The 130,834-nt window shown below is 40.3% G+C and overlaps 2 protein-coding genes across 5 annotated transcripts in view; both read left to right on the top strand.

Moving 5' to 3' along the window:
- The first annotated feature begins 19,974 nt into the window (after positions 1 to 19,974).
- Positions 19,975 to 120,449, top strand: PIP5K1B (phosphatidylinositol-4-phosphate 5-kinase type 1 beta). Of its 4 annotated transcripts, none has more exons than XM_072151344.1 (15): positions 19,975 to 20,332; positions 58,100 to 58,174; positions 58,715 to 58,783; positions 76,357 to 76,487; positions 79,103 to 79,220; positions 83,136 to 83,288; positions 83,593 to 83,892; positions 96,634 to 96,839; positions 97,742 to 97,825; positions 97,954 to 98,002; positions 99,461 to 99,545; positions 101,006 to 101,161; positions 102,200 to 102,344; positions 110,218 to 110,326; positions 119,767 to 120,449. In XM_072151344.1, exons 3-15 carry the CDS (start codon positions 58,715 to 58,717, stop codon positions 119,767 to 119,769), a joined length of 1,608 nt encoding a protein of 535 aa, XP_072007445.1. In that variant the 5' UTR covers positions 19,975 to 20,332; positions 58,100 to 58,174; the 3' UTR covers positions 119,770 to 120,449. The 4 variants fall into 4 exon arrangements, with proteins under 4 accessions (XP_072007445.1, XP_072007455.1, XP_072007430.1 ...); XM_072151354.1 differs by having other exon boundaries at positions 19,976 to 20,332; positions 101,006 to 101,131; positions 110,215 to 110,326; XM_072151329.1 differs by having other exon boundaries at positions 19,980 to 20,332; positions 110,215 to 110,326.
- Positions 120,450 to 126,560: 6,111 nt separating this feature from the next.
- FXN (frataxin) overlaps positions 126,561 to 130,834 on the top strand; it is a 9,056-nt gene continuing 4,782 nt past the window's right edge. The window contains exons 1-3 of the mRNA XM_072151316.1: positions 126,561 to 126,754; positions 128,403 to 128,476; positions 129,731 to 129,851. Of these exons, the coding sequence (XP_072007417.1) occupies positions 126,650 to 126,754; positions 128,403 to 128,476; positions 129,731 to 129,851 (300 nt within the window). The 5' untranslated portion in view covers positions 126,561 to 126,649. The remainder of the gene's footprint in view (positions 126,755 to 128,402; positions 128,477 to 129,730; positions 129,852 to 130,834) is intronic.

Raw genomic sequence — 130,834 nt, 5'->3', positions numbered from 1 at the left:
CCTGCATGCAGTTATTAGGGAAAACTATGTGGCCAAAATATGAATTATGCCACCTATTGCTTTGATGTGTATAGTAAGAGGGGGTTTTCTACCTGTACCCTCAGAGATAGAGACCATCACGTGTTAATACATTTTGTTAATTGTTGAAAAGGGAATCTCATTCTTATGCCATTTTATGATAGGATAGATTCTGGAACAGACTGTTCACACAATGGGGCACATTTACTTACCCGGTCGCGATCCAGCGGCACGTTCTCCGACAAGGATTCGGGTCTTCCGGTGATTCACTAAGCTCGTGCGCCCGATGTCCACTAGGTGTCGCTACTGCGCCGAGGTCCACCGAGGTTCACCGGACTTCACCTGCTTTGTTCCGGTGTATGTGAGTGATATTCTTGCGACACAATTTTTTTTTAAATTCCGCAGTTTTTCCGAATCCATCGAGTTTTCCGACGGCCATGCCCCTGCATACACAACTATCTATATATTTTTTAACCGATTTTACACGTTTTATATATTAATTACATCCACGTTTGTGGGATTCATCCTGTAAAGTAAATTACTTAGAAACTTCCCTGCTCCGGACACATATGGTTCTTTGTTTTCTTCTTGGGGGAGATTAATCTGACAATCATTGTACCCAAGAAACCTGTAATCAACTGCCCTACTCATCTCCCAGTGGGTCAACACAAGATCTGCTAATTAACTGAAACATGCTGCATCTTATAACTTGTATGAACGGTACTATGAACTGTAGTTTGATTCTCTGCCCACTGTAGATATAATTTCTTTTGTGTATAATGTCTGTATAGTGTACCCTTAAGACAATTAAATGTATAGATTTATCCTGGGCTGCTTTTTTATCTCGATCCACAAATTCTATGTCCTTGGTCTAGATGTACGTGATGGAAGCGCTGAATGGAAAGTCATTTTATTATTTTTAGTACAGGCGGTCCCCTACTTAAGGACACCCGACTTACAGACAACCCATAGTTACAGACGGACCCCTCTGCCCACTGTGACCTCTGGTGAAGCTCTCTGGATGCTTTACTATAGTCCCAGGCTGCAATGATCAGCTGTAACGTGTCTGTACTGAAGCTCTATTGATAATTCTTGGTCCAATTACACCAAAAATTTTGAAACTCCAATTGTCACTGGGGCAAAAGAAAAAAAATTGTCTAGAACTTCCATTATAAAATATACAGTTTCGACTTACATACAAATTCAACTTAAGAACAAACCTCCAGACCCTATCTTGTATGTAACCCGGGGACTGCCTGTATATTATTTTGCACTGTCTGTCTAAAGTCTTTGGGTGTGGCATGTGGCCATTGCAACCCTGTTGTAGTACTTGTGAGAGTTTTGCAGAGGAACCCCAATGATAACAGACAAGTGCTAAATGTTCTTTTTGTAGGTTTGAAAAGCATATACTTGTAACTTATAACAAAAAAGTGTATGCTATGCGTGAGAAAGAGTTGAACATCAATATTCAATATTAAATTTGATCTTTGGTCTGTTTTTGACAGGTTTGATTCAATAAATATTGTCTATACAATTACTAAATAGGCTTAGCATATGCACATATCCAATGCATTTCATCATAGTGATCTGTGAAGTTGTTCGATCAATCCAACTGCTTTTCTACTGTTCAATACTGAAATGATGCTGTAAGAAAAGAACAGTAGACACACAAGTGGGTTGGAGACACACAAGTTTGCATTAAGTTCAAACTCAACTAAATGTGTAAAACCATTGAAGTAACTGCCTATAAAAAGTCACTTGAAACTTTAACAGCTTCTCTTTATCACAGGAAGAAACTAATTTAAAAAATAGGATAAGGAATAAGAAGATGATCTGTGAGAGTCCAACTGCTTGCCCCCCACTGGTCACAAGAACAGACCCCCTGTGAAACAGAGAACAGGGGGGCACAGTGAGCAAATATATTCGACTACTCCCATAGACAGGGAATGGAGTGGAAGTGCCACTTTGCCCATTAGTGAGAAAGGGACCTCCGTTCTCTCAATTACAAAGAATACAGGATATCTTAGAGGATAACTCTAAAACTTGGGAAAACCCCTTAAAACTGATATATGGCTGGGATGTATAAAAAAAAATTAAACATCTGATATTCACCTATGTCCGGTATCCCCTAATGCTGCGGTATCTCCTTTTTGCAGCCTGAATTTTCTGCTCTAGCGGTGCACATGCTGTCGATGTGATGCCGAAAGTAGTGGCGGTGGTGCAGCAGAATGGTATCGCAGCTAGAGGTGAATAAAATATGTTTCATTTTTTTAGTACACCCACAACCAAAAATCTACTGTTTTTCAAATTCCAGAAAACCCATTTAAAGATGTGTTAAACTTATCTCCAATAGTTCCTCTTAAAAATCTTTTCATCCTAAAAATGTCAAACCTGCACATTATTCTAAATTTAAATAACCTTTGAACCTCTTTTTATTGAATGTCAGAGCAGCAGGAAATACAATCCATTAGGTGCTAAATTATCAGAGTATCTATGACATCAGCTGACAATTTTTATTTGGTCATTTTAGCATAGTGTATAGTCCAAGATTTTACAGCATACAGTAAAATATAATAATACATCCCTAATGGACTCAGATGAACCTAATAAGTCTTATAAACCTAATAAAATCTAATTTCACATTACTTTCATACCGTAATAGATATTCCTGACATCCCTGACCTATGCAGGTTCTCTGAGCCTGTTTTCCTTAATATTGACTTTTCTTTGCAACTATTATACATTCATAAAAATGTTTAAGTTCATAAACCTCTGTTTAATACCTGTTTCTTTTTATGAGAATAATAAAGGAATGGGCAATATCCCTCAAGGTTGTAGGAATGAATTGCAGTTTAAGTAGTAAAAAGAACAAAGAGCATTTATGGCATGGCCAGGGCCAGCTCTGCAGAGAGAATACAATCTCTATGGTTACATATGTTTTCCTGTGGTGAAGAAGACAGAAGAATAGTAAATAAAAGCCCAAATTACAAGGTAGAGGCTCCATATGTGTCAAGCGTTGTTAATAATGACTAATCAAGGAATAACAAAATATCAAAACAGAAGTCAGAATGTGTTTTTTTTATAATTGACATACATAGCATTAACCTTCTCAAACCTGCAAAGTAGTGTATAGTCCTAAAAATATGGCTCTGGATTTGACATATGTGTCACACTTAATTGTTTTTAATTTGTATGTAGTATGTAAAATTCAGAAAAGTAGTTAGCACACACAAAAAATTATTTCGAGGACCAAATCACCAATAGTACCAATCTAAACAAGAAACTGACCCTGTAATTTTCATTTTTTCATGAAATGAATACAGTAAATCTATAGCCCCAGCCACACTTCACTGATGCCGGTGAACAGCTGTCTGGATAGTGGCAGATGAGCCTAAGAGCTTCCTGCCTTCGGACCAACTGCCACTACATTAACCCAATGGGAGATGTAGGAGATCCCTGTCCATGCTTACTCGTCCTTGTGTCACTTGTGAGGTATAGCTCAGGACTAAAGGCATTGCGCAATGCGCATATTACTGTGTCCTTAACTATTAGTGGAGGGCGGGGATGGCCTGCTGGAAAAAGTAATGGTGGCTGGAAACTTCTTACAGTGGGGCAGCTGCCATCGGATCTTTAATGCTGTCCATCTCCACCAGCCTGAATGAGAGCCTTTTAAAGGCCAGCAATTCTGAAATTGGCCTATTCAATGCCAGAGCTCAAACTTTAACTGCCTTGGTTCCATGCTGGCAACTTCTATTATTGAGCCATCATTGCTGTTCTCCTTCTCAATCTAAAAATCACAAAAAGCCATGGTTCACTGTCCACACCCTCATCCTCCAACACACGTTTTTGGGAATTTTGCAACTTAAAGCTTAATTTTCTGTGGCCTAATGACGTTCACAAGTACACTCAACACACCTTGATGTCTGCATGGACAGATGGAACATGTCCGCTCCCAGCATCACTAGCTCCATCAGCACCAGCACCAAGACCACATCCTATCCCTACAGCAGGGCCGCATCTGCCATGAGGCAGGATGAAAATCCAGCCTCAGGGGGCAGATTGCTGAGCCCTTTAAGAGGCAGCACATAGTCAATCACCGCTCACCTCATGGTCATGACCACCATGCTAGGATCACAGCCGCTTGGTCCCGGACAGTGTCGCCAGCAACTGCAGCAAGCTGAGAGCAGAGAAGAGGAGTCTCCACACACAAGGCCCATGCGTCGTTATGTTCCTGCCCCTCTGCATAATGATTTTCCGACCCAGCATCAAACCCCTCCACAACCGCCGCCTACGCATCTGCCCCGAACCCCGCCCTGGCCCCGGAATCCACCGTCAGAGAGGAGGAGGTGTATTCAACACCTGGCGCACGGGCACTCCCACAACCGTTACTCCCCCCTTGCAGAAAGGAGGAGGGGCATAGTTTGTCTCTGCCCAGGCCCAGTGATGTTCCCTCTCATCTGCTCCCACCCAGACCCCTGCCAACCCAGTTTGCCCGCCGTCTGGTCACATGACCCACCTGCCGGGCAACATCTACAAGGACGAGTGGAGAGTGGTGCAGACGAAGAGTACCAAGACTGGGAAGTATATATATTGTACGAGTGTGTGTTAATGCTGTGTATATGCTGTGTATATACTGAATGTGTGTGTATACTATATATATATAATTGTGTATGATGTCTATGTACTGTATATATGTGAGTATGTTCTGTATGTGCATGTACTGTATATAATGTAATGTAATCGAATTGTATGTATACGTAGTATGTGTTTATATGGTGTGTTTATACTGTGTAGGGGTTCAGCTCAAATGTGGGGGTCGGCAATGACAAAGCTCTCTTGGACAGCAGGATTAAAGTTGAAACTGTGCATTTATTCCAGAAAACAGCAGTAACAAACAAAACATCAAATAAAATCCTTGCCTGTCCGGCTCTAACTAAACACTTGAAAGCCCTCACTAGCCACTGGAGGGCTTCTCCCTGCCAGCATGAAACATACGTTCAGTAACCCAGTGTCACTCACGTGTGGCTCTCACACAGTCTAGCCTCTGTGTCTCCAGGTAGAGAGCGACTTCTGAATGCTTCACACCCTTCTTTAAGGGATTGCACACCTGGTGCATTATTAGACTCATTAGAATCTGGAAGCTTTGGTCTGGAGCAGTGATCACACTTCTGTCTCCACTCCAGAAATTAGAGCCCTGTACCAGGTCTTCCCAAAGACCAACACATGGAAAACAGCTTCCAGTTTGCCCCAATTCACACTGTGGTCGCTGTAATACACATAAACCTTCCCTTTTTCTCCAATTCAATAATGACCTTGTCACAACTGTATGTATATTTGTATATAGGATGTGTATATCCTATATATCTTTGTATATAATGTGCTAACGATAGGCTAGCATTTGTGATTATTTCAGGGCTTCTATGCCCTGTGTTCTGGTGCAGAAGCCCTAATAAATAAGCCCCCATGAGTTTGTATAAAATGTATTTATTAGTATATAAATGTGTGCGTATGTATATATTTTGTTGAGGTAATAGTGGGCCCCATGCTGAAATCTGCTATGGGGCCCAGCCTTACCTAGTTACTTCAACCTAGGCTTCAACCTTTGACATGTTATATACGGCGATGAGTAGTGGAGTTGACGGGAAGACACCACAGGCTCTGGTCCTTACATTCCGCGGTCCGCATACATAAACCATAAACTACATTTACCAGGAAGCTTTGCGCGGTCATGAGCATGCCATGAAAGGGCATGTGAACCCCAAGTCGCTTCCTGCCCATAAATACAGGTGCAGATGTCGGGCCAGCGTTTGATTCGCATGGGGCCGACTCAAAAGTGTACTATTGGACCCACTCATTCCTAGTTATGTCGCTGGCTGGGACATGTGACGCTGCTTGTCATAAAGCAGGGTCACATGTCTTGCCTGGCTCACCATAACTGGCTGTTGTTGTCAGGGGACTAAAAACTGGCTGCTCAGCTGTCAATCAAGCAGAATTCCATGCGCTTTTACCATTGAAAAACTAACTAGGACCTGAAATTTAGAATAAACTTTGCTTCTCCACAAATTTGGTATGGACCTGAATTTGGGGGTTCGGACCTGCTCATCTTTAGTGCTTTTGTAAAAGACGAATTAGGTGGCCTGGATATAATTTAATCTATTAGAGGGTGCTGAGGGTGCTTACTTACAACAATTCTACAAGCAGCTTGTTGCCTACCCAGAAAGTCCTTACTCCCCACCACCAGTCTATAGATAATGTAACCATGACCGTCCATCTACGCTTCACAGGTCAGTGACACCATTTATTCATCACATGGTTATTGTGCAGCTCAGTCGCTTTTAAGTGGTAGTGTGTAGTTTGTTTACTGAACTATGTGTTTTCCCAACAGTGACTGTCAGGGCGTGAAGAGGACCTGTCAGGTTGATTACGGACACTACACCAACTACATGGACCTGTTGTTTAGGGTCCTAAATTGACATGTTTGAAGTCGGCATGTGGAAAAATAAAAACATAAACCTATCTACAGGGTGGGCTATTTATATGGATACACCTAAATAATATGGGTCTGTTTGGTAATATCCACTTCCTGTTTGTGGCACATTAGTATATGGGAGGGGGAAAACTTTTCACGATGGGTGTTGACCATGTTGACCATTTTGAAGTTGAACATTTTGGATCCAACTTTATTTTTTTTTCAATGGGAAGAGGGTCTTATAACACATCAAACTTATTGAGAATTTCAAAAGAACAACAATGGTATGCTTGGTTTTAATGTAACGTTATTCTTTCCAGAGTAATTTACAAGTTTCTCTTTGTCTACAGGCATTGACATAGTGCAGTGGGTTACATGTGAGGAGCGGATAGAAATTGAATTGATGTCTGGTTAACACAGTATTTGGGTCATTGCAGCAGATTTCAATGCAAGGCACCCTATGAGACCACCAATCCCCCATGCTAATTTTAAAAGCCTTCTTGTGTAAAAATAAGAGGAGAAGAGCAGATCCTGCCATAGGGGGCACACACCAGTATATCATATCAGTGTGCTTGGTTTACAATCCTGGTGGTAGATGTCCTTTAACATATATATATATATATATATATATATATATATATATATATATAATTAAAGACAATGGGGATATGTTATTAAAGGCAACTTCATAAAGTATCCACTTAGAGTGCAGGATTACGTTGCACCATCTGATGGGCAATTTCGCATAATTTATATGTAGGAATGAAACATGATACTATTTGGTACCATTTGTATCATGACAATGATAGTATGTTGTACTTCCTATCTTTGGAAAGCTATACTTTGTTAATGGTTTCACAGTGCTAGAGGGCTTGTTTTTTGTTTCGACTAATACTACTCTACTTTGTGACCACATAATATTCTGTATAAGGTACTAGAAAAAATGGGGTGGAATTATGCATTTTCCATTTTTGCCATCTACTATATGCAAATCATGACAAAAGCCTTAGTTTTATGGGTTTATATAGTTTTTATTGTTATTTTATGTTTTAATATCTTTAAAAAAAAAATAAATACAAAAATATCTGCATTGACTAATTCTGAAATTCATGACTTCAGTTTATTCAAGGTATGGAGCTGTGTAATGCTGTGTTCACATGACCATGTATAGGGAGTGAGCTAGCTGCACAAATAGCAGATAGCTTATGGCCCCCATAGAGGTCTATTGTGCATAGTCATGGAGCTGTGAGCCACTCAACTCCTATGGAGGTGGGAGGGGTCAGGAGTGTTCATTCCTTGTCAGGATTCAGAGGTAGTGGACCCACTCTACCACCGCGGAAGATGATATAAGCTGACACCTGGGAGCGGAGTCTCAGTGGCACCCGGTTTTCACCAGAGCCCGCCACAAAGCGGGTTGGACTTGCTGCAGCATGGTACCGCCAGGTCCCTCCACAGGCATGACTTTGTCCACGGTGGTGGCCAAGGCGAGGTAGAGAGTCGTGAGGTAGAGACGGATCCATGGACAAGCAGGAGGTCAGGAAAGGCAGCACGGATCAGAGTCGGGGATGAAGGTGTGGGCTGGCAGCAAAGAAACAAAGTCAGAAATGGAGCCGAGGTCACAACGGGAAATCACCATAAACGCAAGGGACATCAGGAAAAAGCTTTCTCTAAGGCATAAAGATCTGTCTTGGAACACAGAAAGGGGCCGGGAATTTAACTGTGAAGTCGGTCAGCCACCACCAATCATTGATAATAATAATAATAATTCCTTTATTTATATAGTGCACACAGATTACGCAGCCCTGCACAAAGCATGTCAAATTGATGCACTGGCCCTTTAAATCTTAACCATCCAGTGCAAGATAAGTGAAGCTGTCAAGCTCTGGGAGCACAGGGAGGCACACGGGTGGGCCTGCATCCCGAAACATGGGTCACACAGGTACTTTTAGTGGGCCATGCATTGGTGAAACCATTTGGGGTATGTATGGCACCATAAACTCCTTTAAATTAAAGTTACTTGAATGCAAACAAGCAAAGAAACTGTATTTTTTGATTGTTTGTTCTTAATACTTTTTATTCTGTGTCAGCAATATTCAAACAGAGCAAAGGCTTAAAGACATTAGACAACAATCAACACAACAAAGTCATAGATTATCGTTTTCTTTACAAAGATCTATCAGTACTCTATGTTTAGACTATATGATACACCATGGAGGGGTGCAGGTAATAAAAGGTACTGCTCATTACATATCCACATTTTAAAACTTGAATAAATTAAAATAAAAATGCAGATATAACTCCACAGATTGAAAACCAAAAATTATCATCTTTAAAATTATAGTTTACCACAAGGTGGCAGTGTTCACCAACATCAAAATCAGCATGGTGCCGAAGGGATATACTGTGCTATATATTTGATTCTAAATGGTTCATCCAGTACCAAAAGGTATATTTTTTTCTTAACTGGATCCCGCTTTATGGAATAAAACAATCTTTTATATCATCACAGTGAAGAAAGTAAATTTATTTACTGCTGTATCCTAGCCCAAAAAAGGCAAAACCTCTATTAGGTAAATGGGGGCTTATTGATACATTAAACATATGAGTTGGGAGTGTTTTGGGATGCACAGTATGCAAGCACAGCAAGAATATGGTAAGATTTACGTAAACTACAGGTCAGTTTTGGAAATGCTTCATCTGTCACAAAGTAAGTTCTTGAACTGTCACCCCTTAATGATGCAGCCAGATTGGGCTTTAATGTCCAGTTCCATTAATATAACATTGCATGTGTCATGTGTAATACCTGTAGTTTCTAGGTAATTACTCAACAGTAAGAATCCAAAAAGAGCATACACCCTTCATGCAGAATTGACTAAAATATATAGACATATCATAAATTATGATATAAACAATGGCCCCCTGAATTGTAAACAATGCTTCCCACTGAATAATAGCAGCGCTATTCCATAGAATTTATATACAAAGATCTTCCCCAAATGAATTTTCATATATACATTGATCTCCCTTTTAATTAAAATATGCATAAAGGTCTCCTTATAAATGGTATAACATAATTCATAATAAAGTGCATTCTTCAAAAGTTCCTGGCTGCTGGTATTTTTGCACCTTTTTTCATAGTTGAGCCTTTTTTGCACATTTTTTCATACAGCCATTTAAACTCATTGGAGCTTATTTACTAAGGGTCGCGCTGCTCACTTTCGTCTGACTTTCCACCGTTTTTGGGGATTGCATGGCTTGGACAAGTATTTAAAAGGTGTCGGTGCTGGGATTGTGTTGCAGGTGATCAGATTTTGGCGCAGCAGCGTTGGCTTCCGTGCGACACAAATTAGGGGGCCTGCAGTCGGACAATCCGACTGATTCGGACTAAGCGCGGGATTTAACTTTCAAATTGTGTCACAAGTCCAAGCACTTACATGCACCAGGAAGAAGAAGGTGAACTCCATCGGACCTGAGCGGGGAAGTGACACATGCAGGATATCGGGCGCACGATCTTAGTGAATCGCGGCACAGTACATTATACATGGACAATGAACTTTCGGTGAACTCCAGCCACGGGTAAGTAAATGTGTCCCATTGTGCACACCTTTTTGTGTTGGAAGTTGGAATTATTTGTATTTGCCAGATGTGGTGAAGCCTAAGTCAAATTTGATAGATAATTGTGCAAAAAAAATAAATTTATGGTGCAAAAAACTCCAGCCACATGCTGGTGAAAGAAGCATTTCAGAAAACCAAAACTGATCCAGCCAGATCATTGATCAGATCATATATTTCTACTTGTGAAAATAAAATACCACACAACCATTTAATCTGAAATCAACAACATAGCTTTTATTTTCTTTATTTTTATTTTTTATTATTCCATTTTTTAACAGTTTTTTTTATTTTTTTGTGACGGAAAAAAATATGCAATTTAACTAAAAACTGGATGTGTATGCAACCCACACAAAATAATCATATGAGCCTACAGTTTGCAAACAAATGGAATATAAAAATATGTAAAAACAAGAGATCTATCCTTCTTCACTAGATAATGCTTTTCATCTGTAAAACTCTTTTTGCGTCACCAAACATTATCATCCAGACTTCTGAATCCAAACTGGAGTGGTTGTTGCAACTTTTAGGTGGAGCAATATTGTGGCTTGTCATGTTGTATTCTAAGTGTTGGGTGGTCAGCATTTGTTCATTTGTTCATAGTTACCACATGGCGTAAATAAGCCTACACAAAAGCCTGCAAAAGATCCCAATAATTGTGTGCATATAACACAAGACAAAAATGATTAACTTAAATTAGGCACAAAAATGTGCCAAAGAAAAGCACTATAAAAATACAATACATCTTTATACAATACTATAAAGATACATCTGCACCATTATGCTTCCCTGCTTAATGTACTGTATTTTTCAGACTATAAAATGTGCTTTACTATAAGACACACCCCAGATTTACTCACCCAAAAAAAGGAGAAATGTATGTGACAAAATTTAAAATTTCCTGTTGGTCATACACAAGCATATCACACACAGCTCTGCTACAACCATCCATTCATTCACACACAGCTCTGCTACATCCATCCATTCACTCGCAAACTACTAAATCCCTTTTCTCACACACAGCTCTGCTACAACCATTCACACACCTTTTGTTACATTGATTCACTCATTCACTCAGGTCTGTTACATACATTAAATCATATTAACACATTGAGCACTGCTTCTTCCACACACAAACACACAGCTCCACCCCAAAGGGCACTAAAGGGATTGAGGACCTCAAATGCTATTGGTATAACACTAGGTCCTTCTCTCTGGGAGATTGTTTGAAGCGCTTTGTCAGCGCTTTCACTGATCTCTAGGACAGCATTTGGGAGGGTCTGGCAGTGCTGGGTCCTCCTGACCTTTAGGCTATAAGATGCAGACAGTTTTTAGCAAGATGTTTTCAAGCTAAAATGTGCCTCTAATACAGTAGGTCTTAAAATATAGTATGTCTCTGAAGTCAGATGACTTAATTATTAACAGTGTAATAAATTAATTTAATCCTATCCTCCTCCAAGTCATCTAGAAATAAAGTGTATGCTAACAATTAATTCTAATATAGCCTTCCTGATAAAATACACAGTATAATATTAATTCCTAAAAATGTAGTTGCCCTTCCCCCTTCAAAATTGATAACTACAAGATAATAAAAATAAAGGTTCCCTTGAATTCATTCATAAAAAATGAGCAGAATAATTTATTGACGTAAATACAGCCCCAAATTACTCATTATTAATAAACATTGAGCATAATAATTTCATGAATTAACATAAAGTAATATACACTCACCGGCCACTTTATTAGCTACACCTGTCCAACTGCTCGTTAACACTTAATTTCTAATCAGCCAATCACATGGCGGAAACTCAGTGCATTTAGGCATGTAGACATGGTCAAGACCTGCAAGACCTGCAGTTCAAACCGAGCATCAGAATGGGGAAGAAAGGTGATTTCAGTGCCTTTGAACGTGGTATGGTTGTTGTTGCCAGAAGGGCTGGTCTGAGTATTTCAGAAACTGCTGATCTACTGGGATTTTCACGCACAACCATCTCTAGGGTTTACAGAGAATGATCCGAAAAAGAAAAAACATCCAGTGAGTGGCGGTTGTGTGGGCGGAAATGCCTTGTTGATGCCAGAGGTCAGAGGAGAATGGGCAGACTGGTTCGAGCTGATAGAAAGGCAACAGTGACTCAAATCGCCACCCGTTACAACCAAGGTAGGCAGAAGAGCATCTCTGAATGCACAGTACGTTGAGGCAGATGGGCTACAGCAGCAGAAGACCACACCGGGTGCCACTCCTTTCAGCTAAGAACAGGAAACTGAGGCTACAATTTGCACAAGCTCATCAAAATTGGACAGTAGAAGATTGGAAAAACGTTGCCTGGTCTGATGAGTCTCGATTTCTGCTGCGACATTCGGATGGTAGGGTCAGAATTTGGCGTCAACAACATGAAAGCATGGATCCATCCTGCCTTGTATCAACAGTTCAGGCTGGTGGTGGTGGTGTCATCGTGTGGGGAATATTTTCTTGGCACTCTTTGGGCCCCTTGGTACCAATTGAGCATCGTTGTAACGCCAAAGCCTACCTGAGTATTGTTGCTGACCATGTCCATCCCTTTATGACCACAATGTACCCAACATCTGATGGCTACTTTCAGCAGGATAATGCGCCATGTCATAAAGCTGGAATCATCTCAGACTGGTTTCTTGAACATGACAATGAGTTCACTGTACTCAAATGGCCTCCACAGTCACCAGATCTCAATCCAATAGAGCATCTTTGGGATGTGGTGGAATGGGGATTCGCATCATGGATGTGCAGCCGACAAATCTGCGGCAACTGTGTGATGCCATCATGTCAATATGGACCAAAATCTCTGAGGAATGCTTCCAGCACCTTGTTGAATCTATGCCACCAAGAATTGAGGCAGTTCTGAAGGCAAAAGGGGGTCCAACCCGTTACTAGCATGGTATACCTAATAAAGTGGCCGGTGAGTGTATATATATATTATAATATAGCTCCTTTCTTTTTTAAATGCTCTGCATTTCTCCCACAATGTAGAATAAAATATAATGCAGTTTCAAATAATAAAAACAACAAATTTACTTCTTTCAGACCTGTCCCTACTTTGGCTGACGAGTATATGAGATTTGTGCTGTGCGCCTGTGAAGCCAGCTGAGTATGCACCATGTCAGCACTGAGATCACTTTGACATTGATATTACTTAACTTTATATCAATTCATCTAAACTTTTTTTCATAAACATGTATATTCTTTTGTTTTCTCTATTACATGCTGCCTGCCAAAGAGACTGCATTTACTATGTGACAAAGTTCCTTTAAGCATTCGGAGTAATTCTGTGTAAAGACTCAGGTTTTACCTAACTGCTGCTTTACATAGCATGCTTGTTCATCCTGGCATCATTTATGTTCCTATGACAGTGCCTGTCCAAGTCAAGGTTGGGCAAATACATGTCCCATAGGGGGAATTTCCATAGCAAAGCAGGAACCAGCCACAAATGCAGGTTCCTGACGCAAAGCATTGGGGAAGAGTACTAGTAGCTGACTGTACAGGAGTAATTCCAATCTTATGTCAGAAAGGATTTCCCCATCTATCTATAAAACTATGTTTTAATCAATCATTTATTTTACATTATAAGTGATAGGATTCCACCTCCAGGCTTAACTGTCTATGGATATTTTAAGTCCCATAAAATAAATTAGAATTCTGATATAGCAGAATACCCCACAAAATAGAGTAAAAATAACTGGCAGAAATACAAGTGGTGCAATTGTTTTTCTTGTGTTTTTTGTTTAAAATGACAAATATATTAATGACGTTTTTTTAAAACAAATCACATGCACATAAAATGGAGGCAAGGGGACTCTCTTTCCCAAGGGCCAGCATATACCTGAAGCTTATTCATTGTTAAAACATACAAGTATGATTAACGCCAGAATTGCATATTCCATGCTTCGCAGCAGTATTAGAGTCCCTGCAATGATGTTTAGTTTCTATTATCCTAAACAAATAGTTTCCTTTACAATTGTTATATTGCTGGATTACCTACTGAGCAAATAAAGAAGATTCCTGTTAGTTCAAGGAAAACTTTCTTATCTTCTGCTAATCATTGCAAATGGACTTTACACCGGGAATTACATATTATAACTACTCTTTTTCTCGTGCAATTTATCGCTCATACACTGGCACTCCCAAATCCCACATGTTGTCAGGACAGGAGGGAGAAGTTGTAGTGATCTATACTAACCCCCAAATGTCTCTGCCTACTTGAGAATCCCAGGCAGAAGGGGACATCATTTACGATATATATATACAATTGCAATTTCCTCCTAGTGGACAGGACCCGTGATGATGTGATGGAAGATAATACAGTGTCTTTACTTATTGCATCTATGCAAAACTGTGTCCCCAGTAGGTCTGTATAATAGCAGACTTGTGCCCTGAGCTTTCCTCATACAAGCTTAATGAAACCATGACTTATCAGCATGTCATATGTTGTTAAGAGGTTATTATAGATATTAAAAGGAAGATGGCTCAGTAATGGCCTGTGTGGCTTCCAACAGGTAACTGCTACACAATCTGGTATGACACAGCTGACACCTGCCTCTAACTGCCACAGATGGTGCTGGCACTAATTGTAGCAGTTAACCTGTTAAGTGCTGTGATCGAACCCGACCGTGGCACCTAACAATGCTGCTGGTGGGTGCCTCCATCTTGGATGACTGACCGGCACCCCCCACAACGTCATCTTGGACGCCAATAGGCTGCCATGGCCATTGGCAGGCTATTAGAGATCAGCAGTAAAATTACTAAATACTGCAATACAGTAGTTGTTTTCATATATTGTATAAACAATCAGAGTTAAAGTACTCTAGGGGCTATGAAATAATAGTGTTTAATATATAGTGGGCATCGTCACATTACAAATTACACAATCAAAATCAAAAGTTAACAAAGATTATTCCTGGCCATGAACACCATGACAGAAAACAGAACCCAAACAGGGGCGTAACTATAGGGGGTGCAAAGGTTGCAATCGCACCTGGGCCCAAGAGGTTTAGGGGGCCCTTATGGTGTCACTTTCCCATATGAGAAGACTAGTACTATAAACCATACATTATAGTGGGGGGGCTGGCAAAGACTTTGCACTGGGGCCCATCAGCTTCTAGTTACGCCACTGAACCGAAATATCTAAATCACTACTTTTTGCCATATTTTCCATCCATAAATATTTATGGATAGGTCCATACACCAAAGTATGAAAAACTTCTGAATTTGGCAAAATGATATTTTTTTTGTAAAAACATTTACATTTTTAAAAATCCACTACAACATAATAAAACCTATAAAAATTTGGTTTCTCTGTGATCATAGCAACCCAAAGAATAAAGCGGTAGTGTCATTTGAAAGCATAATGAAGACTGTAAAAACAGAGTCAACAAGAAACCACAGCAAATATGTTTTTTTTGTCATTTTCGTTGCACTTGGATTTTTTTACAGCTTTCCATCACATTGCATTGAATATTCAATTGTGCCACTAAAAAGAAAAATTTGCCCCGCAAGATAATAAGCCCTCACACATCCATCTAAACAGAAAAATTAAAAAGTTCTAGCTTTTCACCCAGTAGCTTCTGAACTCCTCACAGGCAAAAGATACGGTTTTGGAGAGGATCTTTTATAGGTGAATGGCTATTATGTGGGATTTCACATAATAGAGGGAATTTTAGAAGGACATTTTATACCCTTACTGAAGGGGCTAGTAGTTTAATTGGGCAAAATCTGGTGACTGTCTCCACTGCAAAATTTCACCTTTGATATGGAAAGATTGAGCTCCATCCCCTTGCCTTAGCAGAATCATATCCTAGAGCACAGAAACCTACACCCTTACTCTTTTTATTTGTATCATGTTATCTAAAAGACCATAAAGTTCCACATTCAGGGCCCAATTATAGCAATTGTTCAGCCATGTTGCTACAGGTTCTACCATCCCTACTGTAGAACCTGTAGCACAAGAGCAAATTAGACCCAAACTCCTCTGTTCTGCACCAGCTATTGAGCCACTAGTTAACCTTCTAACAACCCCTCTTCCCCTTGGCACAAGGAATATTTCACTAAATGCTACCTTTGAGGTCCTTGCCCCGGGCATATGGCCTAAGAAACCTGAATCGTAATTTTAAGGACTTCCACCTACCCCCAACTTTATCATTGTGGCCAGGGTCGGACTGTTGGACCAAGGGCCCACCAGTGAAATTGAATTGGGGGGCCCACCTACTGCTACATGAAAATATTTAAATGTACCATATATAATCGAGTATAAGCCGAGTTTTCAGCACAAAAGATGTGCTAAAAAAACCTAACTCGGTTTATACTCAAGTCTATTAAAAAACCCTCACATTTTATTTTATTTTTTTATAGGTTGAGCATTAATAGGGGAGGGGCTACAGGCTGTATACTGGGGGGGCAATGGCTGCAGGCTATATTCTGGGGGCAGGGGCTGCAGGCTATATACTGGGGCAGGGGCTGCAAGCTATATTCTGGGGGCAGGAGCTGCAGGCTAGATACTGGGGCAGGGGCTGCAGGCTATATACTGGGGCAGGGGCTGCAGGCTATATACTGGGGGCAGGGGCTGCAGGCTATATACTGGGGGCAGGGGCTGCAGGCTATATACTGTGGGGTAAGGGGCTGCAGGCTATATACTGGGGTGGCCGGGGGCTGCAGACTATATACTGGGGGCAGGGGCAGCAGGCTATATACTGGGGGCAGGGGCTGCAGGCTATATACTGGGGGGGGGGTCAGGTGCTGCAGGCTATATATTGGGGCAGGGGCTGCAGGCTATATATAGGGGGCAGGGGCTGCAGGCTATATACTGGGTGCGCAGAGGCTGCAGGATATATACTGGGGGGCAGGGGCTGCAGGCTATATACTGGGTGGGGAAGGGGCTGAAGGCTATATACTAGGGGGGTCAGGGGCTGCAGGCTATATAGTGGGGGGGCAGGGGTTGAAGGCTATATACTGGGGGGCAGGGGCTGCAGGCTATATACTGGGCGGGGCAGGGGCTGCAGGCTATATACTGGGGGGGGGCAGGGGCTGAAGGCTATATACTAGGGGCAGGGGCTGCAGGTTATATACTGGGGGCAGGGGATGCAGGCTATATACTGGGGGGCAGGTGCTGCAGGGTATATACTGGGGGGGCAGGGGCTGCAGGCTATATACTGGGGGGGCAGGGGCTGCAGGATACATACTGGGCTTATAGGTTTTTCCAGTAGTTTGTGTTAAAATTAGTTTATACTCAGGATGGCTTATACTTGAGTATATACAGTACATTTTTAGACCACACTGAAAAATTGTGGGTCCCCTCTCATCCCCTCTCTTATTGTGGTCCTTCTCTTCTCCCCCCTCTTTTTCTGACTTGCTCTCATTGTGGGGCCCCCTCATCTTCTTTGCCGCCTCTCATCTACCTTCTCTTAATTTTCCCCCTCGTATTCCCCCTCACCTCCTCCCTCTTATTCTAACCCACCCTCATCTCCCCCTATCTTGTTGCCCCCCTCATCTTCTGTTCCCCCTCTCATTTATGGTTTTCTCATCTCCCTCTCATTTCATAGCCCTTTTGTATCTGTTACTCTTATTATGGGCCCCAATGTATCTCCAGCTCTTATTGTGGGACCCCCTGGTATTCTGTACCCCCTTCAACCCCTCTCATTCATCGCTCCCCTCTCCAATCTTGTTGCCCTTCCTCCCCCCAGTTTCTGGGCTCCGTCATCTCTCCCACTCTCCTCCCTCTCCTCTTTAGAACATAGTTTTAAAAAAAACACCACATACCTCACCTTTCCACGGTCCTCAGCAGCTCCACTTCTTCTGTGCTGCTGTGTACAACAGGCTGGCAGGAGATGACGTCATCATATCGCGCCTGCCAACCTGCTGTATACAGCAGCAGAGAGGCACAATGATGATGTGGAGAGCTTACAGCTCTCTGCATCATCATTGCTTGCTACTCCGACAGGCACAGAGATGAAGTGCTGAGGGGAAAAGGGGGCGGAGTTGATGTGGTGAGGGGGCGGAGTCAGCAGGAGTCGGGGCCCACTGGTGCTTTCCCTGGCAATCCCGCGGTTCAGTCCGACCCTGATTGTGGCCACTTGGTCCTCCTTTTGTAACATTAAAACAAATCAATAATTTCCCAGGACACAACAAGTCTGTGATTAGGGTCCTATATTGTGTGCTACCTCTGTTATTCCAATCAGGGCCGGATCATAGGGGGTCTTAAAGGGGCCCCCACCAAATGTGGGAGATTCGGATATGTATATAGTGGTTACTGGGCGAGCTGTATATAGAGATTACTTTGGGCTGTATATAGGGATTGCTGGGGAGGGTATATAGTGATTACTGGGGAGGGTATATAGTGATTGCTGGGGGGTTGTATATAGTGATTGCTGGGGGGCTGTATATAGTGATTGCTGGGGAGGGTATATAGTGATTACTGGGGGGGGGTATATAGTGATTACTGGAAGCTGTATTTAGTGATTGCTGGGGGAGCTGTATATAGTGGTTGCTGGGGGACTGTATACAGTGATTGCTATGGGAGCTGTATATAGTGATTACTGGGAGCTGTATACAGTGATTGCTGTGGAGCTGTATATAGTGATTGCTGGGGGAGCTGTATATAGTGATTGCTGGGGAGGGTATATAGTGATTACTGGGGGGGGGTATATAGTGATTACTGGAAGCTGTAATTAGTGATTGCTGGGGGAGCTGTATATAGTGGTTGCTGGGGGACTGTATACAGTGATTGCTATGGGAGCTGTATATAGTGATTACTGGGAGCTGTATACAGTGATTGCTGTGGAGCTGTATATAGTGATTGCTGGGCACTGTATATAGTGATTACTGGGAGCTGTATACAGTGGTTGCTGGGGTAGCTGTATATAGTGGTTGCTGGGGGAGCTGTATATAGTGGTTGCTGGGGGAGCTGTATATAGTGGTTACTGGGGCAACTGTATATAGTGATTACTTTGGACAGTATATAGCGATTGCTGTTCCCTGTCTGGACTACATGCAGTGGGCCCCCACCAGATGTTGCACCCAGGGCCCCCACCAACCTTAATCTGGCCTTGATTCCAATAATTGGATAAATTAATGGACAACTGGGTGTTACATTTTAGTGACACTGTACTTGTGTAAAGGGTAGAGAGTATATCGGAGAGTAGATAGACGGAGGAAAATCTGTACCAGGCCCCAACTTTATTCTGTGCATGAAGTTAGTCACTGTAATGGCCTTTGAGTCTCTTGGATCCCTGAAGTGACTCCTGTGTACAGTTTTTTTTTAAGGAATTCAGCTCTGTAACATCTGCAATAACCCACTGGTTGTGTGGTCAAAAAGATTCACTAGAGGGAGCTAGACTGAAGCAAAAAAAATAAAAAGAATAAAAAAGATCCAAAGAGGCAGTGTGCATTAACAAGGGGACAATAAAGCTTAGTTAAACAGCTCACATAACAGCTAGGGGCTGCTCACATTCTTGGCACAGTACCATGCCCAGAACTCAGAGGCAGAGCGGGCACTGCATACATACAAACATATATATATACGTGTGAATGTGAGGCCCCTAAAGTTCTGGTATTATATTTATTATATAGTGCTGGTATTGAATTATTTATGTCTAGATTGATGCTTATCTTTATTGAATGCAGGCTAAGGGTGGAAGATCAGGAAATTCAAGGGGTAAAATGGAAACAGCATTTATTTTCATGTATCAGTTAGCAGCCAGGCAGTCCTGAGGATAAATAAATCCATGCTGTATGTTTTGTAGGAGATGACGCAGATCCCTAAATGTACAGTGCCCCCCCTCATACACGCTGTGAGTCACACAATGTATAATATAGGCAGTGTATGTCTGCAGTACACTGGCTTTCTGTATGAGAATGTGATGCCTTGTGTAAGGAAGCGAGTGAGGCAGGGAGGGGGAGCGGGCCATTGAGGAGGAGCCTGCTGTAGGACCAGTGCAATGCTGTATGTGACTGGAAGTGAGTGTGTGCTGAGCGACGACGCCAGTTTAGCATTGAGTGAAAGCCATCAGACAGGCGGGGGCGGCTCGCTGTCACGGTGGATGTAGGCATATTATGTAGTGAACAACACATTGCACGCAGGAACTGGATGTCTCGGCTCTTCTGTACAGACACAAAAGTGGCGCATTTTCATTTACTTGACTGAAAGAAGGACACATGGAATTGACATGGTGACAGAACCTCAGCATTTAGTGGACCACGGCATCAATGAGGTGAGCGCTAAGTTTTGGTACCTGGGGATATGCTAACCGTGACTGCTTCTTCTCCCCATTTTTAGAAGGACTCTTCCCTCAGTTATTGTTGTTCATTTTCATCAGAATTAATGGTTCATCTCTATGAACGTCCATAGTATGCCATTCCCTAGTACTGGACAAATAAGCATCCTTATATAAGTTTACCTTTATATTGCGGTGCATTGCTCATACAATCCATGAATACACTGCAGTTACCTTTGTTAGTGGCGTCAGATTGGGAATGTGAGAAGGAAACATGGAATAATGTCATGTTTTACACTGCAGGAGTTGGGTCTGAATCTCCTGTTTACCATCTCATTCCACATCCATTTCTAAAAAACAGAGTGGTCTCCTCTTCTGCCATCACCCCCTCCCTGCTGCTCAGATCCACCTTCTTCCCCTGCCTACCTTGGTACACTGTGTACTGTGTACTGTGTACAAGATGTTTGCTCTAAGGATATCTGTGTTTTACACTTGGACTTTGTCATTTTCTGCTGTGTGGAAGGTGTTATTTAGTAGATTGTGGAGACATATCGACTTTTACCATATGGGTGTGTGGACTTATTTTTCCCTCTGTACTACAGTATGTGAGCAGCATCTAAATCTGCAGAAAATGTCTGAATATTAGACATTTGTTTATTTCACTTGTAGTAGACGCCAGCTATTAACATATATCTTATCATGAAGGCTAATACTGAGTGTTACATAGTAAGCTTAGTTGGACATGTGGACATTTCATAATACCTGGAATTGTAATCTTATATTTCCTTTAAATATGTAAAACCTAATATTGCATCCCACAGTAAATGATGTAGTATACTGGTTTGTGTGGGCCTGGAGTCCAGTAAACACACTTGTTGAACTCCTGGGTGCCACTCATGCACACATATGCTCTAGTTCTCCTATGTACCTGCATAGGGAGTGTATGTACTTGCATATACTTGGAATCATATGATAAACTACTATAAGTTAATATTGCATTGCAAATCCTCAAATTATTGCAACTCTTACATGTACAATCAACACCTATGAGAATGTACAGGCCTTGTCTTTTCTTTTTCAGTGTTTGCAAGTTTCTTTAAAATTATTCTTTTTTGCACATATGGAAGCATCGTTTAAAGAAGTACATTTGTGGCCTTACAACAATACATAATGTACTATTATTGTACTAACAGACCGGATTATATTTAACTTTCTGGGATATCTTGTATCATAAAATCCAGTTCCCTTTTTCTGTAGAACATATGTTGACTGATTTGCAGCCACAATCCTGGCTGCCCTTCTTCTGGAATAAAGGTTGTTTGTAAGCCATAAATGCTATGCGACTCATCTGAAGGTGAGCAGAGCAACTCATAAAAGTTATGTAGAGAAGGTAAATAAATGACACATACGTTTATTAGAAGCCTCCAAAACATCAAATTGATGGACTATCTTAAAGCCCTTTGAGTATAACATGTTGTTGGTTCTTAGACCACCTTTGATAGTGACTATTGTATACGAGCACATCCCACAAAAACCCAGTTGTCTAGCCATCATAATTTGTTTCATACTTGACTATTGTTCTGCCTTCAAAAACAGTTCAAACTATGGAACTGACTGTGCATCTACTACCTAATGTGCCCCACGTATTGACAGGTGATTGTACTTCACCTTCCTGTTGACCCGGTTTTTATGTCTGGCTGGAGTATAATAATAAAAAAAAATAATGTTTTTTTTTTTAACAATTTTACAACTTTCCTGCTTCAAACAGTAAAGAGTTAAATGGTTTCTCATACAAATTTTTGTTTCTATGCATATGTATATATATATATATATATTTCAAGGTGTCCAACACCGAAACGTCGCTACCCCTTTCAATAAAAATCACTGACGTTTGATTTGAACCTTGGAGTGCTGCCCGCCTTTTCCATTCGTACATATATATATATATATATATATATATATATATATATATATATATATTCCAAAAAGTAGCCACAGAATATATGCAGTATAAACATTGGATTGGAGAAGTAGGGAAGGATGATTCAGGATGAGGCCGCAGTCACACAATGCTCTTGGATCGTATTTTAAAACGCATTTCAAGCAATTCAAATGCAATTCAAAATGAGATTCAAGCTCATCATGTGAATGTGATGACAGCAGAAACAAAAAGAAAGACCCCCAATGGCTTCACACTCATCCATAATGAATGATTTCAACCGGTTATTACTGCTATTAACCTTGTTAATGTGACACGAGAAACTGTGTTACTTAATGGCCACAGACAGAGATCACTGAAAACATAGGTCTTTATTGTTGAACTTTTTCGGTTGTTATCAGATGCAGCTATTGGAAATACCATAATGTTGCTTATATATCCAACAGATGAACAACCGATCAATAGGAGCACTGAATACAGATCAATGCAAAAAAAGCCTGATTGTTAATAGTCTTTTTTTAGATTATGTTGTAATCATCTAGAATGAAAACCTTCACAAATCATGAAACAAATCATTGTGTGATCATAACATTGCCTGTAATTTCATATATTCGAGTAGGAGGAATATTTAAGCAAACGTGTCACCAGTCGCATGGCTGGTTAACCCACAAACATACTTTATAGGGGCTTTTTAGTGTTGTCCAGGCATGTCCTTATAATTCTTCAAAGCTGGCTTTATATTGAAAAATAAACTTATATTCACGAACAGTTATCAGTCAGGGGTTTGGGTTCGCTCTAGAGGAGTCAAGGGCTCACCCACCCTCCAGGCCTCTGCGTCATGAACACCTCCTCTTTCCCTCTATCGAGCTACCGGCTCTGCCTCCTATATCTCCTGCACCTCCCTTTCCTTCAGCACTCTTGTATAAAATCTCGCACATGTAGTGCGCTTCTTATCTCACCTCCAACCCTACGTGCATCCGGAGGGAGAAACGTGCACTGCATATGCACAAGATTTCAAACAAGAGAGGATAGGGAAGTGCAGAAGGAGGCTCGAGTGATGGAAGGAGGCATGGTTTCCATGACGCAGTGGCCTTGAGGATGGTTGAGCGCTTGACTCGTCTAACCCCGAACCGCAACCCCCTTGACTGGTACCTGTCAGCGAATATATATTTCAGCGTAAAGCCAGATTTGAAGCATTATAAGGACATGCCTGGACAACACTTAATAGTCCCTATAATGAATGTGTATGGGCTTACCAGCCGTTTGGCTGATGACAGGTTCGCTTTAAAAAAAACTATGCTCTATACTCTACAATACAGGGCATTGTTGGAGCTGATCCCACTCTGGAAAACCAGGCCCAGCATATAATCCTGTGAGTCTTGTTCCTTTTTTGGATAATTGGAGTGATTTTCACTTCTTTCATGGTACTGCCAGGGATACTGTAGCAGAGTAAAACAATTTGCATGTATTAATCTGGAAAGAAACAGTGGTGGATAGTGTCTACAGTGGGATAGCCCCTGTATGTGAAAAGGGCTCACCAATAACTTCTTAGCAAAGTGACTGTACCCAGAGAAGGTTATAGAAAGGGTTGAATTCCTGATACAGTTTGATTCTGCTTATTTATTACAATTATGAAGGCTTCATTGTGCTTGTATTTGCACCTAAAAAGTCACATATCTGTAATTTCACTATTTTTTGTGCCACAAATTGTTCTTAGGTGCAGAAACAAGTAAAACCCTTGTTTTTAGTTGAATCACAATGTTTAGCTGCAACCCCCACTAATACTGCCACCTTATCATCACTCTCGCAGTTACCCCACTCACCATAAGTCCACATCATCCATCTTTATTAATCATATTCCATCTCTTGATAACACATACATAATATTTAATTGGCTTTGTAAATAGTCTGAATGTAATTTAAATCTTACATTTACGCTAAATATAATACACTATTAAAATATAACAGTAACAATTGGGGTCGCCTTGCTTACACCCCCGTCCAGCTGCTAACGCCAATATGGCTCCATCTTGCTGTGTTTTTCAGATTTTACATCAATAGTAAGGTAATGAGTTAATTTGTTACAAGGGTTGTGTTAATGTATCTCTTTTATTGCTAACTGACAGAATAGATGATATTTTATGTTGTAGAAAGAGCTGTGCAACAAAACCAGTATAGCAGGATCTAATATCACCTCTTGATAGACAAAAAGTATATATCTGAAAGCAAACTGAAGTGACCTCCTGTCTGCAGAACAGGAATAAGTAGAGCTACACAGTTCACTTGGAGCCATCTGCTCTATGGTATTCAATCTAATATGGCTGATGGTTTGAGAAACATAACTTATCATGATCTTACCAGAAGTGCATTTTCAAGTTGACTTAAAGAGGGCCTGTCACCCATAAAAAACTGCTTGCTTTATCGGAACCTTCCAATAAAACTAGCTGACACTGCTGCACATTACAATAGGAACGCCGGACTGCGCTCAAAGCAGGGGGCGGAGTAGGAGGCAAAGCCCGCCTATGTAGTGGGAAGGGGGGTCCGGGGGAGAAGCAGTGCCTCGGACCGCCCCCTCATGAATATGCCGGACTGCTGTGCGTTGCGTTCCTATTGTACTGCTCAGAAGTGTCTGCTAGCTTTATCGGAGAGTTCTGATAAAGCTAGCAGTTTATCACTGCTAAAAATGGCCTAGTGCTAGGAGCTGCTTACCTTAGTAAGCAGCTCCTAGTGCCTTTTTTATGGGTGACAGGTCCTCTTAAAGTCAGCAAACAAAAGTACTGTTAACAGCTTATAGGAGCCTGAAGAAAGTATGACCCACCCCTCCATATGGTATTCTTATAAGGAACTAATAGATGGAATGCTCATTTATGTTGTTTTTATTATTGATATATTATGTGTCGTTCCAATATTAACACATACCTCCCAACCTTTGTGGAGGCGAAAAGGGGACAAAAGATGTGGTGCGTCTCAAGTGGATTTTTTTGCCCTGTATTTTGTCCTGCCCCTTACTCCACCCCCACACAGTATAAATCCCCCCTTAGTGCCCCCCATCTCCTGCTCACATTGTGCCGCTTATAGCTCCCTGTTACATTGTGGCCCAAGTGATAATGCAGACAGCTGACGGTTCTCTGCATTATCACTGTATTCAATTCTATAAAGCACCCACTATCTGGGTCTGCGAGAGAAAGATGGAAATCCAGGACTGTCCTACCGGACCTGGGGCGTTTGGGAGGTATGTTAACGCGAAAAATATTGTACATTGCTAGAAAATAAAACCTCTTTCTAGCTTTTAGTGGTTATGGAGATCCAGTAGATCATCAGCAAGAGAAATTGTAGGTGAAATCTAAATCCAATCTTAGCACACTCTATTAAATACAGAAGACTTTCTTGTCCTACATGCACAATGAGACATGTGTTCAGTAATTAGATCTAAGTAGTTTAGCAGTTAGTAAATTGTCTGTGAAATATAAACTGTCATGGACCGACCACGGTGCCAGGACGGCATTCCGTTCATCATAGTAATAAATATGAAGGGGCTTCTCCTTTACCATAAAACAGCAGCTCCAAACTTTGTTACAGACTGTATTTGAGATGCAGAGTCCCAGCAGCCATGGCTGTATCTTTATTGGAGCTCCTGCTCCAGGCTCCACATTGGCTGTAACACATAAATCGGAGATGATGTTGTGAGGTAGGACTCTACCCTGTTTTTTTGTAGGAATTCGCCACACATTATATCAGGCAACTTATACTGGTCCATTGGTCATGCACTAGAGTACCAAAAACACAAGAATTATGCATTAAAACGTAACTGGAAAGTTACATTGATTTTACCTAATTATTATATGTGATTCCCCCATTGGAAACAAACAGAACGATGCCTACTTTGTGCTGTTCACCCTTTTTTTCCAAAGTTATGGCATTTTCTGTTCTGAAAGTGTTTGACAAAAATATTTCTTGCTAGAGGTGAAGTGGGCGTAGACTATTGTCTGTCTATGTCCTTAAGCTGAGGCTAGTTAGCTTTCCCACAGATCCCATGATGCCTTGCGTTCTCTCTCAAAGTAATTTAGCATTAAATCCATTTAGTTTCCACACGAGTAAACCCACTGATCACTGCACAGTTTACATGCAGGATGTATATAGTGACTAGCCTGGCAGCTTCCATCACATGGAGGAGCAGGGAACATGTAATATGTGGAAGAAATCATAGGAAAACAGTTACATTAAGTCTATAGTCTGTACTGTGCACCGTGGTTGGTGCACTGTGGTTGGTCCATGAAATCTGTCTAGTATGCGGTTTAATTTACAAAGATCCGAGGGGGAAGCAGCATGAGGATAGAGGCAGAAAATGTACTGTTAAATCAAAGACTGGGTTGGAGGAACAGGGGAGATCTTGTACCTCACTATTCTGTGCAGGAGACATCTGTATCCACTGTTTTGAAATCATCATGCTCTGCTACATACACAGAAAGCTCTGACACATGACCTTGTTTGAGGATAAAGGCTGGGAGGTAACTACAGCAATAGCAGTCATAGCAGCTGCTATAGGACCCACAGTGTCAGGGGGCCCCAGCATCTGACCTGATACACTACAGAATGGAGGACTTGCACCACATATTATGCACATATAATGCATTATGTACTGAATAATATAACAGTGTTCTTCTTTCATAGTACACAGTATGAATCAGCAGCTCAGATAAGAAATGTTGGGGGAGAGGGAGGGGCAAGCAGAATGGCAAAACTAGTAATCTCTCATCTATAATTTCTTTTGTATATCTTACCTCTGTGGTCAGCAACTACTGGGACAGATCTGGGTCTATAAATGTACATATCAATGCATAATTACGCCCCTGGATAAAGGTAGAGTTATTAATCTTTGTTTGAGCAAGAATAGTGTATGGTGTGAATTATTTAAGATACAATGATCATTTGGAAGAAAGAGCAGAAACCAAGAACGACATAATAATTGGTCCCTTCAATGGTAGTCTACCAGCATGTGTTAAAGGGAACCTGTCATCAGGAGCCCATTTTCTGGTTCCCCCATGTCCCCATAGAGAATAGTGTACACATTGCCAAAGAGTTTTTATAGTAAAACTGGCTTTTTCCAAAAAAAAAAAGGCGAGTTAGTATGCAGAACTGCATCCTTAGTCTCATGTACGACGTCCTGAGGTGGGAAGTGAAGAAGGGAGAGAAGATATGGGGGACATTGTATTTTTGGCCATGTGTACACTATTCTCTATGGGGACATGGGGGAGCCAGAAAAAGGGCTCCCGATGACAGGTGCCCTTTAAGCTAAGAGCAGAGTCACTGTGCTCCATTACACGGACAGTATTAAATGGTCAAGGACTTTCACTCTTTCAATAGTCATGTTGAATAAGTAGATTTCCGAGACTGGCAAGGTTCTGGTTTATATGTGTCCTTGTTTTTGTACTTGTTTTGTTGTATGAGAAAATTGAAAATGGTTTTGGAGGTCAATAAAAAGATCTGATTAAAAAATGCTTGAGTCCAACCACTTCAACAGAACAGTAAGTTATTAGCTCTCTGGGTGGCTCTGCAAATATGTTCACCGCTGCTTCAACCTCCATTTGACAAATATTAAAAGGAGTCTTACTGGAAGTTTTGACCACAGGACGCTGCAGACTGTGTTAGGCAGCAGCTTGAGAGCTGCCCTGTTTAATCAGAGTTCTTAGATCTCTGCATTCAAACTGTTCCACATCCCCTACCCTCTTCTGTAATATCCAACCAAAATCCTGCTACAGTTGTTACTCAGAGCAAAGGGTAGGGACGGACTGTGGAGAATTTCATTTAAGAGATCTTACACACTAGTGCACCTGATTGCTCCAAATCCAGCTACAATCCTGGAACATAAATGCATTTTACAGTCCTGCTGCTCCTGACAACGCACCAAATATCACTATTGCTGCTACCCAACACTGCCTGCAACTTTTTATGTTCAAAACCACTGGCAGACTGTTTTTATTATTTTATCTATAGTGGCTTAATTGTCCATTAAAGTAAAGATGGAAGTGTTTATAAAGTCTTTATTAGTAGGTTGCACTGTTAACAGAATTCTCAACTTGTATTGAGAACGTGAAAGTTTTGTATATCTGTAGCTTCCTGCTAATGGGACCTAAAAGCACACATGGGTAATTTTGTTGATTTGACCTCTCTAAGCTTCTCTCACCCCTGCTGAGATACATGGACATTAATAACAAAGTGTCAGGAATGCATCCACCTCTCTCATTAAGTCTTGACACATTTCAATGTATCCTGCATAACTTGCTGTACCCTGCAAAGAGATGTCAACAAAGTTTAGCTGCTTGGGTTACGTGTGGAGTAGATAGCAGAGTTGCTCAAAGGTGCTACATTACTGAGGGCACATATAGGTCTCCCTATCACCTATAACAGTGGTGGCGAACCTATGGCACGGGTGCCAGAGGTGGCACTCAGAGCCCTTTCTGTGGGCACTCAGGCCATCGCTCCAGGACAGAGTTCACCAAACAGGACTAAATCCCCCGTCATCCTGTTGGACCAACCATTCTTCCTGTACACAGAGACCCTGGAGAGAAGCTACAATGATGGTCTCAATTTGCCCTCCTTCTTTCAACTGTATTGCTGGCCTCAGGAGGCCGATACAATAAAAAGATGTGGAAGAGAAGGTTACAATGAGTTACTGCTTAAAAAGACATGTTGGCACTTTGGTTGTTGTTTTGGGCACTCTGTCTCTAAAAGGTTTGCCATCACTGCCCTATAAAGAGAGGAAATCAAACGGAATCAAAACTTCGGACAGTTAAAGGAGGGAAGTCCAATGAAATTTGCCTTTGAATATATTCATATTACTGCTAACCATAGGTCTCAAAATGGTGTTATTTTAACCCTTCCTGATTTCCCAATTTAGAAGATTTCCCACTGAGGAACCAATGATCTCTGTGTTGTACTATGTTTCTGACCCTGAATGAGAGTTGGAGAAATCCATCTCACAGAAGCAACCCTTTTCAAATGCACACATTTCTGTAGAAGAAATGTCTGGCTGGTGTCATTCTTGCATCATGTGGCACTAATCTGTAATGGAAGTAAGTTACACACCTATAGCTTTGTATAACGCATGACCACAGTCTCATATGTCTGTGTTGCCAGTCATTGCCTAGCATCTTAATTGCCCGTGTAATGTAATCTGTCCTTGTATGACAGAGAGTAAAACATGTATTACAAATATCATTTCTCAGCTTCCCTCCAGAAACTGCTGCATGTCACAGGTCAAGGCACAGGCTTCTTTACAGCCACTTTACTGCCACTCATTGTGGAAAACAGCAATATTCTGATTGATTGGCTGAATAGTAGTCCGCTGTGCGTGCACAGAAGTCAGTTTTCAGCTAGGGTTTCCTAGGTACTTACCATTGCAGCCAAACATTATTCCATTTATTTATTTGGGACCTTTATGCTTTTTATGCTTTAGGTAAAATGAATGGTTTTTCCAGGGGACAATCTGTTCCAGCTCACATAATATAGATGTAGAAATTCCACAGTGAAGGCGGCCATAAAAGCGCTGTCAAGTCCTATTTTGCTCAAGGCATTGAAACTCTTGATAAACTGCTCTGTCAGTGTGCACATGACTTTAAACATCAGCATATATATAACAGAGCATTTGCTTAGTTTGACTGCCTCTGCTAAAAGCTAAGCACAAGAAACTTACTCTGAATCAATATTGCATTTCACAGGGTTTTTTATTTTCTTGCAAACTCTGTAAGCAATTGCCTTGTGTAGACAATCTTTACTTTAGTTTGTTGGTGTGTGCAAAATCCACATTCACTGGCTGCTGTACAGTGGTGATATATGAGCCCAAACATACACACATTTGTGGAAATTACTATGGCAGCTCCGACCCGGCGTAGATTTGTTTAAAACGGTTTTTAAAAAGTACACTGGCACGTAGCAGGAACGGCCCGATCCCACTTACTCCGTCTGTGGTCGCATCCCTTTGTGTGTTTCCTTCATGCCCACATGGCGTGGAGGTGGCATAGTCACAATAATAATAGCAGTGCGCAAGAATTTGCATTTATTTCAGTGCTTCTACACCAGAAACTGAGGCACCAGAAGAACTGGTTATTTTCTTGAATTACTATCACAATTTTAATTATTTTACAATTTTCCTAAAGCTTTCTCATTAGCGGCAAGATTACACTTAGGCTACATTCACACACATGTATGGGGGGCGTATATACGGCTGACGTATGTACGGCCTATATAAGTCCCCCATACACTTCTATGGGCTCACGGCCCTGTACGGGAGCGGTATGGTGCCGCACCGTACCGCTCCGTAGCCCTGGAAAAGATAGGACATGTCTAAATGCCTTGGGTTAGCCTGCATATTTCAAGCAACTATAAAATCTTTATGGAGATACCTTGATTATCCCCAAGATATTGAAGATGTTTAAGCTTAAAAGGATCAGACATGTTCAATGCCCCATCCCTTGATACCCTAGGACAGTGGTGGCAAACCTATGGCACGCGTGCCAGAGAGCCCTCTCTGTGGGCACGCGCACCATCTCCACTGCTGTCTCTATAGAACTGGCCAGGCAGGAAAAGCTGCCGATCCCCAAGAGCTCCAGTGATCTCTCTTACTGTGGGCTGCATCAGACCTGCTCTGTGCTCAACAGTGCTGCCTAGAGACACAGCAGCAGGTCAGTGCCCGCCCCTCCACTCCCCCCCCCTCCCCCTGCAGCCCGGGAACACATGCAGAGTGAGAGAGAGAACTGCTCAAGCACACAGCAGCTGGTGCCCAGTGAGTACAGAGAAGAGCAGGAGGGAGCAGGCAGGTGCTGCTCTGTGTGTATTACACAGGCAGCAGGCAGGCAGCTTTGGGACACTAAACAACTATAGGTCCTTATTGTTTAGTGTCCCAAACTGCCCTGTATGACAGATGTCTGTGACCATATATATACATATATGTATGTATGTGGCAACAGACATGTGTCATATGTGGTGATTTGATGGTAAATTCACCTGCCTGATTCCATGTAGATTTGCTGTTCAGTGCACCCACCCTCCACCCTACAACATACACATTACCCTACACAGCCCCTGCCGAATTCAACAATCCTTCATATTGCCCCTGTATGGGAGTAGTGTCCCTCGCTGGATGGGGGTAGTGTTCCTCGCTGGATGGGGTAGTGTCCCTCGCTGGATGGGGGTAGTGTCCCCCGCTGTATTTGCTTCTGCTTTGTGATATAATTGCTGATGTTGGACTTTCTTTAGTGGTCTGTTTATTATCATTATGGTGGTATTTATCTTGTTGTACTGGTAATGGTCATCATGTGGTATCATGTATGTCCCTTATAGAGTGGTATGGTGTGATTTTAGGCTAAATAGACGTGTTGGCACTTTGCGATGATTACATGGACTTTGGTTTGGAGTTTGGGCACTTGGTCTCTAAAAGGTTAGCCATCACTGCCCTAGGAGATGAGCTGCTACCATAAGTGTCTGGCAATGGCTTATTCTGATCTTCCTTGTTCAATACCAAACCTAGCGTGTATTTGTAAGGTGTATCGCTGACTAAAAACATGCACTGGAGTGACTGCTGGCCAAACCTTTGGCCTACAATGGTGGCATCCAGGCATTCCAAGTGTTCAGGGCCTGATATTGATTCTCAGTGTTACCATGCTTACTACTTCTGTCTATTGTGACTCCTGACCATTTTGTTGCTTACTTATTTAGTACCTCACTCTTATCTTGCATCTGACTCGGTTTGTTGACATTGCCTTAAATTTGTCTGTCTTGTGTGCATTTACCAGTGTAGGGACTACCGCTCAGTTGCCACCTTTAGCACGCTGCCATCAAGTAGACAGTGGTTGTAGGAAGCATAGGACTCATACCTTTTCACCCCTGTCACTGCAATGCTGTTGTTAATTTACTACACACGTTGATGTGGTCAAGTAACCTCCATATTCTGTTTAGCCCAGTGATGCCCTATGTCTATATCTGCTAAATTCAATTTATTTCATTTATATACAAAGTAAACCCCTTTAAAGGAAACCTACCACTTTATAATGGCAGTTATAACCCTCAAATACCTTGCACCAGCTCAGGGTGAGCTGATGCCGGAGCATATCTTAATTATTTGCAAAAACTGCCGTATTCCTTATTAAACTGTTTTATTCTTTATATTTCAACCACTCTTTGCCACACCATGATACGTGCTCGGCCCACCATGTGCGCGACCATGCGCGTGCCTGATTAGGAGGTGCCAGAGAGCCGGTGACGTCACGAGCTCTCGGGCACACTCGCGCCTGCGCTACTTCGCGCGTGAAACCGGCAAGGATAAAAATTTTAATTTGCGCAGGCGCCGAAGCGTGGTTTAAATATAAAGAATAAAACAGTTTAATAAGGAATACGGCAGTTTCTGCAAATAATGAAGATATGCTCTGGCATCAGCTCAATCTGAGCTGGTGCAAGGTATTTGAGGGTTATAACTGCCATTATAAAGTGGTAGGTAGGTTTCCTTTAAAGAGTGATATTCATATCCATGTTGTCTATGGCTGTGAAATAATGAAGCTGCTTCATCATAAAGGAGATATTAGAAAATAATTCTTACATAAGGATGTTGAAAAATCAAACAGGAAAGTTTCTCAAGATTGTGGTACATACCTTATTTAGAGTCAATTCTCTCAGCCATAATTTTCTGCTGTGTATTGCTGCATTCTAATAATTCATTGTTAAAGGGGTATTCCCATTTTGGCAAATTTATGTTATTGTTTGTATTATAAAAAACTACACAATATTCTGATATACTTTCTGTATCAATTCCTCACAGTTTTCTTGATCTCTGCTTTCTATCATCATATAGGAAGTTTCTAGGTTTACTTTCGGTGGACAGAAATCTGACCATGGTCACACAGGTGTACAGCTCATTAGTATCATAGAGAGTAATCAGAGCTGTGTGATATAACGAGCCATGCACCTGTGTGAACATGGTCAGATTTCTGTCCACTGGAAAAAACAATGAAGTTTCCTATAGAATGACAGAAAGCAGAAATCTAGATAACAGTGAGGAATTGATACAAAAGTAAATTGAAATATTGTATAACTTTTAATCACACAAACAATAACATTTATTTACTAAAATGGAAATAGCCCTTTAATGCTGGAATTATTATGTTACATAAATGTGAGCACATTTATTCTTGAAGTATACTAGTAAATTAATATATGTAATATATATATATATATACATATATATATATATATATATTATATGTTATACTATATTTTATAAATAATATATATATATATATATATATATACATATATATACAGTATATGTAAATTTAATTGACTGCATTAATAATGTTGTATTGATCCTTACAATCAGAGATCGCGATAACGCCTCTACAAGCGTCTATGACGCATGCAGAGGCTGATTTACTCTCCAAAAAAGGCGCTGGCTCTGGGCAGTAGCGATGTGCAGCTGCCGCCTGCTAGTGTGTAAGGAGCTGAGCGGACAGCAGAGCGCACAGAGCAGTCACGTGCACCCCGACCCACTACACTGCAGCCGGTCACTGTCTCCTCTAAGCTGCCGTGTCCTGTGTCATTTAACATATAGGGAGCAGCAGGGGAATCACATTACACTAAAAGGGGGCGGGGCAAGGCACAGGCAGGAGGACAGGACATGTGACCTTTACTGGGGTCTCTGCTCCTCCTCCCCTCCTGACCCGTCTCTCTAGTTCTAATATATACAGCTGCACATGCGCACTAGCAGACTTGGCAAAGTCTGAGAGAAATGAGGAGAGTGGAGGAGCCTTTGATTCCAAAGGTGTTTGTTGTCATCTGTGGTGGGGGTCCTGTGCCTGCTGTGGTGGTGGTCCTGTGCCTGCTGTGGTGGTCCTGTGCCTACTGTGGTGGTCTCACAGGTTTGTGTTATTGACCTATTCCCAGGGAGTTCAATTGATGAATAGTGATTACCTGAGCCTGACATAACATGTATTCAATAAGGTACAAAATAGTTATGATTGACGTTCTATGCATGGGTGGACTGCATGGGACACAGGAGGTGACAGTGATCTTGCAATGGTCACAAGAGCTTACAATCTATGAGGAGGGGGGGCACAGGAGGTGACAATGCTTGTTCAATGGTCACAAGAGCTTACAATCTGAGAAGGAGGAGGGGACACAGGAGGTGACAGTCCTTATACAATGGTCACAAGAGCTTACAATCTATGAGAAGGAGGAGGGGACACAGGAGATGACAGTGCTTGCGCAATGGTCACAAGAGCTTACAATCTATGAGAAGGAGGAGGGGACACAGGAGGTGACAGTGCTTGTGCAATGGTCACAAGAGCTTACAATCTATGAGAAGGAGGAGGGGACACAGGAGGTGACAGTGCTTGTCCAATGGTCACAAGAGCTTACAATCTATGAGAAGGATGAGGGGACACAGGAGGTGACAGCGCTTGTACAATGGTCACAAGAGCTTACAATCTATGAGGAGAATGAGACACAGGAGGTGACAGTGCTTGTTCAATGGTCACAAGAGCTTACAATCTATGAGGAGGATGAGACACAGGAGGTGACATTGCTTGTTCAATGGTCACAAGAGCTTACAATCTATGAGAAGGAGGAGGGGACACAGGAGGTGACAGTGCTTGTGCAATGGTCACAAGAGCTTACAATCTATGAGAAGGAGGAGGGGACACAGGAGGTGACAGTGCTTGTCCAATGGTCACAAGAGCTTACAATCTATGAGAAGGAGGAGGGGACACAGGAGGTGACAGTGCTTGTTCAATGGTCACAGGAGCTTACAATCTATGAGGAGGATGAGGGGACACAGGAGGTGACAGCGCTTGTACAATGGTCACAAGAGCTTACAATCTATGAGGAGAATGAGACACAGGAGGTGACAGTGCTTGTTCAATGGTCACAAGAGCTTACAATCTATGAGGAGGATGAGACACAGGAGGTGACATTGCTTGTTCAATGGTCACAAGAGCTTACAATCTATGAGAAGGAGGAGGGGACACAGGAGATGACAGTGCTTGTGCAATGGTCACAAGAGCTTACAATCTATGAGAAGGAGGAGGGGACACAGGAGGTGACAGTGCTTGTGCAATGGTCACAAGAGCTTACAATCTATGAGAAGGAGGATGGGACACAGGAGGTGACAGTGCTTGTCCAATGGTCACAAGAGCTTACAATCTATGAGAAGGAGGAGGGGACACAGGAGGTGACAGTGCTTGTTCAATGGTCACAGGAGCTTACAATCTATGAGGAGGATGAGGGGACACAGGAGGTGACAGCGCTTGTACAATGGTCACAAGAGCTTACAATCTATGAGGAGGATGAGACACAGGAGGTGACAGTGCTTGTTCAATGGTCACAAGAGCTTACAATCTATGAGGAGGATGAGACACAGGAGGTGACATTGCTTGTTCAATGGTCACAAGAGCTTACAATCTATGAGAAGGAGGAGGGGGCACAGGAGGTGACAGTGCTTGTGCAATGGTCACAAGAGCTTACAATCTATGAGAAGGAGGAGGGGACACAGGAGGTGACAGTGCTTGTGCAATGGTCACAAGAGCTTACAATCTATGAGAAGGAGGAGGGGACACAGGAGGTGACAGTGCTTGTCCAATGGTCACAAGAGCTTACAATCTATGAGGAGGAGGGGACACAGGAGGTGACAGTGCTTGTACAATGATCCAGGCATTTCAAGTAAGGGATCAAATAAATAAATACCCCAAAGACCCTAAGGCTGTGTTCACATTGTATTGAAACTCATTCTATTGTAAAAAATCCTCCCTGAACCAAAACACTTGTGCTTAGTAAGTAGCAACTTTATCGCGGCCAAATACATCTTGCTAGTTATTGAACGCAAGTGCATTGGTCAGAAGGCTTATGTTTTTGGGAAGGACTATCTAGTAAAAAATAAACAGTGTAAAAAAAAAAAAGTGTTATGCCCTCAACCCCCCAAAAATAAATTAAATAAATTTAGAGGCGCAGCCTCAGCCTCCTCAGTGTGGGGAGGTAGGGGGTTTGGGGCTGGCTATTAACTTGGAGTTATATATTTGTATTACTGAAAATTCCCTTCTCTTCCTCGGCTAAAAATACTCCTCAAAAATGGTGAGAGGAGTATTATTACCCTTCTGGAAAAATGTTAGTGCGACCTCTGCTTACAATACAACATATTTTTAGTGTTTACTGAAAGAAATACCAGGAAAACACTCTCTGCAATGTATTGAAGACAGAACCACTTTATGATAAAGGTAATCACAATTTAAGGGTGATGATACACTTGGCGTTTTGAATCCGTTTTTGGTCCGTTTTTAAGCAGTCTGTCCAAAAACACATCTGTTTTTGACCAGTTTTAATTAAGATAATTGGTAAAACCTGTCAAAAACGAATGCGTTTTTTTAACGGACTGCTTAAAAACGGGTTCAAAACGCCATGTGTGGCATCACCCTAAGGATCCCCAACAAACTCATACAGTACATTGCTTTAAATGTGCTGCTGTGTATAATCTTTTTAAAGTTTACCAACTTCCAAATCATTGAAAAGTAAAAGCATCATTGTGTAGGGCATGTTGTAGGGCATGTTGTAGGGCTTTCCCTATTGATCTGTCATTTTACAAAAAGAATGATGTTTTTATATTTATGCAAATCAACTCCTTTGTTAACCAAGACCAATGCCAAGTTTGCTGCTACACCTGTTTTTTTTCTTTTAACACCTATTCATTAAGCAAAAGTTGCTCATTCTTCATTTGCTGCTGGTTGGTGCCCGATAGTAGCAAAAGAAGAAATTGGTACACCAGCAGTCATGGCCCTGCCCCTGGTTCACTACTGGTTCATGAATTTCATGACAATATAGCCACCATTTTCTCTTGAAACAGGAAAGTTATGTTTGGAAAAACGCCCTACACAATGCTGGTTTTACTGGTCGGTGAGTCAGAAGGTGGTAGAGGTCCTTCAATAAATGACATCAATATAATGTCATTTTTTAAAATATATTTAGATTCACAATGCCAGAGAGTACATAGTCTTCAGATGTTACTGAAATTACTTGGTTGGGTTATTAGATGAACAAAAAGTGTAGGTAAACTATTACATTGTGGCTTGGGCTGTGCAGTTTAACATTTACTTTATGGCTATACCCCTACAAGAATCAGTGGAGAAGCTTCGATACTTATATAGCTGACGTGTGACATAAAGCATTCTGCGTGGTCACATTGTTCTCCTATTAGTCATCACAATAACGTAGCCATGTGGTATAATAAAGGGTGGATAGCATGAGGTAAAATTGTAGACGTTATGGTGCTTTCCTTTTTACATAATCATGTACTTCCACATGTTGCATGTGCAGTTACACCTATTATCACAGAATTTAGACAACGATTTGCATATATTGAAGCTTTGCTGTCTATAGTAAGCACAGACATTTAAGTAGAAGCCCTGAGCTCTATTCGTTCTGTCAGCATAACCATACTAAGATCAGTCATTGTTCTCCTGAATATAGGGAGCTGCTGTGAATCCTTAAAGGTAACACACCCCTCCTGGACGAGTCAGGCTCCTGTCTCTCCCCTGTCCATCCCCTCCCTCATCCTCCCCCTACTCTTACTACTTCCCTCTAATTCTTACATCCTGTTTTAAGACCCCAACATCCCTCTAGTTTACCCTCTATCTTTCTTACATCCTGTTGCTGCTCTCCCGGAGACTATCTGGGACAGCTCGTTATAATTTTCTAAACAAAATGACAGACAAGCGGATTGGTTATGTTTATAAAAAATTTATTGTTAAGCTTGCGCGACTTTCATGTACTATTCTTTTTTTTTATTGACATGTACAATGCTGCCATCTTATGTACTGATCTGTTTGTTGTCTGTCCTCAATAAACGGAATTATAAAAAAAAAGATCAGTCATTGTAGCTGAGATCACTTTATAGCCTAGAACTTGCCTGCCAGAGTGTTGTATACTTAAGACCACATTATTCATTAAGTGTTGTCATGCTAATTTATAGCAGAGATATAGTTCTAATCTAATCTATAGATCTAATACATATCCCCGTAGGCAACTCTCTAACAAATGCTTCATTCACGTCATAGCACCAGGTTCTAGATATGAATCTTAGTTTCAGGTCGGATCCTATTTTTTTTTCCCGAAACCCCTTTGACATTATCCCACATAAACTTATGAGCACTACAATTAGAACTAGATGGCACTAGTTATTTAAGCACAATGTAACTGGTTAATTTATGAACAGATGATGCTATTTCAACCTGAAAGTTTCAATATGTATATGAATATGTGTGTTACTTTTATAAAATATTTGGCTTAGGCATCGTGATCCCAGTTTTCACAGGGTCTGTTATGTCTGTCAGGTCGCATGATTGCTACACTAAATTCTCTTGAATACTCATGGAACTAAGCAAAAAAGGGCATGTGCCCACACATTCACACTGTTAAGTTGCAATTAAACTTGTTGGGAAAAAATACAATTTCTAGACTGATGCCTTTGTGTCCATCATATATTGGAAACCCTATCCATCTATCTTTCCATTTCAAAACTTTTTTTGCCTAAACTATCAGTTTTTGTCCCTTAACAAATTATGTCCTGGGATCAGTGGTAAAGAGTCCAGAGGGTGGTGTGAGGAGGACATTTCGGGCGGGATCAAGTGGTAGGTTTCCATTAAGAACACCTAACTTACAGACAACCCCTAGTTACAAACAGACCTCTGGTAATAGGTAATTTACTGTACTTTAGTCCCAGGCTACTATAAACAGCTATAACAGTTATCACAAGTGTCTGTAATGAAGCTTTATTGTTAATCCTGGTTCTTATGACAATCCAACAGTTTTAAAATACAATTGTCACAGAGACCAAAAAAAATTTGTCTGGAGTTACAATTATAAAATATACAGTTCCGACTTACATACACATTCAACCTAAGAAGAAACTTACAGAACCTATCTTGTATATAACATGGGGACTGTCTGTATCTATGTTTGCGATAATCAAAAATCAAAGATCGTGCCCTTGAAATTGAGAAAATGAGTTTGTGTCAGCCTTGTGTGCTGGCCAAAAAGAATAGAGCTGAATGCATTTCACAGAAATGATAACGTTTATAATTTTAAGGTAATCTGCAAGTTCTCTAACACTGCTGAGCCGTTGTGATCAGTGGTTGAGAGGTATTGTGTAAGTCCTTAATTCCTGTGCAACTCCATTGTTTTATTTTAGGGTGTTCTCTATATGACTCCATAATATGGCACCAAACACTAGAACACAAAAGGCCCTAATTATATGGGACCGTAAGTAACAGTCTACATGCATGTGACTATGAAAGATAAGAGCTAAGTGTGGAACCACTTTTTGTTTGCTAACAGTGGAGAATGGCTATGAAGGTGCAGCAAGAAATTTCTTTTCTCAGAATCCACCCATTGTACTAATACACAATGTTCTAGTTATTCTCGGGGCTATGTCAGGATGATGCATCTTCTAGTTGTATTCTTATAGAACCTTATCATTTGTTTTTGTCAATGACTTTTAATGGGATGTAGGAAACATGTCAGCAATGTTCTAGGCCAGAACTAAATGTCATACAGAAGTTCTTACAAGCTTAATATTGGAGTTCAAGCAACACATTTCAAATCATTAGCTACTACTAACCTTTACATTAAGGGTTAATGTGGATGCTGGTTATCTTTAGTTACAGAAATATAAAAGTCTTCTCATGGGAACCATTGTAGCTGTATTTCATAGATTGCTTTTAAAACAAGCACTATAAACTCTCTTGCTGGTTGAGTATATTTTTCCTATGGAGTCAGCAATTGTTTTATAATGTATAGTCTTCAAATATTACATCAATATGAAGTACAACTGTAAAATATATAAACTGTTGCCTAACTCTGCACTAAGCAAAAATAAGCAATTCTGTAATTCACTCTAATTAGCTATCTGCACTTGTTTAGCGGCAAGCAGAGGTTTTACCTTGTCCAAGCTACTTTCCTTTTGTCATACTTTTTGGAAACCATGGGAAACCATACAGGAGAAGATAGGAGGCTTAGTGGGAGAGGCAGTAATAGAGGAGTGCAAGAAAATAGGACCTTGAGCGATGTCACAAGCATGTGACTTATCACATGCTTCAGGCCTTCCAATTACAAACATGCTTTCCTGATTAATATGAATGCCCTCACTTGCCTCACTGCCCTTAGCACAACCAGGAAGTACCGCCCACTTCAGGAATAGCGGAATATGATTTTATAAAAAGGGATGATAGATATATGAGGCTATATCTCAGGATAGGAAGAAGTTAGAAGCATGATATAGGTATTTTTGGAATTGTTATCAAAGTCTCTCTCCAGCTGTGCTAAAATTATTTTTTATCAGTAACTTTACAGTTACTCTTTCAATATAAAAAAAAACATTGTATACTGTTTTATTTTCTATTTGATTAGTAGTTTCTCTGTAGTGATCATTTTTAAGCATGCTTCCATAATGAAAAAATAAAAGCAATGAACCTCACTGGAGTACTTATGTAAATTTACATTGGAACTAAGCTGTATACATTCCCTCACCAAATAAAATAAACATATCTGAGATCAGTCAAAGAATTCAAAAATGCTCATATGAAGCCTGACTGAAAATTACAAGACCTCAACATCATTATCAACATTATTTTCCAGGTCCCAAACGGAACAGTGATGTATTAAAGTAGTTGTCTGGGGTGAAAGGTGATTGTGATTCAAGAATGGAATTTTTTTAACCTTTATTCTTTACAATCCACACCCATTCATGACATTCTTATATTGAGCAAGCAGTAAATAGTTGTTAATCATTTTCTAATGAAACAGTTCATCAATTTTCATGTATTGTTTACAGATTACATTACACTCAAGATTTCATCTTTTATAAATCCAAAAATATTAGGTTACGTCCAAGATTATGTTTTGTATACAACAAGGATTAAACTGCTTTTTATAGACCCACATTGTTGTCATTACTATAGAGTTGAAATTACTGCAATTGTGAAGAAGCATTTTAACCTTTGAAGTTGAAGGGGGTCCTTGAGACAGAGCCATCAATATATGGCTTGAGACCTACAGTGTAGTAACTGGCATAGGTACCAGTGTATGTACTCTCTTGTACATCAATGAAGGAGTCAGGCCCAATGATCAATTATTGGAATGTTAACTGTTTCTTTGTTTTAACTCCAAAATTTACTGTTTTTGTGACAAAACTTATTAAAGTGAAAATTAGTCTGAAGTACTTTGAGGGGGGGGGGGTTGCCAGAGCACCCTTTGTCTCCTGCTCCACAACAATAACAAAGCCCTCTGCTACACTTCTAAATATCAGCACCTTCTCGCATCCTTCCCCCTTCAGCTATGTCACAACTTGGTCCAGCAAGATGTGGAGCAGGTGCCCTGCTAACACCCCTCCCCATCCCCTCAACCCTCCAAGCACTTCAGAGCCTAATTTCTATATTTCTTAAGTGAAATTTAGGCATGGAAGGAGCAGCTGGAAAATAATCACAAAGGGTGTGATGTGTGTGCCTTTGTAACATTATTATAATTTATTTATAGAGAACCATTCTAATAATAAGGGGTTCACAGGAATTATATTAAGACAAATTCAAGCACAAATACAAAACTACAGTGATCACGAAACAAGTAGAAGGAGGACCCTGCCTGTGAGGGATCACAATCTATGTGGGAGGGTTGTAGTAGGACCTAGATGTAAGGCTTAAAGTAACAGATTGTTTGGGTAGGTAAATTGTGGTGATAGATTCCCTTTAAGAACGTAGTCTCTCAGATATCTGCAGTGTAGACTTGTCCATTTTTCTCAGTGACCTAAGCTAGAAATAAAAGCTCATGGGTGCTAATGTAAGCCATTTATTTTAACAAAGAGAGTAAAGAGTTTTCTAGGACCCTGAGCAATGGATCTATTCTATTGCCATCTATTCAATGGCAAAAACCATTGTGTGGCTGCTCTCGATGCTGTAAAACACAGAAATAGGATCAAGCATTCATAGGAATTCTTTATCACTGATTACTGTTCTATTCAAATATCCTTAAAACATAAAAGATGCCAGGCTTTCAGCAACACATCGACCTGTGTAGACATGAGTTGTCAACATAAGCCTGTGTCAAAAGGACGACACAAACAAGTCCAAATTGACACATTATGTAGTGGATCCTCAGTCACTTTATGTAAAGCTTAGTTTTAACAAAGTGGTTTCCTGAGTCTCAAAAAATTTTAGCTTTTTTTCTTTATTTGCTACACCATAGCCCAAAAACTGTATCTGGTATTGCAATTCAGTGGCTTTATGTGAATGGGATTAGACAATCCTTCATATTCCTAAGCGTTTGTTTATGGATAACATCCTAGGAGCGCTGACTCCATTACCTAAGTGTCCAGTTTACAGCATCTCTGACAAGTGGATAAATCCAGATGAACTAGTAGTATTCCTTTCTTGTGTTTGAAATAATTTAAGACACTGATAAAACCACAGTTTGCACAATCCAATAGTCAGAGATATTACTGCCAATAAATATTTGGCCGGGCTCTGCTCTTTGTTTTTAGATTCCTGTAAAACTGCAAGGAAATGATTAGATAAAAGTGTTTTTCAAGTAATTGCTTTAACTTATTAAAGAGACCGCAACAATGGAAAGCAAACTGATAAATTACGGAACTCAAATACAAGGAAAAGAATCCCAAACCTAAACAGTGTTATTTATTTTATCTTATGCCATTGTTATAAGATACTGCAAAGGAAACATCATCAACTCTTTACATTCTTTAGCATTCCCTTGGAATAATAAAACTCTTTTTCAGCAATGATAAGCTGATAGAATGCAGGGTTGTCTCACTACAGGAAATGAAAATATGACTTAAAGGAACACTAGCTTCCAGTGAGTCTTATCACTGTTTACAGTTTAATGTGATATACTGGTGCCTGGGTGTGTAGCCATTGTAGATCGGGGAAATGCTGATTGTAGCTTTCCTCAATTACTTCTATTGCTTTAGTGATTGCCTGAATAATCACTACTATATCTCCTAAACATTCATGTGCATATTTATGTTAATAATAGTAGCGGCTACGGTTAAACAGCCACCTATCCGGTTTTCCCTTAGCCCCAATACATGACAAATGTCCACATTTTTTATAAATAAAAAGTACAAGTGATATTTGTAATATATATCTTTCTACACTTTAGCCTTTGTTATCCTTCTTCTCTCCCTCCTAATCCGCTTTCAACTTTGAAATGTCTCAGAATTTTTTCTTGCTTACAAGATGGACAGAACCTCGCTGCAGTTTACATAGATTACATTGAAGCTATATGCAAGGGGGAATTTATTATCATCATCATTTATCCATTTATAGAAAACCATTAATCGAAAAAGGGCTCACATACATAGCATAAAAACCAGTACAAACGACTCAAAACTAGGCTGAACTGGCACAAGTGGAGGGAGGTCCCTGCTGACATGGGAGGGTAAAAGCAGACATTAGGTGAAGGAGCATATTAATCCCTCTTAAATAGGGATTAATAGAAGTCTCTACACACTGAGGTTCATATTGCTAATGCATGACCCCAGGAGGCTGAAAGCTAATTAAAATATTTGGCAGCATCACATAGTGCTAGCAGCAAGGTTGGCAGTGGACATTTTATTTCTCCTAAGCATGGTACAGATACAGATTGTGTAAACAAGGGGACTGGGTTATTCGGTGATAGCTGTTGATCTGTGATCTTTTGAAGTAGAAAAGTACATTACGTACTGGCACTAGCCTCATTACCCTGAAGCTATAACGCTCAGTGAAAACATAGAATTAAAGGCGATTAGCAATTTGTTTGTATGGTTTCATTTTCAGCATTTAGAGCATATCTGGTAACAAAGACATATGCAAACATAGATTTATATCATGAAATACATAGTGTCGTAATTTATTTATAAGCCATTCCCCTATTTTCTGTTTATTAAAATACATAATAAGCTAGGATAATATTAATAATATTTATCATTTTTAGTATTTTATTATGTAGAGATGCTTCTCCTAACCAACATAACACGCACATAGATGTAAAATAGTGGCATGATCACCTCCTGGAAGGAAAATAATTACTAAGGCATTTCATTCCAGATTTTAGGGAGTCTGATGAATTATTGAATGGTTTCCAATCCTGGGTTAGTATTAATTAACCAAGGAAGCCACATGTGTAATGGAAGCTACCACGTCCAACAAACACAACTATATATATATCTTGCATATCTAACATTAATCTCTTTGGCTTTAAAATCTGTACTGTGACTCCCTACATACCATGTGCTATTTAATACTTAAAGGGACTGGCCACTTTTCAATAAATCTTTCCCATCAGACATATATCTGCATGTATATCTACCTGCACCATTGCCTCATTTGAGAGCTTCAGCCATTCCCTGTTCTCTCCATGTTGCTCTCTGCGTATATATACACAACTTCCTGTTTCTGACTTCTACAGTCCATCCTAATGGCATCACCCACTGTGCCTCTCTCACAGTCCGTCCCACTGACAGACACAGGGAGAGAGGAGGGGGAGAGCAGGATGAGTCATAACTTTCCTGCTTTAGTCCCTCCTATTTATTAAAGCTCAGACGTGTAAACAAAGACCCACAATTTTTGTTTGAAGACAGCACTAAAGTAAGTAGCAGGACTGCTGAATCACTTGATGCAGAGATTATTATCAAGACAGTAAAGGTACATGGGAAACATATGCAATAGAATGGCCGCTCAGGAACCTTCAGGTACAAAGATCTTGTTTGAGCTGCTACCTCAGGACCCCTTTCAAACTAGATGCTAGGAAAGTGTTTATGATTAAAATACAAATATAACTTAGTATGACCGGAGTGAGAACATTTAGTAATTCTTTTGATCCTGCAACTTTTTTTCAGCTCCCCAGTGATATATTTGGCTATGGATGAGATATTTATAGATAGAAGTATGAGAATATTACAGAAGTAAATTTTTTGTATGCTGTCAAGTAAATTTTCTGTAATATTTAATCTGGAGTCAATCTGCCGTGGTGAGAAAATCTATAAACACCAACATAGTACAGACTTCAATGTCATGTAGACAACACTAGTAGCAGTTAGGGCTTGTGTAATAAATGCTGTATACAATGATACATAGGAGAAGTTAGCAATATTAGGCAATACAATTTGGCAAACAATACATTTTTGCTGCTTGTGATCGTTCTTGTTTCTCTCTGGTACAGCTACCTCTTCTAACCATCTTTAGAAGCACCATGCAAATCTAGGCAGATGTCTACTGAGCTGAGAAGCTCCTGCTAATTTTTATTCTCTATTAGCTCAATTTAAAATGCTGTAGACAGTGGGAATATTGTGGCAGCATCACTAAATGGCTGGCATTTACCTGGACTCAGCTCTATTTCAGTACAGGAAATTCTAGGCATAATTTTGAGGCCGGCATTATTATTACTTATGCCACATTGAAATTATGAGTGTTGGTTAAAGTACAGAGAACTGGGCAATTTTTCTTCTTTTGTATACTCCTAATATAATTGGGCTGTTTTCAAGGCTATATGCGATGCTTATTTATGTGTGTTTTAAACATAATAAAGAGTGGTTACTAAAAAAAATTAACAAGTCTTTCCTTTCCACTTCCCATTTGAATACACTTGCTTTGGTTCAAAAATGCATCAAAAACTCCAACAAAAGGTGCATTTGTGATTCCAGCCTTAGCCTTTCTATACACAACCATTGTTTTTTTGTAGTAGCCCTTTTTTAACGGCCCCCACACAATCACATAATATTAAATGGAATCATCTTCATGGCCGTTGTTTACATGGCAGGTCCTGTTTCTGCCTGAATTTGTGGTCTGGGCAGTCATTCTCTGTTGTCACTGGCATGTGAACAGTGCTTACCCGCCAGGCCACAAACAAAAGCCAGGGACCCTTGCTTGCGCTCCGTGATAAGCACACAGTTATTCACATGTAGGATAATACATATTTTTCTATCAACATCTTAAAATTTTTGTATATTATGAAGGTTATATTGATTCTTATTACATGTTATATGACTACAATCATTAATTAGGTATAGTTAATAATTAGAGAAATAAGACTTTATGAAGGGCAGTTCAAGTTCAAAGATTTTTTGTTTATCTCAACGAGAAGAAGAGCTTTAGTTTTAATTCATACTCATCAAAGGTTCTAACATATCAGTCAAATGTTAAGTTTCCTATTACCTGTATACACCTAAAGCAGTTGCCACAGGCCTGTCCATGAGAGAACAGAAAAATTTGTGTGTCACTCTAGCCTAAGGGAAAGAAGGAGGGTGAAGCATTGTAGGTAATTACAGTTCTTCAAACATGAAATTAACCAACTTAACATATGATGTACTGTAAGTAAGTAGATAACTGAACAATTGTTGGAAGAATAGTGAAGAATCATTATCTCACTGCAGCTATACACATGTTAGTACATAGTGGCCTTTCACAAAAAGATCATTTGTGTATCAGCCAGACGTGGACAAACAACTTTTCGTTGTCTTTTCACTGTCACTAATACTACAGTATTATAACTTGTATGGTTACATTTATATGTTTCTAACTGCTATTGATTTCAATGTATATGTGGCCATGCATCTGTGTTAATCTCTGCATACTAACTGTTATGTGTATTCATGTCTTCAAGCTCCCATACCCCATCAATGTAGCCTACTAATATATCTGAAATATCAGAAGAAGAAGAATACATTTTTAACGGGAAATCCTGTGGGACCATATTGTAAATATTAAGTAACAATTAGGAGATCCAAAGAAATGTAGCAATATATGATTTGTTGTGCTAAGTTGAAGAGTTCTTTAATCCTTCCTCTTTAAGTTACTTTGCTCCTGGGTCCAGAAAGATGTGGAGTTAGAGCCTTGTTATAGCACTTCAACCTAATTTTCATGTTTTTGAAGTTTTCGCAAGAAATGACCATCTACACAATAAAAACAAAGGTGTGTGTGGACATTTCAGTTTTACCTGGCAGTCTGCAAGGAGTGGGGGAAAGACAGCTGAGGCAGCCTGTGTCTCAGTCTCCTCTCCACCACATTCATCTAGCAATCCCCCCCCCCCCCACCTGCCCAGAAGAGAGAAAGAATCTATGAGGAGACTGAGGCACAGGCTGCAGAGATTCTCCTGGGAATCACCACACGCTGCTGGCAAAGAGCCAGGTAATGTGAAATAAAGTTTTATAAAGTAGTAGCAGTATCCAGAATGCTGACATAGAGATTTTTAAATCAGCATAGCCTAGGCTACTGTAACCTATCACCAGGTAAAAATTACCATTGTAGGCAGCAGCAAAGCATAGGAGCAAGCAACTTCTAATATGTGCCACCATTATCAAGGGCTTGCAGCATCAATGTTATGTTGTCATTTCCTTTTCTAAAAAAATAATGCATAAATGCATTATAAGTAAAGTCTACATACTAATGGGTCATTGCGGTGCCAAATATAATTAGGTAAATAGCTCTTTTATAGTTCTGCTCATCCCATTTAATTTGTATACCTGTATTCTAATGACAGAATCATACCTATAATTGTGACTGACTGCATTTCTAGACAAAGCCCTTGCATTAGGCTAGAGCTGATTCAGTTAAATCATGAGACAACTCCATTAATATTTTATAATGTACAGTGGAAGTAAAAGGTCTATAATCCCCTGTTAAAATTGTCAGGTTTATGCTAACTATATAGAAAAGTGTACTGCTCTCAACCTGGAAACAATGAATCCATTGATTTTAATGCCACCAAAAATGAGGTATTATAGAGAAAATAGCGCAGAAGACGCAGGGAGGCACATGTTTTCATCAACAGTGGTTTCCTACCAGCTGTCTTTCAGTTAAATGCCAAATATGCAGAATTTATTGAAAGCTTCTCAAAAGCTGATTATAGCTTGTTTTCCACTGGGATATGGCTAATTATCGGTTGTTATCTGTATTATTAGACTGTTTACTAATCATTAATGCACATCATTTCCTAAGACACATTCTTGAGACCACTGTTCTTGCAGGGAGTGCACCTTATGGCATATGTCTGTCACTTCCTCAGAGATAAACAGCTCCTTGCGGGAAGGGGAGTTTACAGTATATTTTTATCTTATTTTATACCCATACAGTTGTAGACACAATCTAGAAACTATTCCTTTTTCATGTATGTGACTCTCTAAGGACATATAGATAACATTTGAATATAAAAAAACTATACGTATTGTAGTGCTCTTCCTAGTTCTCTTTAGAACTTGGTCAATATGATCAGACGTTTTTGTATTATACACAACCCAGTCAGATGCTGTTAAAGGGGTTGGCCTCTTTACCTCATGTTTTTGTAATGTGTGTGTAAGTGTAGGGACAGAATATTAGGTAATTTACCAATATACATCTATAAAAGGTTCTGCACTGCTTTCATTTCTGCAGGGGGCACCGCCCGAGGTGAGGTTCTCAACTTGCCTAATGGCAGGTGCACCCCTTTTTATTTAATAAGATAAATGATAAAGAATCCAGGACATCTTCTGGAATAAATTGTCTCAGAAACATTTAATTGTATGTTAAATAGACATACTTGTGAATCATCAGTGGACTCAATTATTTAGTATATTAATAATGATATAACTTTAGTGTCATTAATATGCAATTTTAATACAACTTTTAGGCTACTTAGTAGTGCCTTATACGTCAGTTTGCACTTGAATTGTTGCAATATCTTTAAGGATATCATAGATGTAATTGCTTATTTTTATTACTAAGATCCTATGTAGAATATTGGAATGTCGCAATTTTATATATAGCCAAATAGTTATCATGGTTGGGACTGATTATTATATGAACTGCAAAAATAACAGTGTTGTATAAATAGTGAATGTAGGGAGTTCCTGATAAAAGAGAATAACAAGTTTTGTTTTCTAGAATTGGAATACATTTTCCTATTTCCATCTTTTCCTGTTTCCATTGCAGAAAATATTGCAGTATATCTGTGAGGAATGCAGACTGAAATCCAGATAGCTCATTATAGAGTCAATGGAGGGGGATAACTCACCAGAACGTGGGCATAATTGGAACCTGTCTTTGAGTCTTTAAAATATATTTTATTATTTTTACATTTTTATTTAATTTTTACGACAAGTACGGAAAAAGAGGAGTGATTTACCTGAAAATGGGCATAGGGTCTGTAAAGGTAGGTGTCCTGTAAATTGTGCTCAGGGTTGCAAAGGTAGACAGCCTGTAACTAAGCTACAGTTACTCATGCCAGCCAATACTTACAGGATAGAACTGGTATAGCAGTTCTATTCTGCGTGTTGATTCTGGTACTGAAGGCAGCCACAATCAGCTACCTGCAATGCCTCTTTAAGAAATGACATTTGTTTAAATTACGGTAGATTTGTTCTCGGCTTTTTAATGTTCAACAATGCAATGTTCATAACGCGACACTAGCGCACTGGAGGCGGGGCTTGGCCTGATCGCATATGCGTTTCAAGGTAAATGCATATGCGATCGGGCCTCGATTTTTATGACTTTCAGAGTGCTCTCAAAATAGCACCTCTACTTTATTATCTTGTTCAGTATGATCATGGGGATACTAAATTTATACAGGTTTTATTTTGTTTTAATACAAATTTTTTTTTTTTTTTTTTAACACGAAGAACTTGTTCATTCTTCAGTGTACAGAGCTGTGTAAGCTGCCACTTTTTGCAAGATGAGGTGACATTTTCATTGCTACCATTTTGGAGGACTGGACAACTTTTTGATCAATTTTTGTAAAAATTTTTATATGTTGCAAAATAGCAAAAAGTGGTGTCTTGGACATTTGGGCACTTTTCCCTTACAGAGTTAAACGCTGGGAATAACAGTTATTATATTTAGATAAACCAGACATTTTGGGACACTCTGTGAGCTTTCTTCTTATTTTTGAGTGCTGCATGACGTACATATACATCATGAAGAGGTTAAAGTTGTTTTGAAGGAATTGCAATTGATTTCAGATGCCTAATAAAATATTGTGCATTATATGGTTGTTTAGTACACACTACTGTCCCTTTTGGTTTTAGATTAAAGGCTATGCTCATGCATCTTGGACTCTGTTCTTAATCAGTATCTTATTAAAGTTTCCAGTGACATGGTTGACTGCAGGTGGTTATTTCATGTCCTTTCTAGTTAACTTCACAAAGCATCCCTACCATTCAGTTGCATGAAGAGACCATAGCAATCAGACAGCAATGCATATCTCCAATGCTCCCCAAGTGCAGTGCTGTATATTGTATATTGGCTGTGTTTGGAATTGCAGCTCAGCCTCATTCACTTGAATGGGACTGAGCTGCAACCAGGAGGTATAATGGATATGATATCACCGACTTGGGAAGCAGAAGGATTGTTAACTAGAGCTCTAGTGCCATGTTGAGTAGATATTGGACCCCGTCAATAATAATAATAAATAATTCCTTTATTTTTATAGCGCACACAGATTCCGCATGTAACATTGATTACCGATTCTAAGCATAGGTCTTCAATGTTTAAAACCTTGAAAAACCCTTTAATATCATTTTACACTATAGCTAAAAAATCTTATTTTGCAAATGTTCCTCATAATGACATCTACTTTATGTTATGTGTAGTCTAATTATATGATCTTTGACCTATGTACAAACCTTCAGTATTCAGAATATAACATCTAGTATATTCATAATGGATACAGCAGTGGCTTAGGTAAGACGATATTCTGAGAGACAGTCACGCTTCCATAGAATGAAAATGAAAGAGTTCATGTTTGTGGCTCATACAGGAAACTTGGCTGAACTTTTGACAGTTGTTTTTCACTTTGTGAACACTATGGCATTTTTGCAAACTATTTCACATATTTAAAGGGAAACCAGCGTTAACAGTAATGTATTCTGTTCATTATTTATAATCAGTGTGGAATATGGAATACAAAACTAGAAATGAGTCCAAAGCAAAGAAGATTTGTCAACTTCTAAATTTCACTTGTGCTTTTGACCTAAAAATATAGATGCAAAATACCTAACATGCTAATTCTGGCGGAGAAGAGTATATGACTACTCTATCAGAAGCCATTTAAAAGGAAATCTCCCCAAGAATTTGATCACCATCAGGTAGCATTAGGAGAGGCTTCAGATCACCTGCAGAGAATTTCTCAGAATATTTTTGAAGAGAAATATTTTGCTACATTCACTGATAGAATAACAGATTCAATGTAAATTTGCTCTTTAATATTTAGCTGCTCCTTTAATCTTGCCTACATAGATGATAATGATCTTTGCCATGTTTAGTACAGTGGAGAATTAGCAGTCTTTAGGATAGAAGAACAAAGAAATTCTGTTTTATTCCTTAGCTCAATAAAACTATTACCAGAAAGGTTTTACTGTTAATGAGAAAACATTCAATTCATCTACAATTAGAAACCCTTCTTTGTAGTAAAAACCTGATCACCTAGCCAGATAAAAGTGGACAAGTTGAACTGCTTCACTTGTAAACCTGAAAGTGCACCCGGATCTGCTCACACCCTGACATTTGCATGCAGGTGTGGCACCCATGTACAGCAGGTGGTGTGGAAACATCAGAACACTTTTCCTGACCTTTACCCTAAAGAACTATATGAAGTCATCATGGAACAGTATGCAGAACTCTTTATGACTTTGGGCTTTAACCATGAATATAATGTGTGAAGCATGCAAATACAGGTGGTTCATCCATGAAAGTAGGTAGTTCTTAACAAAACTGGAAGATTTCTATGAACAGCTGTTCATTTATTTTCCACTTGACATTCTACATGCTCAAACTTTAGTTTTAATAAGCACAACTATGGGGCACATTTACTTACCTGTCCGAGTCGCGATCCCCGATCTGGACTTTCCAACGATGATGCATTGTGCTGTTATCCATGTAGATCCGCCCAATATCCTGCATGCGTCGCTCCCTGCTCAGGTCCGCCGGAGTTCACCTTCTTCTTCCCGGTGCATGTTAGTGCTTGGCTTGTGACACAAATTAAAATTTTAAATCCCGCGGTCAGTCCGAATCCGTCAGATCATCCGATGGCCCGCTCCCTGATTTGTGTCACGTGATTGTGAAACAATCCGATCGCGTGTGACACAATCCCCGGCTCGATCCCCAAAAAGTTGGGAAACCCGGCCACGGGACCCTTAGTAAATAAGCCCCTATATGTCTATTAATACTAAAATACAAAAAATTGTTCTCTGTCACAACTTCATCATCATCGGGTTGATAACAGTTTTTCCTCCAACAGTCAAAGTTAGTTGAAAATGTACAACCGACAAAGTTATAGGCTTTATAAGCTAGCTATGGCTTTCTGGGACATTGCTCGGCCAAACATTAACATTTCTGGACCGCTTACATTCCGTCAGTAAGTTGCTTGTCTTGATGGATTGCATATGATATAGTCTGAGATCTACAGGTCAATATCGGCATGAATGATCTTGTTATGCAACTCCCAATTGTAATTGTGCTTTATAAATATGGAAATAAACCTTCATTTACTGATGTTTAACAATTCACAGCTTCAACCATATTAAAGCGCCCTCTGTGGACCATACCTTAATTTGCAACAAATGTCACAAGATTCAAGGGTACAGTATATGATCATGCGATGTAAGACTATTTCCCACCATTATATCCCTCTTATTCAGAATTTTCAGTAGCTATCTTCTCCAATTATGTGTTGTCTCTAAGCTTGGAGTTGGAGACTAACTACTATAATGTCTCCCATGTGCTACACACAGAAAGTACTGAAGAATTTGCTCATATAACCCTCACCTTGACACATCAGCAGGATCATTATAGACTATTATAGATGAATACTGACCAGGTGCAAGTAAAAAATTTGGATTGAAATTACAATTTACTATTCAGTTCCTGCAGCCTCTATCTATTTACAATGTCTTGCGAAAGTATTCGGCCACATTTTAGGCTTCAAACATAAAGATATAAAATGGTAATTTTTTGGTGAAATATCAACAACAAGTGGGGCATAATTGTGAAGTGGAACAAAATCTACTGGATATTTTAAACTTTTGTAAAAAATAATAAACTGAAAAGTGGGGCGTGCAATATTATTTGGCCCCCTTAAGTTAATACTTTGTAGCGCCACCTTTTGCTACGATTGCAGCTGCAAGTCACTTGGGGTATGTCTGTATCAGTTTTGCACATTGAGAAATGAAATTCTTGCCCATTCTTACTTGGAAAACAGCTGGAACTCAGTGAGGTCAGAATGATCCTGTATTTGGCTGCATCCATCTTTGCATCAATTTTAACCATCTTCCCAGTCCCTGCTGAAGAAAAGCAGGCCCAAATCATGATGCTGCCACCGTCATGTTTGACAGTGGGGATTATGTGTTCAGTGTGATGAGCTGTGTTGCTTTTACGCCAAACATATTGGGGCTTATTCACTAAGGGTTGCGCTGCTCATTTTCGTCGGACTGTGCACCTTTTTTTGGGGATTACACAGCTTGCACAAGTATTTAACTAGTGTCTGCACAGGGATTTTGCCATGGCTTCCATGCTACACAATTTAGGGGGCCTGCCGTCGGACGATCTGACTGATTTAGACTGAGTGTGGGATTTAACTTTCAAATTGTGTCACAAGCCCAAGCACTTAGATGCACCACTAAAAGATGGTGAACTCTGTGGGACCTGAGCGGGGAAGCGACACATTCAGGATATCGGGCACACGATCTTAGTGAATCATGGCACTGTGCATCGGAGTCGGACAATGCACTTTCGGTGAACTGTAAATGTGCCCCATTGTTTGGAATTGTGGCCAAAAACTTCGATTTTTATTTTGTAGATCTGAACAGAGCACCTTTTTTCTCATGTTTGATGTGTCTCCCAGGTGGTTTGAAACACCCATAGTCGCCCAGCTTGTGACCAACAATACCCTTTCTCCACCAGGGCTCAAGTATTGTAAAAAGTAACTTTTATTAAATTTAATTGAAGAACACCTACAAAGAAATGTGTTTAAAATATACAAGTAAACAGTATCTGGAGATGTTGATAAATTAGGACTGGGAGGTTCCATAACCACACAATATAACCTTTTATTAGGGGGATTGATCAGTTCACCAATATATCTATAGACTGTTAGAATAAGCGTCCATAGGTGGCAACATTTTGTTCATAGAATCCTCCTAACTGTTCCTGTTATATGGATAGCCTCTCTGTTCTAGTCTCTTAGAGGCACTCTAATATAAACTAGCTTAGTGTTTCATTGGTTTACAACACTTCCCTATGAACTGTCTACTTCTGATTAAAAATCAAACATGCTGCTCAACCAAGCCCTCCCAACATGTTTTGCCGAAACTGGCGTCATCAGGGGCTTGGGGCTAACTGCAATCATGTGGTTGAAACCAGAGAGAAATGGCTTTCTTCTTGCCACTCTTCCATAAAGGCCAAATTTGTGTGGTATATGACTGATTGTTGTCCTATGGACAGACTCTCCCACCTCAGCTGTAGATCTCTGCAGTTCATCCAGAGTGATCATGGGCCTCTTGGCTGCATCTCTGATCAGTCTCCTTGTTTGACATGAAAGTTTAGTGGAACGTCTGGGTCTTGGTAGATTTGCCGTGGTCTGATACAGGGACCGATTTGGCAAGCTCTGTGTAGCACTGCGTAATCTGTAGGTGCTATTTAAATAAAGAATTATTATTATTACTCTTTCCATTTCAATATGATCACTTGCACAGTGCTCCTTGGTATCATTTAGAGATCCTCACTGAACTTCTAGAGTGAGTTTTCTTCACTGAAAGTAAAGGGGCGGAATAATATTGCATTACCCCCTTTTCAGTTTATTCTTTTTGGACTAGAGGAACCTTTGCAGAAGAGTATGGTCAAGGATGTTGTCCTCTGGCTCCCACGATCTCTCCTCCGGCCCGAACCTCTTCCAGTCAATGAGAAAGTACCATCTCCCTCTAATCGATTTCATGTCCTTTGACTTCATAGACATTGGCAGAATCATCCACAGGAGCAGGAGGAGCTATTTGCTGGGAGAAATGATTTAAGACGACCGGTTTCAGGAGGGAGACATGGATGGAGTTCGGGATGTGCATGGTGGGAGGGAGACGAAGCTTGTACGCCACGGTGTTGATGCACTTCAGTACCTTGAATGGGCCCAGAAAACGAAATCTTCAGACGGACATACCTGGAGGACAGTCAAACTTTATACCCAAGAGAGAAGACTGGAGGAGGCCTACGTTTCCTGTCAGCCTGAGTTTTGGTGCGGGCAGATGCCCGAAGTAGAGGATGACGTGTTTGCTCCCAGATGGACTTAAGATCCCGTAACAGTTCCTTTACAGCAGGTACATCAGAAGGAACGGCAAGAGGAAGAGGTGGGCATGGAAGTCGTCCGTAGACAATGAAGAAGGGAGCAGCACCGGTGGGTTCAGAGTCTAGAGAATTATAAGATAATTACGCCCAAGGTAAGAGGGAGTACCAATCGTCCTGTCGAGCAGAGACAAAGTGCCGTAAATAGCAACCCAAAGCCTGGTTGACTCTCTCCACTTGCCCGTCTAACTGGCCAGACGTGGAACTGACAGCAGACCTGGCAGCGGAACAAAATGAGACATCTTAGAGGACCTGTGAGTTACCACCCAGATGACTGAATTTCCAGAGGAAGAAAGCAGATCCTTTCACGGGTACCCGCCGCAAAGCAGGTTGTACTTGTTGCAGCGTGGTACCACCAGGTCGCTGCACAGGCACAACTTTGCCTGTGGTGGCGGCCAAAGCATAGTGCAGAATCGTGTGGCAAACACGTGGTCAGGGACAGGCAGGAGGTCAAGACAGGCAGCACAGGTTCAGAGTCGGGGACAGGCAAAATTAATCCGTAATATGAGTATGAACATTATAAATACTTGTAATGGCCCTTGATTGTTTTCTGTGAGACATTGTTAATATTAAAGGGAACCTGGCATCAGGGACTTTATTTTCAATAAAGATAGGTTGTAGAAGCCTATGACACCTGCATTGCAAATATGTCTTTCTGCTTTCTCTCATAATTTGCATTACAATATAATTGCATGTTTTAACTTACCTGCTTCCGGACAAAATCCTTGGTTTAGTCCCAGGTGAAGCCAGGTAAGTTAAAACACAAAATAATACTGTAATGCAGATGCTTAGAGAAAGCAGAAAGGCAGATTTGCACTGCAGGTGTAATGGGCTTCTGCAACTTATCTTTAGTGAAAATGAGGTCCCTGGCGACAGGTTCCCTTTACGTTTAGTTTTCTTTCTGTTAAATTAAGAAATTCACTGTAGAATGAACAGTTATTTCAATTGACTTTGATGAAGCACAATCCATTATTTGTTGGAAACGTTTGCTGTGTTTTAGTTCAGCTATAGATGTGCTATGGCCTACAATAATGGTGAGGATAGTTTTCTCTTATCTAGTGAACCATTAAAAAGTGCACTCGTGCTTGCATGATCTTGCAAATGTTATCAAATGCATTTGACTGAGGCTACCTCAGATGACTGTCTTATGAACTGTCCTTTACTCTTTAGTTTTATCACCTGTTATTACCTTGGATGTTTCAGATGTAGATTTTCTTCTTATTTGTGAAGGAAAAGAAATTCATATTCAAATAGTTTAATGTAACACTTCAATTATCTATTCAAATACAATGAGTACAGCTAAATTACAATACTAGCGCAGAGGGTATATGAGGGCAGCATAAAATCAGTAGAAAGAAGAGAAGATTCGGCATCTAATATTTAAGAATATAACTTCAAACCTTGTTTGGTTTCCATATAAACAAATAAAAGATCCGGAAGCAATTGCTCTTAGTCATAACAACCACCTAACATACAGCTAAAGAAAAAAGAACTATATTAATAGTGAAATGATGACTCTGTACAACCTACTAGATACATGGAACCCACATGTGGGAAAAGCTCTTACAATTGTTCTCAGAAAGGACCACCCCTTCCATCTTTGAAATTCAGCATGGTTACCTACTTGAGCACTCATTCATACTGAAATTCAGCATCCAGTATCGGAACTAATATGGGTAGCCATTGTAACAAATCCCCCCAGTTTATTCCTTACACTGTAGATGCATTGGATGCAGGTATTTGCCCTACCAGTATCATTGTTCCTTCCCCACATGCTGCTTTTAGCAGTGTTTATAAATCAGCTTTATGTCCACTTCTCATTCTGACATCTCTAAGATAAGAAGCTGATAGAGTTTCTATTGATTTAACTGTTTACAGACAGTCATAGGATAGTCTTAACTCTTTACAGCGATATAGTTAATCTTGTGTCCCCTGTGTATCTGGCTTCCATATACTGCTCTCTACATGAGAAGAAAGGAGAAAAAATTAAACAGAAACTTATTGAGAAACTTTTTTCAATAAAGTATATTGCAAAAAAAGGTTAAGTTACACTTTAACAAATTCCCACTCAGAGATCTCACTGTAATGCACTTGTCTTACATGTTTTAGAAAAGGAAACTTTTGATGTGCACTCACAAAATAATGCCCACACGCACACCCTTTCCTGCCCTCCCTAGAGCGGCTGTACAGTATAATTCCCCATTGCGGCCTTCTTCGATAGCACTATCCACTACTCTCATATCAGGAACTTACCCTTTGGCTGTAGCTTTTTCTGTTTCAATTTGTGCACCAGTGTGGAAGACTAGTCACACAAAAAGGATATTGGCTATAAAAAAACCTCACATAATAACATATTTATACAATTTTCTAATTCTATATTTGCTGACTATAGAGCAGATGCTAATGAAAGATTTGTGTTTAGCTGACAAATGTTTTTTATTTGTCTTTTTCTAGGGTCTCGGGAAAAGCTTCATAAATGACCAGTGCACTCTTTCACCTCTGCTCCAGATGATTTACAACTAAAGAAAGGTAGTTCTTTTTGTTCTCAGTACAAGAAGTGACAGAGCAGGCTGTACATGTGGGCACTAGAATCGGATTTCGAGAACCTGACAGTTGTTTTTGCCGAGCTGTCTCTTTCTGTGTAAATTGAGCACATCCAGTCTCAATATAAGCCCAGGTTTTCTAATGTCTGTCCTTTTAGCTGGTGTTATAGCATGATTTGCAGCCAAGAGGAGCATTAGCAGAGCATTACAGCAGGCACTGGCCTCATTGTAACATTATAAAATGAACAAATCCCTATTGGTTTCTTCCCTTCTTTATATCGAGCCAGACACCCAGGAATGAAAGAGAATTTAGGTTAAATTCTAAGGAGTTTAATTGTTATGAAATCTCAAGAAAAGCAGCAGAAAGCTTTGTACATTGTAAGAAAAGATTTTCTCCTGTAGTCCCAGCAGAGATGAGATGGTACAGAGCTGTAAAGGTGACCATACATGGCTTGGCAAACATCTAGAACGTAAGGAGATCTTCTCATTGTCTTATCAAGTAACTGGAAATTATTCTTCTGTCTAGATGTCTACTGCCACAGAGAATGGAAATGCAACAAGTGAAAGACCAAATGGGGAAAAAACCTACAAAAAGGTAAGTAAACATCTGTGCCAACCTTCTAGTAGCTATGTACAGTCTACATTTCATTGTAAAAGTTGAAGGGGTTGTCTCATGAATGGAACATATTTTGACAATGCTTTTTATTACATTTTAATATACTGGGTTATTAGCTTCATTGATGGGTTATTGTTTTTTTTTCAAAATCTAAAGTCTTGATATGTATTTTAATAACTCAGCATCTATTGTGTTATCTTTAAAAAATACTGCAGGTTATAAGTGTATATTGTGAATTTTGACTATGGATGAGATAAGGAAGAGGCAAATTTTGACAGATTCATGTCAAATGTATACATTAAAAAAACAGTGCGGCATGAAAGCTGAGAGCCCCTGCCAGTTTTTATCAACAATTTTTGTTACTTGCAAATTTATAGTTTGTCAGTCTTTCTTTACCTCTATATAATTATGTAATTCCTGTGTAGAGGGCAACATTGCCAAAATGACAACCATCGGGAGTTTGCTGAGACGGTTGAGGTGGCCCCCTTCATGTCTATGGGAATTCTGGTATGATAAGATAGGCTCCCCATTACACATTTATGTCATATAATGTGGCACATTTACTTACCCGGTCACCGGAGTCCGACACTGTGCCACGATTCACTAAGATCATACGCCCGATATGCATATAAGTGCTAGGGCTTGCAACACAATTTGAAGGTTAAATTCTGTGCTTGGCCCGAATCAGTCGAACAGCATGCCCCCTAATTTGTGTCACATGGAAGCCAGCACAGGGTCGTGTGTGCCACAATCCCAGCTTACACACTACTTAAATACCTGTGCAAGCTGTTTTAGCTTCAAAAATGGTGCACTGTCTAACAAAAGTGTGCACGTGACCGAGGAAATGAGCTCCAATGTGTGAGATTTATCATTTCTTATTATTTATTTATGGAGCACGATTAATTCCACGGTGCTGTAAAATCAGTAAGGGGTTCACATACATTACATTAAGACAAGAACAAATGCAAGTACAAATACCAAACTACAGTGACCAGGAAACAAGCGGAAGGAGGACCCTGCCCGTGAGGGCTCACAGTCTATGTGGGATGGTCTATGGAGACACGAGATGAGGGAGCAGAGCAGTGCAGTTGTTGTACGTTGTAGGTGATCCTGAACAGGTGGGTTTTCAGATTATGTTTGAAGGATTGGAAGGTGGGGAAAGTCTGACGCACATTGGTAGAGAGTCCCAGAATATGGGAGATGAACGGGAGAAGTGCTGGAAACGGTTGTGAGAAGTGCAGATGTTAATAGAGAGAAGCTGAAGCTCCTCTGAGGAGCGGAGATTACGCTTGGGACGGTATTGGCTGATTAGTTTAGAGATATATGGAGGGGGCAGGTTATGGACGGCTTTGTGAGTCATGGTTAGTCTTTTAAACTGAATTTGCTGTGTAATAGGTAACCAGTAGAGAGACTGGCAGAGAGGAGAGGCAGAGGTGAAGCAAGTGGCAGATGGATTAGCTGGGCAACAGAGCTTAGGATAGATTGAAGGGGCGTTAAAGAGCTAGGTGGGAGTCTGCAGAGAAGGATGTTGCAGAAGTCCAAGCGGCAGATGACATGGACTAGAAATTTTGTAGACTCTGGAATGAGGAAGGGTTTGAGGCAAGAGATTTTCTTGAGATGGAGGCTGCAGGTTGTATTATGGGCCTGTATGTGTGACTTAAAGGATTAGGCAGAGTCAAAGATGGCTCCAAGGCAGCAGACTTTAGGTACCGGGGAAAGTGTGGAGCCATGAATTGTGACGGTTAGGTCTGGTGGGAGGGATGTGTTAGGTGGAGGGAAAATCATGAAATGGGGAAACCCCTTGAATTTAAATGTTGCAGAAAAGACATTTTAAATGAAATACGTGCCCACTGCTATGTTAGTGCATGGTAACAGCAAACACATTATCCAGTTTTGTCATTTCTTTTTATATATAAGAAGCCAGAATATTGAACAGAAAGATAGACTAGGGTCCTGTCTGCTAAAAGCCTTATAGGATAAGATATCGGTCTGGTAGGGGCATCAATAGAAGATTATACATGAAACCTGTTATATAATGGATCCTTTATTTTGGCACTAAGGCGCTCAGTAATGAGAATCATAGGAGGATGTTTGTGGAAAATAAAATGATACCTACCAGGACTCCGCACAGCTGACCTCTCCATTTGTCATGCATGCAACCATAACCAAGAAAAGCTAGGTGGATGTGACTTGTAATATTTGATCTGATAAACATATTTTCCACTGGAGCATAATAGTTTGTGTCTATCCATTTATAGTCATCTCTGTGTGTTATGAAATCCACTGCCTTGGAGGCACTGCTATTCAGGATCTTATATAAGTTCAATGCTAAAAAGATTTGCCTGTTATTTATAGCAAAGTGGTTTAGCCTAAGCTGACCTTCAACTATAAAACAGAAATGTCATTTTAGTTTTAATTCTTAAATCATATTCACTACCTAAAATTCCCTGTAACCATGATAACAACATGATTCCCTATGAAAGGCATATCATTGCAACTGGTTTATGTTGGCTAACAACAGCGACCTACGGTCGTTTGGATTTACGGTAGTGGTCTTTTGGAAATGTTTAAATGCATTAAAAGTGTGACATCTCCTTTACCTTTAAAGGAAATCTACCATCAAAATCAAACATGGATAAACAAGGGACACTTACTCATAGATCCAGATACCGTGACTGTAGTAATAGTGTTGTATTTGTTATCCATGGCCTCCTTCCTCCTAAAATCAACTAAAATTATGCTAACGGGCCTGAAGGGCTACTAGAGTAGTCATCATTAAGCTAAGTACTTTTAAAATGCATCTAATCTCGCAGAAAATAAGCCCTTATATGTACAACTTGACAAATAAAGATTGCATAGCCTTTAAAAAGCGACAATGCTCTGAATGGCGCAGCTTCCCTTCAATTCCCTGGTGTGTGCACATTCAGCAGGTTACCACCACACATGGTTTTGGTAATTTAGCCACAAAGATATAAATTGTTTTGAAAAATACATTCATTTAACCAAAAAAAATTCAAGTGTCAAAAAAGCACTTGACTTTACGTTGTTTAATAAAATTTGCACTTAAAGTTGAGTTTGCATAAAAACCATGTCAACGTAAAGCAGACATTTGGCAAACCTTTCAAACTTTCAAACATGAAGTGCAATGTGATATGAGAAAACAATCTCAAAATCCCCTGGATATGTTAAAGCGTTCCAATGTTATAATTACTTATAGTGATTTTAAAAAATGGCCCATGTCAGCAGGAACATGCAAAATGGTCATGCGCCGTGCTCCGGCATATGATTGCCCTGCCTCTGCATTTTCGCAGTGGGATACATCAAGAGGCTTCCACCTCTTGATGTAACGGGGCAGGTGGCTGTACAGTAGGCAGCAGCAGGGGCAGGTGGCGACAGGGCTTGGCGTAGAATAAATGCAGCTGGCGACCTTTCACATAAAAAGTTGCCGGCAGCAGCGAGTGCGCCGGCGTGGGGCATTATCATCTTCATTCATTAGAGTACTCTTCATTAGAGGGCTATTGTGTGGATTTTTTACTGCTTTTGTATTGAATCTGATGGGCACTTTATTGTCTGGATAGGAATTTATTGCTTTGTTTACCTGTATTACAGCGGGGAAAGGGGAGAGTATAGGAGGGACATGGCTCTGTACTTTTTTCTGTCTTCTCTATAGGTGCTAAATGGGCACCTTTTTAATGGCTTTTGTGTTTTTTTGATACTGGTCGTTTGATGCATTGCTTTTCTTCTTTCTAATTTGGTACGGATATTTTGATGCATGACCTTGGATACTCTTAGCAGTGCCGGCCTTACATCTTTAGTGGGCGTAGGGCATTACTCCCACGCTCCCGGCCAGCCGCGTCCTCCCCACCTTCATGCCCTGTTGGTGTGAAGGTGACAGAGAGGGCAAAATAATCTGCTAGCAATAAGCTGATGTGGCGCAGAAGCCTTGATAAATATGCCCCTATATCTTTTGAAATATCTACTACTTATGAAGTGGTCTACCATGCTATAAATTGTATAATATGTTATCAAACTGTAATACAGAAGCACTGGCACCACAAGTGGTTCAGTAATTGAGGTGTATTGTTTTCGCTTGTGCTTGATTGGGAAGCCTGAACTAATATGTATAAATTGTTGTTTTTAAGTTATTTTTATCAAATATATTGTTAAGTATAAATTATAAATCTTTTTTGAAACAAGCATTTTCAGTTTTTAGAAACTTTCATAACTTCTATGAGAAAGGGTATGTAACCTAATAAAAAAAGGAATTTCTTCACGTACTTAAACTTTTTAGGCCTTTCTGCCTTCTCTAAGCATTTGCATTACAATATAATTGTATGTTTTAACTTATCTGGCTCCCTGACAAAATCTTCTGTAATGTCCCAGAGGTTGGGCTTTGGTTTGGATGCATTTCAAAAAACAACATGTGGCTTGTTTGTGCTGCTCCCTCCTTAGCCCCCACCTTTGTGCTCCTGCGCAGCTTCTCCCTCCTGTTCCTTCACAGAGGTCACAACCTGGTGAGCTGACATCAGTGTGGGGCCTGTACAGGAGAAACAAAGGTGGGGGCTGAGAGCTGAGGAGTGAGCATCACAGAAAAGTCACATGTCGTTTTTTGAAATGCATCTAAACCAAAGCCCTTAGAACTAAACAGAGGATTTTGTCGGTTAAAACACAAATTTTATTGAAATGCAGATGCTTAGAGAAGGCAGAAAGGCATATTTGTAATGCAGGTGTGATGGGCTTCTGCAACCTGTCTTCAGTGAAAATGAGGTCCCTGGTGACAGGTTCCCTTTAAATATATGTTCCCAAGTGCAATGGCATTTCCGGTGGTTCCTAAATGTTCCCAAACTAGAATGGCATTTCAGGTGGTTCCTAAATGATGATAGTATTTTAATTCATTGTTGCATGGTTATCATCCACAGGAATCTTGACATCCTACCACCACCCAGCTAAATTTAACATAGCTGTGAACTGGATGTTTTTTGTGGTTTATGTTACTAATCTCTGACCTGAGCTGTTGCGGAAGATGCTTTGTGCACTGTTACCTCCGTCATCTGTTTATTCTTCCATTCAGATAGCTGTCTTTCATTAGCTGTGTGCATAAATACTATATGTCATTAGAAGGGTTGTCACCAGTAATATTTTTCTACATTGGCACATGTATGTGGTTTGCGTTGGAAAAATACATATAAGCCTGTTTGTTTAAGTTCCACCTTAACCAACAGTATTGTTGTGACGAACAAGGAAACAAAAATGATATTCTGTATTCTTTACCGATTTTCTTTGAAGATTCTTCAATTTAAAGTGTTGGAATAAGGTTTTATCCGTGTTGTCTGTTACATTTCTTTTTCCCAATTTCCACATTTCTTTCTGGAATCAATAGCATCTGCATAAGGTTTTTTAAGGAAGGTATTTTAAGTATGGAAATTTATACCACAAAAATGTTGCACTTCCTCCACTTGTGAATTGGGCTGCATCCTGAGGAGGTTTTGCTTTTATAATTAAATGTGATGTTTATAAAGAGCATTGGCGCACACCATAGATGAGATTCATGTCGGACCGTTCAAGATAAATAACGTTTTTACTAAAAAACGTATATTTTATTTTTATTTAGCTTTATTTATCTTGAACGGTCTGATATAATTCTCATCTGTGGTGTGCACCATTCATCTTTATACTCTACTACCTACACTCCAGCTGGTCTAGCAACCCAGACTGAAGTCATTTAGATTACGGCTGCACCTGATAAAGACCACCTAAGACGCCTTTACTAGAGTTGTGCCCTATGTGATGCACAACCACTCTAGGTTCGCAGTATATATACATACACATGTAAAATACTATCAGTTACAATATCACCCTATGAGCACTTTGTTTCCCTATTCCCTACCTGCTATCCATCTCTTAAATGTGATGTTTGCATTCATTAGGAACATTGAAATAAGAGCCATAAACTACTGTCATTACCAAATGTACTGAATGTATGGTTATTTTATGGATAGCTCCTAGTTCAGTCAATGAAGTCAATAGTGTAATAACTGGCATGTATATCTCATACATAAAATATAAGACTGTTATGAGAATTCCCTTATCTTAATTATGAAAAAGAGATCCAAAAATAAATAATGTGTAAACTAGTGGTATTATCCCAAGGACTTCTATGATACTTGCACAGAACGTACAAGATTCTTAGAAACAGTAACTGAAACCTTTTTATTAATGCATGAATTATCAAAAAGGTTAATAAATAATAGATGAATCTTGAGATGTATTATACAGGAGCCATGGATGATGTAAGTAGTGAAGAAGAAAAAAAACATGCCACCTTAAAGTAGTTACTGTCGATAACCCATCTGTATGTGGTCTGTTATTGCACCAAGTAGTATACAGGCGGTCCCCTACTTAAGGACGCCCGACTTACAGATGACCCATAGTTAAAGACAGAACCCTCTGCCCACTGTGACCTCTGGTGAAGCTCTCTGGATGTTACTATAGTCCCATATTGCAATAATCAGCTGTAAGGTGTCTGTAATGAAGTTTTATTGATAATCTTTGGTCCAATTACAGCAAAAAATTTTGAAACACCAATTGTCACTGGGGCAAAAAATGTTTTTGTCTGGATCTACCATAATAAAATATACAGTTCCGACTTACATACAAATTCAACTTAAAAACAAATCTTCGGACCTTATCTTGTATGTAACCCGGGGACTGCCTGTATAGGGATGTTTGATTGTAGTCAGACAGGAGAAGCACTACAAGGAGAGGTATTATATTAACGATACCTGCTGAATTTGTAATGTCCCAGACATTACGAAATTATGCTCCTATTAGATTTTATGTATCCCACAGAGTAGGGGTCGGGATGGCCTTTTGATGAGGCTTTTTTGATGGCCGCATCTGGCTCGTGGAATGGGCTCCTAGTGGGGCAGGTGGAAAAATAAAAAAACATCTACTCACCTTTCCGACGCTCCCCCACAGTGCGGCTGGCGATGACGGACTATGACATTGGCAAGCGGCTAACCTCATAGTCTGCCAGCCTGCTTCAAGTAGCGGAGATGCAGGGGGAGCATCGAAAAGGTGAGTACATGGTTTTTTATTTGTATGTCCTATGGTGGGGGACTGGCTGGCAGGCTGTATACGGGGGGGGGGCTGTATACAAGGGAGGGGCTGGCTGTAAACGGGAAAGCAGCTGGCAGTATACAAGGGAGGGGCTGGCTGTATACAAGGGAGGGGCTGGCTGTATACAAGGGGGGGGCTGGCTGTATACAAAGGAGGGGCTGGCTGTATACAGGGGGGCTGGATGTATACAAGGGAGGGGCTGGCTGGCTGTATACATAGGGGTGGCTGGCTTTATACAGGGGGTGGCTGTATACAGGGGACTAGCTGGCTATATAATGGGGGGCTGGCTGTATACAGGGGAAGGCTGGCTATATACTAGGGGGCACGCTGGCTATATACTGGTTGGGGCTGACTGGCTATGTATATGGGGCTGGCTACATACTGGGTGGGTTGTCTGGCTATATACTGGGGAGGGGCACGCTGGCTACATACTAGGGGGCATGCTGACTAAATACTGGGGGGCTGGCTGGCTATATACTGAGCTGTCTGGCTATATATAGGTGGGCTCGCTGCCATAGAGTCTGATCACCTCTATATTTGTTATTGCAGCTGCTTAAGGACCTGTAACAAAAGTCCTGGTTGGATAACCAGGAAACTGCCAGCCTCCATGTGAGCTTTATAAAATTCCCTGTGGCTGGAAGTTCTGCTTTCTTCTCTGCTGAGCTCATGGGAAGCAGATGTTTCTGAGACCTGCTTTGTCAGACATGCAGGTATACCAGACCTACTACAGCAGCCCTGACTCCTAACAGGGGCTGCCAAAGCAGCCTACAATCTCTCCAGTTTCAACATTACCATGTGAGCATCCTTTGCAGACTCATCCAACCAGCAACATGGGAAAAGTTTAATTTTTATCCTGGCCTGTTGCTAAAGGAACCGTGAGTTTATGGTTGACATCCCTTGTCTCCATGTGGTCCGTGCCCAAAGCTGCTAACAACAAGGACCACCTATGTACCATCTAGCCAGGGATCCTTACACACCCATCGTAAGTGCCCCTGGAGACCTTTCTTTTCTTGCAATATACGTGCTAAATACGTGCCCGGCATGGACGATTTGATTCCTCTAGTACCCAGCAGCCATGACACAAGCGCTAGGCCGAGCTTAGCCAGGCACTCAGGTAGCAAAGGAAATCCACCTATATGTTGTGTGATGCATTACAAGAAGAGGCTTATGCAGGATTAGGAAATAGAAATTCATATCCTTTAATTACGCCCTCAAAAAAATATTTGTCTGGGGAAAACTGGCTATACCAGCTACTTAAATTTAGCTAATGGGGTTTTTAAGTAGTTATTGAGCCTTTTGTTGAAGTGCAGTAATAAAGACATTAAGCTACCCATGTAAACATGTGACACTGTTCTTATGTAGCCTGTCAAAAATATTGCAGCAAAAACACAGCGCAAACATCCAGCACCAATTATGGATGTTAACCCTTTACATGATGCCAGCAAAGCTGCCGGCAGCATGTAACAGGACGACGGGTACCAACATCTTTCCTTAGAACAGATATAAAAATAATCAAATAAAGTCTTAATCATGTCATGCATTGCCGTGTCCCAAAATACCTGATCCTTCAAAATATAAACACAATTATTTGCTGGGGATAACAGAAGGAGGGGATAACATTTCCATAACAGAAAATAGAACACAAATGTCCTAATCACCACTTTTTCAGCATCATGCAACACATAATTTTGCAACACAATTTTAATTTTAAAAAAAAGGCTGGACAGTTCCCAATTTAGTAGCAATGAAATTGTCCTGAAAAAAATGACCCCTTACACAGCTCCGTACACCGTAGTATGAAAAAGTAGTCAGAATATGGTGAAACATAGAAAAAAAATTGAAGATCAGGTTTTCATTTTTAAAAATCTATTAAAACATAGTAAAATCTGTAATGCAGGGTCTGGGAACTGACTATGGACTGTGGCCAGTGAACCCTACATCTCCAATTGCTACACTGCCACTTCTGGCTACTTACTAGAAACCATCCTAAACAATGGCCAGTAACTGGGCGACGTTCCTCCCTGTGCCAAAGTGCAAACACAGACAAAACAACACACATACAGAAAACAGTGTTTGTCAAAGCCAGATCACAATGGATAGAGCAAACAAAGTAACAATAAGACAGACAAAAGAAATACCAGGAGACAAGCCAAAAGGGTCAGGAGATATCAGATATGAACAGACAGATCGCAGGTAAGCTAGGTAAAGTGAGGACTCCATCACAGCAGGTTAACCATGGCTGCACTGGGGCAAAGCTGCAGTGTACTGGGTGTGGTGCAGTTCAATAAAGACGGCCACCAAACATAAGCCATGATTCACACTAGGAAAGTCAGAGTAAATCATAAAAAGGAAATTTAGGCATTCTCATCCACATTCGCTGGGCAGAAGATAATGTCGGCACGCATGTTACAGAATCCTACATGGCGGCCTTAATTGGCAATAAGAAGAACTCCCGACCCTAGTCACGAGCCTCTCACTCAGCCAAAGCAGTTCCCTACACTGTACTGAGGAGCCCCAACCACTTTGAAACAGTACTGTCTACAGTTGGGAGTCTGTTCCTTCTGGAATTGATATACTGATTTGGTTTAATCCTGCATCATCTCATAAGGTCTCTTGTAGGTCGTGCTTGGTGTTAAGGGGCTGCCTTCCAAGGTAGCTAAAAGAGGCATGGTTTTCCTTATCTCAGCCTGGAAAACTTTGCATATTTTCCCAGAATCTCCCTAGTGGAGCATCGGTGGCTATAAGACTCCACACACCTACATGGCGGCCTTAACTGGCAGTGTCCGTAAGGAGAACTCTTAGGCCCCTTCCACACTAGCGAGTGTGATGCGATGAACTTGCATCACACTCGCAACGCAAGCTGCCGGGAACGCACGGCCCGAACGCTGCACCGCGGGAGTGAACTCAGCATGTCAGTTCACTCCCGCGGTGCAGCGTTCGGGCCGTGCGTTCCCGGCAGCTTGCGTTGCGAGTGTGATGCGAGTTCATCGCATCACACTCGCTAGTGTGGAAGGGGCCTTAGGCCCCTTTCACACTTGCATTTTTCACGCGCCTTTTCTGCGTGTGCTTTTGACGTGCAGAACTTGCATTGCACTCTGACCCATTGTAACCAATGGGTCTTTTCAGACTTGCATTTTTTATTCACGCACGCACACACGCATGTTTTTTTAACGCGCGTTTAAATCTCGACATGCTCTACTTTTGCAAGTCACATGCGTGAAAAACGCACCACACAAGATGCATCAAAAACGCATTGCACTCTGAGACACATTCAAGTGCAATCAATGCAAGTGCAATGCGTTTTTCACGCATCAATTGCCATAGAAAAGATAGAGCTCAGCCCTGAGTCCATTTCATGCGCATTACCTGCGTGTGAAAAACGCATTGAAATTGCATTGAAAACGCGCGTGAAAAACTGAGACACTGAACAAACTCTGACTGAAAACTGATTGCACTCTGATGCAAAATGTGCGTTTTTCACTGACCAAACCCTGATCGCACCCTGATCAAACTCTGACGTGATCTGCAACACAAGTGTGGAAGGGGCCTTACTTCCCCCATATGATTTTGGTATTTCCGTGATTCTAACAACACAGAGAATAAAGGGAAGGTGTGATTTGAAATGCAAAGTGAAAGCAGTAAAAACAGATCCCACCAGAAAATGCCGCAAATTTGTTTGTTCATCAATTTAACCACAGTAGAATTTATTTCCAGCTTCCCAGCACATGACATGGAGTATTCAAGGAAGAACAACTTGTTATGCAGAAAACAATCCCTCCTAATGTTCTGTACAGAGAAAAATAAGAAAATTATGTATTTTTAAGGTGAAGAGTGAGAAATAGAAACTGAAAAAGGGCTGTGGCTTAAAGGGGTTGTCCACTTTCAGCAAATATTTGCTATGGTTTGTGTAAGGAAAAGTGATAAAATTTTCCAATATACCATATTAATGTATCAATTCCACACAGTTTTTTTAGATCACTGCTTGCTGTCATTCTATAGGAAGCTTCTCTGCTTACTTCCAGTGGCTAGAAATCTGTCCATTCTGATGTGATGGACATGCAGATGCACAAGCCGTTATTATCACAGAGAGTAAAGCCCCTTCCACACTGGCGTTTTTCACGCGCGAGTTCTGCGCGTGCATTTGACGCGCAGAACTTGCATTGCACTCTGTCCCATTGTATTCAATGGGTCTTTCTTCATTAGCGTTGGTTTTCACGCGCGTGCTTGCGTTCGTTTTCACGCGCATCAAAATCGCAGCATGCTCTACTTTTGCGTGTCACGCGGGTTTTTCACGCCCCATTCAAGTCTATGGAGATGCATCAAGAACGCATTGCACTCGCAGTCATTGCAAGTGCAATGCGAGTGCAATGCGTTTTAAACGTAAGGGTTGCTAGGTGACCAGAATAACAGTATTTCCCCTGCTCGAGAACGATCATTTAATTAAAAAAACACAATGAAGAACAGTGAAGAATAGAATAAAAACAGTGAACACAGTGAACACAGGATCATTTAAGAGAAAAACACAGTGCAGAACACAGTGAAGAATAGATTACAGATGTTCGGCACATCTGCTTACTTGTCGGGAGATACGCGCGGAACGGTGCGCCCAAAATAGCATGTGAAGAACAATATATATGTGTGAAGAACACATTGCAGATGTATTTAAACATCTGCAATGTGTTCTTCACACACATATATATTGTTCACTGTGTTCACTGTGTTCACTGTTTTTATTCTATTCTTCACTGTTCTTCACATCTGCTAACTTGTCAGGAGATAATATACACGGGGAACAGTGAAGAATAGATCGCAGATGTTTGCAACTTATCAGAAGACATTATTTTTCAATTAAATAACACATTTTAATCCCAAACCATGGTCCCTTTGAAAAATGCTCGAGTCTCCCATTGACTCGCGCGTGAAAAATGCGCCGAAAACGCAAAAAAAACCGCTAACAACACGCGCGTGAAAAACGCAAAAACGCTAATTACTCCAAGGAAAAATGGAACAAAAACGCAGCCAAAAACGTCAGTTTTTCACGCATTGCACCCTGACGTGAAATGCAACGCTAGTGTGGAAGGGGCCTAAGGCCCCTTTCACACTTGCGCTTTTAACGCGCGTTTTCTGCGCATGCTTTTGACGCGCAGAACTTGCATTGCACTCTGACCCATTGTAATCAATGGGTCTTTTCAGACTTGCATTTTTTTCACGCGCACACGCGCATTTTTTTTAATGCGCGTTTAAATCTCAGCATGCTCTACTTTTGCAAGTCATGCGCGTGAAAAACGCACCATACAAGTCTATGGAGATGCATCAAAAACGCATTGCACTCTGAGACACTTGCAAGTGCAATGCAAGTGCAATGCGTTTTTCACGCATCAATTGCCATAGAAAAGATAGAGCTCAGTCCTGAGTCCATTTCACGCGCATTTCTGCGCGTGAAAAACGCATTGAAATTGCGCCTGAAAAACTGAGACACTGAACAAACTCTGAGTGAAAACTGATTGAACTCTGATGCAAAATGTGCGTTTTTCACTGACCGGGTGCGATCAGGGTTTGGTCAGAGAAAAACGCGCATTTTGCATCAGAGTGCAATCAGTTTTCACTCAGAGTTTGTTCAGTGTCTCATTTTTTCACGCGTGTTTTCAATGCAATTTCAATGCGTTTTTCAATGGACCGGGACTGAGCTCTATCTTTTCTATGTCAATTGATGCGTGAAAAACGCATTGGACTTGCATTGCACTTGCAAGTGTCTCAGAGTGCAATGCGTTTTTGATGCATCTCCATAGACTTGTATAGTGCGTTTTTCACTTGCGTGACTTGCAAAAGTAGAGCTTGTCGAGATTTAAACGCGTGTTAAAAAAACCGCGTGTGTGTGCGTGAAAAGAAATGCAAGTCTGAAAAGACCCATTGGTTACAGAAAACGCGCGTGAAAAACGCAAGTGTGAAAGGGGCCTTAGACCCAAAACAATTTATTTACATAACACAGAAAAACAGATCATTAATATTGTGGCCATGAATTTCTTGATGTTGCAATTGAAGCATACAAAGCAATTTAAAAGTGAACTTATGATGACAAAGAAGTTTAGAATTTTAAATGGGTAACAAATAACTTAATCTAACAAGGATCTGCTCTAATTTTTTTGTATGTGTTGCCTAAAAAGAATGTAAAGGAAACAAGTCAGCAGATTTTACCCCATTAAACTTCTAGCTCCGATAGGTATGGTATGAAATAATCTTTCTGGAATTCACTCTTTTGCCTATAAAAAAATTTCTGCAAAAGTCATGGGTAAATTAGATGAGAAGAGTCATATTCGCCTGAGATCAGTCAAGTTTAGAGGCTGCAGATGCCTGACTTCAGATGCCTCATTCTTCATTTCTATAGTACCTAGTAGGAACATGTTTGTGATCCATGGTCATGTAATATGATACAGAGACACGACTCTTTATTATCACAGAGAGTAATCAGAGCTGTGTGTTATAACGAGCCGTGCACCTGTGTGACATCACATGACCATGGACCGGTGTTTATACACTGGAAGTAAACAATGAATCTTCATGTTGAAGGACAGCAAGCAGAGATCTAGAAAACTGTGAGGAATTTATAGACAAAGATATAGATAAGTGTATTTTTTTATTACATAAACAATATCAATTATTTGCTGAAAGTGGACTACCCACTTTTTCCCATGAACAGAAGTTAGGCCTTATCCACAGGATAGGGCCTAACTTGCTGATAAGTGGGCGTCTCCGGGATGAGACCCCCACAGATCACGAAAACCAGGGGTCTGATGGGGTCCGACGTACCTCCGTCAGACCCCTCATTGGTCCGTCAGAGTAATGGACCAAATGGCCACGGATGACCTTTCTGCTCCATTAACCTCCATGGAGCTGGCAGAAATTGCAGAGCGCCACGCCTAACGCCTGTTTGAGGGAATACGCCTTTAAACGTTAATAATTGTCACATTTTGTAGCTAAAATCGTACCACAATCATTGAATGAAGACTAGTCTTTTATGTTGCCTTTACTAAATTGCTTTAATTTGCAGATATTGCAAGGATTTTCAGCATAGTCATTTCTAGGCGTTTTCCTGTTTGTGATGACAATACTATTTAGTATCCATTGTGATGACTTTAGTGAATATTAGTGAAGCTGCAGTTCCCAGAGGTCACTACCCAGAAAATGAAACCATACTTCTGACATCATTATCTGTTATAATTCCTTTGGCAAACTAAAGCAGAAAGCTTGGTTGATTGGACCCCCACCAATCTGATGTCCAATGGATAGGTCATCAGTATTGTAAACTGGAAATCCTTTTAAGCCCTTAGCGCTCCACGGCGTAGCTCTACAGCGCTGGGTTCTGCGATTAGTTCAGTGCAGTAGAGCTACGGCATCGGAGCCGAGCCGGCATCGGGGGTCGCGGGATGTCAGCGGTAATCTCCCGCTGACATCCCGGGGTAACACCCTTGGTTGGAGTAGGCTCCGATCGCGGGTGTTTAACCTGTTAAATGCTGCGGTCAGCACGACCGCGGCATTTAACTTGCCTTTGGGGGGTCTCTCCCCCCATCACTGGGTCTTAAGGAGATGGCTAATTATTTTTTCATTACATGAACCGCATTAGACAATGAAGAGTGATCTGTGCTTCCATCATGAACAAGAGGGTAAGCTGGAATGAATTTCCTGCCAAACACAGCTGGTTTAAGTGACAAGGTTAGACTGTTCGAAATGATTAAAACGGGCAGGCAGCCTAATGAAGGATCATCACATTTTGGGGCAGATTTATCATTAGGTAGGTATTACTCCAGTTTTGCAGTTAGTCCACAGTTCTTTTAATATATTTTGCACCTTTATAAATGTTAATTTCTGGAGTACATTTGGAATTTTTTGCACTTGGTGACTGGAGTGGATTTGCACCTAAATGTGTGACTTTGTGGAACGTCAGACTTCATTTCTGTCAACAATATTTGGATTTACATGATATATCTGTCAGTTGTTTGAAATCAAAAGGGGAGTGTTGGCAAAAAGTTGTAGTATATATGGAAGAATTTAGCAGATGCGACAAATGGGAGACTTTCTGAAGATTAAAAATTGAATTAACTGCAATCATACCCAGTTTACCCACGATCCCCATCGGGTGCAAGTTAAAATAATGTAGCTTTTGACGTGGACATTGCATTTTTAGTCATTTTAAAACATGGACATTGGGATGGTTTTTGAAAACATCCCCTTACTCCACATGTGTCCTGTGCAAACTGAGCCTTCCTAAAGGGAATGTCCTAAAATCTTGGGCCCCCACTGATCAACTACTTGAAATGGTCATTATATGGCCTGTGTGCCGTTAAGCTGCATTCATGTGAATGGAACTAAGCTGCAATTCCAAGCGCAAAAACTGTGCAATGTATGGTGGTGTGCTTGATATATAATGCGGCATCTTGATTTCACTGACCCTGGACAACCCCTTTAACTAAATAAAACTGGTTAAGTGATTTGGGTTTTGGACAACCTTTTTTCTGCTTGTACAACTAGAAGTATTAGCTGTCAAAAATATTGTCAGCAGAATATTATCTATAACCACCATAGAGAATACAACCCACAAAAGAGAAACAAAGATATGTTGCATATATGAATATTGTGAAGCTAAAACTACCAAGTGTGTGGGAAACCCTTTATTAATAGTTGCAAGACATACTGGTAATACTGTTAACCAAATACCAAAAGCTACAAAAATTGGATGAGAAACAGGAAGTGAATGTAGACCTCTCAGTGTTTGCTAATTAGAATGACCATATTCTCCTTAGACAAAGTTTTTTTTATAGCATGGCCAGGCCATGGCAGGTCACAGAGTTTACTGTCGCTAGGGCTGCAATTGGACATATTGGGGCACATTTCCGTACCCGTCCTGCAGAGTTCACGAAAGTCCTGCTCAAGAAAATAAAATAGTTACTAAAAGTCATTCAAAAAGCTCTGTGTCCCACAAATATGGGGCTTTTCAAAAACTAAACTGGTCCTACAAAAACAGTTGCAGCGCTCGGCGATCTCCGTCAGCTCCATAAAGATTAATGGAGCAGAACGGTCATGCGCGGCCATCTCCTAGATTACTGTGACGGAGCGGCGAGGGGGTGGACAGACCCCATGTTTTCGCGATCTGTGGGGGGGGGGTCACAGAACTGAGACTCCACTGATAAGCAAGTTAGGCCTTATCCCGTGGATAGGGCCTAACTTTAGTTTCTGGGAAAACCTCTTTAACATCAACAATAGTCTCAGTGTCAAGGGGTTAATAAGAGCAGAGACAATTTTTAGGAGCAGAGACAATTTTTACAATTTTGCCCACAAACCAATTAAACCATGCACATAAACAATTTGTCAGATTGCATTCAGACATCTTCACTACTTATGTGGCATTGCCACCCTTTAGCCATGATTGATGTTTCCAGCTGCTTTCAGCATCATGACTGATAATTGGTATACTTGTATGCTGTTGTGCATATCCATAAAAAGATCATTACACACACGCTTGAAGTGTAGGGGTGTGGCTTGACACCTGTTTTTAGGATTCATTTTTTGGCATTTTTTTTATATTTTGTTAACAAAAATATAAGAAGAATAATAAGTGTTTTGTTCTTCATATGAAGTTGTAGTTACCTAATTTCAAGTCCTAGTAAGGAACAGAAATTTTTTTATGTCCTGATTTTCAAAAGGGTGAAATTCATGTAAAATGCTAAAAATTGAAGAGAATAGCTTACTTTTTTTTATCATGATTGTATTTACTGTATGCTCAAATTGGGAAGCCAGGTACTGATGTCCTTCTTGTGGGTTTACAAGACTTGTAGTGGCATAGTACCCGTATATACTCAAGTATAAGCCGACTCAAGTATAAGCCGAGGTCCCTAATTTTACCACAAAAACCTGGGAAAACCTATTGACTTGAGTATAAGTCGAGGGTGGGAAATGCATTGGTCACAGCCTCCCAGTATATCGCCTGCCAGACCCTGCCCCCCAGTATATAGCCTGCCACCCCATATCCCCCATTATATAGCCAGCCCCCTGCCCCAGTATATAGCCAGCCCCCTGCCCCAGTACATAGCCAGCCCCCTGCCCCAGTACATAGCCAGCCTCCTGCCCCAGTACATAGCCAGCCCCTGCCCCTGTATATAGCCAGCCCCCTGCCCTAGTATATAGCCAGCAGCGGGGGATGCCGGAAAGGTGAGTTTTGATATTTTTTTACTCGAGTATAAGCCGAGTTTGGGTTTTCAGCACCTTTTTTAATGCTGAAAAACTAGGCTTATACTCGAGTATATATGGTAATTCTTGGTCACTATTTTTGGTGGCAGAAAACCTGGACTGGGACCTGTTATCCTTTTACAATACACATCATTAAACGATCCATTGGTGAAGAAAATTATTGATTATGCCTATGTTTATTATCTTTACAGACAGCCTCATCAGCGATAAAAGGAACCATTCAGTTGGGAATAGGATATACTGTAGGTAACCTTACATCCAAACCTGACAGAGATGTGCTCATGCAAGATTTCTATGTAGTGGAGAGTGTTTTCTTACCAAGGTAAGAATTCTAACGACAAGCCTCAAAGTTGTAAGCTTATAGAATGAAGTCTTATTAGAATAACTTTTGTTTTGTTTATAATTTGTTTCTGAGATGCTCCCAGTAATGAGATATGTAAGATAAGCACTAGTTTTTCTCAATTTTCTCTAATCCCATAGAAAAGCTGTATGTCAGTTGGAAAAAGCCTGAAATAATATCTCTCGTCTGTCAAAAAAACTTGTTTTACATAGCCAATGATATAATAAGTTTCTCAGCCTAAGGTCACATGCACACTGACGTATGCCCGCTCGGCTACGGCTGGGCAGGCATACGTCAGCAGCGATGGAGAGGAGGAGGGGTGACACCTCTCCATAGTGACACCTCGCTTGAAAATGGCTACATTAAGTTAGCTGAAACGTTGCACTTATCCACATGTGTATGAAGAATTGAACGGAGCAGGGTGCTGCTTCCCTGTTTTGGATACTCTGGCAACTTTGAGGTCTTGAGCCAGACCTTGCATTGGAATATAATCCTACTTTTTACACTGTGCCACCCTTCACTTTTTGCATTTAAATATTTTCCTACTGTAGTCATAATTTTGTGATGTGCACATTGTACAAGATTAAATACTTAACGTTAAGTCTTAATATTATTACAATTCATTATTATGCTATGATGTCAGCACCAAGGTGTCTCTTGATAGGCTATTTGGTTTTATAAATGTGTGTGTTTTGTCATTTGTAAATATGCCATGACTAAGGAAAGACAAACTTTCCGAAATGCGTAGGAAATGCCTGCCTTGTGTTCACCTTGTGTTTTAATGCACATGCAATAAAAGAAGAAATTTTAATTCATCAAGTTGTGCTGTGGTGTAATGTTCTTTGAATACAAGTTTATTCACATTAAGTATATAGGCTGTGATGTGTGAGCACTTACAGTTAACAGCTCACTGCTGTGTAGAAAGTGTTTGGATAGCATAGAGTGTGGAGAAGGTTGTGGCAACTTGTAGTGCAGAGAAAGACAGTGAAAGTTCTGTGGCATCACAGACTGGGATGGAGGGAATGATAGGGAACAGCAGACCTTCTACATCACTATTCTGTGGAGGAGATGTCAGCATCCCCAGAGCAGAACACACTCAGCTCTCTTGCCAGATACACACATGATCTCCACCTTCTCCCTCCAAAGTGAGTAGGAAGCATAAGCTTTTCTATAGTAGAATTTAGGTTCAACAAGAGCCTTACATTTAGCCCATGTATATATATATATGATACATATTTATACTGTGTTATATCCTGGGTGGCCTTTTTTTAATGAACTAACTGTCTTGCTATAGTTTTACTGAAAGTACTAATTGAAAGTACTAAAAATAAATATATTTTAATTCTGTATATACAATTGCTATGTAGACCGGTGTGTGACTGTCTAAGGCTATATTCAGACAAACGAGTGCCCGCCGTACCTTAGCATGGCGGACACACGTCGATGCCCGGGAGAGGAGGAGTGGGTGAGCGCTGCTCATCACTGCCCCTCTCTACTGTGATATATGGCGCATGGCGCCGCTTTCTGGGGAAAGATAGGACATGTCCTATCTTTCTCCCAGGTATGGAACGGTACCGATTCCATACGGCAACGTGCACCCATTGCTGGCCTATGGAGGACATGTATCAGATGTATATACGGTTGCCTGCATGGAGCCTTATTCTGTGTGCTACCTTTCCATTTTTTCCTTATACTGTAAATTAGCATTTTTTGTAGTCTGTTTCTATGGTTCCACATAATTTTCTTATTATATTTGTTAATATTGCAGTAATAAAACATTATTTAAAAAGCAACTTTTTGTGGCCATAGATGGACAGATTGCTTTATAGTTATATTTCTACTGACTAAATTATTATGCGGTTTATGCCTATTAGATTAGAATGTTTAATTCACAGCAATCTATTATTTTTTCATTTGGGTAACATTTTGTGGCTTTTATAAATAAATTATCATAACATTCTACGGTAGTTATCAACATCTCTAGCCAGTAGTGACCATAGCGATACAGTGACCTCCTAAGGAACAGTTATGCTAACAAAATGTACCTTAAGTATCATAAACTGTTAAATGGAAAACTGTAGTGAGACATGCCAGGAGCAAGGTGACTCACATAATAAAAATAAATATTAGTAATAACATAACATGCTATTAAACCTTGTGTGTTTATTTCCATTGCTGTAATACAGACCTTGACTTAAGCACCAACAGTCAATCTCATTTGAAAGTTTCCATGTGTTATAGAACATGTGAATCTCAAATTGGAATGGTCAAACAATGATAAACAATGAAAGACAATCAAGTCTATAACATTTTCTGATTGTCTTGATTATGTCAGTAAGAAGTGTATTATACAAGAGAACTGTATTGTATATAAAGGAATATAAGATAAAGGGAAATTCTGCCATGGTTACATAGCACATAAAAAAGGCTTTGTCCTAATTAGTCCTCTACTGTATTTTAATGTGTATGTGTATGTATATTTATATATTTTAGTCTTGTTATAGAGGTATGAATTTTGTTCCTGCTAGATACATTTTAAATGTTGCTATGTGCTGTATATCTGTTTCATAAAATTACATTTTTCTCCCAAATCTTAGTGAAGGGAGCAATTTAACCCCAGCACATCATTACCCAGACTTCAGATTCAAGACCTACGCTCCATTAGCATTCCGCTACTTTAGAGAGCTTTTTGGTATCAAGCCAGATGATTACTTGGTAAGAATTCAGTTTAGCATTCTCACTTTTAGATACGTTGTTGAAATTGTTGTATTTACATGAAAAATATGTCCTTGTTCAGTTTATTAAAAAAATTATACAAAACAGCATACTATTTCTGTCTTGGCATTGTCTGAAACAACAAATATTCCTAGAAATAATTATGGTAGAAGCATATCAATTACTCATTATTGATCCTTCTTCGAATAGATTGGTTTATTGCAGTAATATATCAAGATTAGGCGCTTCTTATTGGTTAACATTCTTGCCTTAGGGCAGATTCACACCGGCCAAAGAGGCAGCAGTATTGAGTGGCTCTTCTTGTTATTCTGGGAACTAAAGTTTTTGTAAATCCATTATCATATTGATCCAAAGAATTCAGGGGATGTGTCATTTAGGCATAGTAAAAGTTGGAAAAACAGAAACAGGCAGACCACCCCATTGCTTTTAAAGTTAATGAGTACTATGAACAGTATTTCATTATATATGGTAAGCAGAAAAAAAGCACCACCAAAAACACAATGGTCCACATTTATTGAACTGGCTGCACCAGTTTTCAGGTGCATTATGCACATAAATACATGTGCAAACTTCTTCCAAAAGTATTTATGAAGCATTTGCACCAGTTTTGTATCTCAGCTGCACTGTGTCCGTCGCAACACAAAACTGTGCACCAAGGGGCTTTCCGGTGTGGATTCTCACCGGCCACCACTTTTATGACAGAAGTTACAACATTATTGTGGCGCATGCCCATTGAAATGAGTGCATCAAAACATAAATAGTAAACTCAGTTTAAGCATGCATTAACTCTGATAACTTTGACTTTGACTCTTTAAGAAAGCGTTTTATTATTTATTCAATCTCTGTGACTCTGCAAGGTCCCATCACCTTTTGTAAAGTTTTAAAATTAAAGGTAACAGTAAATTTTTGTTGCGTATATCTCTAATATTTCTCAGACACTTCTGATAAATCTTCCCCATTAAAGGGAACCTGTCACCAGAGGACAATTTTTTTTTACTAGGGACTGGTTACTCCTGACATTGTAAGATAGCAGACATGGTTTTATAATAACTATGTTGCTTTGTGTGAGAAGTTTACCTGACTCCTTGCCAGTATCTTCCTCCAAGTCCAGAGGAAGTTGCATTTTAAAATCCAACCTGTTCCTCCTTGTTAGCATATTTAATTCCCTCACCACTCCACAAATCAATATTACACCCACTCCCCTCCCACATTCTCCCTCTTATCATCCTTTCCCCTCATGACGTCGGCTCACTGCACAAGCATGATGCGCATGGCGGAGGTAGAAGGCTCACTGTGCAAACACAAGGTTTGCTTGTGCAGTGAGCTGACATTATTAGGCCAATGTATTAAAAGGGAGGATGTGGGTGGAATACTGATAAGTGGGGTGACAAGGGTATTGAATATGGTAACAAGAAGGTGCACTTTAGATTTTAAAATGACCCCCCCCCCCCTTTGGGGAAGATGCTAGAATGAAGCAAGTAAATGAAGAAACACACAGTTATTATAAAACCATGTCTGCAGTCTACATTACAGTGTCTATTGGGAACCTGTCACCAGTAATAAGTAGCCCTCTGGGGACAGGTTCCCTTTAATATATATATTTGTAGGTTATATGCACGATGGACTCACAGTCTGGTACTTTAAGAACAATGGGTTAAAGCCTAAGTAAGCTTTTGATGAAGCTATGGCCTTATTAGAAGTTATATTTTTGTAGCCATTGATTATAGTAATTATTTCACAGAATAATCTAATTAGTTTTAAATACCCCAAAGAATATTGCTGATTGCACTCTAATTGAGAGAATCTATGAGTTAATTGCAATCTTTATGCAAGTCATTAAAAGGAATATCTCATATGTGCGTCTTATACAGTAACCTTGACCTAGAAACATGTACTGCAGATAATGGGGCAGATTTACTTACCCGGCACATTCGCAATCCAACGGCGCGTTCTGTGCGGTGGATTCGGGTCTTCCGGCAATTCACTAAGGCAGTTCCTCCAACGTTCAACAGATGTCGCTGCTGCGCTGAAGTTCCTCGAGGTCCGCCGAAATGCACCATCCTATACCTGGTGAAGGAATGCGGCGGTTTTTCCAAATCCGTCGGGTTATCGTTCGACCACGACCCTCGATTCCCGTCGCGTGCATGCCGGCGCCGATGCACCACAATCCTATCGCGTGTGCAAAAACCCGGGGCAATACAGGGAAAATCGGCGCAAATTGGAAATATTCGGGTAACACATCGGGAAACCGCTAATCGGGCCCTTAGTAGATGACCCCCAATGTTTGTTGTAGATCATCAAGATCCACATTTATAAAAAAAAACTGTGTAAACTGCACTAGTTGCAGTTTGCCTGGGAAGGGTGCAGGGTACGGCATGAATTGTGATGCACATTCTTCATGAATCTAATGCTCCCTACACTGCTCCAACAGAGTCCACCAACTTTTTTTGGTACACTTTTGCAACACATTTCTGTTGGACACTGCATGATAAATTTGATGCATGGTCCGACTGTGCAATGGAACGCCCCTTTCAGTGGAGTATTTTGTGTCGCGTTTGGTATAGAGCGTCGCAGACACTTTATAAATACATGTGCAAGCAATTTGCACTGAAAATAATGTGCCAAGTCAGACAAAAAAAAACACTGGAGGGGCTTTAATCTAATAAAATGGTGACCACTTCAAAGCACTTGTAATGTTCTATGTAGCTAATCTGTTGGCTCTCTCTATTTTTGATAATTTATCTTCTTTTTTAAAGATGGATTGAGGGCTGTATTTGCATTTATACACTTGAGGGCCTGTGTCTAGGACATCCAATCACAGACGGGGTGTCTTTAGGATGAGGAATGTGTTTTTTCCCCATTTTTAAAAAAAAAAAAAGATTTTATCCTTGGTAGGCTGACAGTATATCATAAACAATAGAAGAGGTAAGCTGTAGTCATAGAATATAAGAGTGGAAGAAAGGGGTACAGATGGTCCCCTACTTAAGAACACCAGACTTACAGACCACCTCTCTACCCATTGTGACCTCCGGTGAAGCTCTCTAAATGCTTTACTATAATCCCAGGCTGCAATGATCAGCCATAAGTTCTCTTTAATGAATCTTTATTAATAATCCTCGGTCCCATTATAGCAAAAACACTCCAATTGTCACTGGGGCAAATATCAAATTTGTCTGGATCTACAATTATAAAATATCTTGTACGTAACCTGGGGACTGCCTGTGTATAGGTATAGGGGGGAGTTGATAGGATAGTAAAGTTAGAGTGAGGACACAAGTACTAATTGTCTCTAGGAGATGGGGCATGCAGGGTTTATCATATATTGGAGTAACGTACAAGGCGTTCAAAGTCTATAGGAAAAGGAGTAAACAAAGTAATAGTCTATAGGAGTTAGGAGTGTGGGGGGGAGGGGATTATGATTGATTTCTTTAAAGGGCTTATACCACAGGACAGAAGATAATCTGATCTGCTGATGTGCGACCCCTACCATTCAATGAATTGGTGTCTCGTTTTAACTAATTGATAGAGATTCAGGTTGAGCATGCTTCCCACCACTCCATTTATTTCTATGGAATTATCCAAAATTGCCGAACACAGCACTTGCGTATTTCAGGCACTCCCAGTTACGGAGTGCTGTGATCAGACGTTCTGACAATCCTACAGACAGTGAATTGAACAGTAGGATGTTTTCTTGACCTTCTGGTCCGTTCCTTAATTAAAACAAAACCCGCTTCTTCGACCAAGTTGCTACGAACCCTTTAAGTGAACAATCATTGGAATACAAACATGCAAGATATGAGACAAGAGTGGCAAATAGAAATAACTTGTATTCAAGTATATTTTTCTTGCTTTTGGGCTAAAACTAATGTACATTTTTTGTATGTTTTATTTTAGTATTCATTGTGCAGTGAACCTTTAATAGAACTGTCTAACCCTGGTGCAAGTGGCTCCATCTTCTTTGTAACAAGTGATGATGAATTCATCATCAAAACCGTTCAGCACAAAGAAGCTGAATTCCTTCAAAAGTTGCTTCCGGGCTACTATATGGTGAGTATGAGGATACCACCGAGTGTCGCTATTTTTTAAAAAAAGAATCACCTATGGGTTAATTTCACTCTTCACACACTTGACATGAACCTTGGTCTTATTCCCACCCTCCTGTCTACCTTGATTGCTAAACATTTATAGACAAGCTCTTCTAAGGTTCTTGCCTCCCAACAGCAAAGTTGATGATAGATTATTCATGAATTAGCTTGGACCTGCTTAGATAAGTTCAATATGCATAATAGAAATGCCTGAGCACCCATAAAATCTTATCTCTTCTTCATAAAAGTATCTTTTTTCCATATAGAATTTGAATCAGAACCCCCGGACACTACTGCCCAAGTTTTATGGACTATATTGTCTTCAGTCTGGAGGTATAAACATTCGACTTGTGGTCATGAACAATGTATTACCACGTTCACTCAAGATGCATTTCAAGTATGATCTCAAAGGATCAACATACAAACGGAGGGCTTCTCGAAAAGAACGTGAGAAATCTTGCCCTACTTATAAAGATCTGGATTTTCTGCAAGATATGCAAGAAGGATTGTATTTTGATCCTGACACATACAGTGCATTAATGAAGACACTACAGAGGGATTGTCGGGTAAGAACAACACAAAATAAATAAAATAAATAAAAAATCCAAAAATCCTTCATTTTCTATTTGCTACTTAGCTTAATAATGGTCAATAAGGTTGTATTTAAAGGTGCCATTCCTTTTTGTAACTAGTGTATAGTTACAGTATATAGCTTGAACCTTAAAACGAACCTGTCACCATACCCCCCCCCCCCCCACACACACACACACACACACAGGTCCCACTAACAGTACCTTCTTCTGTAATATGTACTTCCCCTGGAGGTGTTTTTAGCATATTTCTATTTTACAGCATGAATGAAAAATCATCTTTTATTGTTTTGTACGATGCAGTCAGGTAACCCCAACTCCTGCAGTCAGGTAACCCCAACTCCTGCAGTCAGTGTGCTTTGCCCACTCCATGCATCTGGCATGCAGTGTTGTCTGTTCGCCGGAGGCGGTGTTGTCTGTCCCTAGGAGGCGGTGTTGTCTGACTGTAGAAGGTGGGATTGCCTGAATGTTGTGAGTGCATCGTACAACAGAATAAAAGATGATTTTTCATTCATGCTGCAAATATGCTCAAAAGACCTCCAGGGGACATACATATTACAGAAGAAGGTGCTGTGTTTGGGCTTGGGGGGGGGGGGGCAATGTGTCGGCAGGTTCACTTTAAGTAACAATAGGCTCTGGCTGGTTTTGCCCTCTTGTGTAAGTGACAATTCATAGTTTTCTTAGGAACTTTATGAATAACCTTCACCAATGATTGTAGCACAGATATACATGACATATGCAACTATAAACCCTGAAATATACACTGCACACAAAAATATTGAAAAATAACAAAATATTTATTATTTATATGCAGCCACAAATTTATTGCTAGTGAATATGGTCCTTTAAGATTTTAATTAATGTAGTGGATTTGGTTACATGCAGATTTTTAATTTTGGCATCAAAATTTGGCAATTTGGCATTTTGATGAAAATGAAATCTGTTGTTGTTTGTATGACCCATTATCATTGATATCATAGTGTTTTTTTACTCATGATTGTATATATACATTTTTGTAGCATTGCATATACTACTATAATTTCTGTGTAATATTATTTTAATCGTAAAATGAATCTGTCGGGAGAGGGTCAGCATTGACATTAATGACATTGAATTTGACACCCTCTCAAAAATATATAACAAGGACCTTGTGTTCCAAAGGCTGTAATGTTTACTTCTTTCTGAGTCTGAAATTGTTGCTTAGATTGTTAACTATGGTGGTTGCTATTAACTTTAGAGTCAGGTAGCATTTTCTGATCATATGTTTCGCACAGCAGTGGCTATTCAGCTACTGTTTTAGTTTGTTCGTAGATGGAAACAAGTAAGTAAATAAAAGTAGTTAAGTAAAATAATCTGTCTGCAAATACTGATCTAAATATTTCCACATTGTAAATAGAGACTATTGAGACCAGGTCTTCTTGACACGCACATGCTGTGAAAGTGTAGTATCTGCATTTTGGATAAGTTATAGATAGGCTTTGGAAGGATGTTCTCCAGAAGAGAACGCATTAACAAAATCCTTAGCAAGTTAGCAAGTCACCACTTTCCATCCTTATATCTATATAAATATTGTATTGACATTCATAGCAACATAGATTAAACAAATGTATAGGAAAATTTCTCTGGTAGATTGCTATCGAAATAAAATGGAAAACTTTGCACCTGTTCTGTATTTTCTTCCCAGTTTTCACCCAGTTTTGGCAAATAATCACTGCTGCAAAAACTGGCCAAAACACTTACATTTACGCTGCCGGCGTAAACATTGGCAGATTATTGCCAGGATATTGTCTGGGAATTATGTGATGTGCCACTTTTGCTGTTCTCAGTTTTGTTTTGTTTTTATTTATTTGGCCCATTATGGCTGACCATAATAATAACTGCAATAAGCAGTTGTATAGTTGGCCCTGCAATATCCTCTATGCTCTAAACAAAGCCTCTATAGTTGTAAATTCCTACAAAATGCAAAAATAATACAGCAGGTCATATTCATGTTCCTATGTGTCCAGTGCGAATAAAAACAAGTCATTGATTCAATCTACTTGTGTGCCAAGCTTTATTGTCCATCAATAAAAATGCTTCCCATTGTTTGAGAAATTGCCTTGGCAGAGACAGAGTATCTGACGTTCTCTCATGTGAATATGTCCTATCAGTGATCTCATGTTCAGCTGCATACACTTTGGAGATAACATCTAGTCTCCATTCTGCTGACATGCAAATAAAGCCACTTTCCATCACTCCATATGGAAGCTTTATTAAAATAATGTTGACAGAATTTTTATCAAGAAATCATCACAATATAAGCTGTGGACGTCTGGGAATATGGTATTGGGGTTATCATGTATTTTCTTAACAGGAAATTACAACAGATAGTGTAAAGCAAACTTCTACTATGTCATCCCATACAAATGCATCATATATACGACTGGAGATACTTGCATGCTTCTTGCTACATGCTATGTATTTATAGAGCACCATTAATTTCATGAGAACCAGTGCACAAATACACAAATATACAAATACACAAAATTACAGTGATCAGGAACAATTGGAGAGAGGACCCTACCCAGGGGGCTCACAATCTATATGGGAGGATAGATGGAGATATGAGGTGAGGGGGAAGTGCGGTGCTGTTCTTGTGTATTGTAGAAAATCCTAAACAGATGGGTTTTCAGGTCACGTTTGGAAAGTTTTGTGATACGTTTCCAGATTATGCAGGATACAGAAGAGAAAAATATTATACATACCGTAGGTGAGAAAGGTGAAGATGAAAACACTATTGCAAAAGATGCTCTGGATCTTTGGTACCGAAAAATGTTGACATACCTGAGGATGAGAGAAAGAGGTTAACGATGATAGCAGAGTGAACGCTCATTTTATATAATTCTACATTCTGGTATAATTCAGATATGCACTTATGAGACTGTGCTGTAATGCTATATTTTTTTAAGACCTTAAGAACGCAGCCAGTTTGCAAGTTAAGGCTCAGCCAGTTCTTTTTTAATCTGACAAGTGTCTTTTCGTGTTGTAATAACTTTTTAACACTTTAATTTATCTACCATATATACTTGAATATAAGCCTAGTTTTTTAGCACAAAAAATGTGCAGAAACCTGAAACTCAGCTTATACTCGAGTAAAAAAAATATAGGTTTTACCAGGTTTATGTGGTAAAATTAGGGGCCTCGGCTTATACTTGGGTCAGCTTATACGCGAGTAACTATATAGGTATAGGAACTACCACCTCCACACGGCATGCACTACTACCACCTCCACATACGGCGTGCACTACTACCACCTCCACACATCGCGTGCACTACTACCACCTCCACACCGCGTGCACTACTAGCTCCTCCACATATCGCATGCACTACTCCTACTTCTACTATCACAAAGCACTTACAAGTGCAGTAGGGGGGAAGGGAAAACGGACAATGGGGGGCATAATGCAAGGAAAAATGGATGGTGCTGGGAATAATGCAAGAAAAACGTATGATTGGGGGGGTGTAATAGTGATTGTGTAACAGGACCTACAGGACAGATCACACCTAGACTAGTGGCGTTGGAGAGCGGATCTGTCATCACTGTAACTGGCCAATCTGCAATCAAATTGTTCCTGTGATGTCAGCGGGTGGGTGTCACCTTGCGGTCCCCACCCTCCCCATACACTCGTCACCCTATCGCGAGACAGGAAGTGCTCGGGTCCAATATATCGGATGCTGAGCGCTGAGTCACTGTGCTCAGTATCTGATATATCGGACGCAGAGCGTGGAGAGGTTAATTAATGTGAAATGTTCTCCTGAAATGCTTTGCGGTCAGTTTTTTATGTTTATATAAGCGTATATACACAATTATTTCGCACCTACATTCTTTTACATTACAGGAAACACATGCCACTGACCATACTTCCTGACCATGATGCAGGATGACAAATAAACCATGGCCTGCACCCAACTTTATTTTAAATTCTGACTTTGTTCAGGATATTCCATATTTTTCCTGCCATGACATAAAATACAAATTGAGGCCAACTACACGTGATCGTGTTTAGCCCATGAAATCAGACCTGTATATTGGTCTAATCCCAGGGACTGAATGCATTGCACAGGACAGGAGTCTTTGTATCAAACAGAAATATGATACAAGGATTCCCACCTGTAAGAAGCCCTTGAATCATATTTCTATGTGACTCCCCTCCTCTGCAATGTGTGCAGTCTGTGGTATTGAACCAACATAAAGGCCGGTTTGCGCCGCCTGAACACATTTGCGGCCTTGAAAAGCAAACCTGCAAGATCATGCTACACAGGGTTTATTTGTAGCCTGTAAGTATGGAGCAGGAGCCAGTAGGTAGGTCAACTTAGCTAGTCCTATTTCATGAAGATGACCAACACATAAACTATAGCACAGAAATAAGGTTTATTTCTGTTTTTAGAGTCCTCAGTGTGCAATAATAGCTTATTATTCATGCTGTACAGAAAGGTAAATCAGTGGAGACAGGGTTGATTGTATTCTATCAAAACAGCTCAATTTGGCCGGGCAGTAGAAATAGATCTCTCTGCACACAGACATTTAATTTTCTTCAAAAGAAGACAGACCTGATTGTTCTCTTTCCCTCCGCCAAAAAGTCACCTGTGCCCTGCCAGAATGCTTCCAGAATTTAAAGTCTCATGAGCCCTTTTGTTTTGTTTTTTATATTCCTATTGCTAGATTGTATAGAGTAAGCTTTTACAGTTTTCTACATATAGGAGAGACACTATAACTACATATACATTAAATCTTCTCTTTCTTACGGGCTGGCGATCCCTTTTCACAAAGGCACGTAAAGTCAGCAGTTACAAATGGTTACAGAAGCTAAGCAGTTCACAAAGATAGGCACCAGTACAATAGGCTCTATAACTTCTCTCTTGCCAGAGGATTCTCTATAAGTAGCTTTGTACCTGGAAACGTTTGGCATAACTGTGATTGGATAGCAGGGTAAGGGAGGCCGTTGAAGCCAATCCTACGCCTCGGCGTTATGACATTTCCCTGCAAGCCTACTTTGGCAGGGTAAAGTTTCCCATTGTGCAATCTATTGTCATATAATGGGGCAGATTTGTCAAGCTGTCTGAAAGTCAGAATATTTCTAGTTGCCCATGGCAACCAATTACAGCTCCCCTTTAAAATATTCTAGCCTTTCAGACAGCTTGATAAATCTGCCCCAATGTGTATTTCTAAATAGAAAGTGTAACATGCCATGTTTTGCTTATTTCAGGGATTTTTTTCCATAATTTTTGATGGGAAAATTAAAATAAAATAATTGTTCTTGGGGCGACTAAATAGTGTCCTATTTTGAAGGAGTGGAATCCAGTTCCTAATACTTAGGTTTAAAGTAACTGTGTGAAGAACCAGCCTGGAGGCTCACTTTCTAAATTTTTCACTCTTTGTTTTATTGCAGCCATTTGGTAAGATCAATTTTTTTTGCTTACTAATGTAAACTCTGCATCCCATCGTGAATTAAAAAAACTAGAAATGTAGATATTTTTGCTAATTTATTAAACAAGAAAAACTGAAATATCACATGGTCATATGTATTCAGACCCTTTGCTCAGTATTGAGTAGAGGCCCTTTTTGAGCAAGTAAAGTCATGAGTTTTCTTGGGAATGATGAATGATCAGGGCCGGATTAAGGTTGGTGGGGACCCCTGAGCGCAAAATCTGGTGGGGGACCCCATTGAATGTAGTCCAGACAGGGAAAAGCAATCGCTATACACAGGCTCCCAGCAATAACTATATACAGCTTCCCCACTAATAACTATATACAGCTCCCAGTATTCCCAGTATTAACACCCCTCCAGCAATCACTATATACAGCTGCCCCAGCAATCACTATATACAGACCCCAACAATAAATATATACAGACCCTAGTAACTACTGTATACAGCCCCCTAACAACTATATACATCCCCCCAGTATTCACTGTATACAGCCCCCAGCAATCAGTATATACATTCCCCTAACAATAACTATATACAGCCCCCAGTAATCACTATGTGCACCCCCAGCATTAACAATATAACAACTATATACAACCCCCTATAATAACTATATACAGGCTCCCATAATAACTATATACACCCCCTATAATAACTAACTATATACAATCCCCCATAATAACTATATACACCCCTATAATAACTATATACAGTCCAAGGTAAAATAATAAAATTGTACCTCACCATCCTCTGTTCCCCCGATGCACGCCGACTTCATCTTCTTCCCTTACGGTTACCCCCGGAGGTGTACCAAGATGGCGCCGCCCTGTCGGCAGGGCGCCGCCATCTTGGTTTACCACCGCTCATCTAATAGCAGAGCAGGGAACTTATTGTTCCCTGGCTCTGCCATAGGCTGAAGTTTGGACATGCCCCATGTCTTCTGGGTGTGGCCCGGTCAGCTCAGACCCAAAAATCATGCAACCACCTGATTCCCAACATTTTGCCCTTTAAGGGCAAAGTGGTGGTGGCTACGGGGTGCCCCCCAGTGATCCGGCCTTGTGAATGATGCAACAAGTTTTTTACATGTGGATTGCCTCTGCCTCTTGCAGAACCTCTTCAGGTCTGTCAGGTTGGATGGTGAACATTGGTGGACAGCCATTTTCAAGTCTCTTCAGAGATGCTCAATTGGGTTTAGGTAAGGGGCCTGGCTGGGTCAGTCAAGGGTAGTGACAGAGTTGTTCTGAAGCCACTGCTATGTTATTTTAGCTGTGTGCTTAAGGTCATTGTCTTGTTGGGAGGTGAACCTTCGGCACAGTCTGAGGTCCAGAGAACTGTAGAAGAGATTTTCATCCATAATATCTCTGTACGTGGTCGCATTCATCTTTTCTTCAATTGCAACCAGACATCCTGTCCCTGCAGCTGAACATCCCCCCTCCTATAGCACCACCATGTTTCACTGTTGGGAATGTATTTGGCAGGTGATGAGCAGTGCCTTGTTTTCTCCACATATACTGCTTAGAATTAACACCAAAAAGTTCAATCTTCATCACATAAGACCAAAGAATCTTATTTCTCATGTATTAGTCCTTCATGTATTTTATTTCTCACAGTCCTTTATGTATTTTATTGCAAACTGTATGGGGGCTTTCATACGTCTTGCACTAATGGGAGGCTTCCATCGGCACACTCTGCCATAAAGCACTGACTAGTTGACTAGTGGAACTTTATCCCATCTTCATACTGCACCTCAACCACAGTGATCTTGGAGTTCTTATTTACTTTATCACCAACGCTCTTCTCCCACAATTTCTTAGTTTGGCTGAATGAACAGGTCGAGCAAGAGTTGTGGTCATCCCAGACTTCTTCCATATGGAGGCCACTGTACTCTTAGGAAACTTGAGTGCTACAGAAATTGTTTTGTAACTTTGGCCAGATCTGTGCCTTGCCACAATTCTGTCTCTGAGCTTGCTAGGCAGTTCCTGAAACCTCATGATTCTCATGTGCTCTGACATGCACTGTGAACTGTGAGGTCTTATATAGACAGGTGTGTGCCTTTCCTAATGAAGTCCTATCAGTTTAATTAACCACAGCTGGACTCCAATAAAGGAGTTAAACCATACCAAGGAGGATCAGAAGGACATGGACATTATGCAAGTTAAATATGAGTGTCACAGCAAAGGGTTTGAAAATTTAGGACTATGTGGTATTTCAGTGTTTCTTGTTTAATACATTAGCAAAAAGAATGTACATTAATAAGCAAAAAAAATTTTTTTTCTTACCAATTGGCAGCAATGAACAGAGTGAAAAATTTAAAGAGGTCTGAATACTTTATGTACCCACTGTATAAGATTCAATGCCTCTAGTCAGCAGATATATTTAACATGCAAGATGATAATTTAACCATGTCAGACATGAACACTACCTGCTGCCAGATCTGTACAAAACTGATAGGTTAAAGGTTTGCTTAAATTTTTTTAATGTGTGTAGGCTCTTGGAGTGTTGATTGACCATGTTGGCCAAACCAAACAAGTCTGCCTGGGCCCATGGGTGAAACCTGTTGGCTGCCAGAATGACAAGTAGTACATATAAACAAGGGTTTTTATCAGTATAGAACAAGCAATAGGAAAGAGCAAAGGGTAATTGTATTAGTATGTCTTTTTCTTACTGAACCCTCATTTTTTATATACATAGTACTACAGTTATTACTTATAATGGTCTTTGTGTTTTGATGTATAAAAAGTTGTATGTTATTTTATGAAAATTGGATGCAAATTTATCCACGTCAGTATTTAAATAGTTCTTGTTTTGAATAGCAAACATGTGGCACAGGAATATAAAGTATATTCTTGTAATGACAGCTTCCTGGCGACATGAACACTTTATAGGACAATACATGGTAGATGTATATAGCTATACTGAAACCATTCTGCAGTTAGAGAAGCCTGTGGGCTTATATAACCATAACGGTCCTTATGGCAGCTTCAACACCACCGCCAGTGTCTACAGAGCTTATCAACAGTCGTTTAGATGATACCAGGCACACCCAACCTGGCTACAGCTCAACCTAAAGATAGTAGGCTTTATTCAGCTACTTTTTTGTGACAGTGTTTTTTGCTTGTCAAATAATGTTGTTGCAACATTTGCAATGAAAACTGTTATTTGGGTGGCACTTTTTAGACATATTGGCCCACATTTTCTGCGAAGCTTGCGCCAGTTTTCGGGCGGACTTTGCACGTTCTTTTCGCATGCTACACAATTGCGGCGCAATTCTGCACTGAAATGGGCGTTCTGGTGCTCCTTCGAACCGTGCGCCACATTTATCATGCAAAGTTTGACAGAATTGTGTCGCAAGCCCTATGTTAAAGGTGCACCAATAAAAAAGTGGTAGTGGCAGTGCAGGGAGCACCAGATTCATGATGAACGTGCGTCAAAAATCTAGAATCTACCCCTCCTTGTACTCTACACAGGAAAACTGTACATAGTGCAGTTTGCACTGCTTTTAGTAAATGTGGGCCGTTGTTTATGACGTAAACAAAATTTGTGTACAAGCAGTTTGCACGTTCTTTCTAGTGCAAAGTCAGACAGAAAAGTGGTGCAAACACGTTGATAAACGTGGGTAAATTGGATACAAGAATGTGAAACAAAAGCAAAGAAGTTAGCAAAAATATGCAAATGTTTTTTCCTCAAAAATGCTGAGTGTCAAACCACCCTTATATACTTACTAACATGACACTTTGCCCTGTCTCAAATTTGTTGTATAATTAGGTCCAATGAATTAAATTCATTTTAGAAAGAGATCTGTGATAAATTTTTCCCTATATTAAATTATAAAATTTCCATTCTGTAATTACTGTTGCATTTATCGACTCCTTACTAACTTTCCTATTTACTAACTTTTATTGTGTTTTTGGCCACCTGGGCTGAAAACAGTAGCTGCATAAATAGGGATGGCATAAATTGTAGAGCAAAATGGTACAAGGCTCCAGAATGGCAAGTTATCATCTAAGCACTTCAATGCTTGTTTATTCTGTGTTCCATGTAGCTTCAATTCCTTGAAACAAATGGCACAATGATAAAAAGAACACATCTTGTGTGTTTGTCTGGTCAATGATAACATGTAAAAGTTCCTAGAATATAGATGTGTACTTTATATCTTGCTGTTACAAAACCCCCTGTATAACTGTCACTAACCTGCTTAGTAATGCTCAGAAATTACCATTAAATGTTGTTTTGGTTAATGGTGTTGGAGAGTCTGCCGACCTTGGGCAGTCCATACTTGGGTACGCTTACCACAAAATGTACCTCTGCACGTAACCCCAGAAAGCAACTGTTGTAAATGAGGATATCTGCTACTAAATGTTCAATCTGCAGCGCCACCACAGGGGAAATCTAAACATTACGCAAGGCATATTCATATCACACCTAAATAACATTGATGGTTATGTTATATAGAATTGTTTCCCCTAAATCCCTTTCTCATCCAATCTCTTCCCTTTCTTGGTTGAAATTGATGGACACGTGTATTTTTTTCAACCATATAAACTATGAAATTACTAATTATACTGTGTAATGCAAGAAAACAAAGGCCTTTCAGTACTAGATAAGCTCTCTGTTTATGTATTATTATCTCTGTTTATGTATGTATTTTCGTAAAGACTGGAACACTGAATGGCTTATAGGGGTTGTCCACTTTTAGCAAAAGAGCTATTTGTTATAAGGAGCCGTGCACCTGTGTGACATCACATGACCATAAACTGGTTTTTATCCACAGGAAGTAAATAATGAACCTTCCTGTTGAATCTCTGCAAGCAGAGATATAGAAAAGCATGAGGAATTGATGCAGAAAGTATATTGGAAAATAGTTGAAAAAATGTCTTTACACTAATCAAATTAATTATTTGCATAAAGTGGATAACCCCTTTAAATTAAGAAAGTCTCCATCCTTGCCAAAAGCTCAGTTGGGGTGTTATCTTCTATTGTATTTCTGTCTATGATGAAAAGTTGCTTATTCAGAAAAAGCAAGTGTTGGTGTATTATTAGTGGCTTATATTATGCTATGATAAGTGCTTATACCTACTGCCATAAAGTAGCTTTTGCACATTAGAGGGGAGATTTATAAAACAGGAAACATGTCTTTATTTCTTTCAGTAACTAGTTAAAGTAGCCAGTTAAATCACAACTTTTATTCTTCATTTTCCCCATTTAACAAATCATACAGAAAAACAGGGATGCCCATAATATATAATAATTCATGAAAATTCTTTATTTAAGAAATAGGGTACATACATTTAAAAACATTTAAAAAGGCACTTTACTGTGCCAAAACAAACCAGCAAGTCCCGTGCCTGATGTAACGATAACATAATAAGGGTGTATGTACAGCTATAAATAATTAAGAAGAGAGTAAAAGGTAAATCCACAAGTGTGGTGTAAATAAGCTGTATAGTAAATCAAACCATAGTTACCTAAGTGTATAGGTTGGGCACCGGGGGCTGGAGCGATCCCCACGCGTTTCGCCTGCGAGCCAGGCTTCCTCAGGGGTGCCAGAGAATGTGAGAAATGAAATTATATAGTCCTCCTGCCCCCGGACATCCGGCATGGACCAACCGCGTATTGCGGTTCAAAGATGCGGCGTGCGTGTCATATACCGGAAGTGTGTAAGTCACATGCACATCCGGGACCGGATATGACGTCTGCCCAGAGTGTGATGATGCGGATTATAGCGCATGCGCAGATGGCGTGACAGACCCGAAAGTCTTGTCACGTACTTTAAAATATAAGACATTCATTCCACGTTATAGCGCATGCATAAGAGCATAGCTGCGTGTATCGCAAAAGGTGAAAAATATACAACACAAGCCCATTGGTTGTATGTTATTATGTAGAAAATAGCCAATAACATAGCTTATCAGGGAGGTGTTACGAACAATTAATTATTAATAATGAAATAAATAAAGTGCAAAAGAGGTGCAAATAAAAAATGGGATATCTGAGTGCTTTCTAAACCGTATATACAGGTAAGTAATATAAAGTGCCTGAGTGCATGATGAAGATTAAAAGAGGGGACTGTATAGTATAAGGTGCATTCATAATGCACCTTATACTATACAGTCCCCTCTTTTAATCTTCATCATGCACTCAGGCACTTTATATTACTTACCTGTATATACGGTTTAGAAAGCACTCAGATATCCCATTTTTTATTTGCACCTCTTTTGCACTTTATTTATTTCATTATTAATAATTAATTGTTCGTAACACCTCCCTGATAAGCTATGTTATTGGCTATTTTCTACATAATAACATACAACCAATGGGCTTGTGTTGTATATTTTTCACCTTTTGCGATACACGCAGCTATGCTCTTATGCATGCGCTATAACGTGGAATGAATGTCTTATATTTTAAAGTACGTGACAAGACTTTCGGGTCTGTCACGCCATCTGCGCATGCGCTATAATCCGCATCATCACACTCTGGGCAGACGTCATATCCGGTCCCGGATGTGCATGTGACTTACACACTTCCGGTATACGACACGCACGCCGCATCTTTGAACCGCAATACGCGGTTGATCCATGCCGGATGTCCGGGGGCAGGAGGACTATATAATTTCATTTCTCACATTCTCTGGCACCCCTGAGGAAGCCTGGCTCGCAGGCGAAACGCGTGGGGATCGCTCCAGCCCCCGGTGCCCAACCTATACACTTAGGTAACTATGGTTTGATTTACTATACAGCTTATTTACACCACACTTGTGGATTTACCTTTTACTCTCTTCTTAATTATTTATAGCTGTATATACACCCTTATTATGTTATCGTTACATCAGGCACGGGACTTGCTGGTTTGTTTTGGCACAGTAAAGTGCCTTTTTAAATGTTTTTAAATGTATGTACCCTATTTCTTAAATAAAGAATTTTCATGAATTATTATATATTATGGGCATCCCTGTTTTTCTGTATGATTTGATACATTCCATTTGGATGCCAATAAATTATTACCTTTAGACCCTACTCCACATATATATTACATTTTCCCCATTTAACTGGCAAGATGACATTGCTTTCCTGACAAAGGAAGTGCTTGCAACCAAGCTCAATTCATCTATAAACAGCTTGGCTGCAATACCAGGACAAGCCATGGCCAGGTTTGGTGATGTTTTTGAAAGAAAGCAGCCATATTTTTTAAACTCCAGACAACCCCTTTAAGCTATGCAACTAGTAATGAATATTCTGTCTATTTAAACAGGTGTTGGAAAGTTTCAAGATTATGGACTACAGCCTGCTCCTTGGGGTTCATGTACTTGACCGTCCACCCAAAGAAAAAGAAGGAGAGACTTCTCATTATTCTATAGATAATAAACGTCCATCAGTACAGAAAGTTCTGTATTCCACAGCCTTAGAGTCTATACAGGGCCCCGGGAAGGCTGTTGATGCAGTCACAAAGGAAAACACGTAAGGCTTTTTAAATTTATTGGTAAAGTGATGCATCTTGCAGCTAAAGTCCTAAGCCAGAACACAAACCGACAGAGCAGAGTCCTGATCAGCCTGTTGGTGAAAGACTTTACAGCAATATTAAATGCAGGAGATACAAAGCACGGGACAACCTTATTGAGAAACAAAATTATTATGGACTAATTGGAAAAATAAGAATTACTTTTAAAGTTTTTTAGGGATGTACAGATCCATGACCTATAAACCTGCACAGTACTAAAGAATATTAGTTGTGGTGCTGTAGACATTACTGACATGTATTTATAAAAAAATAATACTAACTTTTATTCATATAGTGCCAATATAACGGTGTGCGCTACATAATTAAAGAATTATTATTATCATTATTAACATTACAGACACCACATGGTTTTTTCTAGCTATGGGACCCTGTTACCATTTGACTACAGGTGGTCCCTTACTTAAGAACCCCGACCCCTAGTTACAAACGGACCATTGGATGTTGATGATTTACTGTTCTTTAGCCCTAGGCTTCAATGATCAGCTGTAACATCTATCAAAGGTATCTGCAATTAAGCTTTATTGTTAATCCTGGTTCATTTTTTAAATCCAATTGTCACAGAGACCAAAAAATTTGGCTTTGGATGCAATTATAAAATATACAGTCCCAACTTACATACAAATTCTACTGAAGAACAAACCTACAGAACCTATCATGTGTGCAACCCGGGGACTGCCTTGTATACACAAAAACTTTAAAACTGTAAAAATTAATAGATGGTAATTGATGTAATGATGGAATATTTCTCATTATCAAATTGCATAATTTGGATAAACTCTTACTGACCATAAGTTATGTTTTAGCCACTTAAAATATGACAATGTTCTCATTTCTTAAATAGGATGGGTGGTATTCCTGCTAAAAACCATAAGGGAGAGAGAATGCTGCTTTTTATGGGTATTATCGATATTCTCCAGTCTTACAGGTATATAATGTACTTTGTTTACTAAAATTCTGTTGCATTTAAAGGACTCTTAAATGTTTCAATAGTTCTTTCTGACTGAAGAAACACAAAGAGCATTGATAACTACAGATATATTGTTTTATCCTTAGGTTAATAAAGAAATTGGAACATTCATGGAAAGCTTTAGTTTATGATGGGGTGAGTTTCTCTGTCTGAAATATATTTACTAAAACAGTAAATTGTTGGCCTTCCTTCATTCTTGTTTTGTGCCTACAATACCTTGCTTTGAATATACTTACATAAAGGAGTTGACTCACAAGAGTAGCCCTATTCTTATTCCATTGAATGGATTGATAGGACACATATTAATACAGCTCAATTACAGATGCTCCTCACTATGACCATATAGTGAGGTTGAACTAAGAGGCTCTGAACTCCTATTCTAGGTTTTTGTGACATTCAAGATAGGTGATAAATATCTGTTGTGGGGAAAGCCCTTTAAGGAAGTCTTCAATAAAGAATCTAATGCATTTTGGTTATCATAGACTCAACTTGAGTCAACTGGAGAGAGAATATTCTGTACTGTTAATGTAAATACAATGAAACCTCTGCCAAAGGCCATTTCTTTGATTAGACTAGTCCTTTAATCAAACCTGATGACCTGTGACATATTTTTTGTTCTTTAAAAATACCACTCTTCTAGAAGACCATTTTCAGTACAGTTTAGGTAGTTGTCTGAAAGAGGCTTCATTGTACTTCACTATATATTAGGGTGTTCAGATGGCAGAACAAAACTGACTACTGTCACCTGCTAACCTGGTCAATAATATGTCAACAAACTTTTCAGAAATCAGTAGTACAAGTGACTATGCAAAACTTTCTTATATGTCTTATCAGCAAATGTGCATCCTTATCCACTTACTTTGGCTCTTAAACTCCCATCTTCCCTCCTTACCTGACTCACAGAAGCAATGTATCCTCTTCTACAAAATAAAGGCTACAAGTCATATGATGCCCAGTGTTATTCTCATGTACACACAGTGGTCTATTGATTTCTGCAAAGTTTGTTGAAAGTTTAGATGTTAGATCACTATGAATATTCAGCAAATTTTTAGATATCACACACCTTCCCCCCTCATAGCAAGAAGTATTTTATTGACACTCGAAAGAATAAATAGCCTGGGAAGTTCAATTATATGGTAGACATGGGCAAACATTTGTTCTCAATACACACCTTGTATGACAACATGCCTTCTAGTTGCTAAGAGATCTTTCCATTTAAACAGTTTTGTATCTAAACTTAAAGCTCACAAAGTCAGTTCCATAATGCTTGACCCTTCTGTAAAGATAGTAAAAGTCTTTGGAACATACTTTATATCTAGCTATATCTTACATTGCTCCATAGGTCAAAACAGGTCTTGGTAGGCAACACAAAATAAGATCTTGCTGGATGGATGGGCTTTATTCTTCCCGTTAAAGCAATCCACTGGATTTACTTTAAAAATCCCCCAGGGAGCTAAGCGAGAATCTTGTATAACAGGATTTGCTTTCACAAGAATTTCATTGGGAAAAACTGTTCTCATGGGCTTATCAGAGGAATTTGCATTAGCAGGATTTACTGTTTTATAACATGAATGCTTGTTATTTTCTTTCTAGGACACAGTGTCAGTCCATAGACCAAGTTTTTATGCAGATAGATTTTTGAAGTTTATGAACTCCAGGGTCTTTAAAAAAGTCCAAGGTAAAAAATTGTATATATATGTCATTGTATTTTTACTTCCAGTAACTAACTTTTAAAGTATATATGAAATTTTTACATTTTAAAATTATGCGAATGAGGGCTCTGGTGGGATGTGCCAGAGCTACTCCATGCTGTAGCTTTACAGTCTGTTACACTGTGAGGTTGCACTACATTTATTCTGACAGAGTAAAATGTTACTCTGAACATTTTGGAGGATTATGTTTACCAGAGACGGTGTAAAAATGCCATATTTGGGTAATTCTACATTTAAGGACTTAAGCACACTTGCACTTCGGCCATGAACTGCCCGCCAGGACAGTTTCTAGGTATGTTGTTCTACAGATCAAATCTCAAAAAGTCACCCCAGCCCCCTTCCCCAAGGTCATTAAAGTATAAACTATGGTTCTGATTTGAGCATAAACACCAAATTAAAAATGTTAGAGACATGCATTTATGTTTGGATTATAGTGTATGAAGCCCTACCGCAGCCTGTAATATGTAATATGAAGAGGGATGGGCATGGCCTTGGTAGCTCCACCCACCTTCAGGAACAGCCAATGGTCTGTGTATAAAGCAATATCTGTTTTAGAGAATCTTGACTACATGCTTCCTTGATGCTCATACAACTCCTCCCTCACTGCTAATTTCTGAGAGTATTGCTGTGCAGCTATTCACATGGCAACCACAGGAATTTATAGGCCTATGTGGCCTATTCAAAGAAGTAAAACTCCTGCACAAGCATCTATGAAGCTTGTACAGACGTTAATGTCACCTCTGTGCTAATTTGTAATAAATTTAAGAAGTCATTTGAGTGCACATAAAGCTGTATCCATTAAGGGTTAACAATTAATATTGAGGTGCAAAGGTATTAGATACACCTGGCCCTACTACCCCCTACTGGGGGTACAAAATCCACTTAAAGTCACTTCCAAAGATTCCAGTAATAAAAATGGTACAGAGTAGGGGTGCATTGGAATTTTAGATCAACCTCTTTTTATCAGATCCTTATATATATATATATATATATATATATATATATATATATATATATCATCAATATATTATACCCAATCTCCGTCTTGTAAACAAATTTGTGTAGCTTCTCATTCTCAATAGCATGCTGTTTGTAGACTGTACTAAATATACACTATTACAGGTCTCCTTTAAGTGCAATAACTGCTCTTGTTAGCTATAGATAATAAATGGAATGATGGTGAATAAAGTAGATAAGTCTATGTTCCTCATCATCGCTTATATCAACTTTATGATTTCATATTTAATCGGACATCCTAATATAAAAGCCACACATCATTGTATTCAATTTTTAAAGATGTTTTCTTACACTTTGATACTTTACAAATGATAATTGTATTCTAAATAATAAAGTGAAATTCATTGTAAAGTAGGTCCTTGACCAAGGATGAAACACCAAGGAGTAACATGCAATTTCTCTTCCCCAGCTATAAAGTCATCACCTTCTAAGCGACGGTGCAATTCTATTCCAGCTTTGAAGTCTTCATCACAGGAGATATTGTCTGCCAACACACATGAGTCCATAGAAGAGAAGAACAACAAGATGACAGAAGGTCAGAGTTTCACCAGTTTGGATGAAGAGGGTAAGAAGAATCAGGTGACAGATTGCAGAGAAACTGCCCCATTTCAGCAATGTTTACTGCCAATTCCAGAAAAAACATTCTTAGGTTTCTAAAAGCATAGTGTAAAGAATCGATAGCCAGAGAATTTTACTTCTATACCCAGTGTGAGTTTTTTGACAGCTTTGTCTGCCTCCATGCCAAACATCTTTAAAGGTACTCCAGCTTTTACACCAGTAAGACCTTTCTAGCATTCCACTTTTTTCTGTTTAACTCACTCACTGGGCTATGAAAGACCCATCCAAAGTCATATGCAAATGAGCTAAGAAGAGTCACTTTTAAAAACTGAGTGCGTCTTTCTTCTTTGGCTCTTTGTAACATGCTTATGGTATCATATTAAAGCAAATATTCTCATCTTTCATGTTGCAGCAGTTTGTGTTTCTGTGTGGCACAGCAGTTAAAGACATAGGTTAGAATTTTTCCTAGAAAGCTTGGTTCCAGGTACTACATAGTCCAAGATATGTGTGTCTAAAGTGAAGCTCCTATTTCAACCTTTAGAAGTAACTCATTTCAGTCAAAAGGTGACTTTTTATATGATGTTTTAGCATATTTTATATCTAGGAAAACAAGTGAGTTTTAACATAAAAGATGGAATGATAGAAAGGTCAATTCATACCCTACCTTAGGTAGGTGCTGGTGAGAGTATCCCTTTAAGCAGTAAGAACACAGTTGAATGCTGTAAAAGTAACAGCTCTGCTGCTCTGTTATGGGGAACCATTTATCATGCTTGAAAGACCCACAGGGTTAGGTGTTTTTCAACCCTATACTGATCGATCAAGTAATGACCATTCCTGTCCTCTAAGACACACAAGATATTTATGACTGCTCAGGAGGGCATTGGGATAACTTCATATAGATAGGGACATATCAATGAGTCCTCAAAGGCCCTGATCTAGACAGAATGAACAGATAAAGCTGCTCCCTGCCCCCATTGATCAGATAAATTTGCATATGCTGCATACAAATAATATCTAATAAACCTGTACTTGTTTATTTTTCCAGCATTAAATTCGAGGCAGCGGTCTGACCTTGTGCCAAGCACACCATCCTTGTTTGAGGCTGCTTCCTTAGCAACAACAATATCCTCTTCATCATTGTATGTTGATGATCAGTATCATCATGAAGACACAATTCACTATTCTAGCAGGTAAACAACCATAAAGTAATATCCTTTCTTAACATATGGTATTAGGAAGTTACAGAATAACACAAAGATAGTACCGTTGAAATTCAGGTGTCATTTTTATCAGCCAAATGAATAAGGCTTTGTTCACAATACAATTCCAATACATTTGGTATATTAAGGATTTTTGAATGATTATTATAGAAGGCCCAAACGCCCAGTTCCATTAAACCCAGCAGAGGAGGTCTGAGAGAGATGAAGGACCCCACTGTAAACCTTTGAGGTTGCATATTTGACTAAAATGACTCTTTGCATTTGCCCGTCTCCAACTTCTAAATATAATCATGTCATAGAAGGCAGCATTTATATATAACTTCCAGTTTCTGGCAGCCCACCCATGTCCTATGCCACTGGTTGCCCACCCATGTCCTAATGACTGCAGTAAAGTCAGAGGAGACTGTGGAATCAGCATGAGAAGAGGCTTGGATTTTACATATCTATGCAGGTAGCATGTATTCACATACTGAGACAGATTATAATTTGAGGCTGTGGAGTGTTGGGGGCCCCACATATTCTAAACATCCCATTTACAGTAGCCTTAACCCGCATCAGCAATAAAAATGTGTGGCATTGTACCTAATTTCAGATAATGAAAGAAAGTGTATATACATGTAGAATCACCTTCTAATAATTGTTGTTGGGAGTAGTGAAACACTGTAAGATGAGTCAGCACCTCGTGCTGGAAATGATCTTTCATCACACTCCACCCTGCTCGACATTTGGAATCTGAAGCCAGAATATCCTTTCAAATTGGATAAACTTTTTTTGTGAGAAATATATCCTGTTTATGAAAAATATAGTGTTTTTCAATGGCTTTGGTGATTGCAATGACTTTATGTCCTTGTTATATAAATGGTTATTGATCCATATAGATCATTTATTAAATGAGGTTAAACATTTTCAGATATTATAAAAAATATAACATGCTATAGAAAAGAAAAATAAACATGTTAAGTTCTTCGTCAATCAGTGCCCTGACACATTCTGCGTCATCATTGCACATGGTCATGCCAAAAGTATGGTATGTGACCACAAAGATCATGGATTGGTACTTGACAACCTTGTACACTGGTAATATGATGTAATTTCCAATTTTAGTTCATTCAAGGGGATTCTTAGAACTTTCATTTTGATCACAGATCATTTTCCAGGCACCCCCCCTGATCAACTGAATAATTCTGCTGTTCTGAAAGAATTCAAGGTTGCAAACAATGGATTAATGTCTCATTGCAGACTTCAAAATGTCTCAAAAGCTTGAAACTTCACTTTTCACTTTGGACTTACTTCTGATGTTAATCCAGACTACATTCTGAAATGTTTCATTTGAAAGGTTGAATATGTAGGCACAAATCCACTTTAGTCCCCCAGGTGCTCAGGAAAAACTTAGGAACTACTTACAATTGTTTCTGAAACCACAGTCTAAGCCACTATAATAAATCTCATGTGAAAATGACATCTGAAAAGTTACAAAGGTACAGGCAGTCCCCATGTTACGTACAAGATAGGTTCCGTAGGTTTGTTCTTAAGTTGAATTTGTATGTAAGTCGGAACTGTATATTTTATAATTGCAGCTCCAGGCAAATATTTTTGGTCTCTGTGACAATTGGATTTTAAAAATGTTGGGTTGTCATAAGAACCAGGATTAACAATAAAGCTTAATTGTAGACACCTTTGATAACTGTTATAACTGTTTATTGTAGCCTTGGGCTAAAGTATAGAAAATGACCAACATCTAGATGGCCGTTTGTAACTAGGGGTGCTCTTAAATAGGGGACCGCCTGTACTCTAAAACTGCTTAACGATAAATCATTGTGTTCTCATTGTGTCTTAATGAGAACTGCTGGGTGATTTGAAGAGACTTGCAAGAAAAGAGGTTGTCAGGCTTGCAGGTGTGGATCCTCTGGGCCACTGCAAACGATGACGTAAGCCACTACCTGGGACCGGAGTCTAAGTGGTACCCGGTTTTCACCAGAGCCCGCCACAAGGCGGGTTAGACAAGCTGCGGCGTGGTACCACCAGGTCGTTCCTCAGGCGTGACTTGTCTGCAGTGGCGGCCAAGGTAGAAGTACAGAGACGGCAGACAATCTCGTGGTCAAAGTCCAAGCACAATGTCAAAGCAGGCGGCAGAGATGCAACATCAGAGTCTGGTCCGAGGTCAGCAACAGGAGGTCCAAGCAGAAGGGTACGGAAACACAGCACACAGGACAGCAGCATGGAGGAACACTGGTACACAGGAACACGGAGGAGGTCAGGTAACACAGGAACACGGAGGGAGTCAGGAACGCAGGAGACACTGGAACGCAGATAAATCGCAACAGAGCTTTCTCTAAGGCTGTGAGGCACAAAGATCCGTCAAGAGTGTAAGGAAGGTGCAGGGTTTTTAAAGGGGAAGTTATCAGCCAGTGCACCAATTAGCGGTGCACTGGCCCTTTAAATTTCCTGAAGATGCCGCGCGCCCGCCCTAGGAGGCGGGGACGCGCGCGGCCGGAACCTGGCAGCGATTCCGGAGCAGAGAGAGGTGAGTCGCGCCAGCACCGCGCCTACGTGCCCTGGGGAGCACGGTGAGCCCGCGACTCACGATATGGGTCGCGGGACCACCCGTGACAGAGGTAATGCCAATTGGAGTCTAGTAACCAAGGTGATCTCTCACCAGTCACAAGTAGTCTTGGGTCAGGATTTGATCTTTTAACAGTCTCATATATTATTATTATTGCACAATAAAGGCAATTGAATAGAGTCCGGTGCATTTCATGTGCAGGTTCTGTCACTACAAAACTACAGAGTATAGTAAATTAGCACGTATTCTATTACACTATATAATACTCCCTTTGAGATCCTGCAGAAGGGTATATGAAAAGTGAGTGTTAGCCAGCACTACACACATTACTTTGAATATTCTAAACACATGTAAACAGTTATAACATGTGCACACAATCACATTAAGGCCCCTTGCACACCAAAGTATTGGGGGCATTGCGGCAGAAGCAAGATGGCCTCTATAGATGTTTATGGATATGGTGAGTTGGGCGGCGGCACAGAAAAATATAGGACACATCCTATATTTTGCACTATTATGGCTTTCAATGGAGTGGGGTGAGGAGCTCTCACCCCTCCTCTCTCCTACACATGGCTGTATGCTGATCATACATTCAGGTGTAAGGGGCCAAACAAGTCCAACAGCAGAAAGATATGTATGGTTATGAACCTTGCTCAGCTCAGGTGGGCTGCTGCAAGATGGACCCACAACAATATGATATTGATGACCAAATGTAAGAAGAGGCCGTCAATTACAGTCTCAGAAAACAAAAATTCAAATGCAAAGGATTGCAATGACATATTACATGCAGTTTACTGTCATATTAAACAAGCATTTTTCTGACGACACAATAAGGTCATATGTACAGTCTGAAGATGATTGTCAAAGGTTTAAAAAAGGATAGGAAACTGCAAACAGTTCCAGTGCTGGACAGTATATTAAATATAATGTAAAATCCTGCTCCTGACTGCTCATACCCAGAGATAAATGAACTGTATGGCATAAATCATGGTACATTTCCAAAAAAGGTCTGACTGTCTTAGAAACACTCCTGAGATAGAGACTACCTGACAGCAGCTCTCCAAGGAACGCTGCTTATTATCGAAATTAAATTAACTTTGCAAACCTAATCCTTCAGGAAAGAAAAGGCTTCTGAAACAAAATGTTCTCCTGTGTTGCAGTTGGCATGGTAACCTTATAGCGAGAATCTGCCAAAGAGTCTATGACACTAAGTAATTTGGGATAGGAATAAGAATCGCTGTCACACTTGTCTGTTAATGCAAGACTGTGGAGAGTTCTTTATTAGGAGGCTCGCTGCAAACGACCGTATCGGAGCCCGTGAACCAGACGCACAATTAACGGCCAGATCACAGTCCCCATAGAGGTCTGTGGCACCCAGCCACAGTGTGGTGAGCATACTGGGGGTCATTTACTAAGGGCTCGATTCGCGTTTTCCCGACGTGTTACCCAAATATTTCCTATTTGCGCCGATTTCCCCTGAATTGCCCCGGGATTTTGGCGCACGCGGTCAGATTGTGGCGCATCGGCGCTGGCATGCACGTGATGGAAATTGGGGGGCGTGGCCGAACGAAAAAACGGATTCGGAAAAACCGCCGCATTTAAAACAAAAAATGTGTCACGGAGCTTGCACTTACCTTCACTCAGCCTGGCTCGGTGTATTCCAGTGCGTTCCGATGCTCTTCAGCGCAGCAGCGCCACCTGGTGGATGGCGGAGGAACTGCCTTAATAAATCCCGGCCGGACCCGAATCCAGCGCAGAGAACGTGCCGCTGCATCGCGAATGGACTGGGTAAGTAAATATGTCCCACTCTGTCTTGACTTTAAACATTTGCAAAAATAAGTTATATTGAATCTAATTCTACAAAACTGTAAAAAGTAAAAATCTATTCTGCTTCTCCTTCTGTATAATATGCTGCTGTTGATCATAATTTTATTTCCCAGCAACAAGTTCCCTTTAAGAAGGCATTTGTTTACAATGCTCTATAAATTACAGTGAGGTTATTATAAAGGATATACATATTGACCAGTATATAGGTTGTTAATATCAGAAATGCCCCAACCTGCCCAAGACTAAACTGGTTTGGGACTGCTTTTCAAAAACTCAGCCCTGGACAATTTAAATTTACTGGGATTATCATGAAAATTTGAGACAATCCAAGCAAACTTAGGACTGTTGCCAAGTATATGGCAGTTAAGAAAAACAGATATACACTCACCGGCCACTTTATTAGGTACACCATGCTAGTAACGGGTTGGACCCCCTTTTGCCTTCAGAACTGCCTCAATTCTTCGTGGCATAGATTCAACAAGGTGCTGGAAGCATTCCTCAGAGAATGGTCCATATTGACATGATGGCATCACACAGTTGCCGCAGATTTGTCGGCTGCACATCCATGATGCGAATCTCCCGTTCCACCACATCCCAAAGATGCTCTATTGGATTGAGATCTGGTGACTGTGGAGGCCATTTGAGTACAGTGAACTCATTGTCATGTTCAAGAAACCAGTCTGAGATGATTCCAGCTTTATGACATGGCGCATTATCCTGCTGAAAGTAGCCATCAGATGTTGGGTACATTGTGGTCATAAAGGGATGGACATGGTCAGCAACAATACTCAGGTAGGCTGTGGCATTGCAACGATGCTCAATTGGTACCAAGGGGCCCAAAGAGTGCCAAGAAAATATTCCCCACACCATGACACCACCACCACCAGCCTGAACCGTTGATACAAGGCAGGATGGATCCATGCTTTCATGTTGTTGACGCCAAATTCTGACCCTACCATCCGAATGTCGCAGCAGAAATCGAGACTCATCAGACCAGGCAACGTTTGTCCAATCTTCTACTGTCCAATTTCGATGAGCTTGTGCAAATTGTAGCCTCAGTTTCCTGTTCTTAGCTGAAAGGAGTGGCACCCGGTGTGGTCTTCTGCTGCTGTAGCCCATCTGCTTCAAAGTTCAACGTACTGTGCGTTCAGAGATGCTCTTCTGCCTACCTTGGTTGTAACGGGTGGCGATTTAAGTCACTGTTGCCTTTCTATCAGCTCGAACCAGTCTGCCCATTCTCCTCTAACCTCTGGCATCAACAAGGCATTTCCGCCCACAGAACTGCCGCTCACTGGATGTTTTTTCTTTTTCGGACCATTCTCTGTAAACCCTAGAGATGGTTGTGCGTGAAAATCCCAGTAGATCAGCAGTTTCTGAAATACTCAGACCAGCCCTTCTGGCACCAACAACCATGCCACGTTCAAAGGCACTCAAATCACCTTTCTTCCCCATACTGATGCTCGGTTTGAACTGCAGGAGATTGTCTTGACCATGTCTACATGCCTAAATGCACTGAGTTGCCGCCATGTGATTGGCTGATTAGAAATTAAGTTTTAACGAGCAGTTGAACATTTGTACCTAATAAAGTGTCCAGTGAGTGTATATGGTGTTAGGGAAGAAATGTCACACATATCATTAAATAAAGAAACCACTTTTTTACTGTATTGCTTAAAAAGATACCATATGAAGGACCAGTGAAGATCCTTCCACCAGGTTTCTGATGGTACCTTGCGGTTATTATATATAGACAGATGGAGTGAAGATGCAGTGTCACTTGAGAACATTAGTTGCTTCCATAGGAATAATATTATTTGTATTATAGCTTGTTTTTTTTTTCAAAGCCGAAACGTGTTGCCATTGCTTAATAAACATCTTCAAAGAAAGCGCTTTTGGAGAATTAGAGTTGAGCAGCAACCCGCAGATTCAGACTTCAGATAAGGGCAGGATCTTTAACTCTTTAAATACCTCAAAAATATTTCCCTGGATGATTCCCATCCGTAAAGAGATTAGACTCTCCAGTGTTGTCATTAGACACTTTATCTGGCTTCTTTATCTCTGAGCTATCAGTAGCGTACAGAAAGCTGATTTACACAAACAGCTTAAAGCGTAACTAAAGTTTTGACAAAAATTTATAAAGCACTAGTACAGATGATAATAGATAACTTAGTAATATACTGTATTAAAGACATATTTTGATTTGTGTTTCTTTTCCTCTGCCTTTCTAACTTTTATTTAAACAGTTTCTAGAAATCAGCTTTCTTTAAACCAGTGAGATAAAGCAGTCTAATATGGTGCCTAAAAAATTAGCTCCTTACACAGTCCTTGTATAGTCCAATCACTGCAGAGAGCTGAATCATCAAGGCAAATATTCTCTAGGTATGGAAAGAGTCAGTCATTAGTCTTCTTATCTGCCAAAGGTAGACATGACCTTTGAAGGCTATCACATACACTGCTCACTGCAAAAGTAGGATCAGAAAAAAGACACAGAGAAGCGGGATCCTTAATGAACTATATTAAAACGTTTACTGTTATCACTTTCTAGAATAAAAAAAATTACTTCAAAGCTTTAGTTATGCTTTGAATAAGGAAATAAAGACAATGGAAAAAGAAGGACATATGAACATATTTCTTTAATAAAGTGTATTACAAAGTTCACTATTTATGCATTTTGTCAAAAGTTTCATTACACATTAAGCCATTTTGAGATACTGTATGTATCCTGATACTGAGTGCGTATTCGATAATAAAGGGCTTTTATCGCCTCCTGGAAGTAAAAGGAGAGTAATTAACTAAGCAGTATAATTGTGTGATTGACTGATATTATTGTTCAAGTCTTACCAGCCATAATAGCTGTCTGTCAGTGGTCACCTAGGGAAAGAAAGAACTGTATACATTCTTGAGAATGTTTCATAAAAAACAAAACTCTATAGTGTTGGGGAAACTGTATTATTTGTCTGACGCAAGTATAGTCATAGTATACGTGTGCAAATATTTTAAGGTGCTTTTCTATGTGGTCATCCCTTACAACAGAGTAAACACAATAACTAATAGTTTTAACATGGTTATTTTGCCGTATGGAGTACATTTAACAATAATACCATAATATTGCTTTTGATCCACCCAGCCATCTCCCTGATCCACCCACTCACACATCCTACAGCCCTGGCTGCACCCATCATTTAAAAGCCATAAAAACATTGGTAAAAAAATATATATATACTTAACGGGGGTGGATGTGATGCGCAATAATTATTTGTTAGTGTCAGCTGGATCGCCTTTGTGACTACACAATAAGCTCAATGCTGGGGATTATCAACAGCAAACATATCAATATCTAAAATATGTTGTGGTTGCAGGATCTCAATCAGTAATCTATTCACAGACATATCAATACCCTATAAGCATGGAAAATAAGATCAATAAATAACCTTTCGAAAATGTGTTTTCTAGAAGAGGACTACCATCAAGTTCTACCTTCACACTAGAAGACAGTGCGTACCAAACATCTGAACAGAGCACAATAGAAATGGACAATGACAACGATGCCTTTGATGTCTACTTAGTAAGTCATTTCACAAATGGATATATACACTAGAAGATTCCTAGCATCTAGACTTGACTAGTCTTTAACTACAGCAGATTTCTCATCAGCATCTAACACTGTGATAAATGAAGAGTTAAAACTGACCATCACTGGTCCTCTAGAATGAAAAGCAGACAATCCTATTCAAATAGTAGAGTTACTTCACAACACAACTGTGTATGTGAAGCCCTGTTTGTAGATGCCTCCACATCTATACCATGCATGAGTGAACTGGCTGTTCTTTGGGCTTTCAAAATATAATGATTAATGATGGGCAGATCCATCAAAATTTGGCCGTGTAAAAACCTCACTCGGGTTTGATTACTGACCCCCATTAGTGACACCTGTGAACGGTGCCATCGCTGTTTGCAGGTATTCAATGTTTAAACGCTGATGGCAAACTCGTCAATGGCATTCAAATTACCCTGGCCACGTGTTGGCCCTAACATGCCGGCCATCCTTGGTGCCGCCATTTTGAGGAGGATTTTTGCTCCCTATTACATTATGTGGAAGCAATGATCTTCCCCAAAATGGCAGTGCCCTCTGCCACTTGCTAGTGTCTGTGTGCAGGGTTTAGTCATTTAAATGCCAGCGGCATAACCATTGGCGGCTGTTAACGGGGGAAGTTTTGAGTCAAACCCAGGCCAGGTGTCAAAGTTTGGGGCTGGTTGCGAACAACTTGAACCCGAACTTTGGTATGAACTACCATTTTTTTCTGACTATAAGGCGCACCATCAATAAATGCCTGTTAAAATGTCTAGGTTCATATAAAGGTGCACCGGATTATAAGGCACACCTGATTATAAGGATGAACGACCAGCAGGTGGCAGACCTGTGCACAGTTCAAGGCAGCTGTTGTCTGTAAGTACAGTTCATATATAAGGCGCACCTTTGATTTCTGAGAAAATCAAAGGATTTTTTGTGCGCCTTATAGTCCAAAAACGACAGTAATAATGATATATGTGATGTGTGCCATTTGGGACCGCACTTAGTTAGTCAGAGCATATTGGAGAGTTTAAGCTAACTTAGCAACTTTTGAATGTGGCATCTAACTTTTAAACATAGCAATTTTACCTGTTGTTGCACTGAAAATCACAAGATACCACTACTTTAATTGCAATTATCGAGCTGTTGCATCTGTGACATAATTGCATAAAACTTGGTAGTGATGGTAAACGTAGCAAACCCCTTTGCCAAATGAGATAATCTCATGAGATAATCAAATTCCATACTGTCATTCTCTTTGGTTTCATCTGTGACGAAAGATGCCATCAATATGAAGGATACATTCAGAACAGTACTGCTTTATTGTGGATCCCTTCCCAATTGATGGAACAACAGTTTGTTGAGGCAGTTAATCCAAAAAGCTAACAGGGCTCTGATCAGTGACCTATATAACAAAATAGAGCCTTCATAAAGTGCTGTGCGCACCAACAGCATTTTATCCTGACCTAGCTTTTTCACATCCAAACATGCTGTGTTAGTTAGACTATTGATGCAGCGCTGAGCTGGCTGCCACTTATCTTTTCGAATGTGTGCTCTTCCTGTATGTTCGCTTTGTCAGTACTGTCCATATTGTGATGCAGTTGGAGCCGAGAGATAATACAGCAAGATGCCACAGAGAATGTTAACCACAGCCCTGCTGTTCATTTGTCCTGGGCCTCTGTCTACGTGTGTTCCAGGATATACAGGGTGTTGGCAGTCAAGTTCCTTCCTTATTTTCACTAGCATGAAGTCAAGTTTGAATAACAAATAAAGAGAGGCCAGAAAAAAGCATTAGTCAAATAGTGTACAATCCCCAGTCACATCCAAATGACTTCATTTGTTAACATATGGCAGCATTCTGCTCCAAGATAACTATGTAGCTGCTGGAAAAGATTGTTTTCATTTCATATTTTATTACTTTTTATTTGTGATAATATGTTTTAATGTGAGCGTGTGGGTGAGTGAGATATTGGGAAATATTATGAAAACATACAATATTATACTTAATGCTTATGCTTGACTCTTTCAGCACTGAAAAGTACGGTCATTTAAACTTAACTTAATGTGATGTCCATTAGAATACAACAATTTTTCCTAAAGTTAACCTTTAGACTGTCACCATGGCATTGCAGTCTAATCTGTAAGCAGCAAGTTATAGAGCAGAAGTAGCTGAGCATATTAATATATAGTGTTGTAGTATAAGATTCTGTATAACAATCATTTTGTTAATTTAAATCTGTGATACATTTGGATAAAGATGTCCTAAAGTGGCTTAGAGACTTAAAGGAAATCTACCATTTGTGAACCAAACATACCTTGAAGAATGAAGAATGCTGTAGCGACGCTGATACAGAAACATATCTTGTTTAAACATGTTACACTGAGCTTCCTAAACTGTCCAGACAGGACTAATCAACCTGAGCTGCATGACTCATATATAGAAGCAATTGATTATTTCTTCCTGTCAGGGAAAACACAGTGATTACATCATTCTCTAGAGTAGTGCATAATTAGGGTAAGAGGAGAAGCGCAAAGCAAGCCACAGTATCGAAAGCAAAAACCACTCAATTCAGGAAATAAACAAGATATGTTTCTGCATTAGTGTAGCTACAGCATTCTCAAGGTATGTTAGGATCACAATGCATAAAAACAAATGGTAGATTTCCTTTAAAACCATGTATCCAGGAAGAGGAGTCAACTAAAGATACTGCCTACGGTATTCCTAATCCTGGAATGTTAGAATAATGAGATTACATATTGATGAATAAGTGACAGGTTCAACTGAATCTTTTCTGATAAAGCTATACATCAAGTATAGTAAGTTGCACTACCTTAGTACCAGCCACTAGCTCAACTATAGTAAACAGCTGCACAATAGTATTAGTAATCAAGTATAGTAAGAAGCAGCATTCTAGTACTTATTCTCAACTACAGATTTAAACTTTACTCTAGTATAAGTCAAGAATAGTAATAACATGTAGTACCGTACTACATAGTATGTTATACCATAGCACTCAAGTATAGTAATAAGCTGTATTCTAGTACTAGTACTTAAATATGGCAATAAACTGTGCTCTAGTATTAGTACTCAATTTTAGTATTAAGCAGTACTCTAGTACTAGTACTCAAGAATATTAATGATATGTACTCTAGTATTAGTACTCAAGAATAGTAATCATATGTACTATACTGAAGTAAAGTAATTAGCTGTACTCTACTACTAATATGAAAGTATAGTAATAAACTGTACTCTAGTATTAGTACTCAAGAATAGTAATAAGCTGTAATCTATTATTAATACTCTAGTATAGTAATCATGTGTACTCTAGTACTGAAGTAAAGTAATATGGTATTCTCTAGATATAGTACTAAAGTATAGTAATAAGCTGTACTCCAGTACTAGTACTGAAGTATAGTAATCTCCTATACTGTACTGTTAGTACGCAAGTATAATAATAAGCAGTACCTAGTATTAATATTCAAGAATAGTAATAGACTTCAGCAAAAAACAACTTACTTTCGCCTTTCTGCCATATGGGTTGGTGGTGCACGGAAATTCAAGGCAAACACAAATAGACATAGAATAGAATCCAGTACTTCATCCTCCTTCTTATACAGAGGTATATTGGCATGGATTATACACATCAGATTTAAAACATAGAAACAAACGACACTATTGCCCATGAGCAAGTGTGATGTGAGCAGCATAAGCTTACCTGAATGACCAGCCCGAATGTTTAGAGAACCGAACTGAACTCAGTAGTGGCCCACATTTATCAAAAACACTGCTCCCTTTTTTGGTGCACCTTTTACATAGAGCGTGCAACACAATTCTGTCGTGTCACAGTAATAAATGTGGTGGGCGCACATTCTGACTGCGCTTCAGAACACCCATTTATGGGAAGAAATTTGTGTTGTTTGGGTATAGTACATCCGGGACCCTTTTTAAATACATGCACAAGCATTTTGCATGTTCTTTCTATTGCAAAGTTAGACAGAAAACTGGTCCAAAAGGCTTTAGTAAATGTGAGCCAGTATGTCAGTTCAGTTCCGGTCTCTAAGCTTTTGGACCGGACATTCAGGCAAGCTTACGATGTAAGTGTGATCTGGGTAAATCACTCACTTGTGCGCAATAGGCCTAAATCTTGATCTGATCTTGATCTAAGGCCAACGCCAAAACGTGTCGATCATTTCTATGTTTTATATCCGATGTGTTTAAACTATACTTCGAATAAAGATTGCCATATATGTCCAAGAATAGTAATAAGCTGGAACCTAGTATTAATACTCAAGTATAGTAATAATGTAAATGTATAGGTTTTTACTACTGGGATTGTGGTACCATAATGAATAGGAATGTCTATGTAGGAGATAAAGTACTGGAGAACACCATATATAAATATCCTCACCCATATTTTAAGTTGAGTATCACTAGTTTTAAATAAAGGCATATTGTTGAGATTGTTTCTCATGGATTGTGTGAGAATAAAAGTGATTACTTTTAGAACAGAGTATCCCTAGAAGTGATATAAATAGCTCCATATAATAGAAAGGAAGCTGCCTATTAAAATCATAAAGAATAATCAGCTATTTAATATATGAGCTGAAGGCTTTTGTGTCTATTCTACTTTGAACTAGGTATTACAGAATGGAGTCATGATGTAAACCTGTGTGGTAACCTTATTGTTATTAAACACTAACAGAAGCTACCACCAATCTAGTAATATGGTGCCACCTATTGGTGGAATGGTTATAAGAACAAGACGGGTCCTAGTTCACACCTGGGATGTCTGGCTTAGATCAAGAATAGATCTAGAATATTTTGTCTATGAAAGAAAATGAACATAGCTTTATCAGATCAATTCCTTGTGGATAAATGCGCCCTGGACATCTTTGTAGAGTGATAATAAGGCGCCAGAAATAATAGCATATTTATCCTCTTGTTATTGTGATTGCGCTTTTGGTTTCTTACCATACTCTGCTTACTACAAGTGACTACCAGAATCTTACACACAAGCCATCTGGGTTCTAGTGAGAATATTAATGCCAATGTTCATTCCCCATGGAAATAAATAGTCTGATGTTTAATCAGCATTTAATATAAAATAATATAAAAAAATAAGTGGCGTCTGCTGTGCCAGCACAGCTACCAGGCTATGCTTTGTTACTTGGGTTGCTTACTTTTCCACAAATGGGTTACATGTGGAGTTTAACTCACATTTTAGTGGATTTGTGGTGCACGTTCTTCATGAGTCTGGCGCTTCCTGCACTGTTCCGACAGAGTGCACCTTTTTTTGGTGCACCTTTAAAATGGAGCGTGCGACACACATCTGTCGGACTTTGCATGTTAAATGTGGCGCAATGTGCATCTGTGTCATGTGAAGAATCGTGCACTAAAGAGACAAAAGGGTCGTAGGCGACACATATGTGCAGGGCTGGATTATAGGCGGGGCTCCCTCGAGCCCCGGGGCCCCCACCATCTTGCCCCCCCAGGGGCCCCCACCAGATTGCACCCCCGCGGCTCCCCTCCTGTGCCACCACCTCCCTGAAGCCCGACCACCCCCCCGCCACAGGTGACTTCCATCTGCCCGCCTCCACGGCATAGGTCACCTCCTCCCCACCCGCGCATCCGCCTCCATGTCAGAGCCTACCGCCCCCCCCCCCCCCCGTCCATCTCCCTGCAAGGCCGAGCCGCACGCCCCCAGCACAGTCGACCGCCAACACGCCCACCCATCCACCTGCATGGCCGAGCCACCACCCCCCGCATGAACAAGCAACTTCGCTACAATGCTAGTACTCCCGCCGCCCCCCGCCCAAAAAGCACCGGCCCTCCGTAACTCCCTCCGTCCTCCCCCCCCCCTCCCCGCTTGAAAAAGCACCAGCCCTCCGCAATTCTCTCTGCGCCTCCACCCCCCACGCTGGAAAAAGCACCCGCGCGAACACCGCCGCCCCCCTTGCCCGAGCAAGCAACCCTGCCGCCCCTCGCCCAAAAAAGCACCCGCCCTCCGCAGCTCACCCCGCCGGAAAAAGCACCCGCCCAGAAAACACTGTCCCCCCCATCCACCTGGCCTTACCAGCAACCGCATATACATCCCCCCAGACGTCCGTGTGAATGAGCCCTAAATATGTATATACTGTGTATATATGTGTATGTATGCATCTACTGTGTATATATGCATCTACTGTGTACATATGTATATACTGTTCATATATGTTTATACTGTGTATATATGTATCTACTGTTTATATATGCATCTACTGTGTATATATGTATATGCTGTGGATATATGCATAGATGCATATACTGTATTTATACACGCATAAATTTATATGCACATATATAGGTGCACCTTTAAATATATGTATATATATATATGATGTGTTTTTGTATATGCTGTTTATATGGTATGTATGTATATGCTCTATATAGTGAAAGTGTGTGTGTGTTGCTGTGCGGGCTGAGGTGTGGGACTGCATATCTGGTAGGGGTGCAGGTAGATATAAAGATGTGTTACTGGGGATGAGGCGGCTATATGTAGTGGTGTTACTGGGGGCGAGGCGGCTGTATGTAGCTGTGTTACTGGGGAGAGGCGGCTGTATGTAGCGGTGTTACGTGGGACGAGGCGGCTGTATGTAGCTGTGTTACTGGGGGTGAGGCGGCTGTATGTGGCTGTGTTACTGAGGATGAGGCGGCTGTATGTAGCTGTGTTACTGGGGGTTAGGTGGCTGTATGTAGCTGTGTTACTGGGGATAAGGCAGCTGCATGTAGCTGTGTTACTGGGGTTGAGGCGGCTGTATGTAGCTGTGTTACTGGGGGTGAGGCGGCTGTATGTAGCTGTGTTACTGGGGGCGAGGTGGCTGTATGTAGTTGTGTTACTGGGGGCGAAGCGGCTGCATGTGGCTGTGTTACTGGGGATGAGGTGGCTGTATGTAGCTGTGTTACTGGGGATGAGGCGGCTGAATGTGGCTGTGTTACTGTAGGCGAGGCGGCTGTATGTAACGGTGTTACTGCGGGGATAGTGGATAGTGAGCAGGAGGACGTGTGTGCACGCTACAATCAGTGGGGGCCTCCACCAGATTTTGCGCCCAGGGGCCCCCACCAACCTTAATCCGGCCCTGCATATGTGGCGCGGACACTTTTTAAATACATGTGTAAGCAGTTTGCATGTGAAAGAATGTGCAAAATGTGACAGAAAACTGGCATTCGGTCCTTAGTACATGTGCTCCATTTTTTTTCTAAAGCAACTAAAACATAGCCAGGTACAAAGAACAGGAAAAAAGTACTGCTATTGACCAGCAGGTAGCAATATTTCAGGCATGGTCTACACATAGCATTAGGATGTAAATATTTTCCATGGCATCAGAAGGTGATTAATAGGACTCAGACGGAGCATCCATAATACATATTCATGTAAAATGAAATATTCATTTGGTTCACGTCTCAGTAGCCTAATGGAGTATAAGTTGTATTAATTTTTTGCAAACAAATAAAAGACCCAGGTGTCTATTTATTCTGGTTTCATTGGCAAGACTTGAGCTGGGTCCCTATCATTCTGCTCTCTCTAGTTTGTGTGAAATGTTTCTTGTTCTGATGTTTTAGTTACACTCGAGGTGAAGTCTATTACTGCCCTGCCTCCAGATGTAACCTGGTCTATGCATGTCATTTACCTGTTAGAATACAATATACAACTGTATAAATGATAGAAAAAGGAAAGAGGGATAGGAAGATATGATTGATACTAGAGTTAATGTTATAGTTTTTTGGCACAGCGGATGGCAAGTAAAAGGGGGTTTCCAAGAAAGGTGATTAAAAAAAAAAAAAACAGATACTGTAATTTGTCTCTAATATAGCGGTTTGCCAGCAACACTGCACTGCACTGCTGATAGATGGGGGTGCCAGGGGTCTCACTGATCAGCTACTATACCTATATACTACTATATAGATAGATAATTACTAGTTATGGTGCTCTGAAAACTCTCCCCCAGTAACACATCTACATCTACGGGGCGGCTGTATGTAGCTGTGTTACTGGGGGGCGATGCGGCTGTATGTAGCTGTGTTACTGGGGGCGAGGCGGCTGTACGTAGCTGTGTTACTGGGGGCGAAGCGGCTGTATGTAGCTGTGTTACTGGGAGTGAGGCGGCTGTATGTAGCTGTGTTACTGGGGATTAGGCGGCTGTATGTAGATGTGTTACTGGGGGAGAGGCGGCTGTATGTAGCTGTGTTACTGGGGGCGAGGTGGCTGTATGTAGTTGTGTTACTGGGGGCGAAGCGGCTGCATGTGGCTGTGTTACTGGGGATGAGGTGGCTGTATGTAGCTGTGTTACTGGGGATGAGGCGGCTGAATGTGGCTGTGTTACTGTAGGCGAGGCGGCTGTATGTAACGGTGTTACTGCGGGGATAGTGGATAGTGAGCAGGAGGACGTGTGTGCACGCTACAATCAGTGGGGGCCTCCACCAGATTTTGCGCCCAGGGGCCCCCACCAACCTTAATCCGGCCCTGCATATGTGGCGCGGACACTTTTTAAATACATGTGTAAGCAGTTTGCATGTGAAAGAATGTGCAAAATGTGACAGAAAACTGGCATTCGGTCCTTAGTACATGTGCTCCATTTTTTTTCTAAAGCAACTAAAACATAGCCAGGTACAAAGAACAGGAAAAAAGTACTGCTATTGACCAGCAGGTAGCAATATTTCAGGCATGGTCTACACATAGCATTAGGATGTAAATATTTTCCATGGCATCAGAAGGTGATTAATAGGACTCAGACGGAGCATCCATAATACATATTCATGTAAAATGAAATATTCATTTGGTTCACGTCTCAGTAGCCTAATGGAGTATAAGTTGTATTAATTTTTTGCAAACAAATAAAAGACCCAGGTGTCTATTTATTCTGGTTTCATTGGCAAGACTTGAGCTGGGTCCCTATCATTCTGCTCTCTCTAGTTTGTGTGAAATGTTTCTTGTTCTGATGTTTTAGTTACACTTGAGGTGAAGTCTATTACTGCCCTGCCTCCAGATGTAACCTGGTCTATGCATGTCATTTACCTGTTAGAATACAATATACAACTGTATAAATGATAGAAAAAGGAAAGAGGGATAGGAAGATATGATTGATACTAGAGTTAATGTTATAGTTTTTTGGCACAGCGGATGGCAAGTAAAAGGGGGTTTCCAAGAAAGGTGATTTAAAAAAAAAAAAAACAGATACTGTAATTTGTCTCTAATATAGCGGTTTGCCAGCAACACTGCACTGCACTGCTGATAGATGGGGGTGCCAGGGGTCTCACTGATCAGCTACTATACCTATATACTACTATATAGATAGATAATTACTAGTTATGGTGCTCTGAAAACTCCTTTTAACTATGTAAATTCTAGCTCACAAGTTATCAAATGCTCAATGTCTTCAACTTTTTTTATTTACAGTAAAAAGATGCACAGATCCCCTTTGTGAGAAACAGCTTGCTGTGACAGCGGGTCTTATGTGAAGAGGCGAGTCACTGACACTTTCTATGGACGTGAGAGCGCAGTTATGTCTTCTGCCTTGATCTGATACTTTGCTGGTGGAATGGGAAAGGACAATTAGTTGCACTTTGCGAATGGAACTGTGAAGAACTCTTACAAAGCATTGAAGTTTCTGCTTCCATTGCTGCCATTCACCTTGTATGTTGGGGTGACCATTACCAAGAATTCACACAATGCTTTCTTTGCATGTTTTCCGCTGTGAATGGCATGACACATGACATGTTGACCTTCCAGAACACCATGCAAAAGATCATAAATGCAAAAGTAAATGAAGTAGTTTTAATTTCCTCAATCTGAAATTTCGAGGTCTGTCTTGTTGGGTTGCAGTATAATTTCATGGAGCTTCTGCGTACTCATACTTCCTGACGATCAGCTTCAATACAGATGTTTTCAATATGTTTACTATAGACACTGAAGAATATGTGCTGTTTATAACTTACGCCTTATGTTGTGTACATACTGTCTTTGAAATATTGTGATCTAGTTTATTGCTTGTAAATGACAAATTCTATAATTTATTTAGACAAAATTAACTGTATACTATAGTTTTATGGATGAAAGAAATAAATATTTTGTTCTCAGTATTTTGTGTATTATTTCCTATACAATGCCAGTTATAACCATTTCTTGTGCTGTCCCACTATAACCCCAGTACATACAGCCATGACTGTTGCCTTATCCAGAGGATTCTGCCAGTGCCAGGTTATTAAGTAATTATAAAATATCAGGCTTTCCAAACTGTCATGTTACAAATTAAAAGGACCTGGTCATCATAAAAATTGATTGTAGTCTGCAGCATTTTAAAAAGCAAATAGAGATATAGGGGCAGATTTCTCAAGTGTCTGAAAGTAAGAATATTTCTAGTTGCCCATGGCAACCAATTACAGCTAAGCTTTCATTTTACCAGTGCTCATGAATATTTTAAAGGGGAGCTGTGATTTGTTGCCATGGACAACTGGAAATATTCTGACTTTCAGACACTTGATAAATCTGCCCCATAGGGTCAGATTTATCAAGCTGCCTAAGAGTAAGCACATTCCTACTCTTAGGCAGCTTGATAAATCAGCCCCATAGTTTTTTGTTGAAAAAATGAAGCGTAACCTGTCCTGTTAAGGGAACCTGTCAGGCACATCTAGCCTTCCAATCCATTTTTAGTGAGTTGCTCCATACGATGATATTGAAATGAGCCAGCAGCTCCTGTGAATTATAGGATGACACCCCCCCCCCACACACACACACACACACACACACTCTGAACCCACTGAGCTGTCCTGAGTCAGGCTGCAACACCCCCTTCCTCTGTATTCTCATAAACATGCCCACTGCACATATCATATCCACCCATTTTTGTGGCACAGCTGAGCAGGAGGCATGCACGGGGTGTGTTTACTAGTGGACATATATGGAAAAGGTAGTTCAAACCCGGCCTGGGTCATCTCAGAAACACCGGGCTGACTCAATTCACAGGACTACCTAGAAAAGATAATGGGGGGGGGGGGTTATTTTATAATTCACAGGAGCCGCTCACTCATTTCAATATCATTATGTTAACCAACTCAGCACTGGAAACCTTAGGTTTGGGCCTCAAGATGTGCCGGACAGTTTCTCTTTAAGGATCAGAATATAAATAAGTGTTAAAAGAGCAATTTACCAATGTTCACAACTCCCTCCGCTCAATAACATACTGCATGGGGGAATCAGGAAAGATAGAACTTGGCCTACAGGTATCTAAAAAGTAAGACCAGCTCAGTCCTTTGGGGATCGCTGGATTCCATGCCCTCTAATCATACTGTCCTTGTACAGATGAAGCTACATTTATTATTGTTATGCTTTGAACTCATTTGAACTCATCCTAAAGCATTTTATGTGACATTCCTCTATATAAACTGAACCAGTTCTATGACATCATTGTGTGTATTATTCCATGTAGTCTTATGACAATTAGCTTGTGTCTCATGACCAGCCTTCTATGACACTGCTGTGTTTTTACCTTGTAATATGATGCTGTTTTTACTGTACCTGTACGCAGGGCCGCCGATAGGGCAGTACAACTGGTACTGCCCTATGGGGCCCGGACTCTAAGACACTAGGGGGGGGGGGGGGGCCCGGCCGCAGACTGTGCGGTCTGTGCTGCACAATATGTGTGGGGTGGAGGCGCCGGGGGCCGCTGGTTAACCCCTTCCCGACGCGCGCCGTACTAGTACGGCGCGCGCCGGGTCCCGGTACATGGAGAGGGCTCGCGGGCCGAGCCCTCTCCATAGCCGGTAAGTCTTTGCTGCATATTGCAGCAAAGGCTTACCGGTAACACCCGCGATCGGTGCTAGCACCGATCGCGGGTGCTTTCACGGAGATCGCCGCCGGCAATGCTGCCGGAGGCTCCAAAAAGATGGCGCCGCCATCTTGCCGTGGATCGCCGCTCCCCGATGACGTCACGGGGAGCGGTGATCCGTTGCCATGACAGCTTCGGGTCTCACGAAGGCCCGAAGCAGTCTCGTTTTAACCCATTCATTACAATGTGCTATCAGCACATTGTAATGAATGAGGAGTAAAATCCCCATATACTGCCATATTGCAGTATGGCAGCATATGGTAGGATCGATCAGACAACTTAGGGTTAAAGTACCCTAGGGAGTCTGAAAAATAGTAAAAGTAAAAGTAAAAAAAAGTTTAAAAAAAAAAAATTATAATAAAAAACCTAAAAATTCAAATCACCCCCCTTTCCCTAGAACTGATATTAATATTAATAAACAGTAAAAATCATAAACACATTAGGTATCGCCGCGTCCGAAAATGTCCGATCTATCAAAATATAATTACGGTTTTTCACTGCGTTTAACCTCGTAACGGAAAATAGCGTCCAAAGTCAAAAATGACATTTTTTTGCCATTTTGGAAAATATAAAAAAATTAATAAAAAGTGATCAAAAGGTTGCACAGTCCTAAAAATGATAGCAATGAAAACGACATCAAAAGTCGCAAAAAATGACACCACCCACAGCTCCGTACACCAAAGTATGAAAAAGTTATTGCCGCCAGAAGTTGGCAAAATCAAAAAAAAAATTTTGTACAGGAGGTTTTAATTTTTTTAAATGTATGAAAACATTATAAAACCTATACAAATTTGGTATCCACGTGATCGTACCGACCCAAAGAATAAATTAGACATGTCATTTGTGGCACACAGTGAAAGCTGTAAAATCCAAGCCCACATGAAAGTGTTGCAAATGTGTTTTTTCACCATTTTCACTGCATTTGTAATTTTTTTCCCGCTTCCCAGTACGCGCCATGGAATATTGAATACCGTCACTGCAAAGTGCAATTTGTTACGCAGAAAATAAGCCATAACACAGCTCTTTATGTGGAAAAATAAAAAAGTTATAGATTTTTGAAGGTGGGGAGTGAAAAATGGAAGTGAAAAAACTAAAAAAGGCCAAGTCGTGAAGGGGTTAAGTGCGCTGCGTACAGTTCTTTCATGCTTACCCTGCCGCCAGCGTCGCGTCGGTCTCTGCGCGCTTCCTCCTGGGCTGGCTGTGTGATCCCGCGAGATCCAGTGCTGGGTCACAGGTCTCGCGGGATCACACACTGTCTGCAGGAGAAGAAGGCGCGCGCAAGAGAACGAGAAGAAGACCGGAGCAGCCTTTTCCTTTTTGTAAATATATTTTGTGGCTGGGGCCAGAAGAGTGTGCCTTGTCGTAGCAACAGGCCTCAAACCCTGTTTGTGAAAGGTCACTGCGGGGGGCAGGAGGCTTGTTCGGTTTTGGGGTGTGTTGGGGCCCAGACACTTTTGCTGTATGGGGCCCCGAATTTCCTGATGGCTGCCCTGCCTGTACGGTAGCATAGCTGTGTTACCCTTTAGCTGTCACATTACCTTATTTATTATACACATTATGTGGCAGCACAATAGCTTCACAGTCTTTATTTTTCATGTGTTGTGGCAACACTGTTATTTTTTTGCATTAACCCTTTACAGTATCCCTGTATTAGACATTAGACATGACCATCATCATGTATACCTCCAATATGTTTGTTACATTGGTCATTACAGTGATACAAGTGTTAGACATGATATCATAGAGGGTATATTCAAGTTAGCAAGCATATTGGGCTCAAAAGGAGAGCTTCGGCACCATAGAGGATTTCTGCATGGGGTAGAACACAAGTTTCTTGTACAATCACACACATTTCTGCACTCATATACACACGTTTATATTATATACACACAAAGTTCTAGACAGAACCACTCAATTTTTATATGAAGATATGATACAGCACTCGTAAGACAATTTGTTAAAACATAATTCAGGTCCTTTATTTCATGTTTCTATAAAAGTCAAAAATTGTTGTTCCATTATAATAAATCCCCAGACCTACTCATTTTGAACAAATCACATATCAGTCATGGTCTCATACTGATGTTATTTGTCTCAGACCAAGACTAAGGCCCCTTTCACACTTGCGTCTTTCACACGCGTTTTCTGCGCATGCTTTTGACGCGCAGAACTTGCATTGCACTCTGACCCATTGTAACCAATGGGTCTTTTCAGACTTGCATTTTTTTCACGCACACACGCGCGTTTTTTTTAACGCGCGTTTAAATCTCGAAATGCTCTACTTTTGCAAGTCACGCGCGTGAAAAACGCACCATACAAGTCTATGGATGCATCAAAAACGCATTGGACTCTGAGACACTTGCAAGTGCAATGCAAGTGCAATGCGTTTTTCACGCATCAATTGCCATAGAAAAGATAGAGCTCAGTCCTGCGCGTGAAAAACGCATTGATATTGCATTGAAATTGCATCAAAAACGCGCGTGAAAAACTGAGACACTAAACAAACTCTGACTGAAAACTGATTGCACTCTGATGCAAAATGTGCGTTTTCCACTGACCAAACCCTGATCGCACCCTGATCAAACTCTGACGTGATCTGCAACGCAAGTGTGGAAGGGGCCTAAGGAAACGCATAGGTGGACAAAAAAAAACCCCAATTTTCTTTTTGGTCCTGTTTTTATGGCTTTTACTGTGCACTCCAGATGACACCAAATTCAGACAGGTTTTATTATGTTTAAGTATATCTTTCCTGAGACCAATAACTTTATTATACTTTTCTGTAAGTAGCTGTTTAAAGTATCATTTTTGCGATACTCGATGACGTTTACATTAATTCCATTTTGGAGACTATATGATCTTATATTGATCGCTTTATATTAAAATTTTTAGGTGTCTCAAAATGGAAAAAAAAAATGGGGTTTCGGACATTTGGGTGCTATTTTCCGTTACAGGGTTCGCCAATTGAAAACTCTATTTTAAAATGTTGATATATCATATCATATATATCATATATATAATGGAAGGACTCCTTGTCTGCTGGCCGAACTGCAGTGCTCACACAGTAATCATGATGCTTGCTGTTACATATTTGGGGTGTGGCCAGGGCGTGATTAGGAGTGCCACCATTTTGCCCCTCTTTCTTTGGAAATGTTGGGAGGTATCCTTGGTACACTGTACGACCCCAGCCCTGAGCACTGGACCACCATGATATACTGCAGTATCTCAGCCCTGATACACAACACTACAGAATACTGGACCACCATTATGTACTGCAGTACCCCAGCCCTGCTGAGCACTGGACCACTGTGATATACTGCAGTATCTCAGCCCTGATACACAACACTGCTGAATACTTGACCACTATGATATACTGCAGTATCTCAGCCCTGATACACAACCCTGCTGAATACTGGACCACTATGATATACTGCAGTATCTCAGCCCTGATACACAACCCTGCTGAATACTGGACCACTATGATATACCGCAGCACCCCAGCCCTGCTGAGCACTGGACCACTATGATATACTGCAGCACCCCAGCCCTGCTGAGCACTGGACCACTATGATATACTTCAGCACCCCAGCCCTGCTGAGCACTGGACCACTATGATATACTGCAGCACCCCAGCCCTGCTGAGCACTGGACCACTGTGATATACTGCAGCACCCCAGCCCTGCTGAGCACTGGACCACTATGATATACTGCTGAATACTGGACCACTATGATATACTGCAGCACCCCAGCCCTGCTGAGCACTGGACCACTATGATATACTTCAGTACCCCAGCCCTGCTGAGCACTGGACCACTATGATATACTGCTGAATACTGGACCACTATGATACACTGCAGCACCCCAGCCCTGCACCACCATGGTACACTGTACGACCCCAGCCCTGAGCACTGGACCACCAGTATCTCAGCCCTGCTGAGCACTGGACCACTATGATATACTGCAGCACCCCAGCCCTGCTGAGCACTGGACCACTATGATATACTGCAGCACCCCAGCCCTGCTGAGCACTGGACCACTATGATATATTGCTGAACACTGGACCACTATGATACACTGCAGCACCCCAGCCCTGCACCACCATGGTACACTGTACGACCCCAGCCCTGCTGAGCACTGGACCAACATTATATACTACAGTATCTCAGCCCTGCTGAGCACTGGTCCACTATGATATACTGCATAAATATTACTATCTAGATTTTCTATCCAATTCCTTGAAAATAAACTGCTCATGCTTTGGTTTGCCTTCCCTGACTTGCTATTCTGCACATAGCCACTAGATGCCGACAGAGTAATAGTTCTGTGCGCTTCTACATGCTCAGGCATTATAAATCGAGAGGCGAGATCATGTGTCTGTTCTAGTGACAAGCAATCCATCCCCGATATGAAGCTGAGTGGCAGTGGATAGGGTGTATGTGACACTTTCTCCTCGGTAGTATGTGGGCTCTCTGCAGGGCACCAAGAGCGGCAATTTGCTTGCTAAGGGTTCCCCGACCAACCAGAGCTGCCGCTAACTGTGTGACACACTGTGCAGCGATACAGGTGAGTCCTCCTCAGTGCGAGGTGAAGTATTACATAAAGCATGCAGGCAGCACAGGGAGCCATGCAGGACACAGGGCGGTACCGCACACCACAGAGCTCATAGGCATGACCGGCTAGTGCGTCATACAGTCACATGACATATACAGATGAGTGTTGAGTATGGAGAGCAGGAGGTGTACAGCACAGATCTTATATACAGGCTCCACTGACTGATGTGTATATAGAGGTCCTCATCTATACATGGACAGCGGGATGATATACAGCACAGATCTTATATACAGGCTCCACTGACTGATGTGTATATAGAAGTCCTCATCTATACATGGAGAGCAGGAGGACATACAGCACAGATCTTATATACAGGCTCCACTGACTGATGTGTATATAGAGGTCCTCATCTATACATGGAGAGCGGGATGATATACAGCACATATCTTATATACAGGCTCCACTGACTGATGTGTGTATAGAGGTCCTCATCTATACATGGAGAGCAGGAGGTGTACAGCACAGATCTTATATACAGGCTCCACTGACTGATGTGTATATAGAGGTCCTCATCTATACATGGAGAGCGGGATGATATACAGCACATATCTTATATACAGGCTCCACTGACTGATGTGTGTATAGAGGTCCTCATCTATACATGGAGAGCAGGAGGTGTACAGCACAGATCTTATATACAGGCTCCACTGACTGATGTGTATATAGAGGTCCTCATCTATACATGGAGAGCAGGAGGTGTACAGCACAGATCTTATATACAGGCTCCACTGACTGATGTGTATATAGAGGTCCTCATCTATACATGGAGAGGAGGATATACAGTACAGATGCTATGTACAGGCTCCACTGACTGATGTGTATATAGAGGTCCTCATCTATACATGGAGTACAGGAGGACATACAGCACAGATCTTATATGGGGTGCACAGTGAAAAGCCGTAAAAAGAAAGCCCACAAGAAAATGGCACAAATGCGTTTTTTTACCAGTCGCACTGCATTTGGAATTTCTTTCACACTTCTCAGTACACGGCATGGAATATTAAATACCGTCACTACGAAGTGCAATGTGTTAAACAGAAAACAAGCCCATGTAGATTTTTAAATGTGGGGAGTGAAAAATGGAAACGCGAAAAATGAAAGGCCCGGTCATTAAGGGGTTAAATTGAACCTGCTTTGCCAATTAACCCACCCAAAATAAATACTTAATTAGAAACTGTAACTAAATAGCAATGACCTTATCCCTAAATGGTTCATTTTTATGCCTGCAATGTTGAAAAAAAAATGCAAATTATCTGAAGTGTCTCACTAATTCCAATAAGGCCCTGAATATTCGGTGGTCACTTGAATTGCCCTGCCTCCTTGTTCCTGATTGACAGTTCTCACTGCTACAGAACATGCTGCTATATGGAACATTGGGAGAGATCATGTCATGTGACCTGTTACATTTGCAATGTCTACCACATGTGTATTCCTGCTGTGATTTCATGTGATCCGATACAAAGGAAGGAATGTCTGATCTTATCTTACAACTGCTAGAGTTACCAGGAAAACAGGACTCTTTGAATTTATTCCATAAACTACCATATGTGGGCAGGTTTGGTGTAGTAAATACATGAATTGCAACTTCTTTTTCTTTCAGATATGTTCTCCCCTACAATTAAAGTCTGTGCGCAAACACTTCGCAGCAGCTTTAAGCACAACAGCTGGAACCAGGTACAATGACTATTTAACTGTTTTTGGTGGACTCCTTTATGGGGTTTTCCCCTAAATGTTTATCCCTCATCAACCATATAGGGGATAAATATCTGATTGTTGGGGGATTGTCTACTGGGATCCCCAGCATTTGGAAGATTGGGGGAAAACAAGCACGCCTTAGCTGTCGTGTTTATCTGAGTTTCAGCAAATATTAATTATTAGTAATAAGTTAACAGCTGGGATTGTATCCTAAACCCAAAACACACAGAGTAATATGGTCCAACAAATCAACCTTTATTTTAATAGTTCCATTTAAAAAAGACATATATCACAAACAATACATAAAACAAGTCAAGAATAGAACGCCAAATAACTATATTGCTATCAGACTAAAAATACATACAGGAGTATACCTCCATTTGTAAGTGCGCAGTGCATGTAAACGTATAAATGGGTAATGATTTCTGGGAATAACACTACCGATATATATAAAAAAAAATAAGTTAAAAAAAAAAAAAGGAACACAGGCTATATCTATTTGGATAATCATTGTATCCCAAGGATCAAATTATTGCACATACCCATTTAGGACTCCTTGTTCCAAGGAGTGGTCAATTAGGGTAATTGATGGCAATTACCCTAATTGACCACGCCTTGGATCAAGGAGTCCTAAATGGGTATGTGCAATAATTTGATCCTTGGGATACTATGATTATCCAAATAAATACAGCCTGTGTTCCTTTTTTACTATTTTTTTGATGTATCAATAGTGTTCCTAGAAACCATATATAAGTTTACATGCACCGCGCACTTACATACAGGAGTATATCTCCAATTTGTATTTTTAGTCTGATGGCAATATACATATTTGGAGTTTGCTTTTTTAAGGGAACTATTCAAATAAAAGTTGTTTTTTTGGACCATATTACTCTGTGTGTTTCGGGTTTTGGATATTGTTTGATAGAGTTGGTCACTGTACATTGGTAAGTGTAAATAATTGTACGATTATACGTAACAGTTGTTTTAGTAGCTGGGATTGTATACCCAACACTCCTGTTGTCCAATATGTGTTAGAGGCAGTCCTTTGAAGATTTTTATCATATGCCTGGATGGTGTTGCCAAAACGGTGGCAAATTGTATTAATAATTTTACAATAAAAGGTCTGTCTTCTATGAAACGCCATAGAGGTGATCTACATGAAGAAATATGTGTCCTGGACCTGATGTAGGGTTCAGATAGTTCTGTACTAAATATATTTCTTTTGATTGATAGTACTTTGGATGAAACCACCTATGAGAGGTTGGCGGCAGATACTTTGTATTCACTTGCCGAGTTCTTTGAGGATCTAGCTGATCAGTCATTTACTCCAAGTGACTATGATGTCTCCTTTGGGGTATGTATCTTACTGTATCATAACACTCTTTAGATTTTTTTTTTTTTAAAGATGAAAAAGAACTAAGACTTTAACAAAAGTGACATAAAGTATTCTTAGATAATGAAAATATGGCTCATTCTTCTACACATATGTAAAGAAGTATGCACAGATAATGTAGAAGCAGACTGATGAACAAAACCTGCAAAGCCAATGATAGATGGAAGAAGGGGGGGGGGGGGAGGAGTAAGGATGTAGGTCCATGGGTGTGAGAAAGAGTAGGGGGGAGATTGGGGAAAAGATAGCAAAGTTTCCAGGTGCTGTGTTGTGGGTGTTGCCTATTTCATTCTCCTAAAATGTGTAATGGGGTTTATTCAGGTTCTCCCTATTCTTAGGCCGGTTGCCCACAAGCAAGTTTGTTCTGTGAAACCAGGTAAATGCTGCAGTGTGACAATAAAATAACCCAAAATTGCAATGTAATCCAAGGCAAACAGGTCTGTGTCAGGAAGAAAAATTAGTAACTATGTGTAGTTGGGACATACCTTATGATGGATAAACAATGAAGTTGACCCCCAAGAATGCCCCTTATCTACCACTACACACAGTGACATAATGTTGTGAAATTTGATATATTCAATGTGCTTATCTAATCACTTCTGCTACAAACTGGAAAGCACATAAATTCAATGACTCTGGAGTCTCTACACTCCTTGTCAAGTTCCTCGAGGTGTGTAGCTAACAAAGTGGTGTCACACCCTAGGGAATTCTACTTTACTGGTACCTAAAGGGTTTTTCAAAAGTTATTTGGCATCTAAGAACCAGAGCATCTAAACCTCTCCTCTAAAAGCCAAATAGTATGACTCTCCTTCCCTTTTTAATGGGCACAGTAGTTTAACAATTATTATGCAAGATAATTTACATTGCTGAATTCCTTATTAGATTATCTCCTTTCTGTTCCTGGTTGCCCTTGTTATGCACATCATTTACCGCCCCCAGTGTTAATA

Source organism: Engystomops pustulosus, chromosome 1 (assembly GCF_040894005.1).
Source record: "Engystomops pustulosus chromosome 1, aEngPut4.maternal, whole genome shotgun sequence".
Lineage (NCBI taxonomy): Eukaryota > Metazoa > Chordata > Amphibia > Anura > Leptodactylidae > Engystomops > Engystomops pustulosus.
This window is presented reverse-complemented; position numbering and strand designations above follow the sequence as displayed.

What these genes read in the sequence shown, in the direction of transcription:
- PIP5K1B (XM_072151329.1), top strand. Translation starts at nt 58,715, where the DNA reads ATGTCTACTGCCACAGAGAATGGAAATGCAACAAGTGAAAGACCAAAT. An exon ending in GATATTCTCCAGTCTTACAG is followed by an intron (nt 97,826 to 97,953) that starts GTATATAATGTA and finishes TTTTATCCTTAG; the next exon opens with GTTAATAAAGAAATTGGAAC. An exon ending in GGTCTTTAAAAAAGTCCAAG is followed by an intron (nt 99,546 to 101,005) that starts GTAAAAAATTGT and finishes TCTCTTCCCCAG; the next exon opens with CTATAAAGTCATCACCTTCT.